Raw genomic sequence first — 144,179 nt, forward strand, 5'->3', positions numbered from 1 at the left:
CTCCCAAAACTGAAATATATCTTAGTTACCAGTGTAATAGTGATGACTTGCACCGGTATTCTCTGAAATATTTATATAAACGTATTTAAAGAGGAATACAATAATGTGATCAGTACAGAAATCCTAAAGGGGATAGCTGATGTTATCCCTGTACTGAAGCAAAACTAAGATTTTTTTTGACAATGATATGGCAGTTAAAAGAAGATAGTATTTGAAAACAGACTCAAAAGAAACACTAATGAAAGCAGAATACTGTTAATCTATTGATGTCAATTTCAATAGTTAAAGCAACAAGTTAAAATACATGGTAGGTATACAGCAGCGTAATGTAAAAGCAGGAGATTTTGGCAAGCCATGGTTTGCTAAAACAACAATACATAATAAAAATAAAAATGTTGTGGTAGTATGTAGATATTATATATCTTGTTATCCTATGCTAACTGTTCATTAGATCATTTCAGTTCTTTAGTACTGACATACTGCCATAAGCACCATTTAAAATTTAAGATGCATGGAATTTGCACAAGTAGGCTACAGAACTTTTCTGTTATGTACATTCTGGATCTGCAAAATGCTAATATATCAATTTCTATAATAACAATGTAATTGTGGCTAATTAGAATATTGGAAGTGTTGCTTGGGATTTCATTTGTGCTGGCTGAAAATGAAGTGTAATAGCAGACCTATGACTGGTACTGGTGCTGATTAAAAAAGCAGCTGTGTTTCCAGTTTGACTTGCTGACTAAGGAAATGGCATTACACTTAAGAAATAGGAAACATGGGAGGCTTGGAATCTCTAATACAGCGAGTAGTATGGTGAGTTCACATACAGTGCAGTAGCAGCAATGATTATTTTTTTTGTTAGAATCAGTTGTAGTTGATTCATTCCATCATGAAAAATGAGTCATATGGAAATTATCCACAGAATAATGCATGATAGGGTTCAAAGACCGAATTACAAAATTTGTTAGGTCCATATGGGCTATATCTTCAACGAGTGTAAATTGGCATGAATTAAATCACCACTGATTTACACCAGCTGAGGATCTGATTCTATTTATTTTCTGGTTAATATTGCACCAGATTATATCATCTTTGCTCCTGTGGCCTAAAACTGTACTTGGGGAGCAGTTCCAGTTAATTTTCAGTGGAATTACTCAGTGTGTAAAGTACTGCTCAGCATAAATCAGGATGGCAGAATCTGGCCTGCAATTTCCAGAGAATAACAAACACAGCAAAGAATAGTTCAGGAAACAAACACATATAAAGAAGCCCTGGTTTAAATTTACTTTATTATTACACATTCAGCAATATCATTAATGTTCTTAACTAATGATAAAAAGTTAAAAAAGAAACATTTGCAATTTGAAAATAAGGATACGACATCTATTTTAGTACTACCATTTTACCTTACTTCATCTGACAACTTTATGAAAGGTTACATTCTCAATATAAATAATTAAATAGGGAGTCTGAATGTCTGTTTTCTTCAGTAGTTGAAGAAAAGAAAAGGGGCAAAGTGTCTCTGGAAAATATTTAACAAAATAGGAGTGATTCATCATCAACTGCTGAATGAATGTAAACATGGGGAAAAGTTTATAAGAGCAAACATGAAGTCAAATGAATATTGGTACATTGAGATGATTGTGGGAACACATTCTCCCTAAGGGCTGGAACATCCTAAGGGAAATAATCAGGCAAAATTAGAGGTTTCTGTTCATAAATGTAGTTTTTGATTTCAGGCCTGATCCTGACCAGTCCTGTGCAACCAAAATCCCATTGAATGTCCTTTATTTGCATTGCAGACATGACTGGGTAAGACACAACTAGATTATAACTGCAAGAGGACAGATCCGGTGAAGGAAAGAAAATTAATGAAAAAACAATATGTGCAAGTATTGAAAGAGATGGCAGAGGCAAAAACAATAATTTCACAGACTAAAATGACGGATGCAAAAACCCTAGGGAACTTAGTGATGTATGCATTTTATAGTAATTACTCTGTGATTTGTGAAAAAGACTAGTTAGGGATCTGATAGCAAGTAGATGAAAATGTAAAAATAATGGATCGATTTTAATTATATTAAAAACAATGTGAAGTTTGCTAAAATAGGCTACAAGAGGGCAGTTTCTTGTAGGATTACAAGAACGTTAAGAAGCAATGAGGGTCCGTGCAGTCCTATGATATTGTCTAATGAAGAATAAATAATAGATCTGAAATGAGGAAATTTAGAAGCTGGTGATCACGAACACACAATACTTTGGTGCAAGAAATGAGATAGAGAAATGGGTCATTATAGATGGAAAGGTAGTGGAAGAAAGGTAGGAGAATGTAAGGAATAGTATTGGAAGTCCTGGTCCAGTGGTAGCACTGCAACAAATATGAATAAGATTTTTTTTAAGTATAAAATCTTGGCAGATGGTTAGTGAAAAAAGTGGAATAAATATAATTGTAAGAACAGAATAAGAAGTAAAAAGAACAGTTTGAAAAAATTACATTTAAACTTGTCAGAGAATGGAAATATATATCCCAACAAACTCTTCAGAACAAGCTGATGCTACTTGGGGAAGCCTAATACACTTTATTAACATATTTAATTATAGAACTGTATTAAAGCATATGCACAACATTTAAAAAAGTAACCTCTAGAAAACAAAAAGAGCTTGTACAGTTCTCTAAATTACCAAAACTGCTTTTTTTGGTCCTTTGCTTGTAGTAGTGGTATACAGTCTAAAAAGAATCAAGAAGAAAATAATTTATTTAAAAAAGATATATGTACAGTACATAAAAGGGTAGTTAAGAAAGAGATTGAAAAGTATCTGATGAAGCTAAGAGTCGGATTCCCAAAATTATAAAGAGTCACAACCAGCTTCTTTACTGCCCCTCCACTAAGTCTAAATATCTTTGAAACTGTAGATTTGGATCAAATACAATTGCATTTCAAAAGAATGAATGGAAGATTCAGAATCTCTGAAAAGAAGACATAAATTATGTGTTATCTCCCTAATGGAAGGAATTTTAAAGGAATTCAACAACTTAAGTTGATCAGTATTCTTTTCAAAATAAAAAAGTTATGATGAAAAAGTTAGCATATGAATGTTTCGGTGAAATAGATCTAATAAATGACTAAAAGTCAGAAGGATTCCACCTACATGGAGCCAGCTACAAGATGAAGCCTAAGGTGCATGTGACATATGAGGACTGTTTGCATGTGGCATATTCGTCATGGCTGTTTTGACCATGTAATAATAGTAAAGTGTTAGCACTTGAGCACTGATATAAAAAAAAATGCTCTTTTCTAGGATATTTTATACACTGCATACTACTCCATATTTCTATAGTTTTTAAAACAGGAGTATATAGTACTGTGATTTTTTTATTAATATAGCTCTTTCAGTTTGACAGTCTTCCAGCATGTGGTAAAATTATTACTACCTTTCAGGTCATGGTTTGACTTAGTGTGGTTACTGGTTATCTTACCGGCCCTTCTTTTTTTTTCAAGGGTTATAGAAAGTTCTGTTTAGGCTATATGAGAAGCATGAGTGGATCCAGGATTTACTAAAGGGGGTGGGGGGTCACACCACTTTTCAAATTATGGGGGTTGAGAGTGAGATGTTGCAGCCCCAGGGTTGGTGGAGGACATCGGGGAGCTGAGCAGGGAGCAGGTGCACCAAGGAGGGAGGGAACCTGCTTCCTGTCCCTTACCTTGCTGCTGTTGCCCCTGACTCACCTGAGGTCATGGGAGGCCACAGCCACTCCTGTCCCACTCCAGCTGGGGTTTTGGGGAGTGACTGGGGACCTGGGCTCAGCCAGCGACAGTGGCAGCAGCATGCAGTTTCCTCCTATCAACCCCACCTTCCTGCCTGTTTCCCCTCCCCTACAGGTGTCCCCTGCTGGTGGGAAGCAGGCCCTGGAAGGAGGAACCTGTGTTACACTGCTGTCCCTAGCTGAGTCCAGCCTTCCACACAGCTGCTCCTTGTAGCATGGGGTGGGAGTGGCTCTGAGGCCTTCTCTATGTCTGTGTCAGGTGGGGGCAGTGATAGCACACAGGTTCTTTCTTCCAGAGCCTGCTCCTGGCCAGTGGGGGACACCTGCAGGGAAGGGGCGGGCAGGGAACAGGTGCTGGAAGAAGGAACCTGTGTGCTGCTTCCATTGTCCCATGCTGCTGCAGTCCAGGGTGGAAATGTAAACACACCCTAACTATATAGACTAGTGGTTCTCAGCCAGAGTTCCAGGGCACCCTGGAGTGCTGCCAGATCCTTTGAAGTGTGCATGATCTATGAGGGGATAAGCAAGGTGTGAAGAAGTAAGCAGATAAGCTAAGTAGATAAACACAGACTCAAGCTTGTCCCTGCCTGAATGATCTTCCACCCTCTATGCCCAGCTCCTTTGCAAGGAGGCAAGCACTTTAATATATCAATGTCTTAATTTGGGTGCCACTCAATTCACAAAAGTTATGGAGTGGTGCTTCGAGTCAAAAAAGGTTGAGAACTACTGCTATAGACGGTTATGTTTGAAATGTTCATGATGTACAAACTGGGGAAAAAATAAAATGCGAAAGAAGGCAAAAAATACGGAAACAGTACATATGAAAAAGAGCTGAAGTTCTTAAATTAGTACATTTATCTAATATACAAATGAGAGGACTGATGATGCTGTATATTCAGAGTTAATGTATAAAGGTAGGAAAAGAATTATTCACAATGTCAGAATATTGGATATCATGAAGAAATAGCTTGATGTCCCAGAAAGAAAAATTAAAGTTAGATATTAGGAAACAGTTCTTCCTGATAAATAGAACTGACAATTGAAAGTAAAGGCACCATACTAACAAACATTCAAAAGTTTACTAGATAAGGCATTAAGAAGAATGATATAGGTAAAGAAATAGTTCTGCAAAAATGCAGGGGTTCTGACTGGATAAACTAAGTGGCTGTTCCTGGCTTCACTATTTGTGCATTGTTACTTCTCGTCAACCATATGTGCAACTCAATGGGGAGCTCCAGGGAGAAAATCATTCCTACAGTATGGACCTATGATGCTGCTAGTGATTAATTTTGGCTTCAGAAGATTTATGGCATTGCATATAAAAGTAGCAACAGATTCTACGAAAATGTGGAAAGATAGTTACCAAAGATATAAGAAACTAGTATTTTACCCATGTAATTTGGTTTAGAGAAAAACATGACATATTTGTCAAAGATTATAATATTATTTAGTTGAACATTATTAAAATACATATATTTATTTGGTCTTTGCTATACTGTTAAACTTGTGCTGTGAAGAAAAAGTGTCTATTTATTATAAAAAACACATATTATGACCTCACCAATATAAACAGAGAAAATTATGACAGCCTAACAGCAAATATTTTATTTGTCTGCTTCCTTCAGGATATTGGTCTGGTTACTCTAAACTTGCTTGAAAATGTCAATACACTGTAGTTCCTGTTTTGGGAAAAAATAATCATTTCTTAAGTTGCAGGGGAAGAAGTTATAAAAAAATAGGAGTTATTGCAGACAATGCAGATAAGAATAAAGCAAGCTGCTAGAGTATGAAGCAGGACTTTCCATTAGAAAACACTTTAGCATATCAGAGACCTGAAGATATTAATTAGGAAACTGTATTTCTAAATCTTCAATCTATTAAAGAATATATATTTTTTTAGATAAAGAAACATAGGACAGTTGAACAGGTTGAGTGTGATAGACTGCCAACAGCATAGAGGTTTCTTATTTTACATAGAAAGGGAATTAAGGGCTTGATTCATTGCCTCTTGAAATAAATACAAACTCTCACTGACTTAATTGGCGTTGGATCAGGTCATATATGTATTTATATGAATGACAGGTCTTAATTCCTAACAAGAATCCAGCCAATACAGTATGTACTTAAAGAAAAACAAGGCAGCATTAAGGAAAGGATTGCAGCTAGATACCATGGTGTTTGCATAATTTATAGATGGATACATTGATTAGCAGGGATCCTGGTTTTCTCTGATTAAAAAAAAACACAACCCAATTTTCAGTTAAAAAAGAAACCCCAAATCCACATTTTTCTGTGGATATATATATCTATAGAGTGGTGTTTCATTTGGGAAAATGTGGATTTGGGGTTACCTTTTTTAAACTGAAAATTAGTGATTTTTTTTAAATCAGAGAAAACCAGGATCCCTGTTGATTATTTTAGCTAGAACTAGCAGATTTTAAGATGACATTCTGCAACTAGCCCGTGAATAGATTGTATTTATGACTATCAGAAAGCAAAACCAAACTGCAGAAACCACTTATTAGAAAATGTTTCTGTACATAATTGTGGGTAGAGTTGCATGATCTTTGTAAATGAAGAGGTGCTGAGAGGCAGAAAATCTGGACTAGGTGTAGTTTTAAACCAGTGCTCAGCAAGTTATGTGAAATGTGGAGTTTGAAGACTCCTATGACTGCTCCCTTAATGTGTGTTGTAGTGGATTAAGCAATGGAGGTCTCAGAAGATTTGATCAGACACTTGAGATACATAGAAGTCACATTAGTTTATGTTTACTGGAAGTTTTTATGGTATTTGCAGGAAATAATTTGTTGATTCTTGGGGGAAACCATCTTTGCTTAAGATATCATGTAAAAATAGAGAAGACTACTTTTAACACAGGAATCTGAAACAAATATCAAGGAAGACCACCACTGTAACATTTGGTTCAGTTTTTGGCATCTTATCATCTTGAATCCTTTGTTCAGACTTTTCTTATATGGTGCAAAATACTTCTGTCTTTAGTTGAACAAAGCTCTTATTTAAAATAATGCACGAGTTGGAAAATACTTATCAACTTGTGATTATATTATAATGATCTGAGAAGACTCTGGAGCATGCTCTGACCTTTAATGTGCCACATCTTTTTCAGTAAAGCTAAGAATCACTTGGGAACACACAATTATTTCATCTTAGGCAGTAGAGACAAGGGGTAAGGTTTTGAGTCAAACCTTCCTTTTTTTCCCCTTTGTAGTGGATGATTGCCTTGCCTGCACCAGGTATTCTCCTTTAAATCTAGGGAATAAAGGTATCCTAATTTGGCCCTTAGTCCTTAAAACTGGATAGGCATCATTGCACAATAGTTCGAGCATTTTTTGTTTAATTCTTAAAATTTCTAATTAGCAGAAAAAATACAGACTAATAAAATGGTTGAAAAAAAATTAGTATGTTATATTATGGAAAGACTGCAAGCATATGTCCTAAGACATGAATGTATGGAGCTAAGCCTATTCATGTTTTGTCTGTTGGCTACAGCAATGGAGGGATACTGAATGTATGGACTAACGTATGTCATCCACAGTTCCCTTTTTATCAGACAGTAACAAATGAAGGGTTCAGCATAAGAAAGCATTAATGTTAGTCTAGTATTTTTATAACTATGAAATGCTGTCACATCATTGTATTACCTCTTCAATGATTTGGCAATACGAATTATAGGGATGTCTTGCTACCCTTGAAAAAATTTTCATTAACTCTAATTAAAATCAGTTCAGACCTGTGCATGTGCACAGGAATTGTAATTCAAGCATAAGATTTCTAGTGAGGAAGTCTGGGTTCTATACTTGGTCTTGGTATGGACTTTCTGGATAACTGCATAAACTATGTAGGCTTGTGCACTAACTGGGATATTCCTGATAATGCCCCATGCTGCAAACCCAGAAACAGGGTGGTGAGGCTGCTCTGAAGTTGTCCCTCTCTGGCTGCTTTCAAGACCACCATCTCAGTCATGTTTGATAGTGGCTTTTGAGGATTCCAGGATCAGCCTTGTTGGAACATTACCAGTGTGCAAGCAGGACACACTTGGGAATGTTCTGTCTGGGGCATGCTGCTACTATGGTATAGACATATTCAGAATCACTCTGCATCTTAGTTTCCTCATCAGTAGTAGATGTGATAACAGTGGTTCCTGGCTGCCACTGCAAGTGTTTTTATGAGGTTGTATTTATAAAGTGCTTTGGAAGATCCAAAGTACTATTAATAAAAGGGAGCCAAAAAATGACTGTTCAGTGTTCAGGGAGGCAAGAAAAACACTTAGAAGAAAAATTGTTAAGTGTTCTATACTTAGAGAAAAGTAAATATGTTCTGTTAATATACCCATGGATGTGAATATGGAAATGGAAAAAATATTCTTTGTTGTTTCAAGAATGTAGATCTATTGTATGTAATAAGCCACAGAATACCACTACATTTAATATAGAATTTAAATATTCTAATTTAAAAAAATGAAGCAAATAAACACACATGTAAAATGATTACAGTAAGTTAGTAAATGACAAAGTTAAGTTGTTACATATCTGTACTGAACAAAGTAAAGGCCAAGAAAAAATACGGTTTGGTCATAAAAAAGGATAAGTCCAGATGACAACAAGAATGAGAGGCTTAAAAGCATGACCTACGAGGAAAGGTTGAAGGAACTGTGTTTGATCTGGGAAAGAGAAGAATAAAAAGTTGTTGTAAAGAGGACAAATCAGTTGTTCACAGGGGCAAGACAGTAAGAAATCAGCTTAATTTGCTGCAAAGAAGATTTAGGTTAGATATTTTGGTGAAACACTGAATACAGTAGGTAGGGATGTTGTGGAATCTCTTTCACTGGAGTGAAGAGAGTGTGAAATGTCTTTCACTGGAGTGTTTTAAGTGTGGTTAGACAAATAGTTGTGAGGGATGGTCTAGGTATACTTGATCTTGCCTCAGTGCAGGGGATGGTCTAGACTAGAACAAGCCTTTTGTTAGTAAGGGCTGGAGCTCATGACCCAGCCATGGCTGAGAGCTAGAAGTCTCTTCCTCCTGGAATGGCTAGTTGGCTACACTCTCCCTTGCTGTAGCAAGGGAGGTGCAGAGGCAGTGGAACAACAGGATTGGAACTTCACAGGCCAGACTGGACCTTTTCCGGCCCATGGGTCAGAAGTTGCTGAATCTTGATCTGAAAGATAATTTGAAATCCCTTCCAGCACTATATATCTGTGATTCTATGATAAGGAAAGTGAAATCGATGCTGAAAAACCTAAAAAAAGAAATTTCTAAATTACATATTTAAACACTAAAAACAGTAAACTGAAAACCAGCAAGAAATGTTGGCAGAATCAAAACAGGCTCCAGTAGAATGGATATATCAGTGGTTCTCAAGCAGGGGGCTACACGAATCTGCCAGGGGTGCCATGATGCCAGTACTGCCACTGTGGGGAGAAACTGCCCCATACAACTCAGGTTCCTACACGCATGTCAAAGTCAAACTAGGAAGAGCTGCAGGAGCAGGAGCGTGCATGCCTGCACAATGTAATGCAGGAAGGTGTGCCTCTCTGCTGCAGTCGCTTATCAGTTTGGTTCCCGCATGCCTCCTGAAAACCAAAGCACATGGCACAGTTGTGTCCTATGGCGGCTGTGGCAGTAACTGTGCCACAGCACCTCTTGACCTGCTGTCTCCCCTCTCCCAGGCCTTGTGTCCTTTGTCCCACCCCCTACTCTTCCTACCTCCTCAATACTTTCCAGGTGCTGCAGGTGTAGCCCAGCATCTTGCTCCTGCCACCTAGGTGTCTAGGGTGTCTGTTAGGGCCCCAAGGCTGGAGTTCAGAATGGATTGCCTTAGGTAACTATGAGAAGAACTTGCCCCAGTGGTTGCCACTCCCCAGCAGTGACCTGGAGCCATCTGTGGGGACCCCACTGTTGTGCTGGGAGCAGACATGGTGGGCAAAGCAGAGTTTGGGGAGCACTCCTCGCCAGCCGCCTGAAGGGGTGTATTTAATTGTATGTATATAATTAATAGCATTAATAGTATAATAATAATGTTTATATTATAGTGTAATATATTTTTAAAATGGGGTGACACTAAATTCTGAGAAGTTTTGGATGGGTGTCTTGAGTCTCAAAAGGTATTGGTATATGTGTTTAAAAGGTATACCTTGGCTCATTAGATCTTGGGTTGGTGGAACTCATGTGGAAAACAGAAGCAACATAACAACGTGTGTGAAAGATCCTTTTGGAAAAGCAGTCTGGAAGAAGAGTATAGTGATTGTAACAACTCTAGGAATCGTTTTCTGGAAGAAGAGAATAACCATCACTATTTTTCTTCATGACCCCTACCTCTCAATGCAACCTGTCTGGCAACAGGCTGCTCTTCTATCCAACTTTTCCCTGCTCCTCCTTCTAGCCCATCTAATTCAAAATAAACAACAAAATGTAAAGAGAAGCTCCTTCTTTAAAAAATAATTTCTGGAGTATGATTAAAATGTACAGTTTTCATCTCGATTTGCATCAACAAAAAAGAAGGTATTCCCTTTTTTCCAGTAGAACTTTTTCTTACATTTTGTTGTATATACCTTTATTCATTCTATTATACTTTGATTGCATATGAAGTTAATGCATGTATAATTTTTATTTACAGATCACAGACTACAAGAAGAAAACACTACATGGTCCTGCAGATTACTCTGTTACTGTATTTTGTACTGCTTGCTCTACCACTATCTGCAGCAAGTGAAGATGCTTCATTGTTATCAGTGCATTTATCCTGGCTTCTAATCCTGTCTAATGCATTCACTTCAGGTATGTGTAGTTTAGCTGATCCTACTGGGAAATATTCTGTCCCCAAAATACATTTAACTCCCCTTAAGTCACATCGGCCTAACAAGAATTTTCTTCTTAATTGATAAAATACCTCAGCAAGTCTGTGATTCCTAAATAAAGACACGAGTGATTCTTTTTACTCTTTGTAGTTAAGAGTAACAGACAGGATTTTTGTTATGTTGAGTAAAGGCAGTTAGTAATAAAATCTATGTACAGTTTCAATGCTCTGATAAAACAGTCCTTAGATGAAATTGGTCAGTAATTCCCCCCCAAAAATCTAGTTCAGATTTCTGTTCAAGATTTCTAAGGTTTTTCATTTTTCTTCACATACATACTACAGGTTTCCCTCGCTTTATGCTGCACACGTGTTCCTGGAAAATGGTGCATAACTTGAATTCACGTAAAGGGAATCCACTTTACAATGTAACAAATAGGGATACGTTCCAAGACCTCGACTGTACTGACCCCCAGACCCATTTCTACCACTTTTACAAGACAATTTTGGTACTCACCAACAGGAGACAGTACACACAAGCACAGTGCGGTGGTGAATGTTACCATAATGGGGATGGCAACTACAGAAACACGTGTCACAGACAACGAGCGAGGAGCACAGATCCACACAGGAGACTATATTTTGGTGCGCATCACTCCCACAACACATTGCACAAATCAGCTAACAGTGTGCTTCCACCATACTGATTGCATAAGAGTGAATTTACCTCGCATATAACGAATTTTTGGTATAAAAAGATAATCGCATAAGAGCAAATTTGCACATGCAGAACCCACAGAAAATGAGGGAAATCTGTACATTAAAAATATGTATAGTTATCAATGCCCATGCTCTTGTTTCTACCCAGAATCACACATTTTCATTGAACCTATATGCTTGAGTTCATGTATGAAAGTAAGGGACATAAGAGAATAAGAGCAGGACTATTAAAAAGATTAGCATTTGCCTAAATTGTCTATTCAGAGTATAGATTAGCATACCTACTTACACTTTTAGGCAGCAAAATTTATTTTGGAGGGAAAATGATAATATTTTCGAATGATGTTTTTTACTATGAGAAATAGTAAAAACATACAGGTTTATGGTCTTGTATTCTAAAGATAAAAGCAGTCATTACAGTGGGTGTTTTAACTGAAATGTATGATGTGGAATATTTGTTCTTATGTTTGGTCCATGATGGCAGAAACTATGGACATTCAACTTTCCCTTGTCTTTACTGCAATTTTAGCTATTTTTCAACTGGAGGAAGTTTCTTCATCCAGTTGAGAGCTAGTATAGGAAAAGGTATCTCTGGGAATGGCCCACTGAAGATTTAAAATGTTTGTAATCAAAAGCTGCTTAGGGGAAATATAGTCAATTTGATATATTTGGTTTTGGAAGTCTGTATTTGCCAGCAATAGCTGAGTGCACATTTTAATCTTGTTTCCTATAAATTAAATACACTGCATGTTGAAATTTCGACTGGATCCTGGGACAAGGATGATAGTCACCCACTTACCCTAGTAGTACACTTTTATGTTAATAAATGCAAAGAGAAAAGAGAACCAGTGATGCTCAACTATGATTTTGTAGAAATATATGAGACAACGTAGAAGATAGAACTGATACTTTTATAAAAGAAATTAATATAATGTTTTAATAAGATTTCTTAAAAACAGAGTGCATGAGTACTCATGGAAATGAAGGAGTAGTTGTAGTAGCTTAGAACAGGGGTGCTCAACCCCTGGTCTACTGGCTAGATTTGGCCTTTAGAGCTGTCATCCAGCCCACAGGGCTCCCCAATGGTCTTGAACCATGGTAGACAGGGATCAGTGGCGGTGTTAATCGCTGCTCTGTTTCTTCCAAATTTCCATACCTGTGGGGAAACCTGCAGGCTGGATAACATCCAGGGTGTGACCAGATCCAAGCATGTAGGTTTGGTTCAACATGTGGCCACATTTGGGTGTGCAGGGACAGTCTGGTGTGTACTTGGATCCCTGTATGCTGGCTTGCACTTATAGACTGACCCCATCTACCAGCTCTGCATGGGATCCATCTTGCGGATCAACCCCATGTCACTGATCTGGCCCATGGGGCCAAAGTTTGGAATATCATTGTAGTTGTGGCCTTAGGTGTCTCTTGAGTAATTCAGTTAAATTGTGAAATAATGAGTTGAATTGAGAAAAATTCAGGTGTGTTAAATATACTTCCTTTGTTACCATAACCAATTTATCTAGAGGTGAAGTTACTGTATAGTTCTTTACTGTGCAGCTCTTAAGCTAACAGAACTTGCTCTTGAAAATTTTTATTAATTTAAGAATATTTGCAATTAATATCATATATTTATTTGAAAATACAAACAAAAACTATATTTTAATATTATTCATTTTTTCTTCTTGAACAACTTTTAAAATATCTTTTCCTGTTGACGTTACTATCTAGAAAAAATATTTACTGAAGATTAGGCTAAGACTTATTAGCATGATGATTCAATGTTGTTGTGCGTTTTGGATTGTAATCCAGATCTCACTGAAGTTGAGACAGCTAGAGTGCTATGTTCAGTTATGGGGCTTGATCTGTTAGAAAAAATAAATATGTATTTTGGGTAAGTGGTTAAGCAGGCATAATAATGTACATGTACATTTGAACAATATGAAATTATGTAGATTGACAATAATATATAATATGAAGCAAAGGGGTAGAATTCAGAAAATGTTTCTTCAGACTGTTCTCCCATTCTAACAGCAAGGCCTAATAATATCTTAAAGTGATAAATGCACTACATGAGATAGTTAAAATTAGACTGGGACACATACTAGAAAATATATTTTAGGAAATAGTTCTGCATTGGGGAGTATGATAGATGGGCAAATGTTGCTGTAGCAGAGTTGGAGTGTTGTAGTTGTGATGGTCCAAGAAATAGGCAAAAGGCAAGGCTTTTATGGTGATATCTTTCATTGGACCATGTCACTGTAACATATATGATTCTGTTTGCTGAAATAAAGTTTTTTTTTCTCACCAGCCTATTTGAGAAATAATGAAACCAATGAACTTCAGAATTTAACATACATTGGGTACATTTGCATGTGCAATTAATGCTATTTGACTTTACTGTGCAGTAAATGTACTACTTGTGCTCAGATAGTAAATTTACTGTGCAGTAGACTCATTTATTGTGCGCTAAGTTCCTTCACATGTAGATGGTGATGCTTTACTGCACAGTAAATGAGTCTACTGCACAGTAAAGTGTCTTGTGTAGACACGGTCAGTCTCTCATGAGATTGAATCTATATGGAGATTTTAATTCACCATACAAACAGATAATAAAATGGGGATATACAAAGAAAAATATACAACTCCCTGTTCCCAATAACTTATTTTAATGCAATTTAGATTTTGTTATTTATCCAAGACAGATAAGTTTGTGTGAAATATGGGTGATTTCAGTTTTTGAACCCAACCTATGGGTTCTCCATTTTTCCAGCTGGCTCGCCCAAAGCACAGTGTTTTAAAGTATATGCACAATTTTTGTACAATGAATCAGTGCTCATTTGGAATATACTGAGCTCATTTTAGCAGGATCCTTTAAGCAAGGTCTGTATCTTAAGTGTCTTTGAGATCTCCAACTTGAGAACATAAAGAATAGGTTCAACCACTGTCAGCTCCTTATAACCTGTGGTAGCAAGATGGAACTCATATGTTATCTGACCACTGTATGCACTGTGTGATTTATTTAGCTATATAGATAAGAATATGGTAAGTGTACTCAGAGTTATTTCTCTCTTGTTATGCCCATTGTCAAAATACATATACATATGAGATAACCCTCTGTATAGAAATTCTAGAATTATGGCAAAAGCTATGTTACTGGGATTTAATATTTATTCCCAATGTGATGCTTCAATGCCCATTAATGACAGGTACTCCAAGAACATGCCTTGTCTTTGTCTGTACTAGATCTGTCACTCTTTCTTGAAGACTATCTTTACTGTCAGGGAAGGAAGGCTGAAACTTTTCTGTGAAATAATGCAAACCTCCTTAGACTCCAATTAGAGAGCAACAACCAGGTTCCAGGGCACTGAGTCAGGGTCTCTTCTTAGTCAGCTGGGCAGCTCTAAACTCCTGGGTTTCTTTCATCCACCACAACATTGACGTGAAAGTCTGACAGAGCAGAAAGGAACATAACTACAAAGATGAGACCAGTGACAGGTCCTTTAACTGTGGCAAGTGGCAAAAGGGCCGTCAGCTATATAACTTGTTCTCTATACGTATATTTAAAGGCCATAAGCCTTTAGGAAGGGTTCATTCTAATACCCTGATTCTACATATAATACTCTCTTATTAGCAGGCCACGCCACTCTTGGTACCAGCCCCTTAAGTACTGATCATAGTACCAGTACCTTGAGCATTGATATTGAATTCCTTTGTGATTATGACCTTGGTATCTTCTACTTCAGTTTTAATCACCTATGTGATAAAAAAATGATCTGCTACCTTGGTAGTGACTAATGTGGCACTGGAATCCTACACAGTGCCCCTGACATTCCTCTGTCTTTCCCGTCTCTGTTCAGGAACACTTCTCATAAACAGAGGATCCTGGTTTTCTCTGATAAAAAAAAATCCCCAATTTTTGGTTTAAAAAAAGTAACCCAAAGTCTACATTTTTCCAAGATTAAAATGAAACACCATATATATATGGTGGATACTGGGATGATAGTCACTGGGACAAGGATGATATATATATATATATATATATATATATATATATATAGCGGCGTTTCATTTTCATCATAGAAAATGTAGATTTTAGGTTACTTTTTTTAAATCCAAAATTGGGGATTTTTTTTTTATTAGAGAAAACCAGGATCCTTGTTCTTAAGAAACCAAAACAAGAGGCAGGGTTCCCTTTTATGCTGATAGTACAGAATGACAGCCCCTTGAAGTTCTGCGGTAGGACTTTTATTTCTACTACTTTCTGAAAGAAAAAGAGGGTTGAAAGCCCATCTTTGATGATGGACATCCCAACACTTTCATCTGCTGTTTATACATTGAAAATGGAGGCTTTAGCCAAGCTGGAGGGGAGTAGTAGATATGCTGGGGAGTAGGGCTAGGATTCAGAGTGACCTAGACAAAATGGAGGATTGGGTCATGAGATTCAACAAGGACAAGTGCAAAAATCCTGCGCTCAGGACAGAACAATCCCATGAACCAGTACAGGCTGGGGGCTGACTGGATGGGCAGTAGCTCTTCAGAAAGAACCTGGAGGTGACAGTGGACAGTAAACTGAATATGAGCCAACAGTATGTATGCTCTTGTTACCAAGAAGGCTAATTGCATACTGGACTGCATCAGTAGGATTGTTGCCAGCAGGTCAAGGGAAGTGATTCTTTCCCTCTATTCATCACTGGTGAGGCCACATCTGGAGTACTGTTCAGTTTTGGGCCCCCCACTACAGAAAGGATGTGGACAAATTGGAGAGAGTCCAGCGGAAGGCAATGAAAATGGTGAAGGGGTTGGGGTACATAATTTATGAGGACAGGCTGGGGAACTGGGCTTATTTAGTCTAGAGAAGAGGAGACTGAAAGGGGATTTAATAGCAGCCTTCAACTACGTGAAGGGGGTTTTCAAAGAGGATGGAGTTAGACTGTTCTCAGTAGTGGCAGATGACAGAACAAGAAGCAATGGTTTCATGTTGCAGCAAGGGAAGTTTAGGTTAGATGTTAGGAAGATTTTTCTCACTAGGAGGGTAGTAAAACATTGGAACAGGTTACCCAGAGAGGTAGTGGACTATCTATCCTTGGAGGTTTTTGAGACCTGGCTAGACAAAGCCTTGCCTGGGATGATCTAAGTTGGGGATGGTTCTGCTTTGAGCAGGGAGTTGGACTAGATGACCTCCTAAGGTCCCAGCATTAATTTTTTATGATTCTACGATTTAGCCTTCCTTCTAAGGCAAGGTGACAGGCTCTGTGGATGGGAGGGTGGAGCAGTGGATGTGATCCATCTAGATTTCAGCAAGGCTTTTCATTTTCACTAGTAAGATAAAGAATTATAGACTAGATTAGTGGCTCCCAACCTCAGGGCACGACCCAAGTCAGGGTCGCGGAGGGTTTGCCCCTTGTTTTGCCCCTCCTGTCTGTGGGGCTCGCCTGGCACGTGGTCCACTCGGCTCTCACTGCTGCTGCCCCCTGTAATCCCAGCCTGGCCTGGGCTCTGCTGGTGCTGCCGGGCATGAGCGAGTCGACGGCAGGGGCGGGGGTTGTGACCCGGATTTAAGGTTGTAGCAAAGAAAGGTTGGGAGTCACTGGACTAGATGAAAACATTTTAAGGCGGACTCACAACTAGTTGGATCATTATGCTCAATAAGCAGTCATCAGTGGCTCAATGTCTGTTTGGGAGGAGGTATTAAGTAGGGTCCTTTATGGGGGCGGTCTGTCTTGGGCCTGATATCTTCACTAACAGTTTGGAGGATGGGACTGAATGCATTCTTAGCAATTTTTCTGATGACTCTAAATTGGGAGGAGTTTCAGAAAATCTGGAGGGTAGGGCTAAGATTCAGAATGACTTTGATTAAACTGGAAAAAAGGGTTAAAAAATCTATCAGAATGAAATTCAACAAGAACAAGTGCGAAGTCCTGCACTTGGGACAGAACAATCACATTCACAAATACAGATTGGGGAAGGACTGGCTAGGCTGTAGTACTGCAGAAAAGGACCTTGAGGTCACAGTAGACCACAAGCTGAATATGACCAACAGGGTCGTCTTGTTGCAAAAAAGCTAATAGCATACTGGATTGTATTAACAGGAATGTCACTTGCAAATCAAATCTATTCAGCACTGGTGAGGTCACAGCTGGAGTACTGCATCCATTTTTGTGCTCCACACTTCAAGAAAGATATAGACAAATTAAAAGGAGTCCAATGGAGAGTAACAAAAATGATTAGAGGCCTGGGAAATATGACTTATGAAGAAAGGCGGTGAGAATTAGGATTGTTTAGTCTGGAGAAGGGAAGACTGAGGGAGTATTTGATAACACTTATCAAGTACCTGCAGGTGTTTGTACGGAGGATGGAGATAGACTATTCTTTATGGTGCAGGGGATAGGACAAGGAGCAATGTTATTAAATTGCAGCAAGAAAATTTAGGTTGGATATTAGGAAGAACTTTCTCACTATGAGGGTGGTTAAGCACTAGAACAGGCTATCTGTGGAGGTTGTGGAATTTTCATCTTTGGAAGTTTTTAAGACATGATAGAGATTTACTTGACTGGATAGTTTAGACGGACAATCCTGCTTTGAGCAGGGGGTTGGATTAGATGGCCTCCTGAGGTCCCTTCTAACCCTCTGTTGACTCCTGAGATCTACTAAAACAAAGGTTTAGAAAACTGTCTGAATAAAGTGATCTCAAGAGTTAACAAATATTCACAATAATTTTGACTTCAAGCATAAGGCTTATATGACCACACTTAAATTTTAGATTGGCAAGACCTTACCTCTCAAAAAAGAGATTCTAGACAATAATAGAATTCATTAACAATTTCAAACCTACTCAGGAATATCAGTTCAAAACGTCTTAGATTTTAGGATTCATGCTTTTATGTATTTCTGTGATAAAACATGCCAGATTTTACCTATGCTTTGTACAAGATAGCTGAAATGAATGTGTCCACTTAGCAGATGCTGTATAAACAGAATGGTTATGGTATCACAAGAAGTCCTTTCCTAGGTAAATTGATGGAAAAGATACTCCACATCTCTATCTACCAGGCAGGTAGGGCCTGGGATCCGTTTAGGATACTTATTTCCCCAGAAACATCCTAGAGCTAGGGGCTGTCTGCTTGGAATACAAGGCATTGTTCAGGGGTCCCCAGTCCCAGTGCTGACTGACAGGGTAAGTTATGCATTCTGTCAGCAGGCATGAGAGTGAGATCATTTTCAGTGTGTCATGAAACCATATGCTTACAGGGCCCGCAAGTTAACCTGTTTACAAAAGCCCAGAAAAAAAGTGTCAGACAGAAGCAGGGGGAGGGGGGGGCGGCGCAAACCCAAACACCCTGATAGATGCCTTCCATATTCAGTGTATTCTGGAGTTAGTGTATGCCTTTTTGCTGATCCCTATGCAACCGTGGGTCCTGAGGAAACTGAGACAAGGCAAGATAAATGATTATGATAACCCCAGTGTGGACAAGGAAGTGTAGTTTTTTGCCATTAATGAACCTGCCAAAGCAGTCACCGTTAGTTTACTTGCTTAGTTCAACAGTCTCCCATAATAGTGGTCAGATCATATATATATATAGACCCTAATGTCATTACTTTTCACATCTAGGTGTTGCCTGCATGATCCCCTCAAAAAAAAGTTGTTCAGATGCCTATTTTAAAATCTAAATGGAAGAGGGTTTTTTGTGGGGGATCTACCTTAACATAATTGCTTCCAACTGTATTGAACTATTTACTAACCCTAAAAAAGCTAGACTTTCCATTGGACCCATAAGAGTCCATCTATCAGTGATATTTGTATAATATCCCCCATACAGGGCCACTGTTATGTTTCCCACTTTGTTCCCAAGATTTTTGAAGGGAACCCTTGTCTACCTAGCCATTTTATAGCTTATTATACTAATATTCTTGCACCTTCTGTTGTATGTTTGAGGATATTCCTATATCTTAAATTTAAGGAGCTATGTAGAATTTAATCTACACATTTACAAGACACTGATTTTCAGTGGTGACTACAAAGCCTGATTCTAGTATTCTGTGTTGAACTGTTCTGTGCTTATTAAGCAGAACTCTTATTATCTACTTCCAACCAATTAGACAACTGATTCTTAGTCACCAAGAATGGAACATTTAGATAAACATTAAAAAAAAGAAAGATCAGTTACTTTACAGTAACTGTGGTTCTTCAAGATTTATGGGCCGCATTGATTCCATATCTACACTCCTTTCCCATCTACTACAAGAGTTGCTCCTCTGGGAGTTTGTATTGGAGAAGAAATTGAGGGATAGTTTGGCCTTTTTGGTCCTTTATAATCTTGGGTGGGAAGTTCTGTGGCATTTAAATTACAAGGATGGCCTTGATAGATACTCCTGGCCAAAAGAGCCCAACCTCATGAAAATGTGGCATCTGCAGGATCCATGCAGGCAACACATCTTGAAGAACTAATTACTATATTCTTTCTAGTGCTGGCTGTACTTTTAACCACTAAGCTATGTAACTGCTTATTGTACTTTTTTGTTGTTTTAAGTGTATTATGAAGCTTTAATTCCAGATTCATTTAGTATCTGTACACATTGGGATAAATGTTAATGGGCACAATTTTCTCTTTTGTCTTTGGAAGTTACATTTATTAATTAGCTTGATAGCATTTTTGTTTCAGAAGTGAAAGGTTATGATAAGAGATTTCAAATTATCAATATAGTACTTTTTCAATATGCATTATATAACTACATATTAAGAAATTGCAAAAAATACATTCAGGTTTTATGTTCCCATTTAGTGTTTTTATATTTTTGGTACTAAACCCCAGGTTTGGCATCTGTGTTATTTTATGCAATGAACAAGTTGTGTCTTGTTTTGAAAACATAGCAGAGACCTGCTGGAAAACAGGTATATTTTACATGACTTATAAATCTCCCAGTATTACTTACATTTTGAATTTTTTTAAATGAAATTTTAGGGTTTTTAACAATTTTTATATTTCATGAAATTATGAAATTTCTATTCTTCATCCTCAAACTGGAATGACTTTTTCACAATATTGTAATTTCCTATGGAATAGAAATTCTGACTTTGAACCAGTTTTGCTCATGTCCTCTTAAAACGAAAGCTTCAAGGAAATGCTAGGAAATTAAAACTAACCAAAGCTGCCCTGGCAGACTTTCTTCAAGGTTTTGTTTGGGAAATGAAATAGGTGGGTGAGTCTGAACAGAATTATTCCTACTACAGAAAAGAAAGCCAGTCTAGCCCTATACCCAGCTGGGCCCCAATATTCAAAGTCCTATTAACTGTCAAGTCACATGAAGAGTCCCAGACCTGAAAAGTTTATTTCCACAGGTCTGCAGTACACAGGCGTAGAGGTGCTTGACCCCTCTAGCATCCATGCAGAAAAGGTGCTGATCCCTCTATATATAGATCTAAGGGGAAAATTTCCCTTCATAATTATTTTATTGTATTGCGGAGATTTACAACTTTTCTAATGTATTTTTCAAAGAAAATAAAATGTAAAATAACTTTTCAAAGTCACATGAGAAAGTAAAAATTCTGTTTTTCCATTGGCTATTTTAATTCTTGCCCAGGTTCTCATCATTTCACAACTCAATTACTACTACCTTATTAACAAATGTAGCCCTGGCCTACTCGTATCTATCCAAAATACTGCTGCAAAGGTCCATTTTACTTGTGTGTCGCTTTGACCACGTTCTCTCTCACCTTACATTTCTCCACTAGCCCTTTTGTGTCACATAATAAACTACTTGTCTTCTTCACTTTCAGGGCCTTTCACTTCTGTGGGCTACCCCATACTTCTCACTTGTCATTTAATATTAAGAGATTGACTTCCTCATCTAATTGGCCCATGATGCCTGCCTGCCTCAAATTACCAATTGTTAGATTTTCAAAAAAAAACTTGCTTATGTTTATTTTTATTTTTATACTGCCACTAATGTGGGAGGAGCTCTCTGTTAATATCAGCAAAGACACTTCATTTTCTCCTTTAGATGCCACCTTAACACTCTCCTTTGTCATGATCCCTACAAAAAAGCATGACTATCAGTGTGGTTGGGCTACTGGGTGCTGAGACTATTTCATTTTCTGCTAACCCAATATCATCCCATTGTCTTTTTGTATTTGCCTGTCTGTCTGTGTCTGTCTCTTGTCCTTTAAATTGTAAATATTTTGAGCCAAGATCTGTCTTTTTCCTTTTTCTTGATTCCACCCCAAGCACACTAAGTACTGACCTAGAGTATAATAACAATAAGAACAACAACAATAATAACAAATTCTGAGCTCCAGGAAAATTCTGTGATTCTTACCCACATTGGTACAAAAACAGTTAGTCTATGAGCACAGACTACTAGATTTTGCCTACTTAAGCTTGGGGAGGCAGTTCTTCTGCAAAGGTTAGGAGTCAAAATTCCCTCTTTAAGGGGAGTTGGAACTGTATCATCTTCCCTATCTTTTACCTCTTTTTCTGTTTTCAGCTAGTGTTTTCCATTCATCTTTTGAGCTCTAATTCTTCCTGATTCTTTCAGAAACTTATTACTGACATTAAACCTTTGACCAGTTCTCTTTTTGATAAGTCACTTTGATTTTAATCAATTCTCCCTGGCTCTTGATCTGATTCTTTCAGTCCTAAGTCCAAACAGGACAAAAAAATGAGTATTGAAAGCAATTCAGAAACACTGGTAAACAGTTAGGAAAAGAGTTTTCTGTTATCTATAAAGACCTTGCTTAACACAGAACAAAGATCTTAGAACCTTGACAGGGACTTCCTTCAAAAGGATGCTGCAAGTTAACAGATTCAGAAATATGCTTCCTATGAAAAAATACAACCTCAACCATCTGGCAACTTCTGCCAACTCCTTATTCTCAAGCTATCATGCAGATACTGTTCTATGGGCAATATTATATATATGATAGTTACAAACATTCTTTTTGACAATTTGATTAACAAAAGGTAACAAGAGGTAGCCTTCTATATCAAATATACAAAAAACTACACTTGATTAACAAGAGGTAGCCTTCTATATCAAATCATGTTCTATACCACCACCTGAATATGTTTGAGGTGGTATATTTGGAATGATGTTGTAGCCATGGTGGTACCAAAAATATGCAAGGCAATTATTTTTGTAAGCAGTATTTTTCATTGGCTCAACAGCATGGTTGGACTAGACTTATATAGTTTGAATTAGACTTTTGAATGCAGTGTATTCTTCTTCAGGTCTGAGAAAAAGCAGGCACAGGCAGGGCTAAAACATTCTGGAGGGTATAGTAATCTCAAAAACATACTCCGTGAAAGACTGATATATTTCACACTCAATTTTATCCTATGTCTACTTAGGAAAACCACAGAATTAGAGCCTTTTCCCCTTTTTTTCCTATATTGGGATTTATACTTGTCAATGCATTTGGAAAAAAGAAACCAGCAGTTCACTAGAATATGCAAATATTTTTTCCCTCCCCTGTGTTCAGCTCCGTCTTTTTATAGCAGCAGTTGCTTGCATGCGCCATCACGGTTGCAATAGTTCCATCCGTTGTCTCCGATCCAGTTCCCTTTATGTTCTTCATTGGATGCAACATATATTAAAGGCAAACTCAACATGACTCAGCTGCTGACTTGTCAAACACTGGCTCAACGACTGGGTAAAATCAGATGATCTTAAATGATTTCTCAAATGATTTTTCAAGATCCAGGGGAACCTGGCCACCATCCACATTGCCTTAAATTAACAAGAAATTAGAGCTTTTCTTCTCTGAGCGTGGAAAGCAGATATATTCTCATATTTATGGTCTGACATGAAGAAATTTAGAGATGTTTCTTCATTCATCCTGGATACTTCTAACTGCGTTGAACCTACTGATATATCATCACCTGAACAAGTTCAAGATTGCAATGTGGAACCTCCTTCAGTTGAGCTGTTTTGGACTAGTGGATGTCTCTCTCTCTGATCTAGAAATTAATCTACGTACAGAAGCCATAGTTGACTTTAAATGCTTTTTCTGAAAGATGTCTTTGTTGAAACTGGTGAAGTTTCAGTGAATTACTTCCTTAACTTTTATCTGTCCAGGGATGGATCCAGAGGGGTGTGAAGTGCTGCAGTTGCACCGACTTTTGAACTCCACTCAGAGTTTAAAACCAACTGCTTTTGAGCAACAGGAAATTTTTTATTTAGGCAGCAGAGAGAAATAATTGACTGCATGGTTCATTATAATTTGCCTGATTCCTCCTAAACTTTTACAACCCTCTTTCCTTTTCAGTGGTCCTGATGTTCCACTAATCAAGCTATTTTTTCTTCTTCAATTCTGCTCTGTCAGGTGCTCCTGGTAATATTAGCATCTCCTACTTAACAGTGTTGCAGACTGTTTTAAGCTCTAGCTAAAAGCATTAATTCAGGTATGGAAATGTTAACTGAGGTGAATATTAACTCAGGTGTGGAAATGACTTTCAGTGAAGCACTGGGTGCACTGGGAAGATGCTCAGGGAGGTTAGATTTTATTTTATGAATCTTAAAAAGTGATGTATTTTTAACTCAAATGACTACAGGACTAATGAAACAGCATCGTTTGATTATTTTTGCCTAGTTCATTATTTTTAATACTTAATAGCAAATTAATGCACATTCCAACAAAGTTATATTTATTTTTGCTTCGATTTTAAAAGGAATAATATAGCCCTAGGCCCCCAGCATATTAGTAAAGCATCTCATTTCTTCTTAACTGGAGAAAATATGTGTTGTGTTATATGGGATGATGTACTACATTATCTGCATCTCCCTTTTCAAGATCCTAGATCCACTCATGTGGATATCAAAAAGATATGGCAATACAGTAATCATCTCTATGTACAGGTGTCAGCTCTTGGGCCTTGTGGACACACCAGGAACAAAAACAGTGTAGTAATTTACACTCAGATCTTAAGATAAAGAACATAAGAACATAAAGAAATCCTGTACTGGGTCAGACCAATGGTCCATCTAGCCCAGTACAATGTATGCAACAGTGGCAGGAATGGATACTTTAGATGGAAAGCATATGAACAGGATATACCTAGAGTGATCTAGAGTGACCTATTCATTACTGTCCCTGGCACCCCCAAGCATTGGTTGTAGATGCATCCCCAACTCTTCTGTTTAATAGCTGTTAATGCATATAGCATCAAAGATACTGCAAAGCTTCAGCCCTTCATTAAATATGCTGTTGTTTTTATGGATTTAAGTCCAGAGTCCTCCTTACTCTGATGGAACTGATTTGAACAGTCTGAAGCTGCTGATTTTGTCCCCTTTCAGTGACAGCTGTATTTTAGAAAACCTTAATTCCTTTCAATTCAGGATCATTTTTTAAAAGGCAGTCTGCAGCATAACCCCAATATTGCTCCTAAAATAATCTTATCTTTTCATATTATTTACTATTCTCTTGTGCCTGAAGTCTTTACTTCATATCAAACTCTACTCTGGGTATGAGAAAGTAGACTTTTCTAATACCACACCACAACCACTAATAGTAATGGTAGTAATAACAACAGCAGCAATAACTAGCTCAGAGAAGGTTGTAGAGAATAGGAACTTAACAATATTATGAGAGTTTTCAGTCATTACTTTTTATGCAGTGTATTGTAAAAGACCAGTTAGGGTAATAATAACAAAGAAGACAGGGAAGTGTTTCCCCATGGATGTTTCCATTTGATGAGAATGTTCAATTTACAATGGAATAAAAAACTGGCAGATATGATCAGTTACAGTAGGAAATGAGGAAAATCTGATCCTTGAAAAGTATAAGCATTAGGCCTCTGCGAAATGGGCCCTATTCTATTTGGATTTGGATTTGGGCTGAATCAGGGACAGCGATTCAATCCGCTGATTTGGATCACTGTCCCTGATTCAATTTGGCTAAATCAGAATCTAATGATTCGGTGCTGATTCGGTGAATCAGTGATTCGGACACAGGCACAGCTTTAAAAGTTTTTCTTACATACCTTGAGGTAGCAGCGTGGCTTTTGATCGCTGTGGTGCTGGGGCGCATGGATTGTCCCACAGGACCACAGGGGGGGCTCTCCAGTGTGCTCGGCAGTGAACCTGGAAGTGGACCAGAAATATTTCTGGTCCAGTTCCAGGTCTGCCTCCCTGGCCTGGTGATTGGCCGCAGGGGGGCCCTGGGTACCCCCCTGACCCAGGAGGCACCAGTCACTGAGCTGGGGGGGCACAGGGGGAGGTCTCCCCCTGCGCGCTCTCTGGTGGACCAGGAAGTGGACCGGAAGTGTTTCTGGTCCACTTCCGGGTCTGCTGCCAAGCATGCTGGGGAGCCCCCTGTGCTTCTGTGGGACGCTGCATCTGCCCCAGCACTGCAACATTCAGAGCCCCTGCTACCTAGAGGTATGTAGAAAAAACATTTAAAGCAGAATCTACGTCCAAATTGCCGAATGTCCAAATCTGTCCGAATTGGTTCAGAGGGTTTCGAATCGATTCAGAGAGATTAAAGGGTTTTCTGATTAAATTTGGATTCGGAGATTCGGCCACTGAATTGGGCTGAATCTTTGCCTAATCAAATCAGGGACTGAAGCTTCGCACAGTCCTAATAAGCATAACACCAGTAGTTTGTGTTATGTTGGAATCTCATAATGAGGGTATCTCAACAGCACTGAGGGTATACTCCCCCTCTACGCGACATTGGTCCGGCCTCAACTGGAGTATTGCGTCCAGTCTGGGCACTGCACTTTAAGAAGGATGTGGCCTGCCTTGAGAGGGTTCAGAGAAGGGCCACCCGCTTGGTTGGAGGGCAACAGGGCAGGCCCTATGAGGAGAGGCTGAGGGACCTGAACCTGTTCAGCCTCAGCAAACAGAGGCTGAGGTGGGATTTGGTGGCTGCCTACAACTCGTTAGGGGAGATCAGCAGCAAATAGGAAGAGCCCTATTTTCCCCAGCAGCACCTGGGGTGACGAGGAACAATGGCCAGAACCTGCTGGAGAATAGGTTCAGGTTAGAGATTAGGAGGCACTATTTCACTGATAGGGTGGCTAGGATCTGGAACCAACTTCCTAGGGAAGTGGTCCTCGCTCCTACCTTGGGTAAATTCAAAAAGAGGTTGGATGAATACCTGTCTGGGGTTGTGTGATCCCAGCGTGTGCTCCGGCCAGTGGTGGGGGGTCAGACTGGATGATCTATTTAGGTCCCTTCTGACCCCTAACTACTATGAAACTATGAAACTGCATAAATTGGAAATTAGTTCTAGTGTAAGTCCATGGATACTTCAGAAGTGACATTGGTGAGTACCTCTAAAATACTGAGGAAGGTGATCCCATTTTATATTTAGTGATGTTTCAGTGTAAATTAGAGCTTCATTAGCACTTATGTACTTCTCAGTAATCTGGGTGGTTAAGGATGATGATGATGAGAATCATCATATATGCAATTTTAATATAGCACTTTTCATCCATAGATCTCTCAGAGTTCTGTTAGACACCTTGAGTGAGAGTCTGTGCTGTTCCTCTAAGACACTCAACTGAAAACTCACGGTCCAGGTAGAACTGGGGCTAAGGTAAATTTAAGCCATCTTTGCACCTTCTCAGATGTGGCCTGCTTCATAGCCCTTGCCAAAATTTAGACAGCTCTGGGAACCTAAGTTATGCTATTTTTCTTGGAGTGTTGGGCTGGTCCACAGTGTTCCCCAGAATCTCTGCAGTGATATGTGTTGCGTCTCTCTCTCTCATCCTCAGGGACTCTCCCAACTTCAGTTCTTTATCACAGTTTTCCTCAGTTCCTTCACTAAGACAGTCTTAACTTGGCCAGATATGAGGTTTTTTAGAGCTTCTTTAAACTGAACTGGCCCTTTTAGCTGACAGAGGAGCACAGGTGAGGCTCTCACTCACTGTAACTTTCAAAACTTCTTGCTGGAGAACCCCTTTCACAAAGAGAGATTTGACTCTAGAACTTCCCAGCTGAACTAGCTTTGGAACATTCAGTGAATGAGGTTAACTCATGAATTTTATGTTATAAAAGGACAAATGACCAGGAAAACAAATGGTCCTAATTATAGAAGTCTTGGGATATCTTAGACTTTCTATGACCCTAATCACTATACTAGCTGACGTCTCACAAACTTTTAAAATTTTTTCTTCAAAAATGTTAATTATCCTCATTTTATATTTTTGGAAACCAAGATACAAAGCAATTTAGTATTTTTTCCAAAAGCCACACATGAAACTCTGGAAGGTGGATCAAGTCTCAGCTTCCATCTATCTCACCATTCCCCCATCTAGACATTGATGTAACGAGAGAATTCGAAATGTCAGTTGGATCAGTAACAAAGTTTTTAAAGGATCCCAGTCAATGGGGGTTAAAGGTTAATGATTACATTCCTAATGTGTTAATTAACACTGTTTATTTAAGGATATTTAGCAAAATATACTAAAACTACTTGATTTTTGTATATTGGCAGGTCACCTTTTTCTATAGTGCCAAGCTATCATAATTTAATGCTTTTTATGACCCACATAAGCATGAAGCATCCCAACTCTGTCTAAGGTAAGTTGATTAACATTTGTATCTGCGTATGTCCCTAAAAATGTCAGACTTATAAGGAAAGTACTGCATATTTTATTGTCTTTTAAGATCCTCAGTGCACAGGAGTGTGCATATCACATCAGATTTTAAAGTACAGCATACACCAGCGATTCTCCAAAGGAGTGACATGGCACATGATTTTAAAAAGGAATCCATAGTATCAAACCATTCTGCCCTTCTTTAGTCTTTCTGAGTTGTTTGCAACAGAAGAATTGCTCTATTATTTCTCTGTAGTAAAAAAAAAGGAAGTGAAAGCAAAGAGCTGGGATTTTCCATGGGGTGCTTTGAGTCTTTCAAGTGGGTGCCTGGAGTCAAAAAACTGTGAGAACCAGTGGCATACACCTTTTTTTTTAGTGTGTTGAGCAATAGGAAATATAGTCCAGTCCCTTTTATCCTTTCTTGTTTCAAGGGCAATTCAGACTGCTGAGTGCACAGTTATAGTTACTGTACCTGTTCCTATAAAAATGAATCCTTTTGCTCTGCTCTTCACACACCCTTATTTCATTTGCAGACATATAAGGCCAAGTTACATCTAGTCTGTATTAACAGGAACTATATATACCTACAGTGTTATAATGAGCTTTCCCCTCATTTCCATATTCCCTTGTTGACATTTGAGTCATTGCTGTAATGCTTGTAAGGAAAAATAATCTGTAGGAGTTACAGAACTCAAATAACGGCAGTCATTTTTTATCTCTTTCTCTTGAGCTCTTTAGCTGTATTTTTTCTACAGATTAGAATTATAAAACCAAGATGGGGTAAAGTCCAAACTGAAAAAAGGATTATATTATAAATTCAGTAATTTAAAAATAAACTTCTCAGAATTGTCAGTTAAAATGTATTACTAAATGAAGTATTGGTCTGATCCGCAAGCCCTTACATACACGGGTAGTCTGTACTCATGCAAACAGTTTAATTGATTTTAATGAGACCTCTTTTGTAAACACAGGTTTGTAAGACGGACCCAAAGGTTTCCAATATTAATATTTAGTCAATAGTTGTAATAGCCAAACAAGAGAATCTCATCTAATAGAGAGTTTGTGAAATTAATGATTCTAATAAACAAAAGTTGTTCACCTACATGTAACATCCAAGAAATGGGAAAATTAAAAGTTGAGATTCAATAAAAAACTGGTAGAAATAAAATTATTATTAATAATTATATAATTTGTCATTAAAACTAATATGCCTTAGTGTTTCTGCATTTATATTAATGTGCTTTCCTACAAAGTTAAAAATGAATAGTATTCATTTATGAACCTTTAGAAATTTCCCAGTTTGTACTCACTTTTTATAAAAACAAATATGTATAACTGCCAAAATGGAATGGCTTCTCTGTAACCTGTGTTAAGTCCATATTTTTGCATTGTAAATGTCTATTATTAAGTACCCTGCAAAGGTAATATCATGTATACATACTCAGTATTAAGAACATTACGTAAACAAATACAGTAGAAAAGCTTTATGGAAAGCAATTATATATATATATAGCAGTTATCATTGAAAAGTTAATACCTTGACAGATGCTTGTTTTATTCTCAGATTCTAGTCTACCTATTAGTTGTCAGAGTGCAATTTTGTTCTACCCTGTTCAAGTCCTAAAAATCTAGTAATGTGTCTGCTTTTATAATACACCATCAACTTACCCTTAAGACAGAGTCTCAGAAAAGCAACAAAGGAGGAAGAGGACCTTCCCATCTTTTGCATTAACTGTTTTTCAGGGACTCAGGCAGGGTAGAATAGAATTGCACTTGGACATCTAAGTCCACTTATGCACCCAACAGAGTAGAATCTGGCCCATAGTACAATACATGTGAGTGTGTTATGGAATATTAATACAGGACTTAAACATTTTACTAGACATTTTCTGTCCAATACTAATTAGAGAACTAAATCCATGAGCAAGAAATTTGCCATTCTGCCATTTTTAGATGCTAGAATGGAGAGTGTGTGCAAAGATTTCTACATGGATACTTTAGATCAGATCCTGTGACATGGATGCATCCTGTGACATGGGCAGCATCTGTGTGGCACATGACAGATTGGGGAAGAAGTAAGGAGTATGGTGGCAGACAGGCAGGAAGTAGTAAGCAATGGAAAAGACTGGTCAGGGAACACAGGGAAGGAAGCAGGAAGCAAAGCAACAGGTATTAAATTGACATGATTTCTAGCAATTTCATAGCTGGGCACAGGTTAATAAGCAGTGTCCAATTTTTCAGAATCTTATTCATTTCACTTTACTACTACTGAGTGCAATAGAGTCAGGAATCGTCTGTGCGCAAAACTGGGAAGACAATTCAGCATCAGTAAACGTTCACATATGAAGCAATAGTAATCTTCAAAATCAAAAGCATAGAAACATACTTTATTTAAAAATTAAAAATACAGATATTCAGAGAGTGTGCACATACTTATTTACTGAATACTAATGCTGTCACCTGAGGCATGTTCTCCAAAAAATATCTTACTCTCAATTGGGAAGTTGTAGAGCAGATTTTCCAAGCACTGTATTACTAGCATAATAAACTAGAATTTTCTTTCACTAAATAAGTCACATGTATAAATAATTTGATTCATGTTTTAATATTTAGAGAGATTCTGTCCTATTTCAAATACCAAAATCTCATTGATTTGCACAATATTTAGTATCTATATCTAGAATTAAAGATATATTCAGCACTTAAAAAAGTTTTACATGTCAACTGCCCCAGATAATACTTAAGGGGCAATCCAATTCATAATTAAATTTAATAAACCATTTCCCCCCGCTTTAGGTGGTCTGAATTTGCAGTGATTTACTCTTAGCTACTATAGTGCTACAACTATCAATATTTCCTACTAGAACCTGGAGCTAATGCACAAGGGCTTTCATTATGTGTCATGAGTTTGCAAAGAAAATTTGAGAGAACGGGGGTGGGGTGGGGAAACCAGGCTGTTAAATAATATTTTTTTCTGCCATTTAATGATACAATTTTCACTGGAATTATAGTAGCTGTAACATCACAGTTGACCACTGGCACAAATTCTGGAAGTCTGAAACAGGCAAGGGATTAGGGGGTTACCAGTAATTTAAAATTAGTCATCAGATGAATGCCCCACTTATCCTTATATACCTGGGGTAGTCAGAAAAAAGTGAATTTAACTCTTTTAAATACTGGGCTCATTGTTTTTAGCAACAGAATATTTTCTGATCTATCATGAATTATGAGCATTTTAAGTGCAATATAAAGGTTACTAATAATTATACATTATACCATATGTGTGCAAACACAGTTTTAAATCTCACAATGGATTAGTACAGTATAGCTTTCTTTTATTTTTTCCCTAGAGGGGCTAGTTCTAAATTTCAGTATTTTTTTACATTTAAAACAAATGGGACTATGAATGTGAGCAAGGATAGGCATGTGTAATACAGAGAGTGTGCACATATTTTATTTAGTGAACACTAATGCCTTCACCAAAGCTATTTGGTTTTGACATTTGTTTATTTTTTTTGGGAGAATGACAGATCTGCAGAACAACATAATACCAAACCAAAGGCGAGTTTCAGAGCAGACTGGATTTCAGGTAAATAGAGACTGAGTGACAGTGGTGGCCAGCTTCTTTGTTTGAAGAACCCTGCCCTCCTAATTCATTAAGTACCTAATTCGTTAACCCTCTTCTTCTTTCCATAAATGTACTATTTTGTATCTTATTTTACACTGATACTATTCACAATTCACACTACTTACAAAGATAGACTGAACTGTTCTAGGCCTAGATTATCTGCTGGGCCAGAGCTCTGTGAAGTACCACAGATTTTGGGAGCCATCGGGGCAGGGGTTGTACTTGTCTCATTATACAGCTGACAGCACCCAAACTAGTATTGATCCTCAGCAGACCAGATGTCTGGAATGTAGTGCTGTGCAAGCATACCTACTTTCTGTCTCCTGTGCCAGAGCTGGTGAGGATTGCATTGTAAAAAAGCAAGCTATGTCATCTCTGCCTGCAGGGACTCCCTTGCATCTAGGGAATCCTCAGTGAGAAGCAGCAGGGGTTGTTTTCATCTCCTTTGTGTCCTAATTCCCATCTATTTGTACCAAATCAGCAACTATGAGCTATTTGGAAGAATGCACATTAGATCACTTAAGAAGACTCATTCCCAAGCAAACAGCAATAATTTACCCAGTTTGGTGTAGATGCTAAAAATGCATTTACTTGATTAATAGAGATAATGCAGTACCCCTGACAGAATGTGGCAACTGTTCTTATAGTTTGAAAAGCCATATGTACTTCAGTTTTATACTAGTGGAATAAAAGATTTTGAGAACAATGAGGTATATAAAACTTTGACCTTATTAAAAATATCTAGAATGTAGTGCCCTAAAACTAGAAATGCTCATTTTCTTTAAAGGAAATAGAGCAAAGATACAACATAACAGACAAAGCTAGCAGGACAAAGGAGATACTATTGACTCATTCCAGACTGCCGACTTAGCAGCTTAACTTTGCTTCCTTTTAACTTTTGTAACAGTAGGGAGCTCAAAGCTTTGCAGTCTATTTTCTGCACAAATAGAAACACCGAAACTTCAAAAAGTAATACACTTTGAAGAAACTAAAACTGTCAACAAGTTAAAAACCATGTGTGCTACTAAACTGAAGTCCATATTACTTAAATTTTGCATTGTTGTATTTTAGGTTACTATATTAGTTCAAAAAGTTGTTTTTCCCCATTAACATCATTCAGTCTGTAAAACACTTTTTGTTGTTTTTAGTGTGATATGGATTTGTTGACTTTGCAGTGGGTAAGTACTACTTTAATATTTTGACAAATTGTGTAAATAAAAAATTGTCTTATATGTCATAGGTACACACTGCAATATTTTGCTAGTCTTATAATGTTAAAATGATAAAACTGCAGGATAAGCTATGAGACGTTTATATTTTGGACTATTTCAGTGTGCTTTTTCTATTATTTCTGAAGTGTTTGCTTTATTTGCTAATTGAACTTTGGAATGATTGACTTTTTTGTCATTTGTTGAAGATCTACTGTGACTGGCCAGTAAAATGTGTCATTACACCTCTGGTTCCTGTCATTTCTGTAAAAAAGACTATCAAATGCACATTTCACTGAATTAATCTGTGCTAGAATGGTACCTTGTATGCTAGCTTGTCCCTAATTGGACATAAAATATTTGAAAGAGCAGTTTAAGCATTGTGTGCCTGCAAGTCAAACAAATCTCCTAAGTGAAATTTCATTTTGAACATATAATATTTGTGTAAAATGGCCATGCATTACGTAAGCCACCCAATGTGGCATTTTCTGTAATACCAAGTTAAACATGTCAAATATTAGAAATGTAGTTGTAGTAGGAAGGAATCTGGAGCAAGCATTTAACTTCTCAAATTTGGAAGCAGAAAGATGGATTTTGCATGTGTTTCTAAATGCTAAACTGCTTTAACACACTTTGATGAGCTTTTGAAACACTGCACTTATGTTTCACAGCTCCCCAAACATTACTAAGAGACAGACATGTTGTGAATAAGGGACTAGCTATCACTCTTCAGGTCTGTGTGCAGCCTGGCTCGCCAGGGTTTTTTTGTTGTTTTGTTTTGTTTTTGTTAGAGGTAGGTGAAGCAGAGAGGACAGGCTCTACCTGAAGCTGGGTACTTTAGAACCCAGCGTTAGAAAAATACAGGGCCAGCGGAGAACTCTCCATTTCTCGGAGTGCAGAGAGTCTGGTGCGTGTGACTGTCAAAAGTTTGCTTCGGGATCTGCAAGCCGAGCCCCACCCGCACCAACACCAAACAAGCAGGCATTGTGCAGCGCTGGCCCCAGAGCGCCGGGCGCTGCCGGCGCTTCACAGATCAGGGCAGGTTTGAGAATAGGCACGTCCCGGAGAGTCCGGCCGTCTGCCTTGTGCCCCTCGCCAGCTGGGCGGGGGGCTCCCTAGTGGAAACAGCTAGCTGGTGGTAGCGGTGCAGGAGGAGGTCAGTTGGGCCAGGAGTCGCAGAGCCTCCTGCCAGGCCTCGGGCTGTCCCTTGCCTCGCTCCTGCTCTAGGCTGGCTCTGGTGCCTGGCCCCTCCCCAGCCAAACTAAACCGCGGCTGCCTCCCGGCCGGGGGTTCACACTATGGGAGGAGGCCCCTGCTCAGCGGGGCTGGGCAGAGGCTCCTTCCCCCGGGCTGCCCAGGGGGAATCGCCGGGCATCGTCCTGCCCAGCCAGCGGTTGGCGCGCCCTGGCAAGCCTAAGCCCTAGTCTCGCTGCCGAGCTGCTTCCTCCAGCCCAGGGGGAGAGAGAAAGGTGGGAGGGAGGCGGCGGAAGGGCCGCCCGCTGTTGTCAGGGTGGCGGTGACTTCATTCTTTTCTTAATATAGAGTCGGTTGTCAGGCTCCGGGCCGAGCCGGCTGGCGGGGTTGGCTGTCAATAACATGACGTCACAATACGCTTGTGTGAGCACTGTAAACACTAAGCTTTGGTCAGTCAAAGAGAGAGAGAGAGAGCGTATGTGTGTGTGCGCGCGCGCGCGTGTGTGTGTGTGCGTGCGCGCCAGGGGCTGCCCGTCTCCTGATCCGTGCGCCTGGGTCTCAGCTGGGGTCCGCCGCCCCCTCCCCTTCCCGCCCCGCTCTGTGCGTGCAGTGTCATGTCTCCATGAGCCCTTACCGTGGTTGCGCTCGAAAGGTAACATCATTGGAGAGGGGGATGATGTAATTCTCTCTCTGGCCAGTGACTGCCTTTGCATGCACCGACCTCCCGGTTACTGGAAGGGGGCATAATATCAGCCCCGCATTCGCCGCCCCTGTCGCACGGCGCAGCTTGGGGGAGGGCAGTCTCAATCGTCCGCCCCTCCCGTCCCCCCCCCATCCCCCGCCTGTTAATCCGGAGCGATTATGCCGAGGTGGAGGCTTCTCTGTCTCCAGCTCTGGCAGGAGATTGGGTAGAGTCCAATCCGGTGCGTGTGTGCAGTAAACACACCGCCGAGCCCTGGCGGTAAACAAGTCTCCTAAAGCCTTCCCAGCACAGCAACTTGCTGCAGGCAGCTCCCCCAGCGCAAAGGCACTTCCCCTCTAACAAAAGCCCGTTGAATATTGGAGAGTGCGTCAGCTTTTGTTCCGCAAGCGGCAGCACCTCTCCTTGATACTCCAGCCCATTTCGGCGTGTGGCGATCGAGCCCCGGCTCAGCCCCGCTGCCCCCGCGCGCGGCCCGGTACACACTCACATGCCCCTCCAGCGCCGTGCCACGGACCCCGCTGGCAAAGCTCTTTGACAATCCCAGCGGCTCTTTATTTCCTCGGGGGGGGGGGGGGGGCTGCCTTCGCAACGGAGCAGGTAGAAGCCTCCCTTCCCCAGATAAAAAAGAAATAATCTGAATGGCACTTACTGTCAGCAGAGGAGGAAAAAAAAATAAACCCCCCTTCGCAGTGGAAGGCAAAAGAGCCACTTGCAGGACGCTGCCAGCGGTAGGAGAGACCACAGGAAAAAAAAAGCTTCCCTTTGCGAGATCGGCCCCAGATTCGTCTTTCGAAGGGGAAAAAATCGATACAAATAACAAGCCCCCTGTTGCCTTTTTTTGTGCAGTTTCAGCAAAGCTGCGAGGAAGTTGGTCCTTTTGTTCCACTATTTATAGATTGCGTCAACATTGCGAAAAGGAGAAGGCGGAGCAGTGGCCCTTACTCCTCCGAGGCTGCGAGCGAGCGAGCGAGCAACCCAGCACACACACGCGACCTTAAGTACACAACACGGCAACCTCCTCCTCCTCCTCCTCCGCCACCCCATTGAGGAGCGCCGGAGATCGGATTCAATCACGTGTCCGGGGAGAACCAGCCTGCCCAGTGCCTGTAAAGCGCTGCCTTGCCATACACGGCGGCGGCAGAGAGGAGCCGCTCTCCCGCGCGCAGGGGCCGGGGCTCGCCTCCAGCCTGCGCGCTCCCCCCGCAGGGGAAGTGGCTCTGCCGGGGAGCCCCCCCCCGGGGGCGGTCACAAGTGCCCGTGGCAATGCCCGCTGCAGTGCAGTGCTCCACTCCATCGCCTTGCCTGCTTAGATCTGCGAATGCAATATGTGCCGAGCTCGGAGGCGGTACAGAGCGAGCTCGGTACAGCCCTGCCCTTGCAAAGTCTCTAACAGAGGAAGGGCCGAGGGAGAGGAGGGAGGGAGCAGCTTTGCTACGGGGCAGACCCAAGGCTCTTTCTCTTCTCCGCAGGTGCACAGGACTCTGGGGCAGGTCCCTTCCCTTGCTGGCTTTTAGGGGTTGAGGAGAGGTGATGGAAGGGTTAACGGGAATGTGCTTACCCCGAAAAAATGTGTAGCCCTTGCAGGAAAAGCTACTCGTGAAGTTCTAAGGCTTCTCCGCCATCCAAGAAATGAAACTGCACTTTTCTGGCCTAAGGCCAGGGGCTCTGAACTGCGTGTAAACAAAGAGCCCTGCAAGCCCGAGCCGAGGGCCTGCTCGCGCCTGGCTGCCGAAGCCTGGTCCCAAGGGCCGGCCGCGTACCCCGCTCCCGGAGCCGGCCCGGCCTCTTTGCTCCGCATCGGCTCACCAGGGCTTGCCACGCTCCAGCTGTCCGGGGACACGGCCTCGTCCACCGCCGGATCGACGTGGTTCGCAGGCTCGAAGCGGAGGCGGCTCTGGCGAGTTTCTAGGGTCGCGATCGCCCGTCCAGGAGGCGCCGCGCCCTCGTGGCCCCGCTTGGCCGCGGGTGTGAGCTGTGCCGAGGGAGGCCGGGCACCGGACTCGTCTCAACCTGCCTCAGCTACCGCCTGGGGTCTGCGAGGGACTGCCGCTGGCTCTGGATTACCTCTGCGGAGCCGTCGCAAGCCTCCTGCAGGACTGTCCGCTCCGAGAGAGGACTCCTTTGCTCGCACCAAGGCCGCTTCGAGATCAGCTTAAAGCGAGAGCAGCCTCGAAGGCGAGAAGCGAGACCGAGCTCGCTGCCGGGCTTGTTCTCAGCACACAGAGGTGCGGAGCGGCGGTGGGCGCTGAGCAGAAATAAAGCTGTGCAGGGGGTGCAGCGGGGAAGTGTTTTCCCCTCACTGTCATGCACTAGGTGGGCGGCTGAGTTCTTCCCCGGTGCTGCTGTTACTTGCAACGGGTTTCTTTCCTAGTATTCTTTCCTTAAGAAAAAAAATGTCCCGATTCCCTTGGAAATCTCCCCCTTGCCAGGCACAGCCTCCGCCGGGCGCAGAGCGGCCGAGGGAATCCACTGCGGCTCTCAGGTAACAGGAGCTCCAGAGGAGGGCACAGCACCCCCTTTCACTGTGCCCCGAGGCTGCTGCCTTTGCTTGCTGCGCCTTATCCCCTTTGCGCTTCGAGACCCATCTCCTTCCCTTCTTTCAGCAGCATCTGCTTATTTGCTCACCCTTGCTGAACTTTTCATTGGCACTAGGACCCATTGTTGGTGTTATTATTATTATTATTAGTAGTAGTAGTAGTATTGCTGCGTTATGGTTTAAAAAAGTAAAATAACGAAAACAAGCCAGTCCGAGTACAGACGACACTCAGTGTCACTCAACAGGTTGCGGGAGCTCAAGTGAAAGCGGCTTCCAAAGGTGGATCTCTGTCCGGCTTTCTGGCTAGCAGATATGATTGATTCGTCTCACGAAACCTTCCCTGTTGCTGCTAAAGAAGAAAACCCAAGAACACGAATGAATAAACTTTCCGGGGGAGAGTTCACAACGGGCTGGACGGAAGCTAGACCTTTCACTTACTTTTTCCCTTGAAAACCCAGGAGATTAAACGACTGCGATGTATTGGTGCAAAGTGTTCAAATACGCTTTTCGGACAATGCATCGTTACGATGGACATGGGCAAAGGAGGAGAAAAGCAAGAAGACTGAACGAGTGAGTAGAAAAAAAGAAAAAAGCTGACATGCAGACTCCAAAAACTCTGTTTAGCCGCAGTGTCATTTCTGAAACTGGGCTGGACCTGCAGCACAAAGCCCCGGCGTTTAGAGCTGCTGCTGCAGCCCTGTGGTAGCCGCCAAAGAAAAGATGAATTATTGCAACTGTAGGTAACTTTAGGAAACTCGTTGTGACCTACATTGCTTTTCTGAGTCAGCAATGAGCAGCCATAGCAGAGTCACTCGCAAACTTGTCCCCCCTCCAATTCTGACTGAACTACGGATCTTTTAGGGTGGAGCCGTCTTTGCGACCGTTTGCTCCGAGCACTACATGCGATAGTTGCTACTTCCCTGTTCACAAATAAACCAGAGTTAGATGGAGCCCGCTTCCCACCTCCTTTCTTGTTCAAATTGCCTTTGTACTTGCAGGGTTCAGTACAAATCCGCCCACCCGCAGCACCTCGCTCAGTGCAGTGCCGCATTATCAGCTGGTGTCTTAGTTAAGCCGAGTTCAGCAAATTACAAATTTCCTCCCAAGTTTCGAAGAGGTCATTAAAAGGCTGTTCCTTCATTTTCAATTTGTCTGATGCTCAGATAACAGGTATCTTGCAAGTAAGAGCTGTTAGGTTACTCCATGCCGTTTCCCTACTTAACAAGTAAGGAGGCTGTGTCAAGTTTATAACCAAAATCTCTCGCTACCCAACACTGTGTCCAGTTCCCTTTGTTTGATGCTGTTTCGGGCGAACTGTGCAGCGGTTTGCACCTTCTCCGAGGTGAGGGTGTTTTGCGGGTCTGCCTCGCGGCTGGACCGCAGAGCCGAGCCCCGAGGAAACGAGGGGCAGTTGGCACAGGTTCGATCCAACTAATCCGTACGGGGCAACGCTCCCCTGCCGGGAGGGCGTCCCAAGGAAGTAGGGCAGGCTCTGCGTCCATTTCGATTCAAAATGCCGAAAAAGTTGGGCTGGAATGGCTTGGCCAACTCCGCCCTTTGGAAAGAAACTCTTGTGATTCCTGCCCCAGGTTGGTTGGTTAGTTTTAAAAACGCCGTTGGCACTGCCGCCCGAGGGGAAGGGCCGACCCCTGTGCCCCTTCCTTTGGGGCTTCTCGCAAACTCTCGGATTTCTTCTGTCAAAAGACAACTACATGTGTCCCTGTCTGTCCTTGATGTCCCTTTCCAACTGGGTCACAGAGATCAAACCCCCTCCGCTTCTGTTAGGATTATTCTGACTTTTATTTTTTTTAAGCAAGCTGAGAAGCACGATATTGCTTGGAGTCGGCGCTCTGTGCCAGTAGTTTTAAGTGGCTCTGGGTTTCCTGACTGGTTACATTTCAGTCTCACTTCTTTTGCTGAAACGACCGAGATTTCTGTATAACGATCGAAAGCCCCCACCTATTTTCGTACGGCTGAAACCAGAAGAGAAAATGGCACTTGTGATTTCGGGGGTGGAGAGACATCGATTTCTGCAGTGACATGGCACGTGGCCAAGCGGTGTTTCCCACTCCGCGTTTGATATTATCAGTGTCCGACTGTAACCGGACTGGGGGGGGGGGGTTGCCACTCTTACACCCCCATACTTGGTTGGGTATCAGGCTTGTTCATCGACAAACTACTCAATTGAATCGCCTGCGTGTTCTTGTAGGGGGGGAATCCCTGTCGCTAGCACGGAAACCACAACTTCAGACCTCTTTTTTCCTAACCCCCAGATGTCTAGCATAGCCGAGAGGGTTTTGCGAGCACTGGTTGTTCAAGGAAGAGGCTGAGATCATGTAAAGAGGAACAGGGTGTGAAGTGGCTGGAAGTGCTTGCCTTGGGACCATGTCAACATAACAAGACACACCAGTGGCTCCCTCTGAAACGAAATAGGTAGTCGTGCAAGATCGAAATCTGTTTCCTGAGATTTTCGTACAGATGGCTGGAGTTTTCCGGGGGTTTCCTCTGTTCATTCAACCCCTTCGGGCTCCACGATGCGGGGACCTGGGGGGGACTCTGGGAAATGAAGCCCAGCATCTACACCTCGCTTCAAAAAGCCTCGAAAAGGGTCAAGGAGGACTGCGCGGTGCTTGCCCAAGGGCAGCTGGAAAAAGCTCCCAGGACCCGAAACGGGCTTGGGAGAGCGGGTTTGGGGCACGCTGCAGGGGAGTAGACGGATCTCCACGCCAGTGCCCCTCGGGCAGCCGCAACATTCAGCCGGTCCCAGTTCCCCTCGGCTATCCTAGGCGAGAAGATCGTGTCCGGAGGCTTCTGCTCTGATTACAGCTGTATTATTCCAGCTCTATTATTATTTTTTTCTCCTCAGATGCCATGGGATGCAATGTGTGACCAGGATTGCGTGATTTATGTGCATAAAATCGGATCTCTGAAAAGTTGAGACTAACCCATGCTCTCGATGAGCTTTCTTTTGTTAAGCAAAGTGTACATGGGAATGCTGAAACCTTTGTAACAATGACGGGGTGTCATTTCATTCGTGTAAAATTGCTGTGACAATGTCAGGGTACATGATTTAAAGGTTTTAAGTCGGGACATGACTTAAAATAAAGGTTCCAAAAAGGTAAGAACAAAGAACCAGAATCTCTCCAGGAACAAAATCGTTATTTTTGGTACAAATGTAGTCACTGAACCCCCTCCACTCCCACCAGAAACAAAAACGAACTTGACCGTATGATTTGCTCAAGTAAATTAGCGGATGTTTTTTAAAAGCGCTTCATTCAATGAATTGAATGAAGATTATAACCAGCCAACATCGATAATCCCGGGGAGCGGAGGGGGCGGGGAGGGGGGAATAAACTCTTTTGGCTTTGCTCAGGACCCTCGCCCCTATTTAAACGTCTTTCCCCTTTTTTGCAATAGGAGTTTTCGCCAAAGCACTCCAGCGGAGGGGCATTTTTTTGGGAAATAGTTTTGTTGGAGCCTTGAACCACAAGTGCCAGGGGAACTAAACAGCCAAGTACTGAAGAATTAGGAATACAATGGATATCATGCTTAGTCCTAGTCGGAAATACTGTTTTTCTCCCCTTTTCGTTCCCCTCTAGTCAAAACATTTGACAGCTATGAGCGACCGAGAGCCTCCGCCCCTCAAACCGGGGCATCTCGGCGTTGTGGTTGTGCTGTGACACGCGGTGAAAACTCCCGTTTCGATCACTTTCTCTCCTGTGACTTGCCCTGGGACTGCCTTCCTATTTCGTCTCCTCTCCGACTTCGCGCAGATTTTTCTGTGGAACCAGCAGGGGGGCTCTTTCTGCTGCCCCTTCTCCGTCTGATCTGTTTAATAATGACATTAGCAAAACTAAGGACCTATGCAATGAACCCAGAAGCCAGCGGCAGAGTCCTCTTTTGCGGGATGACTGCTGCTTGCACTGACCTTTTGCCTTGTACAACGGATTAGATTTTCATTTGGGTTTGTGCCACCTCCTAGCACGGTACGGGAGGGCAAGTGAGCTGCTGCTGCTGCGGCAGCCGTCCGAGTTCCACACTGCTGGCTTCCAGGAGAGTGGGGCCGCGGGAGCGAGGTACCGCCGCCTCTTCCCAGCCTCACTCGCCGCGGGCATCACCGAGAGTCAGTTCAGGTCATTTTAGGCTCACCTTACCTTTTAGTAGAAAGACAAACACTATCGTTAAAAAATCAGATGATCAGAAAAGCCTGGAGCACCAGTGTAAAAAAAGTTTGTGCTTTTAAAAAAAACAATTTAAGAATAAATGGAAGAGTTTTGCAATAGCCGCGAGCACTTGGACTGGATGTGCGTTAACAAAAGCGATCACCCGCCTGCCAGCGAGCTGGAAGTACTCAGCGGGGGCTCGATCCTGCTTCCTCTGAAGGCGGCGGTGAAACGCCAGCCGGAGCGAGGTGGGCTTGCAGTCGGGTCTGCCTGAGCCAACGGCGCGGGTTCGAGGTGCGGGGACAAAGTGAGCATGCGAGCCTCCTTCTCTGGGGGGCTGGGCTGCCCGACAAGCAGAGCTTCTGCTCCCAAAGAAGTGGCCGCGTGGAGGAAGGCAGGATCTTCCCAGTCTGCCGGACAGTCCCCGAGGCACAGGCGGGGATGACACTGACCGGAAACTGACTTGGAAGGCGCGGAGAAAGGGGGGGGGAAACTTGCAAGACCTGGAAGCTCAGTAAAAGGCTTGATTTCGTTTTCCCTCCTGCTAGACGAAAACCGAAAACGTGTGTGTTCTGGGGATGTCAGACTTTCGAGTCTGATCGGGGATTCTTCGAGAGCAGGAGATCGGCGAGTGAAAGTATCTCTTCTCCTCCAGTGAATTCATATGGACGGCGCAGCTCGGGTCCTTCTAGTCGCCTGGGAAGTGACTTTGTCTACACCCAGAAAACAGATGAATGATCGCAGTGTAAACCTTTCCAGCTCTTCCAGTGTTGTCTGGGATACCTAGTTGAGATAGAAACTCAGCCACATAGGATCAATCCTACAAAACGCGTTTGTTTATTTATTTTTGCGGGGGAAGGGGGCACTACAGGTAAAGAGGAAAGGTCTTATTTCAGGAAGGACTAAAGCGAGTTCTACAATCATTCCGTGTCTTGCAGGGAAAGCAGCTTTGTCTGTGAATGGTCGTGGGCACCGTGAGAAGGATCAAGGCTCTGAAGCTGTTTGCATGCTTTGTGCTCGGGCAGCCCACGCAGCAGTATCACTTTTGCAGAGCTGCAGCTCCTTCTTTCTATTTTGCAGTGGACGTTTGCTTAGTGGGAGCACTCAGCTCTTATCTCCTTCCCGCAGACACCCGCACCGGCGAAAGTAGTGGGCGTGCAGCAGGGCAGCTGCAGCGCGGAGACCTTCCTTTCCCCTATGCTCCAGAGCGCTGCCGCTAAAGCGCTGCTAATTTAGGTGATTCTTTCTTGCAGCAGCTACAGCAGAGACGAAAACTTTTCTGAAACAGGCTCCTTCCTTACCTGCTCTGAGCTAAAAGGCGCGAAAAGACATAAGTCATCTGGCGTCTGAGCATTTGCTGAAAACCCACTTCTCCAAGTCTGCAGCCAGGCCCGTGTTTCACTCTCTGGGGGTGGGGGAATTCCCCCTGCAGTGATCAAACTGAATATAACATGTCTTAGCTGAAAAAATAAGTTGTGGGTAAATTCTGCAGATACTAAATCATAATAATAAAAAACTTTTTAAAAAAAAAAGGGGCAGATATTTGATGACATTTTCCATAGCAGGTTTACATAATTAACCCTTTTGGTTACAAGTGTGTATTGCTAAGAAAAAATACTGAAATCTAGCACCCTGTTTGGGGCTGGCTGGGCTAATCTTGGGTGGACAGCGCTGATTCTTCATCAGTGAAGATCTTTGGTATGCTTTTGAATGATCAGATCCAACTGTTAAAGATGTGCAGTTGGGTGCAGTGCGTGAGTGTAATATCTTGAGAGATCAGTAACAGATGAAGGTGAGACCTGAAACGTTGGGCAGGGGCTTTCTGCGAAGCAGCCTCAAAGCTGACATCTTAACCAGGTTATAGAAAAAACACAAAGGAGAGACCCGAGTTTGACACACTTCTACATCTGGAAACCCATAGCAATCAGAGCAGCTGTGGGGAAGACAATGAGTGAGAGATCAGTTTTGAAATGACAGCTGGGAGGAACCATTGCATTCAGAAAGTCTCAGCCCATACCTAAGTGTCTTTTCTTCTCCAGTCTCTTGAGCAGCACTATTTATCCATCCCTTGGAATAGGGATTTATAATATGTACATGCAAGCCCTTATTGACCTTTCCCATTCTTTGAAGCTCAGCTCTGTCTAGTACAGAGTGACTATCTTGGCATGAATACACTTCTTTCAACACTGTCTTTCAGTTTACAGCAGAAAGGGGGATGTCCATATGTGATGGTTTGGAAGGGTGTCCTTTGTTGAAACAATTTCAATTTTGAAACAAAATTGTTTCTATTTTTCCTTGGTGTGGGTACATAAAGCAGCCAAATAGCTGATGAAAAGGTAGGGAGCAGCAATTGGGCCATTGCTGGGCCTTTTTCACAGCAGCCAGGAACCACTACCGAACATAGCGATCTGGAGTTGCTCACATAGTTTAAACTTTATAATCTGTTCTCAGTGACACCAGTGAGTGTCACTGGCACGAAATCGTGGAATCAGAGGTTGTTTTTGCTTTGATTCCAGAATTCTTCTTGGTTTTCAGTCAGGCCCCAAACGTGGAGAAACTTCCATGAAGTCTGTGGAATTCTTCTGGATATCCCTGTATCCAGCAAAACGGGGAGTTGAGTGATAGAGGGATGAAGATAAATTACGATGTTCACCCAACAGTTGTTGTGAAAGTGAAAATCACCTTGTCTGTTAACAAGAAATCACCCTCCCTTCTAAACACCATGATGGATTGGATACTTACCTGATATGGGAAAAGACAGGAAGGAACAGGCCATAGCCCCACAGCCTCCATCTTTTGTTCCAGAGATTTATGGGTGTAAGTCATCTACCCCTGTAGTATTTTATTCCAGACCATATCGTGTGTTTATGATATTATTATATACCACAGGGATTAGCATGATTTATTTTAAAATCATATTTCATTGTTTAACTCTAGCATTTTGATTGTACCAGGTATTGACTCCAATTTACTTCTGCTGCCTTAAGTCTCTGACAGTTTTGTAATGGAACCAAACATGATCGTCATCATCCTCTTCCTTTTATTCAGAACTCCAGTATAGTTATGAAGTATAGTTTTCCGGAAGCAAAACTGGAGAAGCATAGTTTTCAGGAAGTTGAGTGAAAAAAAGTCTAGAAACCCCACAGACAGATTCTCTACTAGAAGTAAACTGTAGAGCATGCGTTTGTTTTTGCTTTAGGACCAACACTACATTGATATTTACAGTCATCATGCAGTGGCTTACTAATTAGATATGGAAGCTTTTAAACTTTGTTATATTATATAGCACAGTGGTGCTCAGCCTCCGGTCCGTGGTTCATAGGGTTCCAATATTGGGTAGTGGGGGAGCAGTGGCAGTGTTAACTGCCACAGGTTTAGAAGCTGAGGCAGTTAATGTTGCCACCCCTCCCTCACTGCCAGGTTTCCAGACCCCTGTCAGTCAGATGGCTTCTCCCACCACCATGCAGGGTTGCTCCATGGCTCAGTCTGGTTTGTGGAGCTAGGCTGGCATGCAGGATTATACCTATAGACCAACTCTATGTGGTCTTGGTCCACAGATTGGCCCCACGCTACTGTGGCTCTGTAGATTACACCTGTAGACCAACTCCATGTGGGCTCTGGCCCGCAGATTGGCCCCACACTACTCATTCAGGCCCATGGGGCCAGAAGGTTGAGCACTACTGCTATATGGTAGTATTGTTGTATTACAGTCTCACTGTGCTTCAGGATTTAAAAATCAAGATTGTTAGCATATCTTGGGGGTATTTTATTTAAAATTTTATTTTGCTTGAAGCGTAAGGCAAAATGTTGACAGAATCAACCCTTTTGGTTATTCCACACTGCCTGTTCAGTGCAGCTGTGGTTTCCTCCCCTGTTGTTTTTTAACCCCTCCCTCTGTCATAAAACACATCAAACCCCCACTCCCATAACCTCTTAGCTAAAAACTATCTTTGTAGATTTCATCTCTTTCTTCATCATTCAATATTGTTTGTCTGGAGGCTGAAACCACTCAGCTCACCACGGTTTGTGATCCGAGTCAGATCAAAATACCACCCTAGGAGGATGAAACACAGTACTTTAATGTATTACATTAGCAATTTCCTTTAAGAGTTCAGTGAAGACATGAAGTGTGTTCAGTGAAGACATATACTATTAGGCCAAATTCCCCCCTTGTACAGTAACCCTGCTTTTCACTTGTGTGGGAGAACTGGTCCTTTATAATCTGGAAACTGAAAGACACAAGATGTCAAAAAGGAAAAAACGAATCATATCTTAGATCTTTCTGAAATTATCTGTTTGATCTGGCCATGACCTTTGGCTTCTGCTGAACAATTTAAGGTCAGCTACAGTTCTCAGACCTTTTGAAAATCAGACCTCTAGAAAACTTGTGACCATGGTTCCTAGTAAAATAATGCAAACTCTTATTTTTAATGTCCTATTTAGAGTTATAAATCACATCAGTATCTACTTAGAATTAAAAACAAAAAATTCCTAGTAAGCCAGACAATATTTTCTTTCCATTAGTATATTCTTTTTAGAAAAAATGATTTTTATTTAGCCTCAGCCACATTAATTTAAATGAACCAAATTCAGCAACAACATATATTTGTACAATCTCTGACTCAAGCATATTTACTCTAGGAATGTACTTGGCTCAGTAAAATCACCTGGGATGTAAGTCAGCAGTAAGTTGCAAGTGGGGGAGAAGATAGTTAAGAGACCAGACTTCTTCCTGGAAGTCTGTCCTCTTGTTCCTGGGTGTGCTGCTTTGCTGTTGTTTCCTGATGCTGCAATGGGAACTTGGATCCACCACACCATCAACCCAAACAAATGACCTCATGAGTAACCAAACAGCTATTTGAGCGTTACTTTATAAAAATCCACCAGCAGATTACTTCAGGGTATATTCCCTGGGATGTGTCACCATGTAGAGTTTAAATCACAATAGATTTTCTAGGGTCAGAAGGGACCTTGTAGATCATCGAGTCCGACTCCCTGCTCTAGGCAGGAAAGAGCGCTGGGGTTAAACAACCCCAGCTAGGTGTCTGTCTAATCTTTTCTTGAACACCTCCAAGGTAGGGGAAAGCACCACCTCCCTTGGAAGCCCATTCCATATTTTGGCAACCCTCACTGTAAAGAATTTCTTCCGGATATCCAATCTAAATCTACTCCTTTAGTTTGTGGCCATTATTTCTAGTAACCCCGAGGGGTGCCCTAGTAAACAGAATATCCTCTATTCCCTGCTCCCATGATGAGTTTGTAGACAGCCACAAGATCACCTCTCAGCCTTTTCTTGCAGAGGCTGAAGAGATTCAGGTCCCTCAGTCTGTCTTCATAGGATCTTACCTGCAGGCCCTCAGCCCTTCTCTGAACCCTCTCAGTGTTATCCACATCCCTCTTGAAGTGCGGCGCCCAAAACTGGACATACTCCAGCTGTGGCCTGACCAATGCCGCAAAGAGGGGAAGTATCATCTCCCTAGACCTGCTCATGATGCACCTATTGATGCAAGAAAGAGTGCGGTTAGCCTTACTTATTTACCTCGTCACATTGGTGACTCATGTTCATTTTTGCATTGACCAAGATTCCGAGATCCCTTTCCACTGCCGGGATTGAATCATCCTGCTTCTAGGAATTTTTTTTTTAGGTCTTACTGGATCATCAGGAAGCTTTCTTAGTCCAGGCAACATTTCTATCACATCTCTTATGTTGTAGATATTACATAAAATGGTTAGTTCTTTTAAATGGAAGAAGCTCCTCATGTGTCTATCATTAAATCTGGTAGAATTTAGATTCATGGCCCCCAGGTTGTTTCTTTCAAAACTCAGTCAGTTGGATTCAACTGTGGCCTTACACCATATAGCAAAATAGTCCTTGAGTAGTGGCCACAGTCATTTGAGAAGCATGGTCATTTACTGATACTGTAACTAGGATGCAGAGAATAGGCTGGGGTTGACATGTGCAATATCTTTTCAAATCACTGTCACATCACAAGGTTTTCCTGCATAAGCATCTGATAAGATCCTGAGGTTACTTGCTGGCAAACTTCAATTTAAAGTAAGTTGTTTTCTGAATCATATACTTCTTAGATACTTCTTAGATACAGCAGAGGAACTTTGCAGTCTTTAAGTAGCAGATTAGCACATGGGTGTCCTCAATGGGGCATCAAAATGGGCAGGAGCAAGAATGATGGAACTGAAACTTCCTCTGCATGGAACTGAAACAAAAAGAAAGGGTTCCTATTGTACCCAGGGGTGATATAAGTCTGATCTTTAGATCTACTCCTTTGCTTATTACCCAGACATGTTTGGAGGGTGCAAGGTACTCCCAAATGAGCTTCCCAGACCTTCAGCCAGCTACAAAGAAACTAAGGCCAGACATAGGCAGTTTTTCCAAATGGTTAGGCCACTGGGAAAGGACAGGAGCCAAACCACAAGCCAAGTCAGGGGTCAGGAATCAGACAAGTTACCAGAGTCAAGGGTAAGTCCACAGGCAGAGTCCAAATTACAGGCCAAGTCAAGACACAGGAATCAGAAGCTGGTTCCAAAGTCAGGATGAACTAGGAGATGGAGCCAAAGTAGGGTGAACTAAGAGTAAAAAACTCAGTTATTAGATCCAAGGGGAATCTAAAGAGCCAGAGTCCAGGAACTAAGCCAAGCAGGGTCAGGAGTACCAGGCATACAGGGTCACTGAGGCTCACTACAGCAGACCTGAAGAAGAACTATTGACTGGCCTGTAGCCTGCTGCCAAAGTGGAACTTTGAAATGTGGAGGCTGCTCTTCTCAACAGCCAATCAGGAGGTCCAGACAGTGGCCAGCTAGTTTAGTATCTTGGGTAGTCTTACAGGCAGAGCCCCCAGACAGGTGTGGCTAACTAGGCAATTAGGCCAAGCTAGGCTGCCTGTTAATGCCTCATAATCATAAATCCCTTTGCACCTAGGCTTGGCAGTTTGTCAGTCAGGACAGACATTCTGATACCTGCCTTCCCAGGCCTGGCTCTGGTCCTGGAGTCCAGACTACATCCCATTAAGTACTCCATCAAGTGTATTGCCTCTTTTTTTATTATTTTCTTAGTGGATAGCAAATTCACTTCTTGGGTCTTGTCAGGAGGGCTTGGCAGGGTATAGGCACAATGTAAGTATCCAGTGGTCATCAGATAATCAGCGTGCAATGACCATTCAGAAAACTCCATTGGTATTTCTGGTAATTCTTGGATGCCATTTCAGTTAGGAATTCTTCTCCCATGAGGGTGAGAAATATTATGACCACTCTCTGATTTCTCCAAGCAGTCTGATTTTTCCATTTTATGACCGGCAGCATGAATCTTTGTTGAACATCTGGGTCATGCTGCACAAAATTGCTACCACTAAAGCTGTGATGCCTGTAGTTAGTACTGCTGGAGCTGTTATTGCTAGTGTTGCTTCATCAACCACTTCAGCAGGTTCTCTTTTCCATTGCTTTAATGTGTAAATTGTTACCATAGTGTCTCTGTATAGTTAGGTACATCTTTTTCAGAGAGATCTTTAGGCTCATAGTTACAAAAAAAAAAGCTAGCAACAGTTAAAATATGAAACAAAATACATTCCTCCCCTCAGGATTTCTAATTTAGGTCACAGTCCTGAGTCCATGTTCCTGTTTTCTTCTCTGGCTCCTGAAACAGCTGCTTTTATATTCTCTTCTCTATGTTCTAATTCTTAATTTAACCAGGGACAGAATCATGTCTGCGTTCTGCCACAAGCACATAATCCTTAAAACACGCTTCTTCCAAGAGGCCTATGACTGCTAGCTGTTTTCCAGAAAGAAAAGCAAATAGGTGAATGAAAAAAATAATCCAAACGTAAATGCGTTTACATGCGCAGTGTACATTCACATATCTCTTTATTACCATTCCCTATCCTGGTTTGTATGTTGGCTACTCAGGCTGATATCTCCTTGGGGCAGTGACCTTGTTTTCTTCAGGTCTGTTAATTGTCTCTCACACTGGTGGAACTCCACACGTTAATAAATAGTGACAGTGGACAGTTGGGCTGTCTTTATAAAGTTTGTCTTATGAAAAGAAGGAATCTTGTTAGTTACCAAATACTGTGTGTGCAAAAGGACATTTAAAAGTCATTACTGGTACATTGATCAACACAAAATATTAGCTTTATTTTAACAATTTAATTACTTGCTTTATTATAGCTCAAGGCCTTATCTATACTTACCTGCCTCTGCCAGCAGACATTAAGATGCTAGATAAGAACCACCACTGACAAGTTCCCAGAATACACCATTACACATGAGCTTCTGGCAGCTCTGAACAGCTTCCCTGCAGCAGCTGTGTTGTCAGGGCACAAAATGCACTCTGGGAAGGTATCAGTTACCAATGGGACTATAAATGCTGGCAGAAGGTGTCAGAGAGTTTCTACACATGCCTCCTGATGGCTGCTGGATGGTGACAGAAGCCTGATTCTGCTTGTCAGACAGGTGTAACTGTCAATGGAAAACAGGGTTCTGCTTTGAATATGGACACAGTTAAAATTTAGTGGTGTTCACTAGGCTCAACTGAATAGCTGAGTCTCATGTGTTATTACAAAAGTGATGAGTAAAGGGACAAAGAAGAACAAAACATGTTTATGGAGGCCGATTCATAGTAACATTAAAAAAAAAGTCTAATCCTGCTATCATTTCAGACATGGATCTCTGATTGAAACCAGCTAAGCTTTGAATACAAATCAGCATACATTGTTCTTGGTTTTTCTCAAACTTTTTGTTCCAGGTTTCTTTTATGAAATCTAGGAGTCTTTGTAAATTTTTTGCTTGCCACTGAAAGCCATTGTATTGTGTCCAGTCTTATATAGTAATATTTTTGAAGGGTGGATGCTTATGTTGAGTCATGGTGCTTTGTACCAAAAAATAATGTTTTTTAATAACTTTTTAGCGTGTGGTTGAAAGTTGGAAACACAGATTTTATCCACATTCTAGGACTTAGGGTCTTTTCAGAAGTACTCAGCCAGGTGTCTTGGCTGTGACCTGCAACAGCCATCTGCAGGTAATTTATAATTGTTTGCTTATAGCTTTCAGTTGTGGTGCCACCTCTGATATTTGATGTGTTTGATGTGAATACTGAATTTGCTTGGAACGTCTTTGATACTGGCCATCAAAGAGTGGTTAGACAGTGATTAGTTTTTATCACTGCTCAGATATTATGGTAGTAGGTGCTACAGAAAACCCTAAGATAGAATTATATGGTATAATATTTACATTTGCAGTGAAGTTAATCTCAAAATACCCCCAAATGTGTTGCTAAATACTAAATGTTTTCTAAAATAATGATGAATTCTACTCTCACTGAAATCTGTGTGAGTAGGAGCTTGTCTTATACATGTGAGGTACCTCAGAATACCACTTCCGATACTGAGATCAGGGAACAGGAGGACAACTGCACAGAAATGTGATTAGTGGGCCAGAGTTTGGCTAAGTCACTAGATCAAAGTTCTACTTTTATAAAGTGTGTCATGTTTAGGCAGATCAGATAGGGTTTTCGGCGAAAAAGGTTTTTAAACATCAAACTCCTATTTAAGTGCTTAATTCCAAGTGAGTTAATGGTAGTTAGGTGTTTAAGTAGGAGTTAGGCACCCAAATACCTTGTAGCTATTTAGGTCTTACCCCAAAGTTCTACCATTGCAAATGTAGATGTAAGTTAACTTGAAAAGTACCCTCAAACAAAAGTGCATTTGCAATCAAAGTTTTGTACGAAGCTATCTTTCTGATAAATAAATTAGGGCATCTCAGCTCTTCCAGCCTATTCAGGTTAGTATTTTTCATGCCAGAGACCTGAATTCATTTTCTGGGCTGCCAGGAGATGGGTGTCCTGTGGAAATAAAATGCTTAGCTTCTGTGAATAAGAGAGATGTGTTAACCTTAAAAAAGAAAGTGATGGCCTCCAAGGTCAACCCCACATAGCTTTCTTCAGCCACCTGCAAAAAACACCTTCACGTCTTGAGACTGAGGAATGATGGGAAGAAAAAAACAAGGGATCTACAGGTCTCCAACATCAATATTAATATCATATGGCATACATGATTTTTACATCTGTGTTGATTTAAGAAATGAGACAAAGAGATTATTTACCAGGAATTGCAATTCTTCAATTTGCTGGATTTGCATATTGATCTTCCCATATTAGTGAACTTAAAGGAACATTTTAGAAGTACTGCCTTGTAGGAACATGTAAGTACATATAAATTATTTTGTCACCAATAATTTACTACCAAAGTTATAAAGACTCAGTCAGTGAAATGCAGTAAAGTGAGGTAAATCAAATTCAGGTGACTTTAATTCTGAATGAAAGTGTCTTTGCAGGGATTTAACTAGCAATATAGTTAATCTACTTTCAGGTCACACCCTTATTTCATTTGAATTAATTTTTCTGAGTGCTTTTATGCAGAGAAGTCCTAAGGCTGTATCAACAGATTTAGATAAAGTTAGTTTCACTGAACCTGAGCAGTTGTGGGATCAATAGAGTATTTCACTCTCTTGGTTCTGAAGGATTGTGCCAGACTTGGAACTAAAGGCCTCTACTTGCTCATTTTAGAGGTTTTAGGTACTAAAGACAGTTTAGGAATTTTGTCCTGACCTAAGGATGGATCCAATGGATTAACTTCAGAAACTAGAAATCCCAGTACCAGGTATGTCAGGCATGAAAGGGGATGCATATTAAAAGCTCAGCATACCCAATAATAATTTGAGAATTACCTCTCTGAAGGGTCATTTGGCAAAAATAATGTGTATCCATCCAGGCTGACAAATGTGAGATGTCTCACTTCGGCTTTTTCCCAAAATCTTCCGATCCAAATCAGATTTGATGGCCTGAGTGTGAGCTGGAGCTGCTCTGGGAACCTAAAACTAAGCAAAGAATTTTAAAATCTACCTAAAATTAGCTAAACATTAGCAAAACTGTTGCAATTCTTTATGATTTTTGATAAAACAAGATAATGAGACAAGAAAATGCTGTAAATTTCCAGCATACTTATCTTACAGTGAAAGTCTTTCTGTTTATAGTCAGCTGCAGACGAAAAGGAATCTATATTCCTTTTCTTCTGGCAACTAGAAGACCATACAGCCTTTTATAAGTTTGGCCTAAATCCTCATTGCCACAAGTGGGAGTGTGTCTACATGAGACGCTAAATACGTAGTAGCCTAAGGCTACTGCGTAGTTGCGTCACTAAAAAGGCATTCACTGGTGGTACTGTGCGGTAGCCCTGGTTTTTCATAGATTTCATAGACATTAGGGCTGGAAGGGACCTCGGAAGATCATCGAGTCCAGCCCCCTGCCCAAAGGGCAGGAAGTCAGCTGGGGTCACAGGATCCCAGCAAGATAAGCATCCAGTTTGCTCTTGAAGGTGTTCAATGTAGGCGCTTGAACCACCTCCGGTGGCAGGCTGTGTCAGACCTTGGGGGCTCGGACAGTAAAGAAATTCTTCCTTATGTCCAGCCTGAAACGGTCTTGTAGTAGTTTATGACCGTTCGACCTAGTCGTCATCCCTTGGGGCGCTCTGGTGAACAAACGTTCCCCCAGATACTGGTGGTCACCCCTGATAAACTTATAGGTGGCCATCAGATCACCCCTGAGCCTGTACTTTTCCAGGCTAAAGAGCCCCAGGGCTCTCAGCCTGTTATCGTAGGGTCTGCTTCCCTGACCTCTGATCATACGCGTGGCTCTTTGCTGGACTCTCTCAAGCTTCTCCACATCCTTTTTGAATTGTGGAGCCCAAAACTGGACGCAGTACTCCAGCTGCGGCTTCACTAAGGCCGAGTACAGGGGGAGAATGACGTCCCGGGATTTGCTTGAGAAGCATCTATGGATGCAAGCCAGCGTTTTGGTCGCTTTACTAGCCACAGCATCACACTGCAGGCTCATGTTCATCTTGTGGTCAATGATGACCCCCAAGTCTCTTTCTTCCATAGTGCTAGCCAACATAGCACTGCCGAGCCTATAAGGATGCTGCGGGTTTTTCTTCCCAAGGTGGAGAACCTTGCATTTATCGGCATTGAACACCATCAGATTCTTGTCCGCCCACTTGCTGAGCCTGTCCAGGTCAGCCTGGATCACCCGCCTGTCTTCTGGTGTGGATGCTTTGCCCCAAAGTTTGGTGTCATCGGCGAACTTGGCCAGTCCGCTTTTGACTCCAGTGTCCACATCATTAATGAAGATGTTGAACAGTATGGGTCCAAGGACAGAGCCTTGGGGGACCCCACTGGTCACAGGACACCATGATGAGTGACTTCCATCAATTACTACCCTCTGGGTCCGACCCCGGAGCCAATTTTCCAGTCAGTGGATTGTGGAGGACCCAAGGCGACAATTGGCCAGTTTCTCCAAGAGGTGATCATGGGACACCAGATCGAAGGCTTTTTTGAAGTCATGATATATGACATCAATCTCTTCTCCCTTGTCCAGGTGATAGGTCACCTGGTCGTAGAAGGAAATGAGATTGGTCAAGCAAGACCTACCTGCAACAAACCTGTGCTGGCTATCCCTTAAGATGTTGGCGTCGGCCAGTCCATTAAGGATGGCCGCTTTAATAAACTTTTCTAAGATCTTCCCTGGGATAGAAGTCAGGCTAATGGGCCTATAGTTAGCCGGATCCACTTTCCTCCCTTTCTTGAAGATAGGCACCACATTGACCTTCTTCTAGTTTTCGGGCACTACACCAGAGCGCCAAGAGTTTTCAAAGATCCGTGCTAGAGGCTGGGCTATGGTGCTAGCCATCTCCTTGAGTACCCTGGGGTGAAGATTGTCAGGGCCGGCTGACTTGAAGGTATCCAGCTTCTCAAGATGTTCCTTCACGAAGTCAGTGTTAATGGAGGGCAGGGGATCACCCTCACCCGGACTTCCCTGTCCCATAGTGGGCATGGGCGTCCCATGGGACTGATGAAAGACCAATGCAAAGTACCTATTTAATAGGTTGGCTTTTTCCTGGGCGTCAGTTGTCAGTTGCCCCATCTGGTTCAGCAGGGGTCCAATGTTGCCCCAGTGATCTGAATCAATGAATTGAATCACTGTCCCTGATTTGGTCCGAATCTGAATCGAATAGGGCCCACTTTGCACACCCCTACTAAGAGCCTATTCCTAAAATGCAAGATTTTTTTATCAGTGTGGGAAGGAGTTAAGAAATTCAGCAATTTAGATTTCACAGTCTTTAATGCAGATGGCATAAGAAGTGGCTCTTCAAGCTTTAGGTGTAAGGTCCATAATTTCAGCCTTGCAAGTCCTGGCTGAGAACTGAGATAGTTCTAGGTGAGTTATTACAGAGAAGGCTTTGAACTTGAAGACCTCCATAGGTTGCTTCCAACCCTAATTTTCTAAGGTGGAGTCTTTGACACTTGTGGTTACTACACGTTGATTTAGTACTTGGTTATACAAGTACTAAACTTAATGTACTATAGTTACATGAATATATAGATGTGCCTAGGCAATTATTCTATCTAAAAGATCCTGGTGACACATGACTCCATCTCAGAGGAGAGAATATGTTGAGACCATCTCAAAGAAAAAATTAAATGTAGATTTTCAAAGTAATTTGAGATATTATACACAAGGTCATTGAAACACAATATCAAAAATTAGATTAATTCAGTACAAATAATCTGACACATACCAAAAACACTTTGATCTTAACAGTTACATTGTAAAAGTAAGCATTTCCAGTTTCTGTCACTGTTGTCCCCGCTTCCCCTCCTTTCTGTAAAGGTCAGAGATCAAAATCATGTTCTTATGTGTACTTCTGACATAATTCTGCAAAAAAGTCATTAAAGAAAATGGAAGTGACTATTACACATGCAACTTAAAACAACTTGAACTATATTCTTTCTTCTTCAAACTGGTTTCTTTGGCATTCATGTCTCTCAGAATTTATAGACAATATTTTTCAAAAGACACAAAATCAATGCACACAAAGAAATGTTTGTGCCATTTTGCTCCAGATTTTCACATGCAATTGCTATGACTATAAATGCTAATGTGATGATTACACATGCAAGTAGATAAATAGTTAGAAGGCAGGATGGAGATGCACTGTATGGACTAACTGAATCAGAGTTAGTCTATAAGGTGCAGCTCTACTCTGATTTCTTCCGGATTTGAGACTAACACTCTGCTTAGAGAAATAATTGTGAAGTTTGTACATATTGTTTCTTCAAAAATGTTGATATGCAGTTAAATAGATGCTTTTCACGTGCAAATAATACTCAAATCCATGTGGCCCTGTGTCCCAGGGGAGCTGGGACGCCGAAGGAACCCCAGGGCAGCAAGGAGTCCTACTCACCTCCTGCAGGTCCGGAAGGGCTGGGGGAGGCGTGTACACAGAGGATGCCAGCGCAGGTGATTAGCCGGGCGTTTATCCGGCTGCGGCAGAGCAGCGGGGGCGGAGGATGCCTCCCGGAGGAAACAAAAAGTGGCCCTGCTGAGGCAGCGGGGTGGGTGAGAGAAGGAGACCGGAGGAGTGAGCGAGAGCAAGAGTGAGGTGAGGAGCAGCCGCCACATGCGGCGGCAGAGAGAGAGGAAGAGGCGGAGCCAGAGCCGGCTCTGAGAGAGGGAGCGGAGTAACTGGTAGCAGCGCCGGTGGAAGAACCAGTGTGTCGGCTGCCAGCAGAACCGGTGAGGTAACCGGCTGCAGCACTGGCCGCAGCGCCGGTGGAAGAGCCAGTGCATCAGCCACCAGCAGAGCTGGTGAGGTAACCGGCTGCAGCACCGGCAGCAGTGCTGGTGGAGGGGCCAACGCGTCGGCTATCGACAGAGCCGGTGAAGTAACCGGCTGCAGTGCCAGCAGCAACGCTGGCGGGGGAGCCAGCGTAGCGGGTATCAGCGGAACCGGTGAGGCAATCGGCCGCTGCACTGGAGACAGAGCTGAAGGGGGAGCTGACTGGGCTGCAGGCAGAGCCAGGGAGGAAACTGGCTACCTCAGAGCCCGAGGAGGCGCTCATCGAGCTGACGGGCAATAGAGTGGGCGAGGATACCAGTTGCCTCCCAAGCAGCAGGAGCGGTGTGGTATCCGGCCGCATTGGATGCAGCAGCATCGGAGAACTACCGATCGTGTTATAGATAAGAGAGCCTGCGGTGAAACCGGCTGCATCGCGGACTGCAAGAGTGGAGCAGGTACCGGGGTAGAAGGGCCAGGCGGGTGCCCTAGGGAGCCAGACACCTGGCGTGAAGATCACTATTGACAGCTGGCAGACCAGGGCCTAAGGTGGCGAGTGGCTGGGGTGTAGGGGAGGACGGAGCCCCAAGACTACCCGCTGAGAAACGTGCCGACCCTAGTGGCGACCCTAAGGGAGGACCCCCACTGAAGTAACATTCAAAGTTGTGGCAGGTGAGTTCAGGGGTCCTCCTGACGTCAGTAGGGGCACCCACCGGGGTCCACCCGTAGGCCCCGGGCTCACAAGATCTTGGTCCCGGGCGAGGGCGGCTCGGGAACACCTCTTAGAGCAGAGGTGGCTACACCCTGTAATCATTTCGCAGATCTAAAAAATGTGTTAAACATTTCAGGTACCAGAGTTTAATCTTGTTGAATGATCAGAAAGCTTGTAGGCATGTATGTTTGTGATGATTGATATATCAGGTAACATTGGGTGCTTTGAACATAAAAAACAATTCTTTCTCAAGTCTGTATGGCCACAAATCATGTTACTGATACAACTCTGCACTTTGTACAGTGACTGAAAATGTTTTCAGCAGTTATGTCCCTCAGGAGCCCCAGTAATGTCTCCTTGCCTTTGTATTATCTCTCTCTGGGCATAAAGCAGCCCCAGCCTCCACTTATTTCCTTTTGATTGCCAATTGACTAACATTGAAAAAACCTAGTGCCTACTCTCTTATATTAGTTATAGATAGCTTGTTGGTTCCGGAAAAACTGAATATTAAGCGGAATCGTGCTAAGTGAAACCCATTTCCCTGTAGAAATGAATTAAAATACAGATTAATTGGTTACTGCCTGCTCCACTGCTGCCTCTCCCAACTCCTCTGTCCACCTGTTGGCATTCCAACCCCACGTGCCAGCCCGGACCTGTGCTCCTGCCGCCTTGCTCAGGGCTTCCGCTGGTCCTGGGCCTTGGCACTGGCACTGGTCCTACGCTGATGCCCGCTGCTCCCCTTGCCGCTTCTCACTGCTGCCACGTCTCCCCACTCCCTTCGCCTGCCCGCCAGCCTCTCTGGCCCCACTTGCCAGCCCGGGCATTGATGCTACTGCTGCTCCGCTCTGGGCACCGGCCCCTGCTGCCAGGCACTGATGCAGGCCCTGCAATCCTGCTGCCCTGCTCTGGGCGTGGGCCTCCATGCCCTGACCCCAGGCACCGGCTTGGGCCCCATGCTCCTCACCTCTGTCGCTGCCGCTTCTCCCCGCTCCCCCCACTTTCTCTGGCCCCACATGTCAGCCTGGGCACTGGTGCTTCTGCCACCGTGCTCTGGGTTTGGGCTTTCACTGGTTCTGGCCCTGGGCCCCGGCACGGGACCCACACACTGGTGTAGGCCCCATGCCCTGGGTGTGGGCCCTTGCCAGTCCTGGCCCTGGGCTCCAGCTTGGGCGCTGCGCTCCTCCCCTCTGTTGCCGCCACTTGTCTCCACCCCCCAGCCTGCTCTGGCACCATGTGCCAGCCTGGGTCCACACTTCTGCCATCCTGCCCTGGGCCCTCATGCCCACCTGCCAAATCACTGTCACTCACTCACACCCCACTTGCTGCTGCCACCATTGCTGCTTCCCGTCTGCCTGCCAAAACTCCGATTCCACTGAGTGCTGTAGTGAAACTGGCTGAGCACTCAGTAGACTCAGGTATCAATTTTAAATGATTGCTATAGTGAAATAGTGCTAACTGAAACTGTGTTAAGCAGGGCTTGCCTGTACTTTACAGTCACTGTCTTAGTTGTTTTACTGCAAGGATGACTGGCAAGAAAAGAGTAAATCTAGATGGAATTTAGTTTAGTAAGGAGAGGTGGGATTAAGCCTCATGTCAGAGCCTAAATCTCCTGGCTGTAAGTCTTGTCTTCTTTGTGGAGGAGTAATTCCCTTGAATGGTGAATGTGATAAATATTTTCCTGTTCAGGAGGCCATATTTTGTTCTTTAAAAAATGCACAGAGAAGGCTAAGAAATATAGAGACTGATGCTCTTTCCAATGGAGAAGCTCTGTGGGCCATATGTGGTTCAGATGCTTGACACATTAGCACAGTGGTTATTAACCTCACTAGGCTCAAGACACCCTTCATTAGGCTCAAGGCACCCCTTGGAAAATGCCAGCTCTAATTTTCACTCTTTTTGACTACAGAAAAATAATAGAACAATTCTTCTGTTACAAAGAACTCAGAAAGACCACAGTAGGTCAGAATGTTTCTAATGCTATGGATTCCTATTTGAAATCTCTGGGTTTATCTTGGAATCATGTTGGTACACCTACCAATGCTAACATGATGTTGCACCTTTGTAGCACCCTCAAAAGGATCCTAGGCTGCTGTGACACCCTGATCGAGAATCTCTGCACTAGCATCATCTTTTTTTAAAATTACAGATTTTAAGCTAGAATTCTGTTTCACTTTGTTCAACTAAATGGCAGTTTTCTAGCTATGTAAGCAGTTTGTGTTTCTTTTACCCCTGCAGTGTAGATACATGCACCCATAAGCTGCACATACACTAGGTCACTCACTGGCCACACAGGTATGTGATTCTATGTGTGCCTGCTTTTTTTGGACATAAGTTACAAAGTGGTAGGCAGGTAAAAAGTCAAGACTATCAGGTGTTAGACACAAGAGAAGGAGGGGCCTCCCAATGTGTTTTAGCTCCAATAGCTGAATGGTTAGGGAGCAGGAGACCCGTATTCTAGGCTTCCACAAACCCTTTCATGGTGGCAGCTATCTCACAGAACCAAACACTCTGCCTTGTGTACGTTTTTCTGCCTCCACATATTTTCATCTCTTGGCTGCCCATGAGGCCAGCTTTGAAAGAATGGAACTGGATAATGTCTAACTGGTGGCATTATGGCTAGAATACTCTGATATTGACTCTGTGGAAGTCAAAGAGATGCAGATTCAAATAGGGCTGTAACAGTTCCGCTGCTCCAGGGATGGCCATGACACTGCCTGATGGCCATGCAGCTCTTGTTCGGGTCTAGCTCTAGGGTACCCACACTCCTCTCCTTCCTGCCATGCCTTGATGCTCTTACTTGATTTTTGAAAGGGAATTGAGCTTCTCTTTATTCGCCTACCAGCAGATCCTTCTCAGACCCCACTGGTCCCAATCCAGTCCTCACCCCAAGTTGGCCCTCCTGGTCCATATGTACCCCGGGGCACCTATTGCTTTATGGGTATTCATGGCCTTGGACTTCCATACAGCTTTGTCCATGCCTCACAGGTGTTGCCAATCAATCAATTTGGTGGGCATTCAGCCCCCTCTCATATTATGTCTCATCAGGCCTCTATGCCCGTTGTTAATCTCTGTCTCGCTTGGGCTGCTGGGCCCGTAGCCCTCATCTCTATCTCTTTTGGGCCATCGGGCTTCTATACCTTGTCAACCTCTGCCCATCCTGGGCTCTGGGGCCCTGGCCCTGGCCTCTGCCCCTCTTGGACTGTATTGTTCCTTGTGCCCTGCCCCTGGCAGGCTCAAGCTTTACGCGCTTCCCTGGCAGGCTAGGACCTCCTATCACCCCTGCTATTCCCAAGCCAAAATGTCAGTAAAAGCTCAAATGAAAAACATAAGCACTTTGGCTATAACAAAACTTTTAGCCCACTGGCTATATACCAAACTCCTACCCAGCCTTGGGCCTTAGTCTCTTGCTAACCCTCAGCTCCTTGGCTTGCTGTCTTCAGGAATAGCATAATCTCAGTCAGTCTCCCAACAACAGACATTTCACCTCAGAGCACTTCCCCTTTGCCTTCCATGGCCAGGTTGACTGCTCTGACTGGCCCTGGGTTTATATGCCTGCTAGGCTCTGCCCTCTGGTCAGGTGGTTTCCCTCAGCTGCCCGCAGGTGTTTCCCAGTTAGGTTTGCTGGCTGGTATCCAAGACAGCCTGTGCAGGGTTCATAGATTCATAGATGCTAGGGTCGGAAGGGACCTCAATAGATCATTGAGTCCGACCCCCTGCATAGGCAGGAAAGAGTGCTGGGTTCAGATGACCCCAGTTAGATGCTTATCTAACCTCCTCTTGAAGACCCCCAGGGTAGGGGAGAGCACCACCTCCCTTGGGATCCCATTCCAGACCTTGGCCACTCTAACTGTGAAGAAGTTCTTCCTAATGTCCAGTCTAAATCTGCTCTCTGCTAGCTTGTGGCCATTATTTCTTGTAACCCCAGGGGGCGCCTTGGTGAATAAAACCTCACCAATTCCCTTCTGTGCCTCTGTGATGAATTTATAGGCAGCCACAAGGTCGCCTCTCAACCTTCTCTTGCGGAAGCTGAAGAGGTCCAGGTGCCCCAGTTTCTCCTCATAGGGCTTGGCCTGCAAGCTGTGTGGGCCGGGAGCGGTCTGAGGCCCTTGGGGGCGCGTGGCAGGCTGTGGCCAGCAGCCCTGGCATGCAGGTCAGGGAATGCAGGCCGGCGGACTAGAATTAGGCACGGACGCATAGCGGTTGATTAAAGATTATTTTACTTACACCGTAGATGGTCGCGGTGCAGGCAGGAAAAACTTGCTTGCATTGCAGTTACAGACAGACACGTGGAGTTTGCTAGGCTCCACAACACGAACTCGAACAAGACCCGCAGAAAACTCGAGCCTCTTGAAATAACTCGGACAGAGCTCTGGATACACACACACACACGAAGCTTGCTAGGCTCCGTGGAACAAGCGCGCAGGGAAGGGGTTCGTCGAGGGATTGTGCTCAGCGACGGGGAGAGGCCAGAGGTTGATCAGACCCCTATAGCCTTCTCAAGGTACACGCTGGGTCCGATAGGCTCCGCAGCGCTTAGAGGTCTTCACAAGACTTGAAGTCCTCCTCCTCCAGATGGTTGTGGAGTCCTCCAACTTGGGCAGAAACCGCTCAAGTCTCTTATACGGCTAGCAAGCCAATCGCTAGCTGCCACGTGGGAATAATTTAGAACTGGCCAATAGTGGGACACAAATTTGCATGCGGGTGGTGGGAACTCCTTTGCACCGGGGTTTTCTCTTTGCAACTGAGAAATGCACCCTGCAAAGAAAGCTTCTTGTGGCGGGAAATAATTTAGCAGTGCCGAAGCGCGCACACACAAAATCACACCCTTGAGTTGTGACATCCCCCCTTGCTGAAGGCACAGCTGAATTATGCCATACACTCGTTACTCGGGTTATCGAGAGCTCTTATCACGGGTCGTCGAACTAAACGGATAAACACAAAATTAGCTAACATAAGAAGTTCGTCCTCCAGGGATCGAATCAAATAATAACCAGCACAAATACATATACACATAATCAGATTCATAACAAAGAACTGCACGATCAGGGCTTCAGTGGGTGTCATGGCGAAGTCGCGCGTCAAGCTCTCACTTCTTCCGATGATGTTATCCTTCTTGGGGCTTCTCTCCGCTACGCACTTTGAATTCTGGATCTGTAAAAAAACTCTCAAAAAATAAGTTAATGTATAACAAAATATTAATAAAATTTCCATGGAACCACACTATCATTTCTAAAACATATAATACAAGTGTTTGCTACCTCGGACTACCCTCTCTTGCACACTCAACTAGATGAAATCATCGAGGAGCCGTCGTCTAGTTCTTCTAGATAATGGAAACCTAACTCATAGGCCAGTTGCCATTGGCCCGCGTCCCCTAAAATCCGAAGTTGCCACTTACTGAGTCCAGAACGCTGTAGGAGAAATCCAAACATGTATTGCTCCTCTGGTGTTCTCTGTGGCAATGATGGAAGATCGGATTCGCGATGTCTTGCGCCTTGAGCCTCAGTTGGGTGTCGACGTTCCTGATCACTAGATAATCTTGGCTCCATCAGGATATGCAGGCGTGACAACTGACGAAGGAGGTTACTCACGGGTTGGTTCACCATTGGGTTAAGCAGAATCCAGAAGACAGCGATGTTCTTTCGCCCATAAACCTCAAGACAACTATCTACGCTGTGATCGGTCACTGGAACGGTTCCAGGATCTCGTAGATGACGGTGAGGCCATGGTCTTATTTGCTAGAGTGATGTCAGTCCCAGCGCACATGCTCTGGGGTTCCAGGCACAGTACGAGACTCTGATGATCGCTAGCATAAGTTGTTCTGCACCGGTATGTTCTGGCCGTCCGTCATGCCATGCGTGGGCTTTCTGACTGATCAGTCCTGCAACAAGCGCTGGCAGTGGAATAGGCCAGTGAACATTGAACGCCACCATGTCGATGTCAGTGACATGTCCTCTACTCCACGAAGCTTGTCTGACCAAGAAGCTTGCTTCTTCCTGGTTCAGCAGGTCGGATCCAAGTTCCATGACCGAACGTCCCAACCACACAGCTAGAGTTTCTTCAGGTTGGATTCTTGATTCTCTGCACAAATCCTGCAGTTCAGTTCTGGTGCGAGCATAGTAGGCAGTAGCAACTCGGCTGGTTGTTGCTACAGGCTGATCTGTTACTTGGGGTGTTATTGCTGCTGTGGGAGTCATTGTTGTTATTGCTTCAGGCAGGAGGGGCGGATGCACTCCTCCGCTCGATTCTCCCTTCCGTCGGCAAGAAGGTGTGGTCGCTGAAAGCGACACTGCGTCGGTGGGCGGGGTCGCCAGCCGAACTCTCGCGGGTTTCTCCGAAGCTCCACCCTTCTCTTCCGGTTCTTCCACGCGGTCTCCCTTTTGCTCGGCACCACCTTGGTGTGGCATCTCAGGATTTTCTTTTGCAGCTGCTGCTTTGACTGCTTGAACGGCCATACGCAGCTGGGCTTTCAAACTTAAATTCTTTTGCATTAGATCGGTTACAGTGTGAAAAGTTGCAGTTAGCACTCCCCCCTTGTCGTATTGTGGGGCCACCCTCTCATCTGCGGCACGTCCCTCCGTCTCCAGATCTTCGTGGAGCTCGGATGGAAGCTCGCGACCCCTTAATCTAGACGCCAGCGTAAAGGGGGCGAACCGGTCGATCGGCACTGGTTCTTCACTCTCCCGAGCACATCTTAGGCAACGGGCACACTCCTGGGTGAGGGTCGGGTTTACTGCGCCCGCCGGGATGACTCTGGCGAGGGACACAGTGTCGAGGGGCCTGAACAGGATCCGCTCATCACTCAGTATACACCCAAATGCCGCGGGGTGAAAATACACTTCCCTCTCTCTTGGGGCTCCGTCTTTGGAAGCTCCCTCTTCTCCCTTCAGCGAAAGGCGTCTGCTGATAAACCTCTCACCCGTTCCGCCCGCCTGGTGGTAAGCGATATGCGCCTCCAGTTACATAAAGTTTTCTACTTGGCATTTTCCACTGTGCCAAGGGCAGTTCTTAACTAATTCTAGCTCCAGTGTGCCTTCTCCTGATCCCATTCTCGTCGCCATGTGCGGGCCGGGAGCGGTCCGAGGCCCTCGGGGGCACGTGGCGGGCTGTGGCCAGCAGCCCTGGCACGCGGGTTGGGGAATGCAGGCCGGCGGACTAGAATTAGGCACGGACGCGTAGCGGTTGATTAAAGATTATTTTACTTACACCGTAGATGGTTGCGGTGCAGGCAGGAAAAACTTGCTTGCATTGCAGTTACAGACAAACACGTGGAGTTTGCTAGGCTCCACAACACGAACTCGAACAAGACCCGCAGAAAACTCGAGCCTCTTGAAATAACTCAGACAGAGCTCTGGATACACACACACACGAAGCTTGCTAGGCTCTGTGGAACAAGCGCGCAGGGAAGGGGTTCGTCGAGGGATCGTTCGGCGACGGGGAGAGGCCAGAGGTTGATCAGACCCCTATAGCCTTCTCAAGGTACACGCTGGGTCCGATAGGCTCCGCAGCGCTTAGAGGTCTTCACAAGACTTGAAGTCCTCCTCCTCCAGATGGTTGTGGAGTCCTCCAACTTGGGCGGAAACCGCTCAAGCCTCTTATACGGCTAGCAAGCCAATCGCTAGCTGCCACGTGGGAATAATTTAGAACTGGCCAATAGTGGGACACAAATTTGCATGCGGGTGGTGGGAACTCCTTTGCACCGGGGTTTTCTCTTTGCAACTGAGAATGCACCCTGCAAAGAAAGCTCCTTGTGGCGGAAAATAATTTAGCAGTGCCGAAGCGCGCACACACAAAATCACACCCTTGGGTTGTGACACAAGCCCTTAACCATACGAATGGCCCTTCTCTGGACCCTCTCCAGGTTATCCACATCCCTCTTGAAGTGTGGCGCCCAAAACTGCATGCAGTATTCCAACTGCTGTCTGACCAGCACCCGATAGAGGGGAAGTATCACCTCCTTGGATCTGTTCATCATGCATCTGGTGATGCACGATAAAGTGCCATTAGCTTTTCTGATGGCTTCGTCACACTGCCGACTCATGTTCATCTTGGAGTCCACTAGGACTCCAAGATCGCTTTCTGCTTCCGTTCCACCAAGCAGGTCATTTCCTAGGCAGTAGGTATGCTGGACATTTTTCCTCCCTAGGTGCAGCACTTTGCATTTCTCCTTGTTGAAATGCATTCTGTTGTTTTCTGCCCATTTGTCCAACCTATCCAGGTCTGCTTGTAGTTGTTCCCTGCCCTCCAGCGTGTCCACTTCTCCCCATAGCTTTGTGTCATCTGCAAACTTGGTCAGAGTACATTTCACTCCCTCGTCCAAGTCACTGATGAAGACATTAAAGAGTATCGGTCCAAGGACCGAGCCCTGCGGGACCCCACTGCCCACACCCTTCCTGGTCGAAACCGACCCATCCACCACGACTCTCTGGGTGAGACCCTCCAGCCAATTCGCCACCCACCGGACTGTGTAGTCATCCAAGTCACAGCCTCTTAACTTGTTCACCAGTATGGGGTGGGATACCGTATCGAAGGCCTTCCTGAAGTCCAGGTATACAACATCCACCCCTCCTCCTGTGTCCAGGTGTTTCGTAACCTGGTCATAAAAAGAGACTAGATTGGTCAGGCACGATCTGCCTGCCACAAACCCGTGCTGGTTTCCCCTCAGCATAATTTGTCCTGCTGGGATCTCACAAATGTGAGCCTTGATAATTTTTTCAAAGAGTTTGCCAAGGATGGAGGTGAGACTGACTGGCCTATAGTTGCCCGGGTCCTCCTTCCTCCCCTTCTTGAAAATGGGGACCACATTGGCCCTTTTCCAGTCCTCCGGGATCTGGCCCGTGCACCACGAACGTTCAAATATTCCCGCCAGTGGCTCTGCAATGATGTTGGCCAGTGCCTTCAGCACCCTCGGATGGAGCTCATCCGGGCCTGCCGACTTAAAGGCATCCAGTTCTTCCAAGTGACTCTGCACCATCTCAGGGTCTACGCATGGAAGTCTGGCGCCTTGCTGCTGCCTCTCTACAACCCCAGTGAGAGACTTGTCGTGCCCCTCGCTTCGGAACACTGAGGCAAAGAACTCGTTGAGGAGTTCAGCCTTGTCCCCTCTGTCCGTCACCAATTGTTTCTGCCCATTTAGCAGGGGTCCTATTCCTCCCTGGGCCTTCCTTTTACTCCCTATATATCTAAAAAACAATTTCTTGTTGTCTTTTACTTGGGTTGCCATCCTCAGCTCCATGGTAGCTTTGGCCCGTCTAACTGCCTCCCTACAAGCACGAGCAGAGGAGGTATATTCGTCTTTGGTGATCTCTCCCCGTTTCCACTTTTTATGTGCTCCCCTTTTGGCCCTTAGGCTGCCCTGGATTTCTCTGGTCAGCCAAGGAAGCCTCCTGGCCCCTTTCCCTCTTTTACCTCGCACGGGGATCGTCTTGCTTTGTGCCCGAAGGATCATTTCCTTAAGGTACAGCCACCCTTCCTGGGCTCCCATCTCTTCAAAACTCCTACTCTGCAGTGCGTCCTTGACTAATCGCCTGAGTTCATTGAAATCAGCTTTCCTAAAGTCTAGCACTTTCACCCTAGTAGTTACCTTATCCACTCGACGTCTTATGATGAATTCTATTATTTGGTGATCACTGTCCCCCAGGTGACTACCAATTTGTAGGTCCCCTACCATATCATCCCCCGTTGCCAATACCTGGTCCAGTAAGGCATTCCCCCTAGTGGGACCGTGTACCTTCTTCATCAGGTGGAGGTCCTGTACGCAGGATAGGAACGTGCGTGAACGGTGGGACTTTGCTGTCTGTGACTCCCAGCAGATGTCTGGGTAGTTTAGGTCCCCCATGACTACCGCCTCCTTAGTTTTTATGGTCTCTGAGAGCTGCCTCAGGAGCCCCAAATCTAGTTCTTCCCCTTGGTGTTGGGGTCTGTAGCAGACCCCTACCACCAAATCCCTTTCTCCTTGCCCCCCATGTAACTTAACCCACAATCCTTCTACTTTCTCCTCCGATTCCGTCTTGATGAGGGTCGAAGTATATTGCTCATTGACATAGAGTGCAACCCCTCCCCCTTTCTTCCCCACCCTGTCCTTTCTGTACAGCCTATAACCCTCAATATGTACCGCCCAGTTGTGGGAAGAATCCCACCAGCTTTCAGTTAGCCCTACTAAGTCGTAGGTGTTTTCTGCAAGCAGGAGTGCTAGTTCACCCTGCTTGTTCCCCATGCTCTTAGCATTAGTATATAGGCACTTGAGCCCTGTGACTGGTGCCTTTTTTGCCCCCCAGCTCCGATTCCCAAAGGGCCCCTTATTGCTTACCTGCTTATTGCTTACCTGTGCTGAATTGCTGGCCGCCCCATGGATTTCAGGTTCCCAATGTTCTCCTTCTTGAGGCTGGACTGTCCTTGTGGGTGCCACATGGTTGGGTGGTCCACAGCTTCCCCCGCCCTCATCTTCCCCTCTCCCCGACAAGCCTAGTTTAAAGCCTGCCGGAGGAGATCCGCCAACCTAGAAGAGAACACATGCTTACCTTTGGGGGACAGGTGAAGCCCATCCCAACTGAGCACGTCCCTCATCGTGTTGTGCGTGTTGTTGTCCAGGAAGCCGAAGCCTGCCTTGAGGCACCATTGCCGAAACCGCCAGTTGGTTCTGCCTTACCGTACTATTACTGAGGAGCTAGCACTGCAATAGGCACTCTGTTGCCTGTGTAGGCTCTGCCTTACTGTACTGTTGCAAAACCCTCTGCAATAGCTACCGCTAGGCTATAAATCCCTAGGGGCCTGTTCTCCTGCAGCAGGTAATGAGCAGTCTTCTCCATCTGAGGTTCTCCCTGCTGCTGTTTCTCCCTTAAAGTAACAGGATCCCTAGGCTCCCTGTTACAGGAGTATAGAGCCCAAATCTCTTCTTTCTTAGGCAAGTGCCTTAACCATTTAGCTGCGGGGGCTGAAACATGACAGCATCTTCCTTCAGGGCCTAATATCCATTAGCAGTGGGTTCTTGGCTGGCTACAATTTTCTGATTTGCACATTTGCAATGGTTGTGCATATGTATGGACATAGCTGTGTATCTGCCTAGCCAGGGCATAACCTAATGAGTGTGCTCAGACTACACACACATTCTTACACATTCACACTGTGAGGGTAATAGAATAGAATAGAAATTGTGTATAAATGCCAAAAAGGCCAGAAAGCTAACATTTAGGCGTACAGAGGAAAATAGAAATCCTCCCCCTTCCCCGCCTGTGTTTCATCAATGAAGGACGTGGCTCCATATTCCAGGGGGTTGCAAAGAGTCTAGCCATTGTCTTTAGCTTCACCTAAAACCACTGAATCCACAGCACAGATGCTGTAGAAGGAATCAGGAACCCGTGGTGCCTATGGGAAAAGCATCCAGGGCTGGTGCTGTGCTCACCCACCTCTTATTACATCATCATTGCCTTCAGCTGAACCATTAGTGCATAACGTCTATGTGATTACTCTTGGTGTTGTCTTACCCAGCACTAAAGCCAAGACATTATATGGTCAGGGAATCTCCTGGGCTCCTTCATCTACTTCCAATAGCAATCAGGTTCCTACTTCTTTCACAGAGCTCTTGCAGAGGTAGTGAACAATGGAAAGATATCTCATCAGATCATCATAGGGATTTCATGCAATAGACTCTCTACTTCCAGTCTGTGTGTAATATGGGCAGACCCTTTATAATTCAGACAAGGTGCTTATTCATTCTAATTCCTGGTTCTGAAAAAGAAGGGAGGATGGAGACCTATTCTAGACCTCAGAGTCAACATACGCTTATGTCATCTCAGTTAAGACTACATGATATAAAAGATATAATAACTCTTGCTTCCATCATACCTTTCTCAGATTCTAGAGACTGGTTCAATAGTCTTGATTTACAAGATATATACTTCTGTGGTGATACACTAAATGTGCAGGAAGTTTCTTTATTTCTTGACAATGAACTTTCATAGACATTAGGGCTGGAAGGGACCTCGGAAGATCATCAAATCCAGTCCTCTGCCCCGGGGCAGGAATTCAGCAGGGGTCATAGGATCCCAGCAAGATAAACATCCAAATTTCTCTTGAAGGCGTTCAAAGTAGGTGCTTGAACCACCTCCAGCGGTAGTCTATTCCAGGCCTTGGGGGCTTGGACAGTAAAGAAGTTCTTCCTTATGTCCAGCCTAAAATGGTCATGGAGGAGTTTGTGACCATTTGACCTTGTCATCCCTTGGGGCACTCTGGTGAACAGATGTTCTCCCAGATCCTGGTGAGCACCCCTGACAAACTTATAGGTGGCCACCAGATCACCCCTGAGCCTGTGCTTTTCCAGGCTGAAGAGTCCCATGGCTCTCAGCCTCTCATCATATGGTCTGATTTCCTGACCTCTGATCATGTGTGTGGCTCTCTGGACTCTCTTGAGCTTCTCCACATCCTTTTTGAATTATGGAACCCAAAACTGGATGCAGTACTACAGCTGCGGCCTCACCAAGGCTGAGTACAAGGGGAGAATGACGTTCTTGGATTTACTCGAGAAGCATCTATGGATGCAAGCCATCTGTGGATGCTCGCTTTACTAACCGCAGCATCACATTGAAGGCTCATGTTCATCTTGTGGTCACTCATGACCCCCAAGTACTTTTCGTCCATAGTGCTAGCCAGCGTAGCACTGCCGAGCCAATAAGCATGTTGCAAATTTTTCTTCCTGAGGTGGAGAAGCTTGCATTTTTTGGTGTTAAATGCCATCAGGTTCTTGTTCGCCCATTTCCTGAGCCTGTCAAGGTAAGCCTGGATTGCCCTCCTGTCCTCAGGTGTGGACGCTTTACCCCAAAGTTTGGTGTCATCAGCAAACTTGGCCAGTCTGCTTCTGACACCAATATCCACATCATTAATGAAGATGTTGAATAGTGTTGGCCCAAGGACAGAGCCTTGGGGGACCCCACTGGTCACAGGGCACCACAACAATTGACTTCCATCAACCACCACCCTCTGGGTCCTACCACAGAGCCAGTTCCTCAGCCAGCAGATCGTGGTGAAGCCAAGGCTGCACTTGGCCAGTTTTGCCAAGAGGTGATCATGGGATACCAGATCAAAGGCTTTTTTAAAGTCAAGATATACGACATCAGTGTTTTCTCCTTTGTCCAGGTGATAGGTCACCTGGTCATGAAAGGAAATAAGATTGGTCAGGCAAGGCCTACCTGCAACAAACCCGTGCTGGCTATCCCTCAGGACATTGCTTTTGGCCAGTCTGTTAAGAATGGCCCCTTTGATAATCTTTTCTAAGACTTTCCCCGGGATAGAGGTCAGGCTGATGGGCCTGTAGTTTGCCGGATACACTTTCCTCCCTTTCTTAAAGATAGGCACCACACTGGCCTTCTTCCAATCTTTGGGCACTTCACTAGAGCTCCAGGAGCTCTCGAAGATCTGTGCCAGGGCCTGAGCTATGATGCTTGCCAGCTCCTTGAGTACCCTGGGGTGTAAACTGTCAGGGCTGGGTGATTTGAAGATGTCCAGCCCCTCAAGGTGTTCCTTCACGAGGTCAGCATTGAGGGAGGGTAAGGAATCTCCCTCACCCAGGTGTTCCCTTCCTGTAATGGGGAGGGGCGTCTCTTGGGACTGGTGAAAACCAATGCAAAGTACCCACTTAGTAAGCTGTTTTTTTCCTGGGTATCTGTTGTTAGTTGTCCCATCTGGTTTAGCAGAGGTCCAACGTTGCCTTTGCTTTTTCTCTGGCTCCCCACATATCTAAAAAAGGACTTTTTATTGTTCTTGATACCTGTAGCTAGTTGGAGTTCTGTCGCAGCCTTGGCTTTCCTGGTTCGCTCCCTGCAGGTCTGGACCAGCACAGAATATTCCTCCTTGGAGGTGGATCCAGTCCTCCATCCTTTGTAGGTCTGTCTTTAGACACAGCAGGTCTGCTAGTTCCTTGCAGAGCAAAGGGGGCTGCTGTGCCCTTTTGCTGCCTTTCCTTTGAGATGGAATAGACTTTCCTTGTGCATCCAGGATTGCTCCCTTGAGGAGCAACTACTCTTCCTGAACAATCATTTTCAACTTTGAATGCTCCCATTTGTCCTTTCAACAGTACCCTCACATGGTCACAAAATGCCTATTTGTAGTTGATTGCCCTACAAATGATTTCTACAAATGCTGAGGGAAGAAAATACAAATCTTCATGGACATATGTATTAACTCTGAAGGATTTGATTCTGCATTGCTGACTTAAGAAGTGGAGGCTTTTGAGAAGTGGAGGCATTTGCAAGTGGACTTACTGCTAAAGAGAACAAGAAAAAGTGATTGTTTTTTGTGTTGTTTTGTTTTTGTTTTCAGGAAGACAGAAGCCTACAGGTTATGGTAGATACCTTTCTAATTGCGTGGTCTCAACTCCTCTCTGTTTAGCTTAATTTTTGCCTAAACCCAGGGGCTTAAAGTAAAAGTAAAGAAGACTTGAAGCCTCACCAGTTTTGGTTCTTGAATCTTCAATATTTATCTTACAGTAAATTATAACTGTGCCACCTTCTAGGGACATAATCTCTCAGAGTTTACAGTATAACCTGACCCTGAATCTGGCAGTGGGGATATTCTTTGGGCAAAAGATGATATCTAGAAATGCAAAAAATCTAGTACAAATTGGAGAGCCTGCTGCTATAAAGATGTATTTGGCTAAAAGGAAATATATATATTTTTACCAGTGACAGCCATTAGAATCACAACCCAACTCATTCTTCTCTTTTGTTCATTCTGGACTTTTTTGTTGTCATTAAGAATTAGTCTTCAAGTTTGAGGTCCATATAGTAGTAACTTCAACCTGTCACTCACTGGTGCAGGGCTTTTCAGTATTTTCTCAGCAGTTCATAGGGCTCGATGTAATTTTTCCCACTGACAGAAAGATTATTTCTTTGTAGGATTTAAATTTTTAGTTTTCTCTTTAATGAAGCACCATTTAAGATGCCATTGTTATACTTACTACATCATCTGTCAATGCTAATGATGCCTGTCAGCTTAAGCTACTACAACTGTAAGGCGTATACAGTTTTAATGTAGGTAGGACTGCAATGGGACCACACTCTAAATTTATTCTAAAAATGTTTCAGATTTTCATTTGAGTTATATCTACGTATCAGTATTTTTTTCCAAGACCCCATTTTGGCAGAAGAATAAAAATTTCATTATCTTGGATGTTAGGAAAAGAATACCGTGCCTTCTAAGTAGAGCCAGACCCTTTTGCAAGTCTTCTGGGCTGTTTGATGATGTATGATAACAGATTTAAAGGAAGAATACTATGACAGTGGGTAATGGATTGGATTAGAACAGGTCTACTTTTAGTCTACAACAGTAAAAGTAGACCTACCAACCCATATGAAGGGTAGTGTATAAGATATCTCAGTAGCAGCTGGCATATTATTAGATACCTCTGCAGTATGTTTCAGCAGACTTCTAGTAACTGAAGTTTGTAAAGTGGCCATGTGGTTGTTGATTCTCACATTTCTAAATTACTACTACTTAATGGTGACGGCATCAGATTGACAGCGCAGTTCTTTAGTCTTTATTCAAATGATCTCCTACGTCCCACCCCCTGCAGAAGCAAACTCATAGCTAAACACCATACATAGAATGCACAGGAACTTGAGAAAGAAAGAAGGATTACTTATTTTGTAGTGACTGATACTTTAAGATGTTATATGCTTGTAGACGCCATGATCCACATTCTTCCCAGCAGCTTGGACTCTTGTCACCTGGATTGTGGTGGTAAAAAAACAATTGCTCTTGAAATGGGAGTGAAAAGCTTGCTGGACATGTGCACAGCTCCTTATGGATGCTGCTAATTAATCCATTCAAGACGCCTGTGCAAGATGACATATGCACTGTGAGTGGACTCCACATGAACAGAATATTTTGAAGAATCAGATTTATTGTGAGGTTATAAAACATTTTTGATTGTATCGTGTAAAAAACTTTTCATGAAAGACACTACTATATCAAGGCAAAGTTTTATTATTACTGTTATTCTTATTTATAAAGTCTTCAGAGTAGCCAGAAACAAAATATTACTAGTAATCTTGCATTTTTGTATAGGAAATATATCTCATTAGAAACTAAAAGCAAGATTTACTTTGTGTGTTACTACATTTTCTTTATTAAATTCTCTGATATATAGCATGGTCACATGCTAACTCACGCTAGTACTTCAGACATGTTTTTCCAAAAAAAATTACATCAGTGAAAGGTTTTATTCTGAAATCATTTAAAAAAAATAAATATAATGACAAAGCAAGTAGCTTGATACATTTATGGGCCCAACCTAGAGGTCTACATACACAAATTTCTGTGTGGTCAAGGAGGCTTGCATATTTTTGAACTCTAAGTTGGTCTAATAAAAGATAACAGACTACAGTACTTGCTTTGTTTGTCCTGTTTTGCTGGTTTAGAATGAGTACAAGATTCATTTTCAAATTTTATCGGAAAAACTGAGAAAGAAAAGTTTTTGCTTACTGCAAGAAGTTGACCTATTAATGACTATTAATGACCTTGAAGGTGGCATGTGTACATTGTACAAAATGTTGCCAATTTTGATGTATGTCCTCATTACAGAATACGAAAATGTGAAGTTACACCATCTCAGGAATTTAGTATTTATAAGAAGGATTGCTTAAAAAAGAATTTAATCATACCATGCATGTGTGTGGTGGTGGAAATTAGTATGAAATGTTTTGGCATGGGAACGATGTGATGTGATTATATGTTTCTGTTTTCACTGCTTGCTCAGTATTGTCTTCTTACAAATATACATTACCACATTGATGGAAGGAGTTTAGAGCTTTGATTCCCTTGTTTCACTCTATGTTACAGCAACATTTCTGTTACATATCCTGTTGACCATATTCATCCCTACAGAAAAAGGAAATATCTGTGGACTGAGTGTTATTGACATACACTGAAAACCCATGTCATCTTCCAGTATTTAATTGTATAAAATGGGTATTGTTTAGCATTTACCATGTTATTCACATGGGTGAAACCCTGGCCCCATGTAAATCAGTTGCAAAATTCCTGTTGTGCACAGTGGGGTCAAGATTTCACCAATGCTTCGTTTCTTTGTGGTAATGGTTCAAACTGGCAGCTCAGGAAAATACCTTCATAATAATGACAATAAAGAAAATGCATTCAAATAAAAACATGAGCACTATAAACTGTCAAAGGAATAGGTTTTCAACACAAAATCCAAGCTGTATAAAAGCCATATGTACGATATGTTTATTGTTATTAGTTTTTAGGCCTCAAGGCCTTCAGAGGCTTAGCTGGCCCATTTCGGCTGTACAATAAGTTTGTTACAGCTGCATTATTCATTTGTGCTCTGTGGGATGTTATTCTACATCTCTTCCTGACTTAATCTTTGTGGGCAAGGATCTGCTTGATTTTTGCTTCATGGAACTGCAGCTGTATTTGTGGAATTCTGTGGCCCTATAGCACACTCATTTCTGTACATTTAATGGGGTTTGAATATACAATTTGTTTTTCCTTTAGAAAAAAAAATTAAAATTCACATTTAATCTTGAGGGCAGGATTCACAAGTTTTTTAAGCCTTTGAAAACTTGCAGTTTGTATATTTCACTGGAGACTTGGTAAAGCTTAAAGGTTAAAATTTCCAAATAATTCACCAAATATAATTGAGCATGCTCAAGTCTCTTACAGACTGCACATGCATCATCCTCATAGAACAAATGAGCATGTTGCAGCCAATGGTTACTTTCCCTGTAGCAGTTGCTCCCAGCTGTTCTGATTTATGGTGAGGTCAGACACTGGTACTGAAAGCAGAGAGCTGTCTTCTCTGTGCTCTCAGTGACTCCTTATGCAGCTATGGAGGACGAAGCTATTTGTTTTAACTGAGTGGGGTGTGGGGGGACGGACAAGAGTTAGCCTAAGAGGGAGGGATAAAGGTGGATAGAGATGAAGTCTGGTGACTAGGATTGGAGGGTAGAAAAAGTGGGGCAAGAAGAATACTGAGATTGAGACTGAAACTGTGAGAACTAGTTAGCTAAGGAGAAAGAAGCTGGAGGGATGGCAGGATAGGACTCATTGGGAAAGAAGGCTTGTGACTATGGGAGGTAGGGAGAGGAAATGTAAGACTATTTGGACAGTATTTTTGGGTCCTATCTTATCCTTCTCCATTACTGGTCTATACAAAGCAATGCTTCTCAACCAGGGTGCCATGGCACCCTGGGGTGTCTTGAGATCCTTTCAAATGTTAGCACTTTTGTTGCAAATAAATCATAATGGGGTGCCTCAAGTTTAACAAGACATGCCTTGAACTGAGCGTGGGAGGTGGTGTCTTGAATCTAAAAGTATTGAGAACTACTGATATAGAGAATGATAACTTCCCCTATTGATTACCATTGACATGTTGCCATCTGATGGAAATACTGCTTGTTAGTTTGTTTTTTCAAAACCTAACCAATTACACACACACTATGCTATATTAAATGAATATATTAAAGTTGCAGTCATGCATTCAAATGTACATTACTTGTGTAACCTTAATTCATTTCCACCCTGTGCATGAATTCTGATAGAGACTTATTGTGTAATCGCATAGTATTCTCTCACAGGACCCCTGCCTCATTCAGTGGATCTGCCCTGAAGATGAGTTAGTGCTGTGCAGGAAAGGTGGATGTAGAACTTGTAGGTCATTGGTGATAAAAGTTGAATGGTCTGCAGTGAATGAGGTAGGAAACTGCAGAAAAAGAAACAGTCTCATGGCTATGACAGTTGAATGCTATCCAGGAGAACTGGATAATATACTTGCTTTGTCACAGAGTTCCTACATGATAATAAGCAAATCACTTATATCAAACTTTCCAGAGGTGGCTGCTAATTGTCAAATGTTTTTAGTGTACTAGGTTTATATTGAAGATTTTATTAACTACCACTTTTACCTGTATACATCAATAGAGAAACCATAGTGTTATGTCTTAATCTGTACACGTGATGTTACTTTCACCTTCTCTTTGTATTTATAAATTCAGAATAATTGCATTTGGCAAGGAATTATTAAGCAAAGGTTTTTGAAAATCTCATATATTCATGGAAGCATTCAGGTAGCATATGAGATTATTTTTCTAGTTTTGTCTGACTTAATTACAACTTGTAGTTTGTTCATTCTCAGTAGAGAGAGAGAGAGAGAGAGAGTTTTGCATGTGGAAAGTCTACAGGAACAAAACTTATCTCCAATGTGTACACAGTTCTACAGAAAAAAGGTAGCTCATTAGGGTAGTATTCCTGACTCAATTCTTTCTCTCTCTCTCGTGTATTTTTCATATGATCATTTTAGATAGAATTCCTGGAAATACACCTAATAACTTCATAATTTTACACGTTTTCACTTAAGGTTTATTGAGCTGAATAGAAAAGAAAGAAAGAAAGACTTTTTTTTTAACTTTTAGGAAACTTCCGGGGAGGGTGACAAATTGGGGGCAGTAAAGACCATATACAGGTTGGCTGAAAGGTCTGGGCCTCAAGGACAAGGCTTGTGCTCATGGCCTGCAAGGCCTGCCCGCACACTCTAGACAAAAAGCAAAACACAAAAGAAAAAGAAGTATGTACATATATACAGTTCTGCCAGTAGGGACGCCTGTGGGGGCCTCAGGACATCAGGAGTTGGCTTGCATGGACAAAGCCTGAGGTCTCGGCTTGCTGGATCCGCCCCCACACCCTGAGCAGGTGGTGGCGTCAAAGGGCAAGGACCCAGCACAGTGTTCCCTTGATGGCCCAGCATTCCTCAAAGGTGGGCACCATCTGCCGGAGGACCTCATCCTCAAACTCAAGTGAGAGGGTGGCCCGCACCAGCAGGTGGAAGAGCTGCATGGCATCATCTATCCCGGTCCCAGCGAGCCTGTTTTACCGGCTCTTCAGGGTGGCCATCTTGGCCTGGCACACCAGGAAGTTGGCCAGGCTGACTGCGCCTTGCTTGGCTGCCCAAAAGAAAATACTTTCCACTGCTGATGAAATATGTTGCACTATACAAAACTAGCTTCTGAGTGTTTTATCAAATATATCAAAAGGTATTTTGGGCAGTGTTATATTTTGGAGGATATTTCCAGCGCTTATTACACTACTGCTGCTCCTGATCTGTGTACCCTGTCTGAAAATCCCTTAACTCTGGAATAAACTGAATGAGCAGCAGCATTTTTTTACTTGGCATCAGGGACCAAGCTATCATTCTTCAGGATTTTTGTTTTTAAATCTGCATTAACTAGAATATCTGTAAATTTAGTTCACAAATATTTAAACTTCAAGAAAACAAAATAAAAAATTAGTTCTTGCTTCAGTCTATCAAAGTCAGTGTGAGGTTTGCAATTGACTTTAATGGTAGCCGAAGTCCTCTAATTATAAAAGTAGTCAAGATGATGTGCACAAGAACCACGAGTATAAAGCTTTTGTTCCATCATATCCTAAATGCATAAGCAAAGTACAACATGATTAGTTCTTTAATTAAACAGTTCAATCTTTGGGCCTAATATTGAACCGAGCTATAACCTTAACATAGCTAATTATAGTTTTACTTTTGCAAGGAGGGCAGGCTTGGACTATTTGTTACCATAAAAAAATAAAGAATATGGCAAGTGTGAGTTCCAGTCCAATTTCTTGAAAGGCCTTTCAAGAGACCTTGAGTTTCATTCACTTCCTACTAACCTCTTTAGTAGGAAGAGCAGTGGACCTACAACCTCTTTAGTATACTCTAAAATGAATTTTAAAAAGGCTTGAATTCTGTGAATAATTTTTTCTTGTGGTGTATTACCATTTATACCTCTCTTCATACTTTTCATTTCGCTTGTATTTTTTCATCGGATCATTTTTGACAAGGTTCCTGGAAATACATGCAATGGATGTAGCATATACTATGTAAGTTTTCACTTAAAGATCATTTAATTGATTTATAAACTTTCCACCACATTATTGTAATCCCATACGTCATTTTCATATAGTATTAGTGAAAGTGAATAGTAATACACCAAGGGAACCCTGGCAGACCTATCATATCAAACCATGGGACCCTAACTGACGAAATATCAGGTTTCGTTGAATCCATCCTAAAACCGCTTGTCACCCACAGAGCAAGTTTTGTCCAAGACACCACAGACTTGCTACGGAAACTTAAAAACATAGACCACCTTCCCAGCAACACACTTCTAGCCACCATGGATGTTACCAGCCTATACACCAACATCCCACACCAGGATGGCATCCATGCCTGCCTTACATATCTACAGGAACAAGATTACAACCCAGAATACAGACCCAAAGATATCACTGAGCTTATACACTTCATCCTCACACACAACACTTTCACTTTTAATAATCAACACTTCCTTCAGATGATGGGAATAGCTATGGGCACTAAAATGGCCCCACAGTATGCCAACCTTTTTATGAGCCACCTGGAAGAAGACTTCCTCAAGAACTGCACCATCAAACCCTTGCTGTACTTACGATATATCGATGACATCTTCATCATTTGGAGTGAGAACCTGGAATCTCTGATTGAGTTCCACCAGAAATTCAACAATCACCATCCCTCCATCTGACTTTCTTTAGAATACTCCAACACCAACATCCCCTTTTTAGACACAAGGATCAGTATCCAGAAGGGTAAAATACAGACCACAGTATACAAGAAACCCACAGACCAACATACATATCTGCACAGAACCAGCAATCACCCGAAACACACCAAAAAAGCTGTGATATACAGCCAAGCCCTCAGATACCACCACATCTGTACTGAAGAGAACACCCGGGATTGCCACCTCACCAATCTTAAAAAGGCTTTCACCCAGCAAGGACACTCCTCCAGAGAGGTAGATCGCACGTTTGAAAGAGCCACCTGGATACCATGTGAAGAACTGCTGCAGTACAGAAGAAAAACACCCACAAATCGCACACCGCTGGTTATGACCTATCACCCATCCCTTGAACCTGTATGGAAAATCCTCAAAAAATTGCAACCCATATTAGAAAAAGACCCTATTCTTAAAAAGATCTTCCCAGAGCCACCCATCCTAGCCTTCAGACGAGCACCAAACCTCGCCAACCTCATCACCAGAAGCAAATTTCCTCAAGCCCAGAACACACCAAAAGGATCCAGACTGTACCATGACAAGAAATGCAAAACCTGCCCCCACATCTCCACCACCTCCACTATTACTACACCCCACAACAGAGCCATCAGCATCCCAGGATCTTACAGCTGCACCTCCAAGAACGTAGTATACCTCATCCAATGCACCAAATGCCCTGATGGAAGATATGTAGGAGAGACCAGACAACAACTGCACACCAGAATGAATGCACACCGGAAATCCATCAAAGACAGAAACACCCAATTACCGGTGGGGGCACATTTCTCACAGGAGGGCCACTCTCTCTCCAATCTCTCAGTCCTGATCCTCAAGGGAAACTTACACAACACTTCCCAGAGACGAGCCTATGAGCTCCATTTCATCAACCTGCTGGATACTAGAGATCAGGGACTAAACATAGACATTGGATTTTTGATACATTACAATCTGCCTGGCAACTGACTCCCCAGCCCAGCCCAGCCCAGCCCAGCCCAGCCCAGCCCAGCCCAGCCCAGCCCCTGGCTTGTTTACTTTTCATTCCATCCAGGAAGAGCACACAGCAACTGCTGAAGCTTCCTTAGCCTGACGAAGGGTTTTTGAACCCGAAAGCTTGCTTAATAACTATTCTCCAACCATTTGGGTTGGTCTAATAAAAGATATCAAATTCACCCAAGGAACCTTGTCTGCCTCTAGTAATACACCATATTCTTTCACATCTGGTGAAGTAAGCTTGGGCTCACAAAAGTTTATGCATCTCTGATCTCATTATTTTATAAAGTGCATCTCTATCCTGCCTCACTTTATAACCATTCATAAAAAGTAAAATGTACTTTACAAAAAATCCCCACCCACTTCTTATTGCTTGAGTTTACTTAAGACTGTTCAAAAGTATTAGTCATTTGCTGTCAGACATGCAAGTGTTTGTCTATCCTGATTTCTTTTGCCTTCTAAATCACAGAATCATAGAAAATTAGGGTTGGAAGGGACCTCAGGAGGTTATCTAATCCAACCCCCACTCAAAGCAGGACCATCCCCAACTGTATCATTCCAGCAAGGCTTTGTCTAGCTGGGACTTCAAAATCTCCAAGGCTAGAGATTCCACAACTGCTCTGGGTAACTTGTTCCAGTGCTTTACTGCCCTCCTAGTGACAAAGTTTTTTCTAATATCTAACTTAAACTTCCCTTGCTGCAACTGGAGACCATTGCTCCTTGCTCTGTCATCTGCCACCACGGAGAATAGCCTAGATCCATCCTCTTTGGAACCACCCTTCAGGTAGTTGAAGGCTGCTATTAAATCCACCTCAGTCTTCTCTTCTCCATACTAAATAAATCCAGTTCCCTCAGCCTCTCTTCATAAGCCATGTGCCATAACCATTTTTGTTGCCCTCTCTCCAATTTATCCACATCCTTTCTGTAGTGGGAAGGCCCAAAACTGGACACAGTACTCCAGATATTGCCTTGCCAGTGTCGAATAGAGGGGAAGAATTACTACCCTTGGTCTGCTGACAGTGCTCCTACTAATGCAGCCCAGTATGTTGTTAGCCTTCTTCACAACATGGGCACATGTTGGCTCATATTCATCTTACTGTCCACTGTAACCCAGGTCCTTTTCTGCAGAACTGCTGCTTAGCCAGTCAGTCCCAACCTTGTAGCAGTGCATGGGATTGTTCCATTCTAAATGCAGGATTCTGCATTTGTACTTATTGAACATAAGATTTGTTTTGATTCAATCCTCCAATTTGTCAAGGTCTCTCTGAATCCTAGCCCTACCTTCCAGTGTATCTACTACTCTCCCCAGCTTGGTGTCACCTGCAAACTTGTTGAGGGTGTACTCCATCCCATCTTCCATGTCATAGATGAAGATATTGAACAAAACTGGCCCCAGGACTGACCCCTGGGGCACTCCACTGGATACTGGCTGCCAACTAAACTTCAAGCCTTTGATTAGTACCCTCTGAGCCTGACAATCCAGCCAGTTTTCTATCCACCTTACAGTGCATCCAACTTGTCCTTCCTTAGCTTACTTGTGAGAGTGCTGTGGGAGAGTGTATCACAAGCCTTGCTAAAGTCAAGGTATATTATGTCCACTGCTCTTCCTACATCCACAGAACCAGTGGATGCACCCAGTCATCTCATCATAGAAGGCAATCAGGTTGGTCAGGCATGACTTGCCCTTGGTGAATCCATGCTGACTGTTCCTAATCACTTTCTTCTCCTCCAAGGGCTTAGAAATGGATTCCTTGAAGACCTGCTTCATGACTTTTCCAGGGACTGAGGGGATACTGACTGATCTGTGATTCCCTGGATCCTCCTTCTTCCCTTTCTTAAAGATGGGCATGATGCTTGGCCTTTTCCAGTCACCTGGGACCTCTCCCAATTGCCATGAGTTTTCAGAGATAATGACCGGTGGCTCTGCAATCACATCTGCTAACTCCCTCAGCACTCTTGGGTGCATTGCATCTGTCCCCATGGACTTGTACACATTCAGCTTTTCTAAATAGTCCCTAACCTGTTCTTTTACCACTCTTGGCTGGTCACCTCCTCCCCAAACTGTACAGCCAGGCGCAGTAGTCTGGGAGCTGACCTTGCCTGTGAAGACAGAGGTAAAAAAAGACATTGAGTACTTCAGCCTTTTTTGCATCATTTGTCACTAGTTTGTCTCCCTCATTCAATAATGGACCCACACTTTCCCTGATCTTCCTTTTGTTGCTAACATTCTTGTAGAAATCCTTCTTGTTATCCTTCACATTGCTTGCTAGCTGCAACTCCAGTTGCGTGTTGGCCTTTCTGATTTCATCCCTGCATGCCTGACCAATACTTTTATACACCTCCTAGTTGTTGGTCCAACTTTCCACTTCTCATAAGCTTCCTTTTTGCTTTGAGCTCACTGAAGAATTCCCTGCCAGGCCAAGCTGGTCTTCTGCCATACATGCTAGTCTTTTTGCTCACTGGGATGCTTCATTCGTATGACCTCAGTAAAGTTTCTTTAAAATACAGCCGTCTCTCCTGGACTTCTTTCCTCCTCAGACTAGCCGCTCAGGGGATCCTCCTCATTAGTTCCTTAAATACATCAAATCTGCTTTTCTGAAGTCCTAGGGCCTTTGTACATGCCACAAAATTGGCTTTTAAAGTGACTTAAATGTCCTTTAGCATTGCTTTAATGGCATTGCTGTTTGCACATTCAGTGGCATATTCTGCTTTAAAGGCGTTGCTGTTTGTATGCTCGGCAGTGTATTCCACTTTAAATGACTTTGATATGTAGCAAGATAAAACACCTCTGAGATGTTTTAGTTTGCTACCTAACAAAGTGCAGCAGTGCATGGGCCTTGGAAGCCGATGTGCTCGGGGCTTGGCGGGCCCCATGCTGTTCAGGGGCTGTGGGACCTGGAGGCAGCCTGTGCAGGCACTCTCCACTGAAGAAAAAAAAAAGCGGCAAGCCTGATCTTTTTTTTTTTTCTCCCCAGAGCCTGCCTGCCAGTCTGAGCTGTGCAGGGGCCCAGTGCTTCCCTCCATGGCTGTGGGAGGCTGGTGCTTCCCTCTGCAGTTGCAGCGCCCCCTGGGACTGCCCGGGCTGGGTGTCAGTAGACAGGTGCTGCCTGGGGGCCGCCCATGTAGCTCAGGGGCCACTCAACCTGCCGGCAGCTTGCTCCCCCTTCTCCCCCCCGCCACTGAAGAGGCAGGTAAAGATCAGGCCCCCACCCTTGTGTACACACCACAGGAGTTTAGTTTGGTTTAATTCTCCTTAAATTGAAGCAATGTTTTTAAAAACCCACCGTTTCAATTTAGGGAGATCTAAACTGAATTAAACCCCTGTGGTGTGTACAAACAGCTGTAGGTCCTTACTCTGCTGCTCTTCTTCCTTCCTTTCCTCAGGATACTGAACTCAAACATCTTGTGGTTGCTGCTACCCAAGTTGCCATCCTCTACTACATTCCCCACCAAGTCTTCCCTGTTTGTGAGCAGCAGATTAAGAAAAGCACGGCCCCCAGTTGACCTCTTTAACACTTGCACCAGTAAGTTGTCCCCATCACTCTCCAAAAACTTCTTGGATTGCTTGTGCACTGCTGTATTGCCCTCCCAGCAAATGTCAAGATACTTGAAGTCCCCAATGAGAACCAGGGCATGTGATTAGGAAATTTCTGCTAGGTGTTTCAAGATCCACCTCATCCACCTCATCTCCCTGGTCTGGTGGTCTATAGCAGACACTCATAATGACATCACCCTTGTTGCTCTCCCCTTTGACCCTAACCCAGAGACTTTCAAGAGGTGTATTTCCAGTTTCGTACTGGAGCTCAAAGCAATCCTGAAACTCTTTTACTTAAAGCACAACTCCTCTTCTTCTTCCCTGCCTGTCCTTCCTGAACATGACAGTGCTCCAGTCACGTGCACTATCCCACCAAGTTTCTGTTATTCCAATCATATCATAGTGCCACGACTGTGCAAGGACTCCCAATTCTTTCTGCTTGTTTCCCAGGCTCTGTGCTTTTGTGTACAGACTCCTAAGGTAACTGGCCGATTGCCCTACTTTCTTAGGAAGAGTGGGAAGGCCTCCCCTGTTGCCCCCTCCTGCTTGTGCAAATTGTAATGTTTGTGCAAGATTTTAAAACTGATTATTCAAGTTGCAAAGTCAGCAACTTTCCCTGACTTCAACACAGCTGTACTAGTGATAAGATAATGGGGATGATCCATAAATGTTTAATTCTACCAAAACTTTAGGCAGACCAGCCAGCCGAAATGTCTAGTAGATGGACTGTTATATTCTTCAGTTTGTCTCTCTAGCTCCCTAGTATTGTACCGGGCCACTGTCAAATTCTGTGTTCCTCAGCTTCCTGCCTAGTCAGCTGCTATGAAATGGAGACTCCTTAAGCTTCTAGATTCTGGTTTTCCTATGCAGCTCTTTTCCTGAGCCCCTCAAGTCCTTAAATAGGTACATCCTCAGGATGTCTACCTTCTGGGCACTTTTAACTCCATGGGCAACCACCTTTGTGAGCTGCCAGGTAGCTCAGGGAGTTGATCAGTTTGGTAAACCAACTGCTTCAGGTACAAGCTGAAAAAAGTTGATTTTGATTTCCTAAAATAGGATTTTTTGTAAGTGCCCTTTCAATAAAATCTCAAATTTTTGGTCATAGACCTCAGTTCCCCATAATATTTGTTTGGACTAAAATCATTTTTGAGGATGGATCATAAAAAGGCTGTCTCCTGGGGTAGTGCTGGGAGTCACCTGACTTTTCTGTCCATATCCAAATGATAGACATCTCTGTAATGTTGCAAGAGGCATACATACTACCATATATTTAAGCCAGCTGTTAATGCCAAGGAACAAAGAACTGTTGAGGCCTTATGTGGTCCCCGTTTTTCAAAAAAAAGATGCATTCAGACTGGAAGAGATACAAAGGGGGGCTGCTAAGATGATCAGAAGAAAAGAGAACTTAGTGTACAAGAGGAGGTGAAAAGAACTTGGCTTGCTGTGGCTTCTAAACTGGAGGTTGATATGGCATATGACTTTTCTTCATAAATCAATCAGGATGATAAATACTATGAAGGGAAAAAATTATTTGCGTTAATGAACAGTGTTGAAACAAGAACAAAGAGTGGGGTTAAAAACCTAACTGGTTTAATGTGTATCTTAATCTGTTTATGAAAAGGGTAATATGATATTGTCACCTTTGATAGCTGGGGATTGGACTTAATGACCCAGGAAGTCTCTTCCCATCCTATATTCCAATTTTGTTATTTGTGGAAAGGAACTGCCTTTTTCTGGGCAGCTCTATCACGAAGGTCAGATCCAGATCACTAAACCACAGAGTTCAGATTGAAATTTGATATTTCCCAATGTTTGGATGTTGAGGTGTGTTATTTAATAGACTGTTATACCTTCATTTTCCATGTATTACAGCATTAAATTGTTTAAGGCTTTTGCTGACTGTGATATCTGGTAGCTTGTTTTGTGCCTTGTAGGTACAACTGCACATGAAATTAAGGTGAAGCAATAAACTCTGGAGCTGTTTGAACCAGAGTAAACTGTTCCTGGATGCAGCATCTACATGTGCTCCTGAGACAGTAGTAATTTGAGCAAGGGTGGAGCAGAGCTAAACAGGCAGGGGGCACCAGGAGTCAGCCCCAGGCTCCAGGTGGTGGCATCAGGCAGCAGAGGGGCTGGTTGAGGCATGAGGGTATTGATCCTGTGGAGCTGTATGGCTAGGTGGCAGACAGGAATCTGGCCCCTGCCCAGTCACCATCTACATGTATGTTTTAGTACAGTAAATGACCCAACTTTAAGATAGTTCTGTCCCAGACTACTCTCTTACAGTGGAATTAATTAGTTTACTGTGCCCTAATACCGGTGCATATGTAGACAGTGATGCTTTACTGTGGAGCTAATTAGTCTACTCCACAGTAAGGTGCATGTATAGATGCACCCAGTGTAGTGCGGGCTATCACAGAAGAGTCCCAATCTGCAGTGTGGGCTGTTTTGTTATTTCTCTTTTTTGTTGTTCTCTTTATTCAGGGATATCAAACACATGGCTTGTGGGCCAGATTTGGCCTGTGAAGCCCTATGTGCCAGCCTCAGCTCCACATACTACATGTGATACATGAAGCTGGTTCAGGGCTGTGCATGGTAGATCCATGGTTGGTTGGGATCAGGCCCCAGGCCAGACCTGCATGCTGGATCCAGAGCACAGGGCTGTTCTGGCTCAGGTGCTACATATATCCAGTGAGGTGCTCTGGGGTGTGTGCTGCATGCTTTGCCTGTTCTGGATGGATCCTGTGTACTGGCTTTGGCATGTGGGGCTGGTCTGTGGGCCTGATCTGACCTACACATCAGCCCTGGGGCCAGATGAGTTTTATACATGTGCCTTAATTTAAGATATAAACCAGTCAGATAAAGTGGACTTGTTTGGTGTTTGTATGTGGAGAAATAAAAATGATTTAGTGTTGAATTGTAACATTGAAATGTGATGTTATTGTAAAGCTGCAAAGAACTCAGAGAGAGTGAGGCAGTGTAGAGGTTTGCAGTTATTAAAATATGCAAAGCTCAAATGCCGTCTTTCTCAGTAGCATAACTAGGATGGAGCACCAACGCTAGTTTAGAGGGGGTGCCAAAACAGTGGCCCCCAGGAAGCCTGGGTCTCAGTAGCAGCAATTCAATACCTCCCTAACTCTGTCTCCTGCCTCTGGCATTCAGTACCACCTCCTGCTTTCTGGCATCTCTGCCCAGGGCACCAAAATAGCTAATCATGCGTCTGTTCTTTCTCTTTACTTCCTTTGTGCAGGGGCAGGCAGTATTGTGGTTCTAAAGCTTTTCTGAATACAGGGTTCACATTCCATCAGAATACCCCATTCAGGCAGCAACCACCCATAATTAAATTAGGAAGGAAGCAGCAGAGGGACCATATTCCTTTATTTGGTGACCTGTGGATAGCTGGCAGGTAGTTTGAACTTTCCTAATCACATACCACACAGGGGAATTCTGGAAGACATTGGGTGTGTCTACATGCCACCATATGGCAACGTTGCTATGGCACTATGCTTAAGTACTTTTGGAAGCACTAAAGCATGACACAATACCGGTGGTTACTGTGCCGTCCACATGGCACATGGGTAGATTTCACCACTATGTCAGCATAGTGGTGCACTATACCAGGGGAGTGAACCACTATGGCGATGTAGCTGGTGATAATGTATAGGCCCACATGATTGCTACGTCACTGTAGTGCACAGTACGGTGACATAGCACATCCCTACATCGCTGTAGGGCAACATGTAGACATAGCCAGTGCCTGGCAAAGAGATGTCTTTCCAGCAAACTTGTGCCTCAAATGAAGACCTGTGCTTCTTTTGAAAAAGTTCAAAAGCACATTTTGCCACATATATAGCAAGCAAAGTTTTTAAAAAGTACCTTTTCGCTTTCCCTCAACAGCTTATCAAGCCTTTCTGACATTTGATAAATTCGTTATTTGAGGAAATGTATTTGGTTCCTCAGACCATGACATAAGAATAGCAGAATCCATTTTAAATGTTCTTTTATTCCATACTGTTCAGATGGTAACATAAGCAAAGACGTGTCTGTAGTATTTAGAAAGGTAAGCAGGGATACAGAGGCAGTGATGAGTGTTGGAACCTTTCTCTTAGTTCTTACTGGCTTACTAGCTAAATAATACAGTATAATAGTCATGGAATCAGCTAGTATAAATTAGCCTAACTTTGCTGAAGTCACTGCACTGATCTACTGGTTGACACCACCTCCAGATCTGACCCATGGAAGTTTTTAGTCTCAACCCCAATTTTACATGAACAAAGTTGTTTTGTTTTGTATTTGTTTTTCAACAGGGATGTAAACCTCACTATATGAAATCTGGTCTGAATTCACCAACAGCAGTAATGACTTCAGTGGAGTTATCTAAAGAATGAATGTAACACCTTCTCTAAGTAATAGAAAATAGAATATTGCTAGATTCTGAAACAGACAGGAGAAACTAATAAACATTTGTAAAATGTAAGACAGTCTTTTTATTCAGTACCTATGGATTGTTAAATAATATTCTTGTAATGTACTGACGTGACAGAACCATTAAGTGCACTGAAAGGCACGTGTAGCCGGTGACTGGGGCTGGCTGGGGCATGAGTGTGCTACAGTGTGGGGGGCTGCCTTCTGGCTAGCCCTGCACTATAGCATCCTTGTGCCTCAGTCCGCCCTGATGCCACCATCCAGAGCCTGGGTCTGACCTCCCAGACCTCCTGCCAACCTGGGGCTGCTCTGCCCCATCTCAGCAAGCGGTCCTGGGCACGTGTAAATGCCGCACCTGGGAGATACAAACTGGCGCGAACTGCATGTGTAAATGCACCCATTGGGACCTAAATAGACGTTTTCTGGGCAGAACAAAGGAGTAACTGCATTCTTTTAAAGTCAGCGGGCATTTTTATACATTCAAACACCACAGCACTGGGTGCTTTGAAAAACACCTGGCGAAATGCACATCAGCTCTGAGAAAATGGCAGTGGCACACTTTTGAACTAAAACACATTGGAGGTGCTTTACTTCAAAAGTACACCCCCACCATATTCTGCATGCTGATGTGCATTTCACCGCTTATACAACTGCACGCAGTGCAGCGCAGTTTGTCTCAGCTCATGTTCAGAGCAATTAAACAAGTCTGCTCAGAAGTGGTGGATCTCCGGCGCATCGTGGGACAGAAAAGTATGTGTATAAATGCCCACTAGTTTTCCTCTAAACTTCTGTGCTGATGGCTAGAGTTTGAAGGAAAAGAATCACCTTAGGAGAAGGAATATGAGATGGTGGTAGAGCTCTTTAAAAAACAAACAAGCAAACAAAACAGACTGTAGATAAGTCAGGAAAGGTAAGCTTTGGACATGTAAAATAAGTCAGGAAAGGTGAGCTTTGGAGAGAAACAAAGGGACAACATTTTGAAGGGAGGTAGGGCTTTTTGACTGCCAGACCAGCCAAGGCTGAAAAAAGCTGGCTGTAGGAGATATGGAGTCTCTCTCTAAGTCAGAGGAGCAGCCATGTGCTCAGAAGAAATGAAGAAACTAAGAAATTAAGAGAGAACAGAATAACTTAACTGAGTTGTGAGCTCTTCATCCTTTCACAGGGGGCTATTTTTATCTTGAGTGAGGCTTCTTGCTCTTCAAAATGGAAGAGTCCTTGTGTTTTAGGGCCAGCAGCCACCTAAGCTCAAAATTATAGCTGATCTTCATAAGGTGTATGATTATAGGGATGCTGTGCTATGTCTTAGTACAGGAGTAGGCAATGTTTTTTGGCCGGAGTGCCGAAAAACCCCACAATGTCTACCTTGGAAGGTGCCGGAGTGCTGGCATGACAGAAAAACAAAATGAGGGCAGGGGGTACATGGCAGGATGCCCTGCATCCTTGTGCCCTCCACCCAAAGCCCCTGCCCCCCGGCCCTGCTGTCCCTTGCCCCCCAGCCAAAGCCCCTGCCTCCCAGCCCTGCTGCCCGTTGCTTCCCAGCCTGGGCTCTGTGGCTGGCAGCAGCTACCCAGAGCCAGGGCCGGCTGCAGCCAGGAGGCTGCAAACAGCTGTACCGGACTGCGGAGCCCAGGCTTCGGCTCTGTACTGGAGTGTGCACTCGCGCGTCAGAGCGGGTGGTGGGGGAGGAGTCTGAGGCAGTGCAACCCCGGTTTCTCCCCTGCTCCCAGCACAGAGCTGGTGACTGGGCTCTGGAGCCCGGTGCAGCTGTTTGTACCCAGCCTGGGCTCAGGCATCAGCTCCATGCTGGTGGCGACTGCGCGGGCACCTCGGGGCGGGCTGCGCTTCCCTGCTGTCTGCCCGGAGGTGTGCGCGCAGTTGCCACTGGCACAGAGCTGGTGACTCTAGGCTCTGGAGCCCGGCGCAGCTGTTTGCAGCCTGCCTGCTGCTTGCTGCAGCTGCCCAGAGCCCAGGCTGGCTACAAACAGCTGCGCCGGGCTCTGGAGCCCAGTCACCAGCTCCATGCCGGGAGCAGTGGAGAGACCGGGGTTGCACTGCCTCAGGCCCCTCCCCCACTGCCTACTCTGAGCCGCAGGTGCAAGCGCCAGTACGGAGCTGATGCCTGGGCTCCAGAGCCCGGCATAGCTGTTTGCAGCCGGCCCTGGCTCTGGGTAGCTGCTGCCAGCCAGGAGCCCGGGCTGCTCCCAGAAGGCAGCTGGGATGCTGCAAGCCCTGATGGGAGCAGCCCTGGCTCCAGCAACTACCCAGAGCTGGGGCTGGCTGTGGTGTGCCAAGCAAAATGGCCTTGTATGCCATGCTCGGCACACATGCCAGGGGTTGCCGACCCCTGTCTTAGTTTAACATCTGGCACAGTGGGTCCTGTTTCCTACTGGGGCCCATGCTATGGTACAAACTAAAAGAGCTGTCCATGTTTTCTGCAGCAAAAAGAAGCTATCAAGAACTGTTTCTGTTAGAACAGTTTCTAAACAAAATGAGATGATATTTTCACAAATATTTTTGCATTTTTCTCTCAGCTTCAAGTAGCTTTAGAACAGGGTGACTCAAGTTAAATGGTTAGGGAGCTGGAGCACATGACTTAAGAGCAGGAATCTGAGTTTTCTGTTTTCCACAGAAAAGCAAAAAATAAAAGTTTACCTTTTAACCAAGAAAAACACAGATTTTTCATTTTAACGTGGATTTTCCACTTTTGCAAAGAGCTCTCTACAGACTGGCAGAGTTTCAGCCTGCAAGGGGCTGAGGAAAGCGGGAGGAGGGCAGTCAGTCAGGGCACGCCATGTGCATGTGTGCACTCACAAGCACCTGGTTGCCAGACAGCCTGGAAAGCAGCTCCCACAGGTAAATCTGGTGGGGGGGAGGTAGGATTAGGGCCCCCATAGGGAGGGAGGGTGAGAGGGAGGGAGTTGGACAGGGTTGAAGCTGCTGCCTGGGTGGGGTGGTGCTTGGGGCCCAGCGCTGGAATGTGTGGCTGTAGGGTCATGGCAGGGAACAGGATGGAACTGCATTTGGCTCATCCAGGGGGTGGGAGGTGTGGGGGCTGGCTCCCTGCTGCAGCATGCACTTGTGGGGAGGGGCTGAGGTGGGGCACTTGCCCCCCACATTTGTGCATGGGGAGGTGGCGGGGGTGGGCTGTTGGCTGCGGACTTGTGGCTCCCTGCCCTATTACCCTTTCCCCAAGGCCTCTGCAGCCCAGCGGGTGGGACCTGGCACAGCAGGGCAAAGTGGAGCTGGACAGGGAAGCTTGGTGCCGCCTCTGCATGCCCTGTGCCATCCTGGGGAAGCACCCCCTGCCTGCCTGGCAGCAGCAGGGGCAGCGGTAAACAGTTGTGCCCCTCGCTGCTACCAGCTGGGCAGGGGGGTGCTATGCCATGGTGGTGCAGAGCTCCCATCAGCGGCATTGAACTTCCCTGCTCAGCCCTGCTCTACCCTGCCATGCCAGGTTCTGTCTTCTGGGCCACAGAGTCCCCGGAGGGAAGGCAGCAGGGCAGGAAGTCCAAGCCTGCAGTAGGCAGTCTGCACCTCCCCACCCCCTGACAGGCTCTGCTCTGGCTGTGCCACTTGTGGGGTAGGGGGAGCTGGGCTTTGCATTTGGCTCCACTGCAGCAGCCTCTGCCACCTCCTGCGGGTGGCAGCCAGGGCTCAGGTGCTGCTGTGAGGGGCAGGCGGCTGTGGACCCTGGCCATGTAGCCTTGGCAGTTGGGGGCCCCCTCTGGTAGGATTGGGGGGCTGTAGGTGGGGAGTGAAAGGCCTGCACCTGCATCATGGTGAGCTAAGGGGGCAGGGGGAGCTCTGATTTTCCATGATAAAAAACTCAAAATCAAATACCAAAATTTATAGGTATTTAGAATTTATTTTATTGTAGTGATTGAGGCTTCCAAATTGCTTTAAAATGGTAAATATATCAATAAAACATTGTGTTCAATTGATACATATACATATACAGTGTGGTTTCATTTTAACCATGGATTTTGAGTTTTAAATCAGAGAATTTGCAAGTTTTAAACAGAGAAAACCAGGTTCTCTGCTTATGAGGAGTGGCTGAGGGAACTGGGCTTATTTAGGTTGCAGAAGAGAAGACTGAGGGACAATTTGATAGCAGCCTTCAACTACCTGAAGGATGCCTACAAAGAGGATGAAGCTAGACTGTTCTAAGTGGTGGCAAATGACAGTACAAGGAGCAATGGTGTCAAATGGCAGTGAGGGAAGTTTAGGTTGGATATTGGGAAAAGCTTTCTCACTAGAAGGGTGGTAAAGCACTGGAATGGGTTACCTAGAGAGGTGGTGGAATCTCTATCCTTGGAGGTTTTTAAGGCTCAGTTTGACAAAGCCCTGGCTAGAATGATCTAGTTGGGGTTGGTCCTGCTTTTAGAGAGACCTGCTTTAGAATGGCAGGGGGTGAAGGGAGGGGAGGGAGTTCTGACTTGCGGGGGCTCCAATCCACTCGCCCCACCCTCCGGTGCAGGTTGGGCAAACCCCAGATTGAGCTCCTTCCCCTCCTTTTCCTCCCTCCCATTCTGAAAACAGCACCGGAGCTAGGAGGGGCAGGGGGGCAGAGCAAGGGGAGAGTGGCTGCAGACATGCAACTGCTCCAAACTGGAGCTCAATCTCTCAACCCCCTGGACCCAAAAGTGAATGTCTGTTGGCTCTGAGGGAATGCTGTAACTCATTGTGCTTCCTGTAAAGTGCCATGAGTTACAGTGGGGACCTGTATGTCTGTCAGCATCATTAGTGTTTCCTTCTGTCTGCTTTACCCCCTCTTCGGTGCATCTCAGTGAAGTAGTAAAAGCAAGCAGAGGGAGTTGAAAAGACAAAAAAGAGTGTTGATGAGAGAAAGAAATGGCCTAAGTGCTGGTTACCTGACTTTCCTATCCATCTGTTGGATGTAAGCAGCTTCAGTAACTTCAGTCTCTTTAGGAGAAAGAGCTAATGAGAGAGAGTATCCACCAGGGCAAGGGAAAAGTGGAGGGGGAGGGTAGAACATATTGTATAAAGATTTGGAAAGGAAGACTCTAAGAGCTAAATGTGAAGAGACACAGTACCCTTCTATTGAAGTTGCTGCAGGCACAATCTTCTTTCTTTTTTCCAGATAATACCTTATTACAGCAAGTATCACTTCTAACATGTCTGGCTTCAATCTCTATCAGTATGCTCCCATTCAAGTACTGTCCTCAGTGAAGCATCCAAAAACAGGAATGGCAGGACCCTGATTTGAAAAAAGGAGAGTTGCATAAGATCTGTGGACCAGCAAAAGATATAATAAAAACAGGATGGATACCTTTCTAATATCTACCATGAGGAACAGAACATCAGGAAACAATGTCAGCACCAGCTCTGTGCCATAAGCAAGTGAAATATTGACTGATGAAGGTCAAAGAAATAGAAGTGACCTGAATTTGCCTTATCACCGTGTTTTGCAAAGTTAAGATAATTCAGAAGGTGGCTGGCATAAGATCATAGGAAATCATAGGGCTGGAAGGGATTTCATGAGTTTATTTAGTCCAACACATGATCAGGGAAGGATCATCCCAGTCAAATGTGTGTTAAATTTCCTTGAAAATTTACAGGGATGAAAATTTTTCATCCTGTCTAGGTAGACTGTTCCAATGCTTAAGCATACTCATAGTGTGAAAGTGTCTCATAATTTATAACCTACATTTCCTCTGATGCAGTTTGAGGCCATTGCTTCTAATCCTATCCCCTACAACCACAGAAAACAGACTATCTTCATTCTCTTTATAATGGTTTTTAAGGTGTTTGAACCCCACTCCCCTTTCAGCCTTCTCTTCTACAGATTGAATAATCCTAGTTCTTTCATTTTTTGCTCCTAAATCATGTCTTCCAGGCTGCTAATAATTTTTGCTGCTCTTTATTCGACTCTTTCTAATCTGTCTACATCTTTCTTGAAGTTCGGGGCCCAAAACTGGACACAGCATTCCAGGTGAGGCCTCACCAGTGCTGAATAGAGTAGAAGAATCACTTCCCTTCAATTGAGAACTGTATTCTTGTTGATACAACCCAGTATGCCATTCACTTCTTTGTAAGAAGAGCACACTGTTGGTTCATATTCAGCTCTTGATTTGCTGTAACCCCCACGTTCTTTTCTGCAGTACTGAAGTTTAGTCAGTAATTTCCCAGTTTATATTTGTGCATGCAATTATTCTGTCCCATGTGAGGGGCTTTGCATTTGTCCTTATTGAATTTCACTTGATTGATTTCAGACCATTTCTTCAGTTTATCTAGGTCATTCTGGATCCTAGCCCTACCCCTCAGAGAGTATCTGCAACCCCCAACTTGGTGTCATCTGCAAGCTAGCTAAGTGTCTACTCAATCCCATTGTCCAAAATCATTAATCAAGATGTTAGACAACACTGAGCTCAGGCTAGACTCTTGGGGAACCCCACCTTACACCTCCTCCCAACTAAATGTTGAGCCATTAATGCTACTCATTGAGCATGATGATCCAACCAGTATTTGCCTTACAGTACTTCCATCTAGTCTAGGAGTGTTAAACTTGCTTAGTCCCCAAGCCAGATCTGGATCGTGAGGAGCCTTGCAGGCTGGATGTGGACCCACCTCTAGTGGCAGGGCAAGCAGCAGCAGCATGTTAGTTTAGGGAGCCATGCAGATTAACACAGCCATTCCTTACCCTGCTGCCACTGACATGCATCCCCTACAAGCTGTACCCCAGAATTTGGCAACAGGTCACACCCTGCTAACCTCACCCCTGAATTCCCAGCTGCTCTGGGAAACCAGTGGGTCACATGGCATGGCTCCACAGGCTAAATCTGTCTCACAGGCTAGATCTTTGACATCTCTGATTTAGTCTATCCAATTTTTTTTTCTTGAGAAGGGGCCAAGTTCTAGATCCAAATTGTTTTCCTAAGCATCTAAATTAGACTTACGTAGAATGTAAACACATAAGTCACAGAAAGCAATTCAGATGGATCTTGTTAAATGGCTACAAAACTACTTGGGCACTTGGACTCATTAGGCACCTCCATTTTGATCTGAAACATTCCCTACTTGCCTAGACTGAAGCTTCTGCATGTGCTCAGAAATGAATCAGATCAATCATATAGGTGCCGGACCCCTGAGTAAGCTCCATTTGCGATCTAGATTGGAGCTGTGAGATGCCAAGTATCTATCTCAATCCCCAACCATTAGAATCTGCAACATCTGCTAAAGCTTGCTTATTACAGACAGCAACATTAAATGTAGTGCAAAGCACAGTACCAGTAGCAGCTTTTACCTAAGGTTCTGGTGTCACTCACCTTTTACACAATAGCTTAATGATTTGAACACTTGCTCAAGAAGCGGGAGGCTTGAGTTTTAGGCGGTCCTCAGCCTGAGGGGTTTCAAAAATACATCTTTGACTTCTTAGGAGAGAGGCCTAACTGCCAGGCTGTAGAACAGACTGCACCCTTCCTGTTGAAGCCAAGCCACTCTGCTGCAAAGAGGGGAAGAATGATAAGTGATTCAGTAATCCACTGATAAGCGTGATTCCCTCACTGGGGGAGCCCTCAATTGAAATCCCTGCTACCAGGATTATTTCTGGTTTTTAAGCAATTGCTGTTTAATAAAATGCATAAAAAGCCCTAGGAAGTAGAACCCAAGACCATCATTACCATATGTGAGCGAAAGTTGCTGTGGCTGCTGTGCTTTGTACTGAACTCAGTGCTGCTCTTAACTTTCCTACTCTAATTAAGTGTTAATTTGATGCCTTCCTCCCTGGACACTCTTCTGGGTGCAGATAGAAGTGTAGCTCCCAGGGCACTCGGGAACCAGCAGGAGGAAGGAGAGGAGTCAGGCACACGTGTGTCCTGCATGCACGTGTGCCCCTTAACCAACTGACTGACCGGAGGCAGTGGCGGCAACAGCAGCAGCAGCAGCAGCAGCAGCAGAGGAATTGGCAGCGGGGGCAGCAGCAGCTGATCCCCCGAAGGTAAGTGGGGCGGAGGGACCCGGCACAGCTGAGTCGGATCCGGAGGGGAAGCCCCCCGGGTCCCATATAGCTGAGCCGGTAGGGAGCCGCGCTCCCGAGCTGCGCAGCGCGAACAGAGCGCGCAAACAGGCGCGCTCTGTGAGAGTGCGCCGGTGTTTGCGCAGGCATTTGCACAGGCGTTTGCGCCAGCGGGAGGGCCAGGAGTGAGACTCCTGTACGGGTAGGGCGTAGACACCACACAGATCTACAAACAGCAGCTTAGAATGGTGTCTACGAGGAGTGCTGCTAGGGCCTCTGCCCAGGGGGACAAGGCTAACCAGGGCTGGTCTGAGGCCTCCACCCAGACCGAGCCCATGGGGGAGCTGATGTCCCCCTACCTCCTGGCCTGTGGGGGATCCCCAGCAGGGCCGGGGGGGGGCAGAGATTGGGGGCCCCCACACCTGTCTGGCAGGTGCCCGTCTTAGGGCTCTGGAGGCACAGGTGAGGGAGCTCCGGGAGGAGGTTAGCAGGCTGAGGGGGATTAGGGAGGCGGAGGATGAAATTGACAGTTATTTCCTTTCCCTGCAGGACCAGGCACCTAAGGAAGAAGCAGCCCGGGGAATGCCATCCACAGCAGAGTGGCAGACGGTCGCAGCCAGGACCAGAGCAGCTCGCAGCGAACAGGTACCAGCTTCTCCAGTCCGACTGGAGAACAGGTACGAGGCCCGGGCGACCCTGCAGGAGATGGAAGGGGAGGAGGAAACCCTTGGGCAGGAAGAAACACCACATTCTTCACACTCCGAACAGGTCAAGAGATCCAAGAGGACCCAGAAGAGGAGGCGACGAGTGCTTGTCATAGGCGACTCCATCCTGAGAGGTACGGAAGGACCCATCTGTCGCCAGGACCCTTCAGCACGAGAGGTATACTGCCTGCCTGGAGCAAAGATTCGGGATATGACGGAGGTAATCCAGGCCAGGATCAAGCCCACCAATTACTACCCCATGGTCCTAGTCCATGTAGGTACTAATGATGCGGCCAGGAGAACCCCCGATCACCTGATGGCGGACTACAGTGCTCTGGGCGGCGTGCTGAAAGAGTTCGGTGCACAGGTGGTATTCTTTTCCATCCTACCAGTGAATGGACGCGGAAGACGGCATGAGAACTGCATCCAAGAGACCAACTGGCGGCTTCGGCAGTGGTGTCTCGAGGCAGGCTTCGGCTTCCTGGACAACGACCCACACATTACGACGAGGGACATGCTCAGCTGGGATGGGCTTCACCTGTCCCCCAAAGGTAAGTGTGTGTTTTCTTCTAGGTTGGCGGATCTCCTCCAGCGGGCTTTAAACTAGGCTCGTCGGGGGGAGGGGAAGATGAGGGTGTGGGAAGCTGTGGACCACCAAACCATGTGGCACCCACAAGGACAGCCCACCCTGAAGAAAGAGAGCATTGGGAACATGAAAGACATGGGGAGGCCAGCACTACGGCACAGGTAAGAAACGAGAAGGTAAGAAACAAAGGGCCCCTTGGGACTTGGAGCTGGGGGGCAGCAAAGGCACCAGTCACAGGGCTCAAGTGCCTATATACTAATGCTAGGAGCATGGGGAACAAGCAGGATGAACTAGCGCTCCTGCTTGCACTAAACACCTATGACTTAGTGGGGCTAACGGAAACCTGATGGGATTCATCCCACGACTGGGCAGTACATATTGAGGGCTATAGATTGTACAGAAAGGACAGGGTGGGGAAAAAAGGGGGAGGGGTTGCGCTCTATGTCAATGAGCAATATACATCAACCCTCATCAAGACGGAATCCAAGGATGAGGAAGTAGAAGGATTGTGGGTTAGGCTACATGGGGGGCAAGGAGAAAGGGATTTGGTGGTAGGGGTCTGCTACAGACCCCCACATCAAGGGGAAGAAATAGATTTGGGGCTCCTGAGGCAACTCTCGGAGACCATAAAAGCTAAAGAGGCGGTAGTCATGGGGGACCTAAACTACCCAGACATCTGCTGGGAGTCACAGACAGCAAAGTCCCACCGCTCACGCAGGTTTCTAACCTGTGTACAGGACCTGCACCTGACACAGGAGGTACACGGTCCCACTAGGGGGAATGCCATACTGGATCTGGTATTGGCAACGGGGGATGACATGGTAGGGGACCTACAGATCGGTAGCCATCTGGGGGACAGTGATCACCTAATAATAGAATTCACCATAGGATGTCGAGTGGGTAAGGTAACTAGTAGGGTGAAAGTGCTAGACTTTAGGAAAGCTGATCTCAATGAACTCAGGCGATTAGTCAAGGACGCACTGCAGAGTAGGAGTTTTGAAGTGATGGGAGCCCAAGTAGGGTGGCTGTGCCTTAAGGAAACGATCCTTCGGGCACAAAGCAAGACGATCCCCGTGCGAGGTAAAAGAGGGAAAGGGGCCAGGAGGCTTCCTTGGCTGACCAGAGAAATCCAGGGCAGCCTAAGGGCCAAAAGGGGAGCACATAAAAAGTGGAAACGGGGAGAGATCACCGAAGATGAATATACCTCCTCTGCTCGTGCTTGTAGGGAGGCAGTTAGACGGGCCAAAGCTACCATGGAGCTGAGGATGGCAACCCAAGTAAAAGACAACAAGAAATTGTTTTTTAGATATATAGGGAGTAAAAGGAAGGCCCAGGGAGGAATAGGACCCCTGCTAAATGGGCAGAAACAATTGGTGACGGACAGAGGGGACAAGGCTGAACTCCTCAACGAGTTCTTTGCCTCAGTGTTCCGAAGCGAGGGGCACGACAAGTCTCTCACTGGGGTTGTAGAGAGGCAGCAGCAAGGCGCCAGACTTCCATGCGTAGACCCTGAGATGGTGCAGAGTCACTTGGAAGAACTGGATGCCTTTAAGTCGGCAGGCCCGGATGAGCTCCATCCGAGGGTGCTGAAGGCACTGGCCGACATCATTGCAGAGCCACTGGCGGGAATATTTGAACGTTCGTGGTGCACGGGCCAGATCCCGGAGGACTGGAAAAGGGCCAATGTGGTCCCCATTTTCAAGAAGGGGAGGAAGGAGGACCCGGGCAACTATAGGCCAGTCAGTCTCACCTCCATCCTTGGCAAACTCTTTGAAAAAATTATCAAGGCTCACATTTGTGAGAGCCCGGCAAGACAAATTATGCTGAGGGGAAACCAGCACGGGTTTGTGGCAGGCAGATCGTGCGTGACCAATCTAGTCTCTTTTTATGACCAGGTTACGAAACGCCTGGACACAGGAGGAGGGGTGGATGTTGTATACTTGGACTTCAGGAAGGCCTTTGATACGGTATCCCACCCCATACTGGTGAACAAGTTAAGAGGCTGTGATGTGGACAACTACACAGTCCGGTGGGTGGCGAATTGGCTGGAGGGTCTCACCCAGAGAGTCGTGGTAGATGGGTTGGTTTCGACCTGGAAGGGTGTGGGCAGTGGGGTCCCGCAGGGCTCGGTCCTTGGACCGATACTCTTTAATGTCTTCATCAGTGACTTGGACGAGGGAGTCAAATGTACTCTGTCCAAGTTTGCAGATGACACAAAGCTATGGGGAGAAGTGGACACGCCGGAGGGCAGGGAACAGCTGCAGGCAGACTTGGACATGTTGGACAAATGGGCAGAAAACAACAGGATGCAGTTCAACAAGGAGAAATGCAAAGTGCTGCACCTAGGGAGGAAAAATGTCCAGCACACCTACAGCCTAGGATATGACCTGCTGGGTGGCACGGAAGTGGAAAGGGATCTTGGAGTCCTAGTGGACTCCAAGATGAACATGAGTCGGCAGTGTGACGAAACCATCAGAAAAGCCAATGGCACTTTATCGTGCATCAGCAGATGCATGACAAATAGGTCCAAGGAGGTGATACTTCCCCTCTATCGGGCACTGGTCAGACCGCAGTTGGAATACTGCGTGCAATTCTGGGCACCACACTTCAAGAAGGATGCGGATAACCTGGAGAGGGTCCAGAGAAGGGCCACTCGTATGGTTAAGGGCCTGCAGACCAAGCCCTACGAGGAGAGACTAGAGAACCTGGACCTTTTCAGCCTCCGCAAGAGAAGGTTGAGAGGCAACCTTGTGGCTGCCTATAAGTTCATCACGGGGGCAGAGAAGGGAATAGGTGAGTATTTATTCATCAAGGCGTTCCCAGGGGTTACAAGAAATAATGGCCAGAATCTAGCAGAGAGCAGATTTAGATTGGACATTAGGAAGAACTTCTTCACAGTTAGAGTGGCCACGGTCTGGAACAGGCTCCCAAGGGAGGTGGTGCTCTCCCCTACCCTGGGGGTCTTCAAGAGGAGGTTAGACGAGTATCTAGCTGGGGTTGTCTAGACCCAGCACTCTTTCCTGCTTATGCAGGGGGTCGGACTCGATGATCTATTGAGGTCCCTTCCGACCCTAGCGTCTATGAAGCATCTATGAATCTATGTAACTCAGGTTGATTTCTGCAAAGTATTCTGAGTTACAACATTAACCCAGACCAAACAGAAGTTCACTGTTGGTTCCAGGGGAGAGGGGAATTTAGCGGTGGGCTGGGAGCCTGCAGCCAGCTTCCCATAGCAATGACCGGGGCTCTCTGCCAGTGCTCGCTGTTTTCAGAATGGGAGGGGGGAAAGGCAGTGAAGGGAGCTTGTACTTGGAGCTCCCCAGCTGGTACTGAAGGGTGGGTTGGGTGAATTAGAGTCCCCCACCTCAGGGGGGCTCCAATACACTTGCCACACCCTCTGGGGGGAGCTGAAAACCCCCAAGACTGAACTCCCTCCACTCCCCCCCCTCCCCTTCTGAAAAGAGTGACAGGCTGGGAGCTTAGCAGGTACAAGTTACAAAATATGCTATATTTTGAAATGTCTTCATCTGATATTTCAGGCAAATTTTCACATGATAGGCCATTTTTAAGCTGTCTGCAGCTGTGTACTTGTGTTTGGTCACAGTTGTAAGCTGTTTTTTGTGGCCAGATTGGGTGAAAATAGTCTCTTCTCTGTGTACCCTCTGGGCCTCATGATGGGGAACACCTGGGAGCAGACAGAAGTGACAGTTTTCATCTGATCTGGCCACAGAAAGCAGTTTATAGCTGTGACCAAACACACGTGCATGGCTGCAGACAGCTTAAAAAATGGCTGATCAGGTAAAAATCTGACCCCTCATTACATAAAGTATTAGATAAAAACATTTCAAGATGTAGTACCTTTTGTAACTTGTGTCTACTGAGCTTCCAGCATGTTCATAGATTCATAGATTGTTAGGGGCTGGAGGGACCATGTAGATCATTGGGTCCAGTCCCCCTGCATTAGGCAGGAAAAGACAACTGGAGTCAAGTGGCCCTAGCGAGGTGACTGTCCAGTCTCCTTTTGAAGATTTCCAGGGTAGGTGACTGCACCGCCACTGAAGGGAGTTTATTCCACAGTCTGGACACCCTGAATTGAGTCTGAAGCCACCTTCCAGGAGTTTGTATCCATTGCTCCTGGTATTCCCCGGGGGTGCCCTGGTAAACAGCTGTTCACTGAGTTCTTGATGTGCTCCCCTGATATAGTGGTAAGCCGCTACCAAGTCCCCTCTCAGCCTTCTCTTCTGTAGGTTGAAGAGGCCCAAGTCCCTCAGCCTCTCCTTGTATGGCTTGTCTTACAAGTCCCTGATCATATGGGTGGCTCTTCTCTGGACTGTCTCAAGTTTTTCCATGTCCTTGTTGAAGTGTGGCACCCAGAACTGGATGCATTACTCCAGATGCGGTCTTACCAGTGTGGAGTACAGTGGGAGTATCACTTCCTTGGTTTTGCACGAGATGCAATGGTTAATGTATGCCAGCATGTTGTTTGCCCTGCTGGCCACAGCATTGCACTGCTGGCTCATGTTCATGCCATGGTCGATCACTACCCCTAGGTCTCTTTTGGCCGTGATGCAAGTCAAATTGTCACCACCAAGCCTTGTAGCAGAAAGCCCCCTTTTCCTCTTGCTTGCAGTTGCTCTCCCCTCCTTGAATATGTTTTTCCTCTTCTACCTTTTCTTCCTACCTCTTACTTTCACTTTAAGATGAGGAATTGTGTTTTAAAATTTGTATGTGTGCATTTTCTATCTCCCCTTGTATTTTGGTTTTTTTATCTATTTGTGTGCCATGGCATTACTTTTGTAGCATATATTTTATACTCCTCACCTTTCAACTTTCAACTATAAATGTGTTTAGTAACAATGTTAACAAAGGCAGGAGTCAAACTGCCGCTTCCCTGTATCAGGCGGGCCCCTGAAAGAGCGAGTGAATCAGTGATTGAATGCGTAACACAGTAGGAGACAGCAATTAACACCTAGAGAAACTGCAGATCAACCAATGGAAGAAATCAATAGAAGACAATGTAACAACCAGGAAATCTCTAAACGTCACTGTTCAAGGGCTAGAAGCCCTGGTCTGAGTTAATCAATGCTGGGGACCAACTTTTGGGATGAATATCTCCAGATCGACTGCTCCCAGAGCCCTATTCAAAATTCATCAACGGACTCCCAAACCTGCACGTACATGCGGATGACCCCTGAGGCTGACAGATGCCATCCAGTAGCCACCAAGGGGGAAGTCCCATGAGGGTCAATGACCCCTGGATTGGGCAAACCTGAAAACTGGGGAGTCACCAAAGTCTGCCAAGGACAGATAAAAAGTAGTGAAAAGTGACCCTCAGGGGCACCCTCTTGATCTCCAACTTAACCAGCACCTGACCTGTCTAGTCAGAAGGAACAGCCAGCTACCCCCTTCTGGAAAATAACACTACACTGAAAGAAGCCTCGACAGCAGACTCCAGCGCCTGTGGGATAGGTATACTTGACTCTTGTAGCTTGCTACTGTGTGTGTGCATGTGTGTGTGTGTGTGTCTGTGTGTGTGTGTGGGGACCAGCCCCAAGGTTTATGATTTAACTTCATTACAGTGCTTCTGCCTAATAAACCAGAATTTTTAAGGATCCCGAGTTGGACATTTGTAGCCAACAGCCTATAGGTATTTTGGGGATTGTCTGCCCCTAGATGGAGGACCTTACACTTCTGAGTGTTGAACTTCATCTGGTTCCAGGCCGCCCAACTCTCCAGCCTGTCCAGGTCTGCCTGTATCTGCAACCTAACTTCTGGCATGACCATGCTCCCTCATAACTTGGTGTCATCCGCAAACTTGGGCATAGAACTTTTCACCCCCACATCTAAATCATTGATAAAGATGTTGAAAAGCACTGGTCCGAGTATGGATCCCTGAGGGACACTAGTGGCCACTTCTTGCCAGGACAATACAGATGTGTTCATGACAACTCTCTGGGTTCTACCATGCAGCCAGTTTTCCACCCGCTGAACTGTTGAGCAGTTAAGCCCACAATCTTCCAATTTTTACACAAGGATTCATAGATTCATAGATTCATAGATGTTAGGGTCGGAAGGGACCTCAATAGATCATCGAGTCCGACCCCCTGCATAAGCAGGAAAGAGTGCTGGGTCTAGACGACCCCAGCTAGATACTCGTCTAACCTCCTCTTGAAGACCCCCAGGGTAGGGGAGAGCACCACCTCCCTTGGGAGCCTGTTCCAGACCGTGGCCACTCTAACTGTGAAGAAGTTCTTCCTAATGTCCAATCTAAATCTGCTCTCTGCTAGCTTGTGGCCATTGTTTTTTGTAACCCCCGGGGGCGCCTTGGTGAATAAATACCCACCAATTCCCTTCTGTGCCCCCGTGATGAACTTAAAGGCAGCCATAAGGTCGCCTCTCAACCTTCTCTTGCGGAGGCTGAAAAGGTCCAGTTTCTCTAGTCTCTCCTCGTAGGGCTTGGTCTGCAGGCCCTTGACCATACAAGTGGCCCTTCTCTGGACCCTCTCCAGGTTATCCGCATCCTTCTTGAAGTGTGGTGCCCAGAATTGCACGCAGTACTCCAACTGTGGGCTGACCAGTGCCCTATAGAGGGGAAGTATCACCTCCCTGGACCTATTTGTCATGCATCTGCTGATGCACGATAAAGTGCCATTGGCTTTTCTGATGGCTTCGTCACACTGCCGGCTCATGTTCATCTTGGAGTCCACTAGGACTCCAAGATCCCTTTCCACCTCTGTGCCACCCAGCAGGTCATTCCCTAGGCTGTAGGTGTGCTGGACATTTTTCCTCCCTAGGTGCAGCACTTTGCATTTCTCCTTGTTGAACTGCATCCTGTTGTTTTCTGCCCACTTGTCCAACCTGTCCAGGTCTGCCTGCAGCTGTTCCCTGCCCTCCGGCGTGTCCACTTCTCCCCATAGCTTTGTGTCATCTGCAAACTTGGACAGAGTACATTTGACTCCCTCGTCCAAGTCACTGATGAAGACATTAAAGAGTATCGGTCCAAGGACCGAGCCCTGCGGGACCCCACTGCCCACACCCTTCCAGGTTGAGACTGACCCATCCACCACGACTCTTTGGGTGCGACCCTCTAGCCAATTCGCCACCCACCGGACTGTGTAGTCATCCACATCACAGCCTCTTAACTTGTTCACCAGTATGGGGTGGGATACCGTATCGAAGGCCTTCCTGAAGTCTAAGTATACGACATCCACCCCTCCTCCTGTGTCCAGGCGTTTCGTAACCTGGTCATAAAAAGAGACTAGATTGGTCAGGCACGATCTGCCCGCCACAAACCCATGCTGGTTTCCCCTCAGCATAATTTGTCCTGCCGGGCTCTCACAAATGTGAGCCTTGATAATTTTTTCAAAGACTTTACCAAGGATGGAGGTGAGACTGACTGGCCTATAGTTGCCCGGGTCCTCCTTCCTCCCCTTTTTGAAAATGGGGACCACGTTAGCCCTTTTCCAGTCGTCCCCAGGATATTGTGGGATACTAGATCAAAAGCCTTTGGGAAGTCTAGGTATATAATGTCGTTCTTCTCTCCTGTGTTCAGATGGCAAGAGACCTGTTCGTAGAAGGAGAAGAGATTGGTAAGACAAGACCTACCTGTGACAAAGCCATGCTGGCTGTCATTCAGAATCTTACCCTCAATGAGCGTATTGCACATAGATTCTTTAATGAGTTTTTTCAGGATTTTCCCTGGGATAGAGGCTAGGTTGATTGGCCTATGGTTGCCCAGGTCTTCCCTCTTCCCCTTCTTGAAGATGGATACAATTTTGGCCCCATTCCATCTTGCCTGTGTGCCACGATTTCTGAAAGAGTTTTGCCGGGGTTCCGCAATGACCTCAGCCAGCTCCATCAGCACTCTTGGGTGAAGTCCATCTTGTCCTGTTGACTTATAAATGTCTAGCTTTTCTAGTTGGTTTTGCACCAGCTCAGCATCCACAGTGCGAAGGCTATCATTCCCACCATGCCCCCTGTGATCCTTATCTCGCTTGTCTTTCTCCTTGGTCCGGAATACCATAGCAAAGTGGGCATTCAGGAGTTCAGTTTTTTCCTGAGTGTCCATTACCAGCTGTCCTGAGGTGTTAAGTAGGGGCCCCACACTTCCATTTGTTTTCCTTCTGCTCCTTACATACCTAAAGAAGGATTTCTTATTGTCCTTGACTCCCTTGGCTAACTTAAACTCAGTCACTGCTTCAGCTTTCCTAATTATTTCCCTACAAGTGTGGACCACTGTTCTATAGTCCTCCTTGAGGACTGTCTCTAAATTCCATTGTGTGTATGCCTCTTTTTTCTTTTTCAAGAGAACCGTGATGTCCTTATCGAGCCAGGAGGGCTTGCCAGCCCTTCTGCTACCTTTCCTCTTCATGGGAACAGTTTTCTTTTGTGCTTTGAGGATCGTGTCCTTGAGGAAGGACCACTCTTCGTGCACCCCATTCACCTTACATCCCTGGTCCTGCATTGGCTCCCCTACTAATGCCCCGAGCCTGTTGAAGTCAGCATTTTTGAAGTCCAGGACTTCAATCCTGCTAGTTGATTTGTCAACCTTGTGGCAAGCAGTGAACCTGATGAGCTCATGGGTGCTGTCGCCCAGGCTACCCTCAACGTTCAAGCCACACACCAGATCATCTTTTGTCAAGACCAAGTCTAGGAGAGAGGTACATCTGGTTGGCCCTTGCACTTCCTGGGTCAGAAAGAGCTCCTCGATTATAGTTAAGAAGCTACATGACCTATCCAACCTAGCCGAGTGTTCCTCCCAATCTATGTCCGGGTAATTGAAGTTGCCCATGACAATGAAGTCCCTTGCACGCACAGCCTCTGTCAGTTCTTGAGAGAACTCCAGATCAAGTTCCTCCTCATGGTTCGGTGGCCTGTAGAAAACGCCTACAGTTAGGTCTCTCTCACCTCCCCCCGCCCTCTCCCCCCCCGAAGCTTGACCCAGCTCTTGTTTTCAGAATGGGAGTGGGGAAGGGAGTAGAGGGAGTTAATTATGGAGGTTTTTCAGCTCCCTAAGGGATGGGGTGGGTGTATTGGAGACCCCCTCAGAGGTGGGGTGGGCTCCAATTCACCTACCCCACCCTTCAGCACCAGCTGGGGAGCCCCAAGAACAAGCTCCCTCCACTACCTTTTCCCCCTCCCATTTGGAGAACATCAAGCACTGGCAGAGAGCCCTGGCAGTTGCTATGGGAACCTGGCTGCAGGCTCCCAGCCCACAGCTAGATTTTCCTTCTCCTGGAACAGTGAACTTCTGTTTGGTCTGGGCTAATGGTGTAACTCGGAACACTTTGCAAAAATCACTCTGAGTTACAGCTGGAAGGTGCACTTCTGTTTAAGTCAGTCACCTAATCTCTGATGAAGAGTGAGAGTTGAGACACACACCTGTGCCTAGCATTTTTATTTAATAAGCTGTAGTTGCTTCCCTGCCCAGGAAGGTCTGGTTTGCCCTTTGGAAGTGACTATCTGTCTCCTATGCTGCACAGGGATCTTACAAGTGTAACCTAGTTGATTTGAATTACTTTTTCCATGGTAAGATGCTTAACTATTAGGCATTGGAGTGACTAAATTAAGGCACCTACCTGTCATTAACTGTTTAGGGTGGGTGGCCCGTTGCCTTCCTGAATGGAAGTAGTAACAAAATACTTCAGTAATAGGCCCAATATATACCTAGAAGTGTAGAGAGCAAAACCAGGATCTGTTTATGGCATTCATTGACCTAACCAAGGCCTTTGACTCCATCAGTCATGAAGCCTTATGGAAGGTGTTGGATAGGTTTAGTTGTCCACTGAACTTCATCAGTGTCCTCAGGCTACTCCATGACAGGATGACCGCCACAGTCCTTTACAATGGATCAGAGACAGACTCATTTACCATCCATACTGGTATCAAATAGGGCTCCATCCTCACTCCAACACTTTTTTCCATCTATCTTGCTGTGATTCTGATTCTCATCTATGACCACGTTCCTCTTGGAATTGGGGTTGAGTATCGACTGGACAGTCAGCTTTTCAACCTGCGGTGCCTCTGCAGCAAAACAAAAGTTACCAAAACTAGCATCACTGACCTTCAGTACACTGATGACTATGTCATCCTCGTGCACACTGAGACCAATCTGCAATCTACCCTTGACCTTTTTTCAGGTGCCTATCACAACCTGGGACTCTTCCTTAACGTTGGGAAGACCAAGGTGCTCCATCAGCCTGCCCCAGCACAAGCTGCCCCCTCACCGCCCACAAATGATGATTCGTGGAGAATACCTGGAAAACATTGAGCATTTCCCATACCTTGGCAGTCACCTCTCCTAGTCAGTCAGTCATGATGCAGAAATCGAACATAGGATTCGCTGTTTCAGCATATCCTTCGGAAAACTGCTTCTCTGTATCTTTGCTGACTGAGATCTGCAGATGGAAACTTAGCTCCTGGTCTACAATGCAGTGGTTGTCCCCGTGGTCCTCTACAGGTATGAGTTGTGGGTCATTAAAAGCCATCTTAAGGGTCTAGAATGGGTCTTCAAGAAGTGTTGCCTCAGTAAGATCCTTCACATTAGATGGGAAGACCACTGCACCAATGCCAGCATCTTCTCTGCAGCTAACCTAGCCAGCATTGAGGCAAAGATCATGAACCTTCAACTCTGCTGGGCTGGCCACTGTGTGTGGATGGCTGACACTTGTCTCCTGAAGCAGTCTTTTCTTAACTTAGTCATGGTAAGAGGATCCGTGGAGGACAGAGGAAGCACTGCAAGGACACCCTGAAAGCATACCTTAAGAAGGGTGGCATCAACCCTATCAATTGGGAAGTGCTGGGTGGTAATAGGTCTCAGTGGCACTGCATCATACATCAAGCTACAGTCCACTTTGAAGAGAACTGTTTTGTTCAGGAAGCTGGGAAATGGCGGAGGAGGAAGGAAAGTGCGCAACATCCTGGCCAACAAGTGTGCCCCCCCACCCGAGGCACCACATGTTATATCTGTGGAAAAACTTGCAGAGCACAGATTGGACTCCTCAGCCACCTTAAAACACACTAGGAATCACCCTGATAGACATTATCCTCATATCGAAGGATAGCTGATGATCACGTACCTAGCAGGCAAAAGTGACTATAGCTCTCAGTACCTACACCATCTCACTGAGTGACAATGGATAACTCTCTACAAAAGAAGGAGTAGACAGCAATGTATCAGTGCATGTTGAGCAGATGTATGTTGTTATTGGACAAGGAACGACTGCAGAAGTTAGAGTGTGAGAAGTGTCAAATGTTGGGCCCAGTACTACCTCCTCTGAACTACCTAGATTCCACTGACTTTACTACTTTACTTTCATTGGAAGTTTTGGGTGCCTGAATGTGGAGAGTGACATAGTTATATGTAGTATTTAAAAAAAAAAAAAAGCCCTCAGGTTACATGTGTGATAATGTTTGATTTGAATGCAAATCAAAAGGGTTGGTGAAGGAATAAACTAAAAAAGACAAAACAATAACAAAGTAAGGGTCCTAATGAAAACAGTGGAAAGTTATTTATTGGGGAATACCCTGGCTACATGTAGTCAGGCTACAGATGATTTATCCTACTCAAGGCCAAGCTTATAATCAAAGGAAAATGGTAAATCACTAAAGACTCCAGGCCTCTGCTTGCTGAGGCTGAACAGGTTCAGGTCCCTCAGCCTCTCCCCATAGGGCTTGCCCTGTTGCTGTCCAACCAAGCGGGTGGCCCTCCTCTGAACCCTCTGAAGGCAGGCCACATCCTTCTTAAAGTGTGGTGCCCAGAACTGGATGCAGTACTCCAATTGTGGCTGGACCAATGTCATGTACAGGGGGATTATCACCTCTCTGGACCGGCTTGAGATGCACCTTTGGATGCATGACAAGGTGCAGTTGGCTTTGCTGGCTGTGGTCTGGCATTGGCAGCTCATGTTCATCTTGGAGTCAATAATGACTCCAAGATCCCTTTCTGCCTCTGTGCTCACAAGTGGGGAGCTCCCCAGCTTGTATGTATGCTGTGGATTCCTTCTCCCCAGCTGCAGCACCCTGCATTTATCTACATTGAACCCCATCGTATTACCATCCTCCCACTTCTGTAGTCTGTCTAAATCTAATTGCAGCCTCTCTCTCCCTTCGAGCGTGCCTACCTCTCCCCACATCTTGGTGTCATTGGCAAACTTGGACAACGTGTTTTCCACCCCCTTGTCCAAGTCACTGATGAAGAAGTTGAACGTGTAGACGCGTTACTGCACAATAACGTGGGAGCTTCCAGGCTGGGTCTGCCCAGCCACTAGGGGGCCAGCCAGAGCCCAGCCCCAGGGCTCCTGCCTGCCCCCCTCTCCTGCTGCTGGCTCTGGAGGGCTGGCAGCAGAACCCCCAACAGGCACCCCCGACAGCAGGCCCCATGTGCTGCTCTCTGGCAGCCCGTAGTTGCAGGGTATAAAAGCCTGCAGATATTTTGTGCCTTGGGGTACAACTACAGGGAGCCTGAAAGAGCTGCTTCTGCTTGCTGGTGGGCAGGGAGGTGGCTGCTATGTGCTGGCCCTGTGCTGAGCACGCAGCCCTTGGGCAGGGTAGGGGCTGGTGTGCTTTTAAGATGGCCGCCAAGTGCTGGCAGCTGCCTCTGGGCTCAGCATGGCTTTCAAGCGCAGGCAGCCATGTGACCAGAGGCTGGAGGTCCCTCTGGTGGCCACAGGGGCACATGGCAGACTGCTCTAACCTGGGTCTAAATCTAGTCCCAGGTTAACTGCATGTGTAGACACTGGCTTTATTCCCAGTTATGGTGCAGTAAATGCATATGTCCACATGCCCACTGGGTGCATCTACATGTGAATATGTGTGCTTGAATAAACTCTAGTGCAGTTTGTGGCATAGTTTATTGCTCCTGGGTGCAGCGTTTACATGTGTGCAGAGGACCTCAGCATGTTGAGCTGCGGCAGTTTTCCAGCTTCACCTGTATTGCAGCACACTGAATAACTGCTGTAGAATAGTACTTGTGCCTGGCAGTACTATGCTATGGCAGAGTTAATTAGTTTACTGTGGCCCAATAGCACCATATGTGTAGATGGTAACACTTTACTGCGGAGCTAATTAGTCAGCTCTGCAGTAAAGTGCATTTGTAGATACCTTCACTTAGTCCTAATGACACCAAATAATGCTGGATGGGGTACATTATATTCTCATTCCTGATTATGTAGTTTTAACTAACACTACAAAAATTGGATGTTTCCCTTTGCAGGAGATCATCTGAACATTTCCTTTGGTTCTGATTCATAGGGTCACTGAGTTTTCACATGAACCCAGAATCTCAACACAAAAAACAATTGAAACTTCCAGGCATCATTCAGTATCTTACTGTGAAATCATAAAAACCTGCTAATTTTCTATGATCTGATGCAAACCCAAAAGCTACTCAAATTTGTTGAAATTTTTTTAGTAAAAGTGATTTGAATTCAAATTTGTTACCAAAAAAGAAAAAAAGCAAATTCTAAGTTTCACAGGGAGGGTCTACATAAGACACTAACTGTGCAGGAGCTGAAAAATATTCCACAGTAGCATGTCACAGCACAGACAGTGCTAATACCCCTCTGAGCAGTATTATTAGGCTACTGCTCAGTAGCATCACCTAAAAGATGTTTGCCGGCATTATTGAGCAGTAAGTCCAGTTACTGCACATTTATTTGGTGCTTGGTAATACATGTGCAGTAATGCCTGCGCAGTAGTCTCTCATGTAGATGTGCCCACTGATGCTAAAAATGGAGGACAGGTTTAATCCTGGGCTGATTGTCTCAGGTTTTGACTAACATCAAAACAGGGTGGGGAGGAGGGGTCAGCAAGAGAGGGGAGCATACAGTCATTTACACAGGCAGCTTGATTGTCCTGAGGAAAAGTGTTAATTTGGATACTTCATGGGTACTTGAAGTGGAACACTGAATTTGTAGAACTCCAGGATAAAAGTCTTTGTCCTGCGAAAACTGGTCATCTGTGTTTAGCCTCAGCTTCACTGTACATACCTGATGAGAGGTCTGATCCTCTGTCGTGGCACTAAGAATGCTACAAATGGTCCTCAGTATCTGACAGCGCTAAGCACTGACTGATTTGTTTCCAGCCTGGAGTTTCTCCCAAAAATTATTTAAGTATTAGTTCAGCAAGGCATTTAAGCACATGTAAATCTCACTGGAATCATGTTTCAGGGTTGGTGGTCAGAGCCGTGTTGCTCTAAGGACATAGGCAGACAAGGTTCTTTGGGTAAATGTGATATCTTTTATTAGACCAAGTAAATTGTTGGAAAAACTGTTCTTGCAGAACAATTATAGAAAAACTAGCTCATTGCCCATCAAGAATGACGGATTTCAAGGAGTGTTTACATGATCCCCCCTCACCCCCCACTCACTCTTTGGAGCTGGCCATGTAAAGACTCCCTCCGCCACTGCCGCCTCCTCCTCCAGCATCCGATGGGGGGCTCCCTTCCCCTGCTTGTCTCTGCCTTGCAGCGGGACTTCCTCCCACTTTCCCTCCCCTCCCTGCTTCCCTCTCTCCCTCCCTGCCACCTCCCCCTCCCTGCCAGGTATTGTTGGGGCCGGGCAGTGGGGAGGGGTGGCAGGGCACGGCCACTGTGACCACCCCCTCCCTGCCCCTCCCTGCTTCCCTCCTTCTTTCATTCTGCTTTGGACGCACTGGACCAGGCTCACTTGGAGCTGCATGGGGCGAACCTGAGTGTAAGACTCCCAGGTTCCTATTACTTTTCTTTTCTGACTCCCACCTGTCTAAAGGTCTCTTCCTTCTGCTTAGCTCACTTTCTGATTCTTTTCTTGCATTTTCACAGTGTTTTTTCTTCTTTTTCTCTGTTCTCTGTCCCCTCCCCCTGTACTTCTGGTCTCTTTGTCTGCGAGTTGCTTTACAGCCTTTTTTTCTTACTGTCTTTTTCCTTTCCTTCTTTCTTTTCTACTTGCTTGTTGTGGGGAGTTATATTTTCCAATAGGTTGCCTTCTGAGGGGTGCTCTTAATTTCCCCCCTCCCCTTTTTTTTCTTTCCTTTTTTTCTGTTTCAGTTTTTTTCTTAACCTTCATAACCCACCACCCCTCTTCCCCCCAGCTCTTTTCCTTCGCCCCTCTCCTCTTCCCATCCAGGTTTTTATGGCCACATTCCCAGACACTTATCTTTTTAGTTAGTATAAACATTTTTGTTTTCTTTTTCTCAGTTACAGCTTGAAATTAACCCTGTCCTAGCAGGAATGGCTGCTCCTACACCCAGCAGCTGGCATGAGAATGTCTCTCAGAACCTCCCCATTACCCCTGGCTTGAGGGTTCACACACCTCCCTACATCAGGGTTGAGGTCTGCGTAGATGCCTTTGATAGTCTTCTGGGACAGCGTAACATATATTAGGCAGGTTGTGTTAACACGGTCTCTATGTTTTAGCTGAGCAATTCCACCCTAGTTAACAGGGTGTGTGCAGAGGGCCTGGACGTTGCGGGTGCACACTATTTTGTCACACCCTTAGATACCCCAGCAGTGAGGGTGGTGATTTCTAATGTGCCTCCACATGTGACCGATTGGGAGCTGGACAAGGAACTCGAGCCCTATAGGGTTCTTACGAGTCCCTTTCGCTGACTGATGATGGGAAGTAAGAACCCGAAACTGAGGCATATCCTGTCTTTTCAAAGGCAGGTTTTCATGCTTCTCAGGGAAGGCCCACAGTCTCTGCCTCAGTCCTTGAGCCTTATGTTCAATGGGCAGAGGTTTGTGATCTATTTTTCCTTTGGGGAGACGATGTGTTTCCAGTGTGGTAGCTCTTCCCACCTAGCAGCCCAGTGCCCGTGGGGGAGACTGCAGTGGTGCCGATGGATGGCGCATCCACCTCTGGGACACAGGCCCCACACAGTAAGGCTGGGAGATTTTCCTGACCTCCTTCCACCCCTGTTTCATCTGAGGGGGCTGGAATTTCTGGCATGAGAGCACCATCCAGCAGAGGGGCTGGGACTAGTCCCCAACCTTCCCCCTCACCCATTCCACCTACAGTGCCCACCCCCACCAGTACAGAGACATCACCAGGTGGAGATGCTGATGCCTCCACTTGCCCCCTGCCTGCTCTGACCACCCCGTTTGAGGCGGCTGGGATGGCCAGCGACTGTGGCGCCAAGGCCCGTCAGATGATGGGGCTCAGGCCTCCTCCCAGCTGCCCTTCACCGCAGCCTTGTCTGAGGTGGATGGCCCTGGGGAGGCAGGCCAGAAGGAGCCCAGCCCATCCTCTATGAAGGGTGAGCCACCTGCCACTAAGAAGAAGAAGAACAAAGAGAAGAAAGTGAAGGGGACCATTCAGGACACCCCATCTCCACTGGGACCCTCCTCAGCTGATGCTAGGGGGGCCCCTGCTGGACAGCCTGGCCCCACTCTGTTTGTCATGTCAGTGATCCTGTTGACTGAGGACGAGGGCGTCTTGGAGATGGGGGAGGTGAAGGCAGGGGTCACCAACCATTTGCCTGTCTCCCAGCTTCCGGAGGCGGGTGTCAGTAAAAGCTATGCGCAATGCATCTCTTCTGGAGATCTGACCCAGGGGGTGGCAGAGGAGTCTGCTGCCCTCTTGGTCACGTTCCAGGCTACTGAATTAGATGAAGAGGCTAGTGAGATGGAGATCCAGCTTTCTGAGTGTCGCAAGCGACCTCGAGAGCAGGATTACCTCTCTCCCCGCAAGAAGGTGGGGATCGCTCTTTGAGAGCCAGTCCTTGACCGGATGATCAGAGGCTGATGTGTCTTGATATTGAGGGTGTAGATATTGCATTTGTGGGTGAGTTTCCAACCAGAGTGCAGCCTTGCCATGCGTCTGTCGGAAATGTCCAGCCCATGTTGGCAGACCCCCACCCCGGGTCTGTCCTGACTATGGGGGCTTCTGACCTTTTTGAAACAGACCAAAGGACAGAAGAACATAGAGGGGCGCATCACCCAATGGTGCACAGATCCTAAAGTTTTTGTTAAGGCTGCCAGAGCTGCAGCCAAACTTATGCAACAAGATTTAGGCACTCAGCAGATGGCTTACCCTCTGGAGAAGCTTGCACAGTGGGTGAGAGATGAGTGGGGCCTGGCGGGGTCCCTGGAGTAGAGTAGGGCATGATAGGCCTTTTCCGACCTGTCTCTGCTTTTTGCTCTGCTCTCGGGGGCTCGCTCTTCTGTCTACACCTTACTTCGCCCTTTCTCTCCCATACCCACACCCACACCCATGGCAGCCACAACCATTGGCACATCAATGGCTGTCAAGATCCAGTGAAACGGAAGGCCGTCCTAGAGCTTCTGCGCCAGAAACGGCTGGCTGTTGCCTTCCTTCAGGAGACACATTCTAACAGGCTCAACCAGTTGGCTTGGCATGCTGCTTGGCAAGGCCACTTGTTCCTGAGTCATGGCACCAACCTTAGTGTTGAGGTTGTGACTGTTCTATCGTCACAACTACAGCATGATACGGCGGTGGCATGGGAGATTGTCCCCGGCCGCCTGCTGACTGTCCGTGTCACCCTAGTGCAACACCATTTGCTACTCGTCAACGTCTATGCACCTATTGATGGCCAGGAGAGGGTCACTTTCTTTGAGACTTTGGCCGCCCTCTTGCGCAATGCTAGTGAGGATGATGACCTGCTTCTTGTAGGTGGGGACTTTAATTGTATCAGTGACACCCTGCTCGACCATACGGGGCCTGAGCCTTACCTGCCCTCAGTCCGCAAGCTGCAGTCCATCTTGGAGACTGCAGGCCTCATTGACGTCTGGTGAGCCCTGCACCCTGACGCGCACCAGTACACCTGGGCCAGGATGCATGCCAGTGGTCTCACTATGGCCTGCCTCGACCACCTTTATGTCACCTGGCACCATCTGCCACTCCGACGTAGTAGCTGCATCATTCCCTCAGGCTTGTTGCGAATTGAGCCTGCCGGGGAGAACTTGCGCACAAGCGCTCTGTTGGTGCTTCAGTGTCAGCCTGCTTCAAGACTCTTACTTTCGGGACTGCTTCACCAACTTTTGGTGGGGCTGGGAGGCCACCAGACTGAATTACTCCTCCTGGAAGCTATGGTGGGACGTGGGCAAGGTACAGATCCAGGCTTTTTGCCAGCAGTACACCCAGCTGGCCACAAATGAACTGTGCCACCATATCAGAGAGATGGAAGATGTGGTAGAGCTCGAGGCTGCCCTGCTGGCTGCTGGCAGTGATGCAGTGCTGCGTGAGAGCCTCCGGTTCTGCAGGAAGTGCCTGCGTGATTTGCCGGAGAGTGTGGCCCGTGGAGTGAGGATCTGTGCCTGCTGCCAAGAGCTGGCTGAAACAGATGGTCCAACCCGCTTCTTCTTCAACCTGGAGCGACGGCAGGCAGCGAGCAAAGTCTTGGATCACCTCAAGACCCCTGAGGGCCGGGTAATCTCTGACCCAGGTGAAGTACGTGAGCACGCCATTGCCTTGTATTGTGACCTGTTTGCGGCTGAGCCGTCCTGCAGTGAGGCCACGCGGGAACTCCATGCGGGCCTGCCACACCTTTGTGCCCTGGAGGCCAGCAAGCTTGAGCAGGAATTGTCTCTGGTGGAGCTGGCAACTGCCGCAGCTGGCCTCACCTCCGGCAAAGCCCCAGGCCTCGATGAGTTACCTGCTGAGTTTTACAAGACTTTTTGGCCTCTCCTTGGCCCCTGTCTCCTGCGTGTTTTCCAGGAGAGTCTTGGCAACAAGGTCCTGCCGATCAGCTGCCACCATGCAGTGCTCACGCTGCTGCCCAAGAAAGGAGACCTTGGCTGCATTAAGAACTGGCGGCTGGTCTCCCTGCTGTGCACAGACTACAAGATTCTGACCAAAGCTCTGGCGACTTGCCTCCGCACTGTTGTGGCCTCTGTCACTGGGCCTGAGCAGAGCTAGTGTGTGCCGGGCAGAACCATCCAAGACAACTTGTTTCTGCTGCGTGACCTACTCACAGCCAGCAAACTCTTCAGCCTAGACATTGGCCTCATGTGTCTGGATCAGGAAAAAGCCTTTGACCGGGTGGGCCATGCCTACCTCTTCCAGACCCTGGAGGCCTTTGGCTTTGGACCCCTCATCACCGGGGCCCTCTGGGTCTTGTATCAAGACACTTCCAGTCTGCTCAAGGTGAACAGGGTGCTCTGTGCCCCATCCCCTCACGCAGAGGCATCTGTCAGGGCTGCCCCCTGTTGGGCATGCTTTATGCCCTGGCCATTGAACCACAGCCGCATGTGCTACGGCACCGCCTGAGTGGTGTGGCCTTGTCATCGGCCACAGGCCTGTCCATTACCCTTCCGCTCCAGCTATCAGTGTATGCAGATGACTTGACCATTTTCCTTAACACTCAGGAAGACGTGGAGGCCCTAATAGACTGCCAGTGAGCCTATGAACATGTCTCCTTGGACTGTATCAACTGGGCCAAGTGATACCCTGCTGCTTGGTGCGTGGATCAGCGTGACCCCCCCCAGATTTGCCAGGGGACCTCACCTGGCACCGTGAGGGCCTTAAGATCCTGGGTGTGTTCCTAGGGCCACCGACTTTCATGGCGCACAACTGGGATGGCCTCAAGGAAGGGGTAGACGCCTGCCTACAATGGTGGCACAGGCACCTACCCAGCCTCTCCTACCGTGGATGTGTCCTCAGCATGAACAACCTGGCAGTGGCGACCTTGTGGCACCAGTGCACCGTACTCGATCCACCACAGGACCTACTCAAGAGACTCCAGTGCCTCCTGGTCGATTTTTTCTGGGATGGGCGCCACTGGCTCCCATGAGCTGTCCTTTACCTACCTGTAGCTGATCGGGGCCAGAGTTTGGTTGACCTTGCAAGCAAGATGGCCGCCTTCCACCTGCAGGCCCTTCAATGACTCCTGTACAGCGTGGAGCGCCTACCTTTGCAACAACTGGCGTGCTGGTTCCTGCAGAGGGTGGGGGCCCTTGGCTTTGGGAGCTCTTCCTGTTGGACCTCATGCTCCTGAACTGGGTGGTGCTTCTGGCTTTATACCGCAGTGTGGTATGAGCCTGCCAAGCCACCTTCTGCCTCCAGCCCCAGGCCCGTCACCTGCAGATCTCACAGCTGCTGAGGGAACCCCTGGTGCACAACTCAGCTCTGAGGTGCCCCGTGCTGAGCCTGGCCTCTGCCAGCCTCACGGCCATTCTCATCCAGGCGCTTGTCCTCCATCTCCAACTTCTTGACCACGCTTGGTCAGCCTGGCTCTTGCCCGAGGCCTTGACCACCCATCTAGGTATGCGCTCCATCTGCAGTGTGGGCCATCTCCTGTGTGACATCCAGGCTGCCCTCCCATTGGAGGCAGCAGCTACTCTAGATGACCATCTCCGGGCAGGCCAGGTCTCCTGTGCTGCAGAGGCCCCGAGCAAGGTTTTTCCCATGCTGCCAGTCACCCCGGCCGTGGCCGGTAAGCTGACTGGCGAATCTGGCACCCTGCTGACGCTCCCTGTGCCTCCTGACAGTGACACGGGTTGCCCCTTTGCTTTTCTGTCATGTAGAAGCCTATATGCCTAAGTGGTTCACGTCCGCCATGCCCAGGTGCTGGTGGGCTGCCCTGATACACTATGGCGACGGCGCCTAGGGCTGCCAGATTCCCCGCTGGCCCGCCCAGCTTGGTGTACATTGTATAAACTGCCAACTGCCAAGAAGACTGGCGACCTGCAGTGGCGGTTGCTGCATAGCATCCTAGCCACTGGGACATTTGTGCCCCACTTTGACCCAGTTGCCTTGATGGTCTGCCCATTCTGCCCAGGGGGGTGTTGAGGAGACCCTCTTTCATGCCTTTCTCAACTGTTCCCGCCTGCGGCTGCTCTTTGTCACCCTCGAGCCACTGCTGCAAGCGCCAGGCAGGAGCCTCTCGGAGACCACCTACGTGTGCTTGTACGTATACCGGGTGGCTGAGAAGGGCTCCGTCTGCCTGGCCAACTTTTTACTGGGTCAGGCCAAGATGGCTGTTCTCAAGAGCTGCTGAAACCGGTTTACCGGGACTGGCTCGGATGATGCCCTGCGGCTTTTCTGCCTCCTGGTGCAGGCGTGCTTCTTGCTGGAGTTTTGAGTACGCTGTGCTCCGGTGGATGGTGCCCGCCTTTGAGACATGCTGGGCCTTTGAGGGAGCTCTGTGCCATATGGAGGACAGCTGTCTCAAATACGTGCTCTGATATCATGACCAATCTGGGCAACCGGACAGGCTTGGTGTTGGACTACGACTTCCAGCTTATGCCATGCCTGGGGCCCTCACCAGGCTGCTTTTTTGCTTGCTTTTTTGTGTGGGAAGTTGAAGGTGTTGTTACGTGTATGATCGGATAGAGCAGGGTCGGAATTGTTTATTTATAGATATGACTGTGTGGCCGGCATTCCGATCACATAATATCATGTAAGACACGACGTGGAACGTAGCGAAAGTGTCTGTCACGGTGTGATGTGATGAATGGAATGACATGGTGTTCTTGGTTTGATGGTAATTTGTTTATCTCTGCTTTGTAAGTGGCCAACCTTTTTGTATCCCCGAACCCCTGAATAAAGTGGTTAAAAAGTCAAGTCCTTCCTTCCTTCCTTCCTTCCCTGCCACCCAGCCCTGACAACAGCAGCCACCATGACCCCGCACTTTGCCTCCCCCTGCCCTGTGCCCGCCCGGGCCCTTGCAGCTCCCTCCTTTCCCACTGCCTCCCCCTCCCTACTGACTGTTGTCAGGGTCCCCTTCCCGTTCCCCTCTGTTGCAGGACACTTAAGTGTCCGGCTCCTACAAAGGGGGGAAACTGCTAGGGAAAAGCCCTAACAGTGAGTGGAGAGCCCCAGCTGCTGGTTACCAGGGCAACTGGAGGGAGCTAGCGGCCTACACCTGCCAGTGGTCAGCTGACTGGAAGGGGCAGGGCCTGGCTCGCATATAAATCCCAGGCCTGAGGCCAGGAGGGCAGTTTGCTGCCAGCAGCCAAGGGGAAAAGAGCTCTCCCAGAGCAACTAAAGGGGAGAGGCTGATTGCAGGCACAGCCTTCAATACTGGTGAGGGATGGAGCACCCCGGGTGTGGCTGGGATGACGTTATAGCCGGGTGGCTTGAATTTATGTTATAGCCCAGGGGCTTGTGTTTTGTTTACTGTTTAATACCGGCGATTTGGGTGAGGATATTAGGGGATGGAGGAGGCCTCATAGGGGACCCACATCAGCATGGGGATCCTGGCGCCAGAGAGGGCGCAGCATTTTGGGCACACCGACCCCGGCGCCAGTGAGGGCGCAGTGCAAGACAGGGCTGCGGAAAGCCCAAGCACCAGGGAGGGTGCAGAGTGAGACAGGGTTGTGGAGAGCCCAAGCGCCAGTGAGGCACAGAGCGAGACAGGGCTGCGGAGAGCCCGAGCGCCAGTGAAGGTGCAGTGTGCTACAGGGCTGCGGAGAGCCCGAGCACCAGTGAGAACTCAGTGCAAAAACAGGGTTGCGGAGAGCCCGAGCGCCAGTGAGGGTGCAATGCGAGACAGGGCCGTGGAGAGCCCAGGGAGGACAAGGGGGCCAAATTATAACAAGGCCCAGACCAGACCATGTCAGTACCAACAGAGAGGCTTGGGCTGCGGTGTAGGGGAGGAAAAGGAGCTGCAGATAGCGCCGCCTGGCATCGGGGCAGTAAATGGGCAGCCTCCTGCTAATTACCATCTATAAAATAATTTAACAACACGGTGTGGCAGGTGAGAAGGCAAGTGGCTGACCCGTAACAGGAGGATGAGGTCATCAGTAGACAGACCCGAGGAGGCACTCCTGTTACACCCTCCCTCCCTGCCTCCCTCCCTGCTGTCTGGCCCTGACAACAGCTGCCACTGTGGCCCCCTCCTTCACCTCCCCCTGCCTTGCTCCTCTCCCTCCCCACTGCTTCCCCCTCCCTGCCGGCTGTTCTGGGGGGCATCGGAGACGGGGCAGGGGGAGGGGGGGGTGTTCCTCCACCATGACTCTCCACTTTGCCCTCAGGCAGGGAGGCATGGGGAAGACCCACTGCTTGAGTGGCTGAGGCATGTTCACCACTGCCACAAACTTCCCTAGCAGTGGCTCAAACTTGGGCCTGCGCAGCTAATCGCCACCTGCCCTCTCAGCGGTGCATGTACAGTTGCCCATAAAGGATTACAGACATATAGAAAGACACACAGGCAGACAGACTCAGCCCTTTATTATATTAGAATTGTTCTTGTAGAACAATTTTTCCAACTATTTAGTTGGACTAATAAAAGATATCATATTTACCCAAAGAACCTTGTCTCTCTGGAATCATCACATTGAAGAGGGTGGAAAGTAAGCACCTGCTTATGATGAGGAATGGCTTATGCACATGATTAAGCAAACCATACACTTAATTGCTTTGTTAAATAAAGGCAATTATCCTAAACTAAGTTACATGTGTGTTTCAAATTTGATAGCTGTAGCTAATCTCAGGGCAAAAACAAATCTTCTATATACAAGTTTGCATCTGCCCAAACCAACATAATCTTGCACAAATTGTACAACAAACGATGCTTATAGGAGTTCCTGCTCAAACCTGGGAGTCTCAGAGCAGACTTGAGTGCTTTCCCCACCTACCCCATCTCTCCTTAGATAGAGAGTCTAAGGGCAGCCCTGGACTGTGCACTCAAAACCAGTCTGAGCTGTCTCCTCTGCCTAATTACTGGTCTCTCCTGCTCTTGAATGAAAGCAAGTGGGCAGGACGTATTTTTCAATGATAGACCTAGGTTTCGGAGAGAGGCTGAGTAGAAATGTCTGTAGTATGCAGACATACATCACTGCCTTGCATTTGTCTAATATAGAGCAAAAGTAATTCCATGGAAATCATACATTTAAATATGACATAATAGTGATACGTATTGTTACGTAGCAATTTACATCAGTATATCTCAGCTTATAGGGAGAGAGCATCATTATTCCAATTTTGGAGATGGGGAAACAGGAATTAGCTGGTAAAACACTTTGTCCAAAATCAATCAGCAAGCTGGTGGCCAAACTGGAAAAAGAAATCGAACCTCTGTTCACTCTGTTCTCTGTTTTAGGATGCATATGATAAAGCAAAGCACATGCTTAATTGCTTTGTTAAATAAGGGCTATAATTCTAAACTATGTTACAGTAGTGTGCTTCAAATTTGACAGCTGTATATAATCACATGACAAATAAAAATCTTGTAAGCAGATTAGGATGTCTATGTTTTTAGGATCTTAGTTTTAGGTATATAAGGCTGAGCACCCACAGCTATCATTATCTTTACTCTGAGCTGGGAAGGCTCAGCTTCTCTGCAAGGATTTTCTTAGGGAACTAAAGTTGGATACCCAAAAATGAAGGTACTCAGAATTAGAGCGTGTTTTTGAATGTTGCCCTAAATGCATTTGAATTGATAAAAGCTCAAGTTTTCTCCTTAAAGCCAGAGGCAAGTTGAGTGTCCTGAAGAAGAATGAATTGGCAAAGAACTACAGTTTGGAGATACTGCCCTTTTATAAGCCAATCAAACAATTGTTCCCTGGGTGCGGTAGGGAGCTCTGAGTGATGTTACTTGTTACTATGTTGTATATTTTGCATTTCCCCAGAGCGTGCTGGAGCACAGAGGGGCAGGACCATGGGCACATACACCCACACACCCACCCACACACACACACACACACACACTCACACCCCTACCTAAACCCAGGTTGCCTGGGGTGTTTAGCACAAACAGCAGAACTAGCAGCTGACCCTACTTGCACTGAGGAAGTCAGTCTGGCTTCTTTCCACATACAGGTGGAAGGGAAGAAAGGGTATTCTTGTCCCCTTTCCCCTCAGTCCGACATACACATGCTACAGCAGATATGGTTTTGCCTAAATTATTGCTTATCTATAATATCAAGGCACTGTTGAAACACTTCTCTGTATTAACAAACTGGTGGTAATAAGGACCAGTAATTTTATTGGTGAATAAAAATTAGAAAACTATATGACTTGTATAACATTTTCCTTATGATGTTAAATATACAGTTTCTGAATCATTATTGCCAAGGGTGCACTACTTCATGGTGCACAAGGGATTAGCTGTCTCTAACTGATAAGTGAACATGTTTGGTTATCTGTGGCTGACCCTATAAAATCTCTGCAATTTATCCATGCTTCTCCCACCAGCAGGTGTCATTCTGGAAAAAGGAAAATACTGCAGATCTCAGAACCAGGGAATTTGGTTGTGACAAAGCAGAATAAAATGTTTGCTCAAAATATTGCTATAGAAGGATACCTTATTTGAAATAAAAAACAAACTGAAACAAAAATTTTTGCTCTGTATGAAATAATACAGCATCTCAGACTGGAATAATTTCTAAGAATCACTGAACATGCTATGGAATATTTTCACAGAGCTGAGATCAAACAGGAAAATTGTCTCAGCTTTCCTTTGATTGTGTGATCTTGTCACCACTAACATGAAGAGCTATTCTATTTGAAATGATAAAAATGGTGACCTTTGCCAATCTTTTTGGAAGATTCTGTGCTTTAATACCCATGAATTCCATTTGACCTCAGTTACAGCCAGGTAAATCTGAAGTTGCATCACTGAAGCAACTGAAAGTGGCTGGATTACTGGCCACTTAATTATTATTCTCTTATAACTGAGAGCAGGATTTGTCCTACTGTTCTCAGAAATGCAACCAGTGACAGAAAAAGGAGAAATTCAAAATGTCTGTTATAGCATTTATACTCTCCTCTCAATATTTATGTGATTATTATTTGCAGCTTTTGTAACATCTATACATTGTTTTAGCTTTCTGATGTTTATAGCAAGAAAAATAACAATTGGAAGACAAGAAACATAGATCTGGGAAGGACCTCTTGGGTTAAGTTCTGTCACCTACTTTTGCGGGCATTCATACCATATATTCCTGTTCATAAGGTTACTTGCCCCACTACACTTATTAGAAGTTTGTTCCAAAATCCCAGTCTTCTGGTGGTTAGACACTTATTCATGGCCAGTTTAGACTTTTTTTGTTGTTGTGCCAGTATTGTCCCATAAGTTAAATAGTTCTTCTCTCTCCTTGATAAACTTCCTAAGATATTGGTAAAAAGCAATCGTATACCTTCTCAGCCTTGATTTTGCTGGGATAAACTAGCCAACTTTTTGTCTCCTCTTGCCAGATGCAATCTCCTTGTCCTTGATCCAGGGGTGGATCTAGAGAGGTTGAAGTGGTGTGATCTCTCCTCCTCTTTTGGACCATGCTGCAGGAACATCAGCCAGTACTTTGTTCAAGTCCCTGAAATAGGTAAGAACGCTGCCCCCCCCCAATTACACATACACACACTTCCTCTTTATGCTCAGGGACATTTCCTCCCCTCTCATCCCTTCCCCCCTTGCCCCCCGCCCCGCACTGCTGCTGTCCCTGCTGTCTCTGGCTTGTGAGGAGAGCTCCATACCTGCTCCTGCCCTGCCCCAGCTGGGCAGTGAGGGGAGCCGGGCTCAGCTGGTGGCAGTAGCAGTAGCATCAGCATCAGTGAGAGGGTTCTTTCTCCCTGCTTGGTTCCCCAGGATATCCCTGCCAGCATGGCAGCAGGTTGAGGAGGGGGATCCCAGCCACTGCCATCACTGCTGCTGTCCCCTGCTGAACCCAGCTGGAATGAGGCCAGGGCAGCTCTGGAGCTCCCCCCACCCCCAGAACAGTTAGAGACAGCAAGGACAGTGGGAGCATCTACACATGTGCTTTAATGAGCATTAGCCTATTATAATGTGCATTAAAGTGTCACTAAAAATGTGCTATTTAGTTAATTCACATTAAAATAGGCTAATGAGCATTAAGTGTCTCAAAAACTGTGGGGTGCCTATACGCAAGCACAGAGGATGGTCTGATGTTGTAATTACAGCACATTGGAGCAGACTTGATTAATCAATCAGACTTAATTAATTTCCATCACAAAGATTAATCGAGACTGCTGGAGCATCATAATTACTGTGCTCCAGCAGCTTCCCATGTCTCATTAATTAGCTTTCCCACACTTCAAAAGGTGGTGGTGGGGCACTTGAACTAAAGCTCATCAAACAAGCTTTAGTTCAAGTGCCCCCACTGCCATTTTGAGGTGTTGGGACACTGATACATGAGATGCTGTGGCATTTTAATTAAAGAGGCTCTTGGAGCCACTTTGATTAAAGCATTGCCACCCCACCCCCAGAGCACATGTAAAAGTGCCCATGCTCTTTAGTTAATGCACATTAAGCCAGGCTAATGCACATTTTCTTAGTACCTCACAATGTGGGTACTAGATTTAATGCACATTAGCTAAGACACAGTGGCAGTGGTAGGCAGAGGAGAGGTGGGGATTGGGAGAGGAGGGGACATGCCTCTGACCATGGAGGGAGAGGGAGGAGATGCCAAGAGTGGGGGTGGGGAAGATTCTTTATTGATTTAGGGACTTAAAAAAAAAAGTCCCAAGCTGCTGCTCCTGTGGTATGGTTTGCACATCCTGGCTGAAGAAGGGATGGGAAATTGGGAGTGGTGTTACAGCCACACCTGCAGTGCCAGTTGCTGATCCCACACCCCATGTTTACAAAATCCTGGATCTGCCCATGACCCTGATGATTGTAGGTGCCTTTCTTTGCACCTCTTTTACTTTTCATTCACCTTTCTTGAATATGGGTGACCAGAACTGTACACAAGTGATCCTGAGGAGGTCCTACCAGGTACCGTGTAAAATGGCACAAATGCTTTTCTTTATTTTCTGAAAGTACCTCAACTGATGCATCCCAGGATAGCACTTGCCTTTTTTATGTCTACATCATATTGATGTATCATATTATCCTGTTATTGACTAATATAACCAGGTGTGCCTTCTCAGTCATTTTAATCAATTCTACTGTATATAGAAACTATTCACTACAGTGGCGTAGGACTTACTTATAATGATAAAATTCATTCTTTACAATATGAAACTCTGACAAATCTCCCACTCAAACCAGATGGAAATTTTGTTTGAGAAAAGGCAGCAAATACGGCTGCAAGCAGACCTGACATGCATTCATATTTAATTTTAATTTTACAGTGTTAAAAATTGTAATAAAAAAGAAATAACATACAATATATTAAAAAGAGCAAGTGTGCTGTGCACAGTGATCTGCTTCATTTCTGTTTTGATAATTTAATATGAATGTTGCATCTTAATCCTCATGAATGGCATGAGCCACCCTCTTCATTCAGTGAGGTCAGGTTGTACAGAAATAATCGTATGTAATCATGTAACTGAAGACTGCATCATAATGCAGAAGGAGACAAAGTTATGCTTGTGTGTGTAATCTTAAATTTGTCATTTCCTGACTTTTGAGTACTTAACTTTGCAGCCATAATGGTCTCTTAACCTACTTTTTCGCATGGAATATAGGTATATACATACTTTAAAATAAGTGTACAAATACAAAGTTGTATATATTTAATACTAACACTTTTATAGCACTTTTTATCTCCAAAGCCCTATACAAACATTAGTTAAAAAATCATAACATCCTGTGAGATATCTACCAGTATCCCCATTTTACTGACAGTAAAGTTAAGATTGAGAAGTGGCATGATTTAACCTAGTGAGAAGGCCCTTCACTAGGTTAATGGCAGGGCAGCTGTTATTTATTTATTTATAATAGATAAATACATTTTAATAACTGATTTCTAATTTGCTTATTAATAGATACCTGATTCCCAGATTTTTTCAGTTTCTGGGTACAGTTTATGTACTATATAAACTCCAGAACAGTTTCTACACCAGAACAATAACTATATGAATTTTCACACTCAGAAACTGGTTGTCAGCCTTGATTCTAAATTCTGGTTTGCAGGATATTTTGTGATGACATTTACTGCAGAATTATTTGCATTTTCCAAGTAGTATAAAAAGTTTGACCAGGATCATAAAAAAACTAAAATTTTAAAGAAGCACCCCAAACTGCCATCAAATTATGTTCTTGAAAGGAGTAATTATGTAATGCCACAGGTGTTCATGGTGTAGCTGGGAGAAAAACTGTTAAGATATAGACTGTCTTCTTAGGCTAAATTCAGAAACTAAATTAAATCAATTATTGTTAACTGAAGGGATTATAAAATGATGGGAATTAAACTTTCTACTCTTTCAGGGTATAATTATATTTATTTGCTTAGACTTCTTGGATTCACATTCACTTTCCAATGCGTTAGGGCCCCATTGTATATATCAGCTCTTAATTTGGCCTACCAAATCTAAGTTGGTGTAACTTACCTATTTTTGAGGGCCAGAAGTGGTAAGTGTAGCAAGGACAGCAATTAACTAGGGGAAGTCAGAAGGTATAAGATGAAGAAAGGACTCCACTACTTGAACTTAACTTACATGTTTTTACATCATCTTTTTTTTTTTGGTGTGCAGAGGCATGTCTCTACCACTTCCATGATGCTCCCGGGAGCACTGCCAAGAAGCACATCCTATCTTCCCATTCACACTCAATGCACAACAATTCCAGAAATGAAATAGAGAAGCCACCCTAACTGCACAGGATACAGTCCTCCGGTGGGGTGGGAGGCAGAGGAGAAGCATTCTGAAGGGAGGGGGAGCACTCAGAGTATGGCTTCACTGTCTCCTCTTTGTATTAGTGCATGCTGAGTGGGAGTAAGTAAACATCTCTAAAGCATCAGGGAAGCAGGATAAGCAGGCCCCAAATTACCTCAGTTTTGACTTCTTTACATTTCATTATGTAGATCTAATAGAGTTAAGATAAGTATAAAAATATGCTAGTACTGGTTTATACAGAATTTATGGATAGCAGGATTTGTTCACTTTTTTTGTAAAAAATAAAAGGATATTTGGGCAAACCTGAGCCAAGTTTTACTAAAAATTTGAGCTGAGTCTTCAGTAAGTTTATGCTAACTTTTGAGTACAGTTATACTAACATCCCAATGAACATGGGCTGAAGTTTGGAAGATATCACCTATTATTCCTAGGAAATCTTGTACAAAATTCAGTGTTTTCACATAGCTTCAGCTAGAGAGATTCTGAAACAGAAAAGCCAGATTTCTGCACCTCTTTATTTTACAAGAGTTTGGCTTTGGCTCCAGTGTTGGCAGCTGGACATCTTTAAAGTGGGCTGAACTGAAACCCTCACTCCAAAAACCACTCTGCGCTTGGGCCTTCTGAAACTTAGTGGGTCATAGCTAGTTTCAACCTGAAAACAGACACAATTCAGTGGTTTAGGTTCAGTTTTGCTTTCTTTAAACCTAAAACTCAAAGCAAAACTCCTGAGCTGCATATCTACATGAAATGAAAATTAAGAGAGAATGCAAAAACTGCAAATGGAAACAACAGTTTTACTCATATCTGTTGATAACCCCCCTTTTTGTAAATTTGCTTTTCAACTGCATAAATTGAAGTCATCAAAAGATGAGCAGGTTTCACTGCCGGAAGAAAAGATGAATTCTGTAGCTTTGAAACATCACTTTCTTTTCTTATTTAACCACAGTCAGAGTAAGATCTGTCTGTGAATGCAAGCTCTAGACATCTGTCAGGAGATGAAATTATCTCTATCCCAGACTAACCACATTCAGTTCCCTCTTAACTATAAAATAACAGTTCTTGATTTAGAACAGTGGTGCCCAGTCTTTTGACCTTGTGGGCCAGATAAGTGGGGCAGGGCTGGTCCTTAGGCTGGATTGAGCCCAGAGTTCAAGGAGTGGGCCCTGAGGCCCAGCACTACTCTTTTCCATCTCAGCATTCTGGGATTGAGTCCTGGAGGCCTGACACTGTTCTTTTCCCACTCCTGCATTCCAGGATTGGTCCCCAAGGGCCCAGTGCAACCCCTTTCCACTGGGATTGGTCCCTGGGGGCCTGGTACCCCCTGTCCTGCCCCAGTGTACTGGGATTGTATCTTAAGGGGCTGGTGCTGCCCCCTCCTGGCACCTCACAAGGATTGGACCATGGGGTCTGGTACCACCTCCTTCCAGCCCCCTACCTGCCAGGATTGGGCCCTCAGGCCCAGTTCTACCCCTGTCCATCCCAGCTGGGATCAGGTGCCCCATGCAGCGCACAGGGCCTGGTGCTCCCCATGGGTCTGGAAATTTGGCAGCAGGGGAACAGTTCCATAGCTCCCTTGCTACCAAATTCCTGGACTCATGGGCAGCCCTGTAGCTGGATGGCCCAGGGCCCCAGGCCGGATCTGGCCTGTGGGCCGGGTTTTGAAGACTCTGGTTTGGAACCCTAAATCTATTTTCTATATAGATATCCATCTCTGAACTCAGATCCCAAATCTCTTGTAATACTATAAATTACATTCCATCCCTTCTCAAAACTTCTTAAATCAATCCTTCACCTTCAGCAGGTCATCCAAGGCTTCTTCAAGGTTTGGGGTCCTAATTTTCAGAGATGCTGAACACTGGCAGCTCTCACTGACTTTAGAGGGAATTGTATTACTTAATGCTAATACCCCAAATACTCCTATTTAAAATGATGTGATGCATAATCCACATCTCTGCTTTAACCTCACTCAGATGTTAACTGTAGCTGAATGATCTGAATGTTTGACTTTAGAGTTCACATCTCCCATGATCAGTTGATACCAGTTTGCCAGGCAGCTGATCCATTTCCTTTTCCTATATCTAAAATAGGCTGGACCTGGAATTCCTAAATTTATGAAATAATAATTTGTGAGCAGAGAGGAGAGACTTAAAGAGTAACACAGAAGATCAGTTCAGCTTCTAGACAGAACTCTAAAACTTTTTCAACTTTTGCATAGAAATGCTCAAAATAAAATTAGCTTGAAGATAGTCTAACATTGAGTATATAAACATTATTACTCATTGTAAAGTAGATAGGTATATTTAAGGTTCTGTGAAGAAACAGTACTTAGTAAATAGAGAACACCAGGGAAAAGGCTGAGTTTAAATTTTAAGCATGTCTGAAAGACAACTCAAAGTCTGAACTGCACAAAACTTATTTTGAATAGAAATTATAATAAATTGGCTTTGAGCTGTGCAGGAGACAATTTCACTCAGTTTGAGGCTTTGTGCTAGGAAAATTGAGTTGTATGATTATTTGTGGAAAATGAACACCATGTAAATCTGAATGGGGTTCACATTTAGAGCCATCAAAGTCTTATGATTTGAATCATTGTAATAAGTAGAGTTTTGTAAGGCATAGGATATATGCTGATCCTCTGCACAAGGGTTATTTTCCATCTTAAAAGCCTTAAATCTAAATCCATAGCAGGTGTAAGTGCTGAGCCCCACTGAAGTCATGGTTAGATTAGATATATCCTAAATCCAAAAGGGAGAGAAGTAAAACAGAACCTTTACAACTTTTGTTTTCTCCTCTGGTGAAAAAAATCTATTTGTCCATGTTGTTCATTTGTGTAAGACAAGGCCAGTTCTGCTCTTACTGTGCTGCTCTGCAAAATTGGTTGAATAGAGCTCAGATTAGAATTAGGTCCCCAACCTCTATGTTACCTTTATCAGAGGTCAGAGATACTTTTAATCTTTCAGTGCAAGCCAGAAACTTATTTTGTATTTCTCTTGGACTAAGCTTGGTCTAAGGTAGCAGTTCCCAAACTGTGGATTGTGACCCCAAATGGGGTCACAACATCAGCAGATGGGGTTGGACTGTGTGTTGGGAGTGAGGTGCCATACTGAGAAAATGGGGTCATGCTGAGGAAATGGGGCCATAAGTGGAGTTATGCTAAGAAAAGTTTGGGAAGCACTGGTCTAAGGCCTCAGCTGGAAAACTCCTATAGACAGAGCAGCAGTAGAAAAGATAGTGCATGTCAACAGTGCTAGAGGACACGTGTGGAGAAAAGTCTGTTTTCTTTATTTTTCTTTGTTTTTTCTACATTTTGACTTCTAACACCCATCCAGAGATGTTATGCAGAGTCAATTGCCAGACTGAGGGCCATAGGCCAGGATTAGAAGTACTGCTGAAGTGAAATTCTGCTGCAGTCCAGAGGGCAAGTCTACCACAAAATAAAATTAACTTTAAAAAGTAATGAGATTTCCCATTGATCATTTACTAGCACCACAACACCATTTTTAGTAACAACTCGGGATTATTTAGCCCTCTACTTCTGTATTGTTGAATCGAAAATGGGCTCTTCCTGAGGTTGATGGTGAATCTTTCAGAATACTGGAATCTGCCACTAATAAAAAGGGTCTCTCAAACATTAGGATAGAGGAAACCAGCTAAAGGTAGATGAAATGGAAAAAGTGAGAAAAAAGAAGAAATATCTTATTGGATGTTTAACTGTTATTTTTAGATTACTAGGCTCCCAAAAACGTCTGTAACAAACAAGCTTTCTCTTAAAAAGTATTAAATTATCAAAACATGTAGAAGAGCCAATCCCTAATATTAAATCCTAGTGCTCAGCAGTATTTAAGTTCAACCAGATCATTTTGCTGAGTAGCTCATACTAAAACTTGGAGCTTTTCCCCAAAATGATATTTCTAAATGATCTTGATAGTGTGAGGAAAAAAAATTAAGGGACTCCTTCATCAGAAGGAATTATGGAATTAATTTTCTACATACAGTATATTTGCACAAGCCATTTTCGTTAAGTCTTAATAAAAATAAGATTCAGCTTCTACTGTAATTGTTTTTACCCTGGGACCAATACAACATTGTCATTATTGGATATAAAGTGCTCTAAAAACAAATCTAATTTGTAAAGTTTATTTTGATAAGAAATAAATATAAAAGGTAGTGCATAGTTTGTATAGTGTTGTTATCATAATACTCCTGGGTATAATTTACATAAAGAAAATAAAAAAGCATACATAGCTTTCTAGTTGATTTCCTTTAAAAGGGGTAATTGAAAACAGTTTCTGTTATTTAAACGTAATTTATTTTAAATGCACTTTTAAAAACAAAGTTCTTATTGATATCCATTTTAAGTATAATATTGTCTCAGTGTGGGATACAAGTAAAAGGTCAAATCATGTAGGAGTATTTTCTGTATGACTCAGTTCTGATCACAGATAAACTTATCAGTGAAACCAAATTAGTTAACCTTTTCAGTACCAAAAGCTTGTTTAAACAGGCAACAACTGTTTCTTTCACAAATACATAATTTCAAAGCTAGCACATTTGTTCTGAAAGATGAAAAAGGGACTGATAATTTCTTTTTTTCTTTATCTGATAAAGTGAGCAGGTTAATGATTTGGAACATTGAATTGAACTTGCTAAGAAAGTAAAAACACTCTAATATATTATTTTTTGGGTGGAAAACCATTATTTATAATAGTATTTTAACAAAAATGTTCAATTGATTAATGATTATTATGCTTGCAATTTTTTAAAGCAAAAGTGAAGGATATTTTTTCTGGATGGTATCATAATCCTTATGTATGACTCAGCTTACTAGAACACTAACATGTACCCTATAAACAAAATGGGTACATGTATTATTTCTAAAGAAACCTACCTCTTTCCTATTAGTTGACATGTTGTTCAATTCCTGTCAAGCTAATTGGTTTGCTACATCTCTTGGAATCCTCTTCAGCCCTATTTCCTTTTTATTTCTCTTGCATTAGTTTCAACAATCCAGCAACCTGTATTACTTTAATAACTACTTTAGCCAAACTCGACAGCAAAACCTGTTTTCTTTATTCAGTTTGGTCTAGTATTTATCCATATGAACACTCCATTTGATATCAGTGAGTCTACCTACATGAGTAAATACTACTCAAGATGAATGAAAGTGGCAGAATCTTTCTGTTAAGTAATGTCTGGACTTGAGAAATTACCTGGTAGAAAACTTTAGGTAACAGATTTCAAAAATACTTTTTACACTTAATATATTAAATATATTAAAAGCAAAAAAATCCCCTGATTTTTATTATAATAAATCTTGGAACAGAAAACTCCAGCAAGGCCACAGAAATATAGCTGGCCTGTACAGCATACAGTAAGAGCCAACAATCCCATGTTATTATTACAGTGTGAATGAAAATATGCCTGAGACAGAAGGGCCTTCAGGTCTATTGGTAGACACTTGACAGCACATTATTTTTAGATTGATGGTAGCTATGAATTTTTTTGCAATTTTCATTTACCAAACTTTGTCAAGATGGGTAGTTACAAATATTTAAAATCCTCTGGGTGCATCTACACGAGACGCTATGTTGCCGTAGCAATGCTCTACAGCGATGTAGGATTGGTGGGCAAGAAGCACGATGCTGCAGCTACATTGCTGTAACAATGGGCTCCCTTGGTATAGCACATTGCTAGGGTAATGTAGCAGCTAAAAATAACCATGTGCCATGTGGACTGCGCAGTACAGGCTGTTACTGTGCCATCATTTAGTACTTCCAAAAGGCGCCATAATAGTGGCGCTGTAGGAGCACATGTAGACATGCCCTCTGTGTGTGGAATGATTTTGGTGCCTAACTTTCTAGGCATATGGCGTAAGAGAAAATACAATAAGGAATGATTTTGTCACTTTCTCAAGAAATTTAATTTCCTTTGGGCTAGGAACAGAAGTTACAGATAAACCAGTTTAAGTGATCAGAAACTGGTTTAAACCTGTAACAGAACAGAAGTTCTGTGAACATAAACCAGTTTCAGAATGGCTGAAACTGGTTTAAGATAAACCTGGTTGAATGTAGTATTAGACTTAACTGATTTAGTTTAAACTGGTTTATAAAATGTCTGTCCCAGACCCCTTCTTGATTCAAGTTAAATCACAGTCCCCCAGCATCCCAGGATGCTTTGTAGCCCTCAGCTGGGCTGTGCTGTGTGCTCCAGAGAGCAGGTTTGGCCCTGCCTGAGGGGCAGGCAACCCCTGCCAGACTTTTCCCTGCTGAAGTGGACGGGGAATGGGCAGGCAGGCTCATGCGGAAGGGAGGGAGGGAGGGGAGTTTAAACCCCCTCTCCCATGGGCATGGGACCCCAGTCAGGGTCTGCTTGGCAGGGGGCTGGCAGGAGACCAGCAGACTCCACCCCCTCCCACTTGTGGCAGAGACTGAGGCAAGGAGTTGATAAGGGAAGGGGGAGGGGTGTAATCCCCCTCAGCTCCCCCAGGCTATAGGGGAGGGGAAAGAGGCTGGGGAACTGGGGCTGGAGGGAGCATATGGCCAAGCCCTGCAGGACCAGACTGAGAGGTGGGAGGTGTTGGCAAAGACCAGGCACAATCATCACATGTATGTTCTGGAAATGGAGCCAAGGGAACAAGAGAGGGTCCCAGACTGCTTGGGCTGGTGTGACCAGAGAAAGCAGAGAATTACATTTACATTATAAAGCAGAACCTGTAGAAGGTGGGAGACTGGAATACCTAAGAAGAGGCAAAAGACACTGAATGCATGAGAGTCTTGCCAAAGGTGCTACAAGTGACAAGCATACTAATGTCAAGGCACCCAAGGGAGAGAAGGGGGTGCAAGCGCACCTGTAAAAACCCAAGTAGAGATGTGGCCTGTGGGATCTTCACTTCAATGCTTAAGACCATCTGCTGATTCCCCACAAAGGACTTTCTGAATACCCGGCTGTGAGGAGACACTCTGCCCTCAGGATTACATAAGCAAGGTTTTCTCTTGTCTTTTTGGTTTGTTACATTCCATTTTAAGTTAGATTAAGCTGTGTGAGCTCTCACTGTGTTTTACTGGGCTATGTCTTGGCTTAGGCGAAGATTTTTGGTTCTTTGTTGTGTGCTTGAGGTTGCAGATTGCTGTGTTCTATATATACTGGCTTCAGAGAAAGGACTGTTCTTGTTCAAGCTTTTATGAATTCAGTGCCACTACCTTTTTCCCCACCCCTCCTTCCCTTGAGTGGGAAGCAGGGGGGGTGGGGGCCAGGCAGGCACTGCCCCCACACCCAGGCAGACCTGGGTTGGGGTCCTGTGTGGGCCAGGGAGGGGATGTAAATCCCCACCCTCCAGCATGTTAGTCCTGGGAGTGGGCCTGGCCCTGCGCCCTCTGCTTGAGCAGGGAGGGGAGAAAAGCCTTGGAACTTTAGTTCCTTCCCTTTGGCAGTGGCTGGCAGGCTGGGAGGTGTGCTCTAGCGCCTCGCAGCTTCTGGCCTGAGCCACTGCAGGCATGTGGCTGCATTTCCTGAATCAAAAGTGAATGTCTGTTTACTTGCTTCTCAGTTTATTTCCATAGCTTAGACTAACCTGCAAAAACTGAATTGATTCAGCCTTGGGCTTTTTGACTGTCTGTACAGGCAGTCCTCAGACTTATGACACAATTAGTTCCTGAAAACCGCATCTTAAGTCAAAATGCTGTAACTCAGAACCAATTTTCTCATAAGAAACAATGTTATAAATGGGGGATTGGTTCCTGAACCAAGGCCTGATACCCTATTTTCACCAAAAATACCCCAGAATTTTGTACCCAATCAATTATAGATAAGTAATATAGCTACATTAATGTATTTATATTGTAAATAGTAATCATACTGATTTGGAAGGACTTCTTTGAGGTGACTTTGTTGGGCTTTTGAAAGGCTCTTGGTTGGACTTTTTGAAGGGTTCTTGGCTGGAGTCTTCTCAGGAGTCTTGGCTGCAAGTTTTTCTGGAGTCTTGCCTGCTTTCTTAAAGAAAGTGTCCAAGGAAGTTTGAACAGATGTTCTCCAGGGAGGTGAGCGATGCAGCGAACTTGCTCGCTGGCGTGGTGTTGCATTGGATCAAGCGTTGTAAAGTCGAAACTGACGTCATAAAGTTGAAACAGGGTGTCAATTTATAAATGTTGTAAGTGCAAAACGTTGTAACTTGAAACGTTATAAGTTGAGGACTGCCTGTACTTAGTCTTACAGGGACAGGATAACATGATTCTCTGCATGGACCATGGGGAAATACTCCACACATAGGAGCACTGGATATTTTCTTCGATTCTCTGTATAGAAGAAAATGGGTGATTCTACATGAGATGCTACTGTGCAGTAGCTTGTTGCCACCGTGCAGTGGGCACTAACTGTGATGTGACACTACTGCGCAGTAGTAATGACCTCCTACTCAGTAGCTCGTTGCTACTGCACAGTAGCGTCAAATAAAAAAAAGTGTGGGGATGGTACTGTTCAGTAACACCGGTTAAAGTGCAGTCATTTAGTACTTGCTTATACAAGTACTAAATGACTGCACAATAACAACCACACAGTCCGCTGCTTTTGTAGACGTGGCCTGTGAGTTCTGTTGTATCACCTTTAACAATTAAAATGAGAGAGCAAATTCAGAATTTACACACAGGCTTGTAAGACCATACAGTATTTTCTGTTTGTCAATTGTTTATATTTAGATTAGTTCATTAAACTTTTTTACAGTGGTTAGAAGTGAAGCCTGACTGAGAATTTGGTTGGTGAGTTTATCTAATTTTTAATCATGCCTCCAAAGCCACCCACTTTTCCCTCCTCTGATTCCATATCACAGAAACTTTTGTGGTTTTTTGCAGAGATCAAATAGACAGGTCTTCCACTACCTCTCTATTTTTTTTCTACCTTTCTTTTTTCACTCCCATTTTCCCTTCCAGATTTTTCATAGTACCTTCTATTCATATCTCTCCCAGTAACCCAAATATTCTTTATGGCTCTGTAATTTAAAAGGCAGCGTGGCAAAAGTAGTTAGATAACAGAGTTATAAGAGTTATAAATAACTGAAGAATCATTTCACCGTTTGTTCAATGGTCATCTGTTAAGATTTTTAGTGGACACTTGTCTTGACCATGAAGTTACTGTATATTCTTCCTTATCTGCCTGAAGCAGAGATGAGGCCACTACACAGGTTGCTGGGTAGGCTAATCTGAGTGAAGGAGATTTCAAGTTTGTCACCAAAACATATACCAAGTCTTTCAATTCAGACAGAAACACAAAACTTGCTTAGATGTAGCTGTTTTGCAACTGGCTAATGATGAATACCCAGTGCTTCCCAGTTGTCACTACTTTATTGCTGAAGATATCACATTCTCAATCTTCCCTTAAATGTATAATAAGCTTCTCTCTTTTTGTGAGAAAGACAGGTGTAAAGCTATAGCAGTTAAAATGTACCAGTAAATTGCTGCATGGTTAACCCTTTTTTAATGGAAAATAACCTCCAGACAGATAATAGTGGCATCCACAATGGAGAACTTAATTGGAACTATTTTATCCTAAAATGATCAGACACTTTATGGGTTTTATTTTCTATTTAGGGGCCTCCAAATTACATGAAAATGTTATTGCTAGCTGAAGCCTACTATCTCTGATAACATTCATATTTTACATGTAGCCGGTATTAAAAATATACCAAAGGTAGACTTCATATGTAATAAGGCAAGATGAATGTAAATGAATAAATTCAGAGCAGCTGACCAAAGCTGTTGAATGCCTTAAACTGCAAGTTGAAAGTGCTCAACATCTTAGAGTCTTCAATGGTAATTACAGTCTCAAACACCAATGTAATGTTTGAAGAGACACCTAGAACAGGTTTGCTTGGATTGTAATTTGTGATTTAAATGTAACCCCTGAGTTATACTATGTATTTTTCGGGTACTCATTCCCTTTCTGCAGGGATGAAGGTGATCAGCAACATGTTCTTAGTGGTAAATCAAATTTACAAGAGATTTGCATTAATCTAGTGTGCAAGGTACAATAAAAGCTAATATTGTAGCTTTGTACATTTGTATTTAATGCTGTGTATCCACTTATATCTAATTAAATGTGTTGCCATGTCATCCAATTAATTGGTGTTGCACGGTGTGGGCACCTAAGCTTGGAAGAAAATCAGACTTTCTGATTCAAGTTATCAATAACATCAGGATTTCTTCTTCTTTGGTCCTCTAAGCAGAATACATTCCTGAATACAGATACCCGCTATTAGTGATTATGGATTTTATCCTTTTTGCAATTACTGTGGTTGCAGTTCTGCAAATAGGAGACTACAGTGAGATATGATCACCGAACATGGTCCTGTCATATTTGTGGATTATGTGGTCTTTTCTGAATGTTGAATAAACATACTGGACCACCACAGCTGATTTTTCACTAAATTATATTATCTTTCATATAGCTGAAGCCATTCAATTAAGTTAGCACACTCCTGCTGCATTTTTTAAGTTCTGAGAACTAGAAATCAAATTTTTGTCAGTTAATAAGCCAACACATGCAAACTCTTATATTTGTTCTTAGGCTTGTTATTCATACTTCTGAGAGTTATCCAGTATGCAATTAAATAAGATGTGTTTATGTGTCTATTCTTTTTTGGAATGCATATCTGAAGAATTAAAAGCTGGCAAGCTGTCAAATAGTGGCAGCCCTCAAGAGTATTTGTTGCACTCAGCAATTTAGATCCTTGATTCTACACAGTATAGAGTCCTTTGTGTGAGGTGGTGATGGGCTAACTCGTTCTGGAGTGCAAGGGATCTCAGAGCACTCATAGATTTAGAAGCCATGTCCAGATGAGCGCAGACATTTGGTACCCCAGGGAAATCTAGCAGTGGCACACCTTGTGCTGCTAATAACTGTCCCCAGGGAACGCCCGTGCCACGGGCCCTCTGGCCCGTGGCAGGTTACCCAGGGTCTATGAACAGTGCAGCCCTGGAGCTGCGTCAATTAGCTGGGCTTTCCCAGCCCAGGGGCTGCTCTCTGAACATGTACACACATACATTATATCGGGCTAAACTGTTCCCAGTCTAACATAGTTTTCACCACCTCAGGTGAACTAAATTAGATAATGCTGGCCATTTTTGTCCAATCTAACTTCCCCACATGTCTGTTAAGATTGGCACTTAGATCAACTTAACTCCAAATGTAAGGTCTGCACATACCCGTAGTGACTTACAAGTGCACCTTGCAGTATTGGAGCATTAACTTTCTCAAACTGAAAAATAAATTTAATTTCTGCCAGGTTTTTTTCAGTGACCTATAGAAGCCTATTGAACTAAAATGATTGCACATGTACCTCAGCTTAGGAAAAGAGAGCCTTAAGTAAGAGCATCTGTACTCAGATTCTCCATGCTGAGAAATGTTGATCTTATATACTTGGCAAGTTCATATTGATGCAAATAGGGAGGCTCCCTATTGCACATAGGGAGCCTCCCACATAAAAGTCTTGCTGGTAGGCAGGGGAATTGAGTAGTAGCCACTCCGTGGCTGCAGTCACTACTTTTAAAAGTGCAGTGAAATGAGTGTTCAGAAAAGCAACAGGGTGGGTGAAACATACTCAATCAAATTTAAGACTTTTCATTTTATTTTTGAAAACAAGAAACTTAATTCATTTCATACTCACACATTTTGCAGTTTTTTGGGACATAGAAGGACTATTTTTAAATAATAAGTCCAAAAACTAAGTTTTAGGAACACTGTATTACAAAAAAACCTAACAAGCATCACATTAAAACACAAAGTTCACTTTTTGCATATACGAATGTGAAACTGGCACTCTGTCAACACACTATGAGAAGTGTGTTTACTGGGCTATACAGTGTCCCAAATGAAACTGAATAGTTTTCTTTAAAACACATGAAGCAATTTCTAGAAGCTGACTTATCATTCATTTTAGTCTTGTCTTGGAGCCCTGAGCTTTACCTGAGCAAAAATGTGCTGCTAATTTCATATTTTGTAGTATAGACAAATGTCCACTGAGGATGATAATGAAACTATAGACTCATCTTGACTTAAGGAAAATTAGAACCTGGGAAAAATAGAACAAATGAACCATCTCACTGCACCGTTTGGTATGATCTTTGATTTAAATTGTTCTTTTATGACTTTTGCAATTATGTTCTTACAAGGAACAGCTTTGTAGGGTGTGATCCTTTTTAGTAGAACTTTCTTGCAAATTGTTTTTTATGCAGTTTAATTTGTATACCATAACTCTGTCCCATTACATGGGCCTTTGGAGGCTCAGACCATGGCCTGCTGATTTCTCACAGTTTTCCCTGCTTTAATTCCACATGCTTTACAAGGCTTTTCATTGCAGCTACCTGACTCTATCAGTGGATGGGCCACTCTCCCTGCAACCTGTCAACACTGTTTCTTAATTAGCCAGAGGAGATGTGATGGATAGAGGCCCTCTTCCTTCCTGTTCTGCTAAATTTTCTCTGCCACAACCCTTTTACAGCCAGTTTGCCAGGGAACTGAGTCCTATAATCTGAACTGGGTATAGAGCTAGGCAGACAGACTTTCACCCCCACCCCCGCCCCATGCTGTAGTTTATTACAGCAGCATTTTAAAAAATAAAGCAGGAAATGATTTCAATAGGGGATGTGGTGGCTGACACAGAGTAGTGCAGTAGGTCTGAAGCGTAGTTTACTTCTGTAAGTGAACATCAAATTTCCCCAAAAATGTTATATTAGGTGGTCTGCATGTACTTTAATATGGTGAAAAATTCATGACTGCTGCTCTTATTGTTATTACGTTGATGTTTCTTGCAAGTTTTGCCCTCATTCTGATGTTTGGGATGTACAGAACATTAGAGTGAGAGCTCATGCCCATGGAGAGGTATAAAGTGCAGAATTACTATTTCATGTGCATTTTAGTTACTCTTTTTCCAGATCCGCTATTCCTTCTGTCAGACACCTTTTATATCCAGGTGAATTATTGCATTAAAATCTTAGAAGGGCCTGATCTTGCAAGCTGTTCAGAGTTCTCAGTTCCCATTGTTTTCCCAGCAGGGGCCAATTTGAGGAAAGAATGTGCAAGGGGATTAGATTGCCCACAGGCCTCAGGCTGTCTGAATCTGTTGGCCAGATGGGTGCTTCATGTCCTCAGGGTGACAATGTCTTGTTTGGAGCTAATGTCTTGGACTTGGAAGCACTCTAAACCTTCACTCTAGTTCTATAGCTCAATACTTCATGGTGAATAATATTTTTCTCTCAAGATTGGATGAGTAAGTTCTTCCTATTATGTAGTATATTTTTATGTATAGAATGGATGCTCAGGTCTCTGGCTGGGCGCCTACAGAGGTTGCTGGCAAAACCCGGATCCATGATTCAGATTTTGAATACCCCTGCAAAACAGGGACTGTCTGGACCAGTGGCTTGAGGTCACCCCTTTGATCATATCTTGTGCCAAAGGCTGCTACCCTGTCTGCCCACCAGAAGCATAAGAGTCAAATTGCAGATGGAGCCTGTCACAGATATAGAGAAGGGGCTAAGATGTGAGCATGGGGAAATGGGGGAGGAAAATGCTGTATAGTGGAATCTACATACTTTTCAGAGTTAGGTTCCTAACCTGTTTGTGAATATGAGGTTTTGCGAAGTAACTGGGAGAATATGGAGCACCACAGCAAACAGCTTTATGGGATCACTGAGGTACTCCATCTGTTTGCTGTGGCTTGATTTCAGAGGGTCACAGCATTTCTCTGATCAGCTGCGCAGAAACAGTGATGAGCTTCAGCAGAATCGAGAAGCAGCATCTTTTGAAGCAAAAGCTGTACTCAACAGCTGAGCAGTTCATCCATGTGTGGGCAAACTGCTGTGAATTAAGTGGGTTGCAAACCACCCAGATACAAATTATCTCTGTTCTATGTTACTATACTTTACTGCACTGGCAAAGTGTGCCTTTTCTGCTTTTTTTTTAAAAGATTAAACTTTTTCCTCAAGCTTAGCAAAATGTATATTCCTCATCAAGAATTTTGTACTTGGCGTGATACTGCTTTAAAAAAGCAACCATTTTAAAATCATCAAAGGATTTCTCTATCTAGGAGACAGGACTCAAGAGCAGGTACTGAGGAGAAACTCAGAACAGCCCTCCTGGCAAACGTATGGTTCTGGAACCTGTCAATAGAATCAGATAGGATGGAGTGTACTTAGCATGGCATGTCTTGGGACATACTTCAGATGTGGGATAGACAAGCCCAAACTGTTAATGCAGAGTCTGAAAAAGCTCTTAAAGTTTGAAAAATGCCTTTTTCTGCCCGTGCTCAGTCAATTTAAAAGAACAAACATTCACTAATACCTTGCCACTGGTGTGCCCACTAGGGGTTGGTGCAGCAGTTTCTTCATTACAGGAGAAGGGAGAGGGTACATTCTGAACCTCAGTGAGAGTGGCTGCTTCTAAACCACAATAAAATAAGGTATGGCACAGTAGCCTATTTTCTTATTATTTGGAATGGATCTGCTCCAGAACCAATGTAACAAGGAATGGACATTTTCATGAATTTACCTAAAAGTTCCCTCAAACAAGGCAGTTAGCAAAACTAAAAGTTAAGAGCTGTCTGTTTGAAATTTTGTAGGGCTGTCAAATAATTAAAAAAAAAATTGGAATTAGTTGTGTGATTAAGAAAAGTAGTTGTGATTAATTGCAATTTTAATCACACAACTAAAAACCTCAAAATTATGTGCAGAAAAACTCAAAATTATGCAAAATTATGCAGGTACTATGTATGGTTGGTGGGTGTGTGTTTGTGTGTGTGTGTGTGTGTGTGTGTGTGTGTGTGTGGAGAGAATTTGTGAAGGTGTCGGGGACTGTGAGTGTATGTGTGGGGTTTGGAGCCTGGGGAGGAGAGTCCCGTCAGGGGGGTGAGGAGCCCTGAGGGGGGGACCCCTGCACGCCCCGGCAGGATGCAGGGTACTGGGGGTCAGGAGTGAGGGGTGGCAGGAGGGCTGGGGGGGATGTGGCTTGGGAGTGAGAGGTAGGGGTAAGGCACAGGCATATTACTCCCCCCCGCCCCAACAGGTGTCCTCTTTTTTGAAACTGGAAATATGGTAACCCCAAAGGAATGCAGCCTGGGCAGATTGAGGCCCCTCCCCAATGAGGGAGGGAGTTGGGCAGGGACAGAGACAGGGGTTGGGGTGAATGAGAACCTGGGGCTGGGGTAGGTCATGGGATGGAGCTGCAGGAGGATCATCCAGGGTCATGGGTGGGTGGTGGTTCCCCACCACTGCGCACACCTCTGGGTGAGGCATGGGGGGGGCATGTACCCCCAGGATTTGTCTGTGGGGCAGAGGCAGGCTACCCGCTGTGATCTGGGGCCCTGTGCCCTGCTGCCTTTGCTACGGAAGCCACGTGCTGGCTGTGCCGTGTCGCTCCCTCTGCCCCCCTGGCAGCGGGAAGCACAACATGGCATTGCACGGCTCCCAGGGCAGAGGCAGCAGGGTGCAGAGCCCCAGCCCACAATGCCTCATGCACAAATCCAGGGGGCACATGCCTCCCATGGGTATGCATGCAGCAGTGGGGAGCTGCTCCCCTCCCATGGCTCCATCCCACTACCTGCCCTGACTCTGGCCCTGGCCCTGGGGACCCATTCACTCCTGCTCCTGCCCCACTCCCTCCCTCACTGTGGGGGCCTCAGTCTGACCCCCCTGTCCCTTCTTTCTTCCCCTATCCCTTTCCCTCCTCAGACTTATGGGGGCTGCTCTACATGCCACCGGGCTGCATTCCTGGCTGTGTGCAAACTGCAGCTGCATGCCTACACATGGCATCCCAATATAGCACCCATATATCAGTGCACCTCTAGTGTGTATGTGTTCATCTGTGTACTCTCCAGCCCTTCCTGATGCAGCAGCCCACAGTCCGCACTGCCCTGTGACTCCTCTGCACTGCCACTGCTGCCCTGTTGGGAGGCCCAGAGGAGGCGGTGATGGTGGTGAAGAGGAGCCCGGGTGCAGGCTCCAAAACCATGTGAATGATTAACGTGTTAAAAAAATTAAAGTGTTAATTGGTTCTTGGATTAATTGTGCATGTTAACAGATATTAACTGATAGCCCTAAAATTTTGTAATAAAATCCCAAGGGTACTTGTTTGAGTTGCAGGAAAATTTATGGAAGGATTAATACTGTAATTTACAAATGCAGAAGGCATAAATACAGGTAGCCTTAATGGAAATTACATCAACATACAGAATTTTCTAAAAAGTAACACCCAAAAAAAAGAGGATAAAATACAACCAAGATTGAAGTCTGGAGTGGGGAGGGGGGCAGGGCAAAGCTCCAGAAAAGCAATTGACTGCCTGGTATTTTTTTAACACAAATATTCCCACAAATAGTTGGTTTCTACAGTCATTTTTCAAAAAGCTGGCTGTGGTATTCTATCAAGTTACTCTGATGTGAACATTACATTTGTTCTTATATCAAGACTCTCCACTTTAAGGACAGTTGGTGAAAGTGTATGTGCCTTATAAAACTCAGTTCAAGAGAGAGTGTTTAAATAATGACTTTTTTTAAAGAGTGTGTTGAAATGTGCTCTTGTCTACTTGTGCTGAACAAAATGCGGTGCTTTTTGGACTCCTGTCCTGAAGAATATGCTCAGTACGGGACAATAACTCAGAGCAGTGGCAGGGACAGCTGTTGAGCTCACAGACAGACACACACCCACAATGTCTGCAATGCACACAGCTGCTGCCTGGCTGCATTACAAAGGTGCCTCAGCAGAAGCACATGGGCTGTCTGAAATACAGTCTTCGAGCAGCACTTGGGCTATATTTTACAAGTTAGTTTTCTAACATAGTGCAAGCACAGGCACGCTTTTATGGCATCTAGAGCATTTTGCTGAATTATTTGGTAGTACACTACTGACTAGACAGCACATTTCCAGATTTAGATTATAAGAGGAAAACAGCAAGTGGTAGGTTCAACTGCAGGTCAATGGATATGTTATACTAGAATTCCCTCACTGAGCACTGGAGTACTTTTATTCCTTTGAGGCCAATACCATAAACTGTGCTCAACAGAGATGGCCCAAGGTGTTTGCCTTTACCACTCTGAGCACTATTCACACTGTGAAAATGCTATCACATTTTAAACACCACTTTTAATATTACAGAGATTTTCCTGTTGTTTCTAATTTTTTATGTTCACTTTCTCCTTTTCTCTAAAGACATTAGTATTTTATCAGGAAGTTGAGAGGTACATGAGAAATTCCTAAATGTGTTGTATACATTAAATCTGGTAACAGAAGGAATCACACTTGAACTCATTTTAAACTGACCATTAACATCAACAAATGCAAGGGTGAAAGGGATCAGTGCAATGTTGCAAATTGGACCATATCAAATGAGAATTGCTCGCTTAAACACTGACAATTATAGCATAGATATTATGAGAAGGTAACATTTTACCAGGATCAGCTTTTGTGAGTTGCAGAGCTGTGTATAAGCACACAATATTTGAATATCTTGCCTCGGTTAGAACTTGAATACACATTTAAAAAATTTACACTGAAAGCAAGAGACCAAATACTTTCTTCATTTATATCCATGTAGCCTGACTGAAATCAATGGGATTTATACATGAAAGAAGAATTGGTCCTAATAATCAAGTTTAGTGATTACATTTCTAGTTTTGTACCTTGAAAATTTTCTGGATCAGACAGTATTTAAATCAATTTGGGATTTACCTTCATGTGGCAGTTGTTTAACTCACACACATATGCACACACAATACAGTTTTTGCTCACCTAAATCATGGCAGTTCTGTTATCACGAGGGAAGTTAAAACTGCTTACTCTTTAGTTGTCATAAGAAATACAGTGCATTTCTGTGGCTGGGTTAAAAATGTTTGTGAAACTGAAGTGTAGGCCCCTACCATGTGTCTGCTGACTAAGATCTAACCTATGTAGGAGTTAGACAGTAATAGCACACCCATAGTCACAGTTCACGTTACTTGCAGATCTCCCACATGCTTTATCAAACAATGTTTTTAATGTCAGAGTTTAGTGAGTTGTACTCCTGGGCTGCATTAAATTTGACTTTGTGGGATGATGGTCTCAGAATTTCAGGTGCAATGATCCTAGCAGACTACACGAAACAAGAACAATTTTCTACTTGTACAGGGTGAGTTTGTTAAAATTTCATACAGAAAAGAAAGATGCCAGGCTGGGTGTTGACCTACTCAAACATAAGGTAGTAATTTAGGTTTTATTTTAAATATCCTTTTCGAGTTGGGTAACCTG

The sequence above is a fragment of the Alligator mississippiensis genome, chromosome 1, assembly GCF_030867095.1.
Source record: "Alligator mississippiensis isolate rAllMis1 chromosome 1, rAllMis1, whole genome shotgun sequence".
NCBI lineage: Eukaryota > Metazoa > Chordata > Crocodylia > Alligatoridae > Alligator > Alligator mississippiensis.